The sequence below is a fragment of the Salmo trutta genome, chromosome 37 (assembly GCF_901001165.1).
Source record: "Salmo trutta chromosome 37, fSalTru1.1, whole genome shotgun sequence".
Lineage (NCBI taxonomy): Eukaryota > Metazoa > Chordata > Actinopteri > Salmoniformes > Salmonidae > Salmo > Salmo trutta.
The window spans coordinates 9508330-9630463 of NC_042993.1; the positions used below are offsets into that span (position 1 = coordinate 9508330).

At 44.4% G+C, this 122134-nt stretch overlaps 7 protein-coding genes, 3 long non-coding RNA genes and 2 pseudogenes across 14 annotated transcripts in view; 3 read left to right on the forward strand and 9 right to left on the reverse strand.

The window, feature by feature from the left end:
- Nucleotides 1–4531, forward strand: part of LOC115176665 (vesicle-associated membrane protein 1) — a 14439-nt gene extending 9908 nt beyond the window's left edge. The window contains exons 3-5 of the mRNA XM_029736825.1: nt 2214–2372; nt 3545–3596; nt 4388–4531. Coding sequence (XP_029592685.1) covers nt 2214–2372; nt 3545–3596; nt 4388–4404 — 228 coding nt within the window. The 3' untranslated portion in view covers nt 4405–4531. The remainder of the gene's footprint in view (nt 1–2213; nt 2373–3544; nt 3597–4387) is intronic.
- Nucleotides 4532–6515: 1984 nt separating this feature from the next.
- On the reverse strand, nt 6516–8836 carry LOC115176458 (tapasin-related protein-like; annotated as a pseudogene).
- A 12804-nt stretch (nt 8837–21640) lies between these two features.
- On the reverse strand, nt 21641–28225 carry LOC115176822 (complement C1r-A subcomponent). The gene is made up of 13 exons (XM_029737151.1): nt 27876–28225; nt 27199–27412; nt 26900–27083; nt 26527–26667; nt 26231–26436; nt 24706–24853; nt 24344–24462; nt 23976–24054; nt 23673–23807; nt 23286–23360; nt 22983–23188; nt 22517–22734; nt 21641–22118 (listed from the first exon to the last, which is right to left on the reverse strand). The coding sequence occupies exons 1-13, from the start codon at nt 27899–27901 to the stop codon at nt 21749–21751; spliced, it is 2121 nt and encodes a 706-aa protein (XP_029593011.1). The 5' UTR covers nt 27902–28225; the 3' UTR covers nt 21641–21748.
- Nucleotides 25295–26224, reverse strand: LOC115176825 (uncharacterized). The gene is made up of 2 exons (XR_003872289.1): nt 25846–26224; nt 25295–25810 (listed from the first exon to the last, which is right to left on the reverse strand). It is a non-coding gene; the product is annotated as an uncharacterized LOC115176825 (long non-coding RNA).
- A 4300-nt stretch (nt 28226–32525) lies between the features above and the next one.
- Nucleotides 32526–35102, forward strand: LOC115176826 (uncharacterized). The gene is made up of 2 exons (XR_003872290.1): nt 32526–34034; nt 35010–35102. It is a non-coding gene; the product is annotated as an uncharacterized LOC115176826 (long non-coding RNA).
- Nucleotides 35103–43447: 8345 nt separating this feature from the next.
- Nucleotides 43448–63085, reverse strand: LOC115176459 (uncharacterized; annotated as a pseudogene).
- Nucleotides 62887–65181, reverse strand: LOC115176824 (calcium-dependent serine proteinase-like). Its single transcript, XM_029737153.1, has 4 exons — nt 65027–65181; nt 63666–63864; nt 63080–63247; nt 62887–62975 (listed from the first exon to the last, which is right to left on the reverse strand). The coding sequence occupies exons 1-3, from the start codon at nt 65038–65040 to the stop codon at nt 63155–63157; spliced, it is 306 nt and encodes a 101-aa protein (XP_029593013.1). The 5' UTR covers nt 65041–65181; the 3' UTR covers nt 62887–62975; nt 63080–63154.
- A 235-nt stretch (nt 65182–65416) lies between these two features.
- LOC115176823 (tumor necrosis factor receptor superfamily member 5-like) lies at nt 65417–73331 on the forward strand. Its single transcript, XM_029737152.1, has 8 exons — nt 65417–66155; nt 67566–67691; nt 67993–68139; nt 68577–68670; nt 68841–68917; nt 69273–69383; nt 71963–72100; nt 72919–73331. Exons 1-8 carry the CDS (start codon nt 66074–66076, stop codon nt 73098–73100), a joined length of 957 nt encoding a protein of 318 aa, XP_029593012.1. The 5' UTR covers nt 65417–66073; the 3' UTR covers nt 73101–73331.
- A 2058-nt stretch (nt 73332–75389) lies between these two features.
- On the reverse strand, nt 75390–79206 carry LOC115177395 (retinol-binding protein 1-like). Its single transcript, XM_029738132.1, has 4 exons — nt 78867–79206; nt 78168–78352; nt 77684–77785; nt 75390–75830 (listed from the first exon to the last, which is right to left on the reverse strand). The coding sequence occupies exons 1-4, from the start codon at nt 78940–78942 to the stop codon at nt 75777–75779; spliced, it is 417 nt and encodes a 138-aa protein (XP_029593992.1). The 5' UTR covers nt 78943–79206; the 3' UTR covers nt 75390–75776.
- A 626-nt stretch (nt 79207–79832) lies between these two features.
- On the reverse strand, nt 79833–117520 carry LOC115177393 (tyrosine-protein phosphatase non-receptor type 6). 5 transcript variants are annotated; one of them, XM_029738131.1, is made up of 16 exons: nt 117334–117405; nt 112961–112982; nt 111659–111781; nt 107227–107421; nt 105399–105588; nt 103538–103654; nt 103196–103321; nt 95900–95996; nt 95662–95741; nt 95330–95476; nt 95075–95206; nt 94488–94642; nt 93723–93790; nt 93411–93553; nt 92924–92988; nt 79833–80288 (listed from the first exon to the last, which is right to left on the reverse strand). In XM_029738131.1, exons 2-16 carry the CDS (start codon nt 112966–112968, stop codon nt 80186–80188), a joined length of 1749 nt encoding a protein of 582 aa, XP_029593991.1. In that variant the 5' UTR covers nt 112969–112982; nt 117334–117405; the 3' UTR covers nt 79833–80185. The 5 variants fall into 5 exon arrangements, with proteins under 5 accessions (XP_029593991.1, XP_029593990.1, XP_029593989.1 ...); XM_029738130.1 differs by having other exon boundaries at nt 112961–112985; XM_029738129.1 differs by lacking the exon at nt 117334–117405 and adding an exon at nt 113423–113811 and having other exon boundaries at nt 112961–112985.
- On the reverse strand, nt 82003–83387 carry LOC115177396 (uncharacterized). Its single transcript, XR_003872396.1, has 2 exons — nt 83353–83387; nt 82003–82169 (listed from the first exon to the last, which is right to left on the reverse strand). It is a non-coding gene; the product is annotated as an uncharacterized LOC115177396 (long non-coding RNA).
- Nucleotides 117521–118427: 907 nt separating the features above from the next.
- Nucleotides 118428–121672, reverse strand: LOC115176847 (chromodomain-helicase-DNA-binding protein 4-like). The gene is made up of 2 exons (XM_029737188.1): nt 121447–121672; nt 118428–119768 (listed from the first exon to the last, which is right to left on the reverse strand). The coding sequence occupies exons 1-2, from the start codon at nt 121583–121585 to the stop codon at nt 119566–119568; spliced, it is 342 nt and encodes a 113-aa protein (XP_029593048.1). The 5' UTR covers nt 121586–121672; the 3' UTR covers nt 118428–119565.
- Between the last annotated feature and the right edge of the window lie 462 nt (nt 121673–122134).

The following is a 122134-nucleotide window of genomic DNA, read 5'->3' on the forward strand; positions in this document are numbered from 1 at the left end:
TCTGAGAGCTTTCTTCAGGCCTACTCTCGGTTCACTGCTCTGAGGGGGCATCCCAAAAAGCTATGGTCAGACAGAGGCACAAACTTCTTGGGAGCCAGGCCTGCTCTGAGAGAGCTACACAAGCACCTGGCCTGTTTGCAGAAGGCATCCGTTGAAGACAAGGCTGCCAGAAATAGCACAGAGTGGCATTGGGACTTTCATCCTGCAGACTCGCCACACAGGAATGGAGCAGCAGAGGCAGCTGTCAAGCTCCTTAAAAGAGCTCTTAATAGTCTTGGCGGAACAACTGACTGCTGTTCCAGACCCTTCTCTACTCTGCAGCCAACTTGACTAATGAGCGACCCATCGACGCCAGGGCACAGGAACAAGAGGACTCAGTGGAGTACTTGACCCCCAACTCCCTTATCCTGGGGCGCACCGGACAGGGAGGTGACATACACGGAATTGACATGGAAACCCGCTCTTGGCGCAGGCTGAGGGCTGTCCAGGCTGGAGTCGACAGGTTCTGGAAGAAATGGAGCGAACTGGCAGGACCAAACTTGTTCATACGACACAAGTGGCACCGAGCAGAGAGAAGTATCAAGGTTGGAGACGTAGTCTGGATTGCGGACCAGAACGCTCTGAGGGGGCAGTTCCGGCTCGGCCGGGTTGCTACAACATATCCAGACGAGAAGGGGGTTGTCTGGGATGCGGACATAACAACCTGCATGGGTCTTCCTGCTCCCATGGTTCCCAGGGCCCGGAGAAAGGACTCTACCATGCACACGAAAATCGTCATTCGCAGGGATGTGAGGAGGTTGGTGATCTTGATTCCTGCTGAAGACCAAGAGGAGGTAAGATAAGTCCTCGCCATGGATACCCAAAGACTGTGACTCTGTTCTTTGCTTAGCTAGCGGGTAACCCTGGGAGGCAACTGAGTGCTTCGAGGGCAAACCTACACTCAGTAGGAGGAAAGGTGGTGGAGCCTACCTCCTTAGTTAACACAGGTTTGTTTGTAAATGCCTAGAAAGACTGGACTTTAGTTTGAAATTCTCACTGAGAGACTCAAGAGACTGTGCCCTCCTTGGATCTTCGATCAGTCGGCCAAGTGGGAGGTGTTGAGACTTCTAGCTCACTCAGGAAAAGAAAAAAATATATATGTACATAAATAGATAAAAGAGAAGAAAATGGGTCTGATGTGTTCAATTAAATGGGGAACGAGGGATTTCCTTAAGTTTCTTAGATGCTCAGATATGTTATGTGCGCATGCGCAGCTTCACTAGAGACTTAAATTACAGCACCTGGTAATCACTTCACCGTGACAATCATCAGGAGCACACAGCCCGTTGGTATGTAACTGCGAACTACTCAGTCTAGCATTGATGTTTAAGTCACTTATATGTTTGTGCACTGAACGTTTACCTCACTGTGTCGGTGTTAGTTGGCCGGGAGTAACTTGTAGCTCGCTGGGTGCGGTAGCTCAGCGAACCAGATGCTATATAGCATTAGGCTATTATTATCAGCCATTTGCATTGTGCTGATTGTTCGGAGCACTCTGCTGGTTTCTGGTGGAGGTGGTGATAGCGGTGGTTTGGTTCGGTGATCCATGGTGGAGTGCCGCATTATGTTGCGTTTGTGTGTAAATCCTTTGGACAAGGCATGTGGTGGCATGGGTTCTGTGTCCTGTGACAGCGTCCATAGCAACCTGTGACGGCAGAGTCACTGTGCGCATGCTCCTCTGGCGCTGGGCATTCTGGGTGATGTAGTCGGTGCTGTTTTAAGCCAGATTCGCCACATCTTTGATGGTGTTGCAGGCTTATTTGATTTATTATTATATTACTTGAATAATATACTAAATAATATATATGAATAATATATTGTCATTACTTGTTTGTTGTATTTCAGGTTTATGACCTGTGGTCATTTGATTTAAAATAAAATTAAGGACAAAACACGAGTCATGACATTGTGTGCTTCCTGGTGAGCCTTTTCGGAGGGCTAAATAACGAAAATCCGAACAATGGTTGATCAATTTATCTTAGTAATGGACTGCACTGCAGCTTGGGAATGGTTTCATGCTGTATTAAATTGTGTGATGTAGGCTTCTATGGCTCGGGCTGTCAGTAAATTCCTGTCCTCCTCTCTCCTCTCCTCCTCTTCTCTTCCCTCCTTCTCTCCTCTCCTCTTCTCTTCCCTCCTCCTCTCCTCTACCCACCTCCCCCTCTCCTCTCCAGGTGGTGGATATTATGCGGGTGAATGTGGACAAGGTTCTGGAGAGGGACCAGAAGCTGTCGGAGCTGGATGACAGAGCAGATGCTCTCCAGGCCGGGGCCTCCCAGTTCGAGAGCTGTGCCGCCAAACTAAAGAGCAAATACTGGTGGAAAAACGCAAAGGTAATGACAGTGATCAATGATTATATTGTCATTCACATTAGCAGACACTTTCATCCAAAAGGACTTCAAGTTAACATATTCAGGAGAATTGCAAGGTAATAGTAATATTGATAATGATTGTAATATGGTTATTTAGCCAACTCTTTCTATCCAAAGTGACAGTGTACTGTCATATATTCAAGTTAACATATATATCCAGTGTACTGTATGTGGCCCATGGGCGAATCATTCAGATCCACAACTGTGGTGGTGTTGCAACGCCTGTACCACGCTCCACCAACCAGTACCACGCTCCACCAACCAGTACCACGCTCCACCAACCAGTACCACGCTCTACCAACCGGTATCACGCTCCATCAACCGGTACCACATTCCACCAACCAGTACCACGCTCCACCAACCAGTACCACGCTCCACCAACCAGTACCACGCTCCACCAACCAGTACCACGGTCCACCAACCAGTACCACGCTCCACCAACCAGTACTACGCTCCACCAACCAGTACCACACTCTACCAACCAGTACCACGCTCCACCAACCAGTACCACGCTCCACCAACCAGTACCACGCTCCACCAACCAGTACCACGCTCCACCAACCAGTACTACGCTCCACCAACCAGTACTACGCTCCACCAACCAGTACCACGCTCCACCAACCAGTACCACGCTCCACCAACCAGTACCACGCTCCACCAACCAGTACCACGCTCCACCAACCAACTGAGCCATGGAGGTGCAGGGCGCTAAGGCGGACACACAGCGTCTGTCCCTGGAACGCTGTCACCCACCTTTCCCGTGTACTAATCCCCTAATTAGCGTCTGGGCGGGAGGAGTGGCGCTCCGGGGAATGGGGAAATAGGGAGGCTCTCACTGCAGTGTTTTCTCTACATGCAGTTATTCTTATTAATTGCATAGCAATAGCACCAAAAATACACTGACAAGGGAGTGTGATGAAATTTTACGCTCTGCTTTTTGTGTTTGTCATCGTGCTGGGTTGGTGTTGTGTGTGTTTTTTTGGTCAGCAGAACTAACGTTAATCCGCAGCGACTTCAGCCCTGAATCCAAAAACACATGTTTAATCATCCTGAGGAAAATCTATCAAGTTTATTAACTAGAAGAATAGAAGAATAAAGAAAGCCTTTAATTCTCCATTTGCTTTTCTTTCTAGATGATGATCATTATGGGTATCATTGGAGTTCTTGTGGTCGGAGTCCTTTTCTGTAAGTACCATTACTTTCCCCTATTACCATTCATTGATACCCACTCACATGTAGTCAGTTAGAGGGTTTCTTCACGTCTTTTAAACTTCATTTGGACATTTCTTGGCATATGAATTATTGTGCAGATGATTAAATTAATGTCCATACTTCTGTATCGCATTAGCGGATACTCACACTGCTCTCAGGGCAGGTCTGCCGGTTTTGATTAGCAGAAGTGACTTTTCGTAGCTGGTTAGGAGAATTAACGTGGCAGGCTAGGAGAATTAGGTTAAAGTTAGGAAAATGGTTAGGGTTAGCTAAAATGCTGCAACCACACCTGTCCTGAGAACAGTCTTGGTTTCCACTAATGCAATTCTGTATCCATACTAGTCAAGTGCAGTAGATGTTAAGGCGAAGGCCACAACTATAATCAGTGTGCACTTATAACAGGCCCAGGTCTGGCCTGCTCTGACTGTCTCCTAGTGCCTACTCTACAGTATGTCAATAATTCATGACAACTTATTACAGTAAATGATTGAAACAGTATAAGGCCTCTGTTACCAGTCATTCAGTAGAAACAACACATGTGTAGATGTAGCCCACTGAATGCAAAGATCATTATTTAGCTGTAAACACATTGTTAGATGTATCTTCAGTTTGGGATTTAGGAAGCCATAAATCTGCTGACCCAATTATTGAATGGTCTCTCTCTCCCTCTTTCTCTTTCTCCCTATCCCCCGCTCTCTCCCCTTTATATCTCCCTCTCTCTCTCCCCCTCTCTCTCTCCCCCTCCCTCTCCATCTTTCTCATAGTGTACTTCTTCTATTGAGTAATCCCAGCGTGGCAGGACACAGACATGAGAGTGAAATAGAAGAGAAGAAGAAAACAAAATCGACACAAATCCAAACTCCAGTCCCGCCCCCTTTATCCTACACACCAGGTCTTCCATCTAGCACGTAAACATAACGCTAGTGTGTAGATGTTGTTGCTCTCTTTTCTCTTCGTCCTCCTGCCCTGCCCTTCCCTTCCCTTCTCTTTGATCCATCTTTCTTCCTCTGTTTTGGCGTGCTGTCTCACTCACTCTCTCCTGCGTCTCATACATTATTGATGTGTGCAGTAGGGAAAGAGAGAGAGAGAGAGAGAGAGAGAGAGAGAGCAGGAAGGAATGAAAGAGGGAGGAGATAAGAAACCCCTTGTGACACAAGGACAGAGAGGGCTGGAGCATACTGTAGGGAAAGAGAGAGAGAGAGAAAGCAGGAAGAAGTGAAAGAGAGAGAGAGCATGGAGAGAGAGAGAGAGAGGGAGTGCAAGGAGAGAGCAGCAGAGAAGCAGTTCTTTCTATCCGCCAAAGCTTGTTCGTGTTACCTTTTGGAGAGCGTACCAGATTTGTAAATTGATACTGACATACAGTACCTAACAACCCCTCCTGATCCCCTACCTCATACCACTACCATTATTAATTAATACTACTTACTAATACAAGGTCATGGTTAAGATTATGATCATTTTGTCGTGCGTGTGTGTGTGTACTTGTGATCCAAATCAGTGTAGCCAGTAGCTTTTTCCAGGGTTAGTTGATGTAGGCCTTGACTGGCATTCCTGCCTTTTCCTTTACCTCCCTCTTTCTCTCACTCACCGACTGTGGTGTTTAAGAGAGAGATAGAGAGAGGACAAGAAAAGCCAGGAAGGATACTGGAAAAGGCAGAAACGACTTTTGGGACACTGACTTTTAGTATATCTTTATTCTTGTACCACAGACAGACAGACGGACAGTTAGCTAGACAGACAGAAACAGACAATCTGTACCTACATAGAGTATTCTTTCAGGAGTGCAGACAAAGGTCTATACAGTATTAACTCTCGACACACCTAAAGGTAGGTCTGTGTAATAAAACATAGCACATTTGCATAGTACATTTTTGATTGATTAGTGAGCAGCTTTACTGTGTTGTGGTTGTGTTCAAACACTCTTGTACGTTCTAGTAGAGAGGGTACAGGGTTAGGGAGGAATGGTTCAATAGACTGTCCCCTATCTGGAGAGGACATAACCAAATAACCCCCCAAATAACCCGCTCCCTGCACATCAAACCAACAAAAACACACACACTGTTACCTACAGTAGCCAATAGGCTGTTACCTACAGTAGCCAATAGGCCCAATGGAAGTAGTGTTTGTGTCTTACTTGACTTGCATGGCAGACGATGTCCATAGTTTTGCCTATTTGTGTGACCTATGTATCTGCCATTTCTGAAACAAACTGCCGATTGTACATTTATTTTGTTTGGTTTAGTGGTTTTCAGGACCTGTGTATAGGCTACTGTAGCTATGCGCTCAATTAATAACTCATGTGTATGCAATGTAATGAAGCTCAAGAGTTTGCCAAATTTTTGTTGCTCACGTGCTTTCAAAAGAACTATTACTCGACCAGAGAACAATGGTTGCTACAGTAGTATTCTGTCGGGGGAAAAACAAAAAACGAAAACCATAATACCGTACAAGTAGTACTATGAAGTACTTCATCTTTGCCAGACTACTGCTCCTGAAAATGCGTTTTTTAGTTCGTTTATATTTTACTTTTGGTGTTGGATATTCCAGAAAATATAATTTTCCTCTCAATGGTTGATAAAGAGGGACTGTTTGACACATTGTAAATCAAAATATGAAAAGTAGCTATGTGTAAATTACATTTATGAATGAAAATAGTGGTGATTATTCAAAACAATGATCTAATAATATTGTGAAATAATATTATTAGGTAAAGAAATTATACAACATGATAATACTGCGAGAGATACAACTGGATCATGAGAATTCTTTAAACACATGCTTACCACTTGATGCTAATAAAGAAAATCATCAACATTGTGTTCATCATTGAAGTGAAAATGAACAGGTATAATACCACACCATCTCTACAGATTCAGAGAACAACACCAATGATACTATTAAAGAAAACATTTATTTGAAGAAAATGTACAACTGTTTATAGTACAACAGTAATTCACATTACAGCAACTCTTAAGATACTGGTTTTCAACAGCTTCAGGTACTGTGCCTCTGCGACCCTGAAAGAATCCAGGTCTGTGAATTAGGTTGGAAGAAAAATGTATTATTTGTCTGTTTGGACAGAAATTTGCTTCGCATCTCTAGGCTACTGTTGTCTTACTACAAACAATGGTTAAAAATACAAGGAGGTCCATAGGGAGCATGGGGAACTTACCCATCACTTGGTAGAAGAACAGAACGGTGATAACCAGAAAACCCAGGACCATCCAGTAGGAATCTGTAACAACAGGGAACAGTTTGGACTAATATGAATGGACACCATTTTGTTTCTGCTCAGGTTCTCCCAATGACTCACAGTCAACAGGCACCCAACAGGAGAAAACATTCAGCAAAAGAGCAGTATCTGAACCTGCCTGATAAGAACACTCTATTTTAGTTGTCCATTCATGCCTAATGAACGTGACCCATTAGCAATGCTGATGTTCACCTAATTTCCTATTGTCCTCTCACGCCTGTGTCTGTAGCAGCCTACCTGGCTCAGGTGTCTCTACTGTCAGGCTGAGGGAGAGGGGTGTGTCCAGGGCCGGGTGGGTCACTCTGCAGGTGGCCGTGGTTCCAGGGGGGAAGGCGGAGGGGTGCAGGGTGAGGTGGGAGAAGATGGACATGGTCCTGTCGCTGTGCTGCCGATGGCTGGAGAGAGACACCTGGTCTGATAGGACGCTAGGCTCTGAGTCTGTAGAGGAGACGGAGAGCCACTCCATCTGAGAGAGAAGAGTCTCAGTATAGTGTCTAATATTTAGGATATCCATATTATAAGTGCTGTATGATGACCTACCAATGAAAAAAAAAATGTATGAAATGTATGCATTCACTACTGTAAGTCGCTCTGGATAAGAGCGTCTGCTAAAATGAAACAAAATAATGTAAATCTTCTGATTTCATTAGATGTATGATCACTGTGTGCTTGTGTGCTAATCACTTTGAAACAGTGGTATCTGTGAATATGAATGACTGGATATTTCATTGGTCGACTGCACCAGACACACACCTGGACATCCAGAGGGTAGTAGTTCTTGCAGTGGCAGCTCAGTTTCTGGGGCAACTCCTCCCGAAATACCAGCTTCTCCTCAGAGAGAGAAACACGAGGAGGTTCTGAAGACAGAGAGACTTCGTGTTTAGATGTGAATAGTGTGCACACTATGTCACACATGACATAGACACCTAATGTAATAAACACATGTTCATATGTGTAGAGAAAGAATGTACATTTTAGTCATTTAGCAGACACTCTTATCCAGAGCAACTTACAGGAGCAATTTGGGTTAAGTGCCTTGCTTAAGGGATTTTCCACATTTTTGTTGCTGACATTCAAACCAGCAACCTTTCGGTTACTGTACCAACGCTCTTAACCACTAGGCTACCTGCTCCCTATGTAAAGAGACAATCAATCACAAGTGTTCTTAGAGGGACTCACGTGTAACGTGTAGCTGTATGACCTGCTGGGCCTGGTAGTCCAGTGCTGACGGTGCAGATGTAGGTCCTCTCGTCAGATACCTTCAGTCTGGCCAGAGTCAGAGACGCATTACCCTGCCCCACCAGCAGGGCGGCATCCACGCTCGAACCCTCCCTCTCCACGTGTACCTGAGGAGGAAAAAACGATGTGAAACAGAGTATGATGAGGTGAAAATTAGGTCCAATTCTCATTATAATCATTCAGTAAACCTCTGGGTTCCTAGCTATGACAGCAATAAGACGTGTATTTTCCGTCTCTGGGTGGATAATAAAGTTACAATGTTGACCATGACGGTACAAATGCACTCATCCAACACTTATAGCACCATCATAACTACTTAAATAATGCCTTTATTCTCTCACCTGCTGACCCCTCCTCTGCCTCCGTTTGCCCTGCCCTAATATCCAGCACTTTCCTCCAACTTCCTCTGTGCCGCCACTCAAGCCCCAGCTTCTGTCCTGGGGGTGGGGCCTGCTGCCTAAAGCCACAGTCCAGGAAGGCCACGCCCCCTAGAGGAGCGGAGTGGGACTCTGAGCGAGAGAACACCAGGAACACCACTGGGGAAAACAGGGGAGAGAGAGAAAGGGATTATGGAGAAAGAAGCAAGTGAAAAGTAGAGAAAGTGCAAAGTACTAGATAAAGAAAGAGGGGTGATGAGAGAAGAGGCGGGGTTGAGAGAATGAGAGAGAGTAACAGTGTTATACATCATTACAATATGACCCGTCTACTCTACGACAGGCATACTACCAGAGCATTATAATAACCTCCTTGTCTCTGTCACGTCCTGACCAGTAAAAGGGGTCATTTGTCATTGTAGTATGGTCAGGGCGTGGCAGGGGGTGTTGTTTTTGTGTGTTTTGGGGTTGGTTTGTTTCATGGGGATTTGTTCTAGTTTTCATTTTCTATGTTAATTTTCGATGTGTGGCCGAGTATGGTTTTCAATCAGAGGCAGGTGTCTTTCGTTGTCTCTGATTGGAGGCCATACTTAGGCAGCCTGTTTTTTCCTGTGGGTTGTGGGTGGTTGTTTTCTGTATAGCCGTGTGCCTTACGGAACTGTTTTTGTCGTTCGTTTATTTAGTTTGAGTGTTCTCTCTAAAATAAAGAAATAAGATGAGCACTATACCCGCTGCGCCTTGGTCTAATCCTTCCGACAGCTATGACAGAACCACCCACCAAAGAAGGACCAAGCAGCGGAAGAAGGAGCAGCAGGAGGAATGGACATGGGAGCAGATACTGGACGGCAAGGGATCCTGGATATGGGAGGAGATCCAGAAGGGATGGAATCACCGTCCATGGGAAGAAGTAAAGGCAGCAAGAGCAGAGCGGCGACGAGAGGAGGCTCTAAATGCACCTGAAGGCAAGACGGAGAGGCAGCCCCAAAATAATTTAGGGGGGGGGCACAAGGGGAGTTGGGCAGGGTCAGGATGGAATCATGAGACAAGTTCCCGGGCTTACTATGAGAAGCAAGTGATGGAGCAGACACCGTATTTTGCGGTGACGCGCACTGTGTCGTCAGGGCGCATACAAAGGCCGGTGCGAACTGTGCCCGCACCCCGCAGTGATCAAGCGGAGTTGAGTATCCAGCCAGGGCGGTTTGTGCAGGCCGTGCACTCCAGACCTCCAGTGCGCCTCCAAGACCCAGTGGACCCTGTGCCTGCTCCGCGCACTCTACCTCCAGTGCGCCACCATAGCCCAGTACGCCCTGTTCCTGCTGCCCGCACTAGCCTGAAGGTGTGTGTGACTAGCCTGGCACCTCCTATGCCAGCCCCACGAAGCAGACCTCCAGTGCGCCACCATAGCCCGGTAAGGCCGGTGCCTGCTGTGAGCACGCGGTCCGAAGTACGTCTCCCCAGTCCGATGAGACCAGTTCCAGCGCCCCGAAGGAAGCCTCTAATGATGGTCAATGGTCCGACGTCTCCAGCGATAATCTATGGCATGAAGCCTCCAGTGATGATCCATGGCCTGGAGCCTGTAGTGTTAATCCATGGCACGAAGCCTCCAGTGATGATCCATGGCCCGGAGCCCGTAGGGATGATCCAAGGCACGAAGCCTCCAGTGATAACCCATGGCCCGGAGCCTCCAGTGATGATCCATGGCACAAAGCCTCCAGTGATTATCCATGACACGGAACCAGTAGTGATGACCCATGGCACAGAGCCTGCAGCGAAGGTCCCCAGTCCGGAAGCTACAGAGACGCTCCTCAGCCCGGAGCCTCCAGCGACGCTCCCCAGTCCGGAGCCTCCAGCGATGCCCCCTAGTCCGGAGCCTCCAGCGACGCCTCCCAGTCCGGAGCCTCCAGCGATGCCTCCCAGTCCGGAGCCTCCAGCGACGCCTCCCAGTCCGGAGCCTCCAGCGACGCCTCCTATTCCGGAGCCTCCAGCGACGCCTCCCAGTCCGGAGCCTCCAGCGGTGGTCTGCAACCCAGAGCCTTCAGCGGTGGTCTGCAGCCAAGAGCCTTCTGCGGTGGTCTGCAGCCCAGAGCCTTCAGCGGTGGTCTGCAGCCTAGAGCCTTCAGCGGTGGTCTGCAGCCCAGAGTCTTCAGCAACGGTCTACAGCCCAGAGCCTCCAGCGGGGGTCGGCAGCGCAGAACGGGAGCTACGCCCGGAGCCAGAGCCACCTCCGTAGTGGGAGGATTGGCGAAGGGGGGGTGTAGCACAGGAACCGTCGTTGACGGTGGCCACCCTCCCTACCCTCCCTTTAGGTTTGGGGTTGTTTTTGTGGGGTTTTTTGTTTTGAGGTGCAGTCGGGGTCTGCATCTTGGGGGGGGGGGGGGGTACTGTCACGTCCTGACCAGTAAAAGGGGTCATTTGTCATTGTAGTATGGTCAGGGCGTGGCAGGGGGTGTTGTTTTTGTTTGTTTTGGGGTTGGTTTGTGTTTCATGGGGATTTGTTCTAGTTTTCATTTTCTATGTTAATTTTCTATGTGTGGCCGAGTATGGTTTCCAATCAGAGGCAGGTGTCTTTCGTTGTCTCTGATTGGAGGCCATACTTAGGCAGCCTGTTTTTTCCTGTGGGTTGTGGGTGGTTGTTTTCTGTATAGCCGTGTGCCTTACGGAACTGTTTTTGTCATTCGTTTATTTTGTTTGAGTGTTCTCTCTAAAATAAAGAAATAAGATGAGCACTATACCCGCTGCGCCTTGGTCTGTCCCTTAAGACGCCTATGACAGTCTCACCCTCAGTCAGCAACAGTGTTGCCAACTAATTTTCATGGTAAGTTGCTAGAGGCAGGTTGATTTGTTGCTAAAAGTTGCTAAATGACGTTGTGATGTCATTGCGTGATAACATAAAACTGCGTCATTACGTAGAATACACAATAACGTTACTCAAATTGACTGGTCATCTCTGTAAAAAATATGATTTGACGTTTGTTCAGGTACAGACTCACACTCTTTTCTGTACTTCTGGCTGTACAATTTTGATTGAGACATGTTGATTGATGTTGTAAGTTCTGTTCAAGATCAAACATTCGTGGCTCGTCGAACAAGTACTACTGCTGCTGCAGTTAGCCAACAATGATTTACAATTTGCTGAAACAGCTGCTGGCCTGGTGCTGACGTCACTCACAATGCACTTTTGCAGCCAGGCACGTGTGTTGTGACTGAGTGTGTGACAGAGAAAATCGTTTTTGTGTCTTTTAGAGGGAAAATGCATGCATTTTAGCATTTGAATCACTTTTCAAAAGTTGCTAAAAGTTCCAAATACATTTTTAAAAGTAGCTAAATTTGTTGCTAGGTGCTGTTTGAAAAAACAGTTGCCAGGGTAGTCTGAAAAGTTGCTAAATCTAGCAACAAAATTGCTAAATTGGCATCACTGGTCAGAAAAGTTCCTGATTGGCTGAGGGGGAGTTCCAGTTTGCTTTGTATGAAAGCTGGATGATCTGATTGGTCCAGTGGCAGTGCCTGCAGGACCAATGTGAGGTTGAGCCCGCCCCAGTACCTATTGATTTATCAAACACCGATGAATAGATGCCATGTTTCCAGCGTGTTTTCCATTGCACTATGTAGTTTGTTTTCAGCGTTCGAAGCAAGTGCGTCATTGTAGAATTTAGAGAAACTTTGCTGAATGAAAGTGAAAGAGAGTTGTCCATTTTTCAGCATATCCTCCAGAGCAATAACCTGATCCCTCATTAGTTGCTAAGATAAATGTGTTCATAACACAGCTTGTGATCGTAGTTAGCCAAACCAATTGATGACGCTGCTGTTATGTGTATCTGAGTGTTATACTATATAGTACGAGTGAGCCAAGTTAGGCATTACTTACTATGCACTAAATGGAGCTGTATGGATGCTAAACAATGATGCTGAAGTAAAGACATTATAATCAACATTACCTTGCTTTTGTATAGAATAAACAACATACAAAACACGGCGCATATGTCTATTCTAACGCTCTGCTAAAAACTGTTACGTGCTCACGTCAAAAAAAACTGCTGCTCAGAATTTGCTCCATTCATTAAAATCACAATTTAACCAACACACATCTATTTTTTGTGACTACCTGGACAGACCATTTACTTATTTCCCTCATTAAAATGCAAAGCGTTTTGTAACATTTTTAACATGCGTTTTTCTGGATTTTTTTGTTGTTATTCTGTCTCTCACTGTTCAAATAAACCTACCATTAAAATTATAGACTGATCATTTCTTTGGCAGTGGGCAAACGTACAAAATCAGCAGGGGATCAAATACTTTTTTCCCTCACTGTAGATAATTCATTTGATGATACATCAGTAGCAATACTGTCACACCCTGATCAGTTTCACCTATCCTTGTGCTTGTCTCCACCCCCCTCCAGGTGTCGCCCATCTTCCCTATTATCCCCTGTGTATTTATACCTGTGTTGTCTGTCTGTTTTTTGCCAGTTTGTCTTGGTCGTTCAAGCTTACCAGCAGTTTTCCTGTCACCTCCTATCGTTTCCCAGCCTCTTTTTGCTAGTCCTCCCGGTTTTGACCTTCCCCTGTCCTGACCCTGCACCACCCACCTGACCTCTCTGCCTGACCCTGAGCCTGCCTACCGTCCTGTACCTTTGCCTTACCCTGGATTTTCAACCCCTGCCTGCCTTGACCTGTCTTTGCTTGCCCCTTTTTGCTACAATAAACGGTGTTAATTCAACAGTCTGCATCTGGGTCTTACCTTGATTCCTGATTAAAAACAAGGATTTAACATTTATAGAAGAGACAGAAATGCTTATGGGGGAGGAGTTGCTGTATATATTCAGAGCCATATCCCTGTAATGCTTTGAGAAGATCTTATATCAAGTGTTATTGAAGTGTTGTGGTTGCAGGTTCACTTGGCACATCTAATGTTTTTTCTTTTGGGGTGTTGCTATAGTCCACCAAGTGCTAACAGTCAGTATCTAAATAATATATGTGAAATGCTTGATAGTGTATGTGGTGTAAACAGAGATGTCTACTTTCTTGGGGACCTGAATATTGACTGGTTTTTATCAAGCTGTCCGCTCAAGAGGAAGCTTCTTACAGTAACCAGGGCCTGTAATCTGGTTCAGGTTATTAATCAACCTACCAGGGTGTTTACAAACACTACAGGAACAAGATCATCCACATGTATCGATCACATTTTTACTAATGCTGTAGAACTTTGTTCTAAAGCTATATCCGTACCCATTGGATGCAGTGATCACAATATAGTGGCTATATCCAGGAAAGCCAAAGTTCCAAAAGCTGGGCCTAAAATAGTATATAAGAGATCATACAAAATATTTTGCTGTGACTCTTATGTGTATGATGTTAAAAGTATTTGTTGGTCTGATGTGATTAATGAGGAGCATCCAGACACTGCACTTGATGAATTTATGAAATTGCTTCTTTCAATTATTGATAAACATGCACCTGTAAAGAAACTGACTGTTAGAACTGTTAAGGCTTGATGAGGAATTGAAACACTGTATGGTTGAACGAGATGGGGCAAAAGGAGTGGCTAATAAGTCTGGCTGTACATCTGACTGGCTTACTTACTGCAAATTGAGAATTTATGTGACTAAACTAAACAAAAAGAAGAAGAAACGTTATTATGAAGCCAAGATCAATGGTATAAACTTTGGAGTACTTTAAATGAAATTATGGGCAGAAAGACAAATTCAACTCCATCTTTCAACGAATCAGATGGCTTATTCATCACAAAACCATTCGATGTTGCCAAATATTTTAATGATTATTTAATTGGCAAAGTGGGCAAACTTAGGCAGGAAATGCCCACGACAAACAGTGAGCAATTATATTCATACATAAAAAAACAAATAATGAAAGAAAAGCAGTACAAGTTTGAATTTTGTAAAGTTAGTGTGGGAGAGGTGGGAAAATGATTGTTAACGATCAATAATGACAAACTTCCTGGCATTGACAACAGATGGAAAGCTACTGAGGATGGTAGCTGACTCTATAGCCACTCCTTTCTGTCATATCTTTAATCTGAGCCTAGAGGAAAGTCTTTGTCCTCAGACCTGGAGGGAACCCAAAGTAATTCCGCTACCCAAGAGTAGTAAAGCGGCCTTTACGGGTTCTAACAGCAGACCTAAACTCAGCAAAAAAAGAAACCTACCTTTTTCAGGACCCTGTCTTTCAAAGATAATTCGTAAAAATCCAAATAACTTCACAGGTCTTCATTGTAAAGGGTTTAAACACTGTTTCCCATGCTTGTTCAATGAACCATAAACAATTAATGAACACGCACCTGTGGAACGGTCGTTAAGACACTAACAGCTTACAGACAGTAGGCAATTAAGGTCACAGTTATGAAAACTTAGGACACTAAAGAGGCCTTTCTACTGACTCTGAAAAACACCAAAATAAAGATGGCCAGGGTCCCTGCTCATCTGCGTGAACGTGCCTTAGGCATGCTGCAAGGAGGCATGAGGACTGCAGATGTGGCCAGGGCAATAAATTGCAATGTCCGTACTGTGAGACACCTAAGACAGCGCTACAGGGAGACAGGATGGACAGCTGATCGTCCTCACAGTGGCAGACCACGTGTAACAACACCTGCACAGGATCGGTACATCCGAACATCACACCTGCAGGACAGATACAGGACGGCAACAACAACTGCCCGAGTTACTCCAGGAATGTACAATCCCTCCATCACTGCTCAGACTGTCCACAATAGGCTGAGAGACGCTGGACTGAGGGCTTGTAGGCCTGTTGTAAGGCAGGTCCTCACCAGACATCACCGGCAACAACGTCGCCTATGGGCACAAACCTACTGTCGCTGGACCAGACAGAACTGGCAAAAAGTGCTCTTCAGTGATGAGTCACGGTTTTGCCTCCCAGGGGTGATGGTCGGATTCGAGTTTATTGTAGAAGGAATGAGCGTTACACCAAGGCCTGTACTCTGGAGTGGGATCGATTTGGAGGTGGAGGCTCCGTCATGGTCTGGTGCGGTGTGTCACAGCATCATCGGACTGAGCTTGTTGTCATTGCATGGAATCTCAATGCTGTGCGTTACAGGGAAGACATCCTCCTCCCTCATGTGGTACCCTTCCTGCAGGCTCATCCTGACATGACCCTCCATCATGACAATGCCACCAGCCATACTGCTCGTTCTGTGCGTGATTTTCTGCAAGACAGGAATGTCAATGTTCTGCCATGGCCAGTGAAGACCCCGGATCTCAATCCCATTGTGCACGTCTGGGACCTGTTGGATCGGAGGGTGAGGGCTAGGGCCATTCCCCTCAGAAATGTTCGGGAACTTGCATGTGCCTTGGTGGAAGAGTGGGGTAACATCTCACAGCAAGAACTGACACATCTGGTGCAGTCCACGAGGAGGAGATGCACTGCAGTACTTAATGCAGCTGGTGGCCACCCCAGATACTGACTGTTACTTTTGATTTTGACCCCCCCTTTTTTCAGGGACACATTATTCCATTTCTGTTAGTCACATGTCTGGGGAACTTGTTCAGTTTATGTCTCAGTTGTTGAATCTTGTTATGTTCATACAAATATTTACACATGTTAAGTTTGCTGAAAATAAACGCAGTTGACAGTGAGAGGACGTTTCTTTTTTTTGCTGAGTTTACAAGCTTGCTGCCAGCTCTTAGCAAACTGTTGGAAAAAATAGTGTTTGACCAAATACAATGCTTTTTCTCTGTAAACAAATTAACAACAGACTTTCAGCATGCTTATAGAGAAGGGCACTCAACATGTACTGCACTGACACAAATGACTGATGATTGGTTGAAAGAAATTGATAATAAGAAGATTGTGGGAGCTGTACTGTTAGATTTCAGTGTAGCCTTTGATATTATTGATCATAACCTGTTGTTGAAAACTTAAGTGCTATGGCTTTTCAACCTCTGCCATATGTGGATTCAGAGCTATCTATCTCATAGAACTCAAAGGGTTTTCTTTAATGGAAGTGTCTCTAATGTCAAACATGTAAAGTGTGGTGTACCGCAGGGCAGCTCTCTAGGCCCTCTACTCTTTTCTATTTTTACCAATGACCTGCCACTGGCATTAAACAAAGCATGTGTGTCCATGTATGCTGATGATTCAACCATATATGCATCAGCAACCACAGTTAATGAAGTCACTGAAACCCTTAACAAATAGTTGCAGTCTGAACATCTCTAAAACTAAGAGCATTGTATTTTGTACAAATCATTCCTTAAGTGCTAGACCTCAGCTGAATCTGGTAATGAATGGTGTGGCTGTTGAACAAGTTGAGGAGACTAAATTACTTGGCGTTACATTAGATTGTAAACTGTCATGGTCAAAACATATAGATTCAATGGTTGCAAAGATGGGGAGAGGTCTAGCCGTAATAAAGAGATGCTCTGCTTTTTTGACACCTTTTCAAAAAAGTGCTGGATAGAAAGGGGTGGATAGAAAGGGGTGGATAGAAAGGGGTGGATAGAAAGGGGTGGATAGAAAGGGGTGGATAGAAAGGGATGGATAGAAAGGGGTGGATAGAAAGGGATGGATAGAAAGGGGTGGATAGAAAGGGGTGGATAGAAAGGGGTGGATAGAAAGGGGTGGATAGAAAGGGGTGGATAGAAAGGGGTGGATAGAAAGGGATGGATAGAAAGGGATGGACACCACACTCCAAAAAGCAAGTTCTGCAGGCTCTAGTTTTGTCTAATCTTGATTATTGTCCAGTCGTGTGGTCCAGTGCTGCAAGGAAAGACCTAGTTAAGCTGCAGCTGGCTCAGAACAGGGCGGAACATTTTGCTCTTAATTGTAATCAGAGGGCTGATATAAATACTATGCATGCCAGTCTCTCTTGGCTAAGAGTTGAGGAGAGACTGACTGCATCACTTCTTCTTTTTATAAGAAACATTCACATGTTGAAAATACCAAATTGTTTGCATAGTCAACTTACACACAACTCTTGCCACCAGGGGTCTTTCCATAGTCCCCAAATCCAGAACAAATTCAAGAAGATGTACAGTATTATATAGAGCCCTTATTGCATGGAACTTCCTTCCATCTCATATTGCTCAAATAAACAGCAAACCTGGTTTCGAAAAACAGATAAAGCAACACCTCGCAGCACAACGCCTCTCCCCTATTTGACCAAGATAGTTTGTGTGTATGCATTGATATGTAGGCTACGTGTGCCTTTTTAGTATGTATGTAGTTCTGTCCTTGAGCTGTTCTTGTCTAATGATGTTCTGTATTATGTCATTCTGTATTATGTTTCATGTTCTGTGTGGACCCCAGGAAGAGTAGCTGCTGCTTTTGCAACAGCTAATGGGGATCCTAATAAAATACCAAATAGAAAGTGCTGATAGAAAATGGTAGATAGAAAGTGCTGGATAGAAAGTGCTGATAGAAAGTGATAGATAGAAAGTGCTGATAGAAAGTGCTCGATAGAAAGTGGTAGATAGAAAGTGCTGATAGAAAGTGGTAGCTAGAAAGTGCTGATAGAAAGTGCTGGATAGAAAGTGGTAGATAGAAAGTGCTGATAGAAATTGCTGATAGAAAGTGATAGATAGAAAGTGGCGGATAGAAAGTGCTGATAGAAAGTGGTAGATAGAAAGTGCTGATAGAAAGGGGTAGATAGAAAGTGCTGGAAAGAAATTGGTGGAAAGAAAGCACTGATAGAAAGTGGTGGAAAGAAAGTGCTGATAGAAAGTAGTGGATAGAAAGTGGTGGATAGAAAGTGGTGGAAAGAAAGTGCTGATAGAAAGTGCTGGATAGAAAGTGCTGATAGAAAGTGCTAATAGAAAGGGGTAGATAGAATGGTATAGATAGAAAGTGGTGGATAGAAAGTGGTGGATAGAAAGTGCTGATAGAAAGTGCTGGATAGAAAGTGCTGATAGAAAGTGCTAATAGAAAGGGGTAGATAGAATGGTATAGATAGAAAGTGGTGGATAGAAAGTGCTGATAGAAAGTGCTAATAGAAAGGGGTAGATAGAATGGTATAGATAGAAAGTGGTGGATACAAAGTGTTGGATAGAAAGTGGTGGAAAGAAAGTGCTGGATAGAAAGTGCTGGATAGAAAGTGCTGATAGAAAGTGCTAATAGAAAGGGGTAGATAGAATGGTATAGATAGAAAGTGGTGGATACAAAGTGTTGGATAGAAAGTGGTGGAAAGAAAGTGCTGATAGAAAGTGCTGGATAGAAAGTGCTGATAGAAAGTGCTAATAGAAAGGGGTAGATAGAATGGTATAGATAGAAAGTGGTGGATACAAAGTGTTGGATAGAAAGTGGTGGATACAAAGTGTTGGATAGAAAGTGGTGGATAGAAAGGGATGGATAGAAAATGCTGATAGAAAGGGATGGATAGAAAATGCTGATAGAAAGGGATGGATAGAAAATGCTGATAGAAAGGGGTGGATAGAAAGGGGTGGATAGAAAGGAATGGATAGAAAGTGGTGGATAGAAAGTGGTGGACAGAAAGGAATGGATAGAAAGTGGTGGATAGAAAGTGGTGGACAGAAAGGAATGGATAGAAAGTGGTGGATAGAAAGTGGTGGACAGAAAGGAATGGATAGAAAGTGGTGGATAGAAAGTGGTGGACAGAAAGGGATGGGATAGAAAGGGACGGATAGAAAGTGGTGGACAGAAAGGAATGGATAGAAAGTGGTGGATAGAAAGTGGTGGACAGAAAGGAATGGATAGAAAGTGGTGGATAGAGAGGGGTGGATAGAAATTGCTGATAAAAAGTGCTGATCGAAAGTGGTGAAGAGAAAGGGGTGGATAGAAAGTGCTGACAGAAAGGGGTGGATAGAAAGGGATGGATAGAAAGAGGTGGATAGAAAGGGATGGGATAGAAAGTGGTGGATAGAAAGTGGTGGATAGAAAGGGATGGGATAGAAAGTGGTGGACAGAAAGGGATGGGATAGAAAGTGGTGGACAGAAAGCAATGGATAGAATGTGGGGGATAGAAAGTGGTGGACAGAAAGGGATGGGATAGAAAGTGGTGGATAGAAAGGGATGGGATAGAAAGTGGTGGACAGAAAGCAATGGATAGAATGTGGGGGATAGAATGTGGTGGATAGAAAGTGGTGGATAGAAAGGAATGAATAGAAAGGGGTGGATAGAAAGTGCTGATAGAAAGTGCTGGATAGAAAGTGGTGGATAGAACGTTGTGGATAGAACGTGGTGGATAGAAAGTGGTGGATAGAAACGTTTGGATAGAAAGGAATGGATAGAAAGGGGTGGATAGAAAGTGGTGGATAGAAAGGGGTGGATAGAAAGTGCTGATAGAAAGTGCTGATAGAACGTGGTGGATAGAATGTGGTGGATAGAAAGTGGTGGATAGAAAGGAATGGATAGAAAGGGGTGGATAGAAAGTGGTGGATAGAAAGGGGTGGATAGAAAGTGCTGATAGAAAGTGCCGGATAGAAAGTGCTGATAGAAAGTGGTGGATAGAACGTGGTGGATAGAACGTGTTGGATAGAATGTGGTGGATAGAAAGTGGTGGATAGAAAGTGCTGATAGAAAGGGATGGATAGAAAGGGGTGGATAGAAAGTGCTGATAGAAAGTAGTGGATAGAACGTGGTGGATAGAACGTGGTGGATAGAAAGGAATGGATAGAAAGGGGTGGATAGAAAGGAGTAGATAGAAAGTGCTGGATAGAAAGTGGTGGATAGAAAGAGCTAATAGAAAGGGGTTGATAGAAAGGGGTGGATAGAAAGGGATGGATAGAAAGGGATGGATAGAAAGTGGTGGATAGAAAGGGGTGGATAGAAAGGGATGGATAGAAAGGGATGGATAGAAAGTGGTGGATAGAAAGGGGTGGATAGAAACTGCTGATAGAAAGGGGTAGATAGAAAGGGGTGGATAGAAAGGGGTAGATAGAAAGGGGTGGATAGAAAGGCAAAATATGCCAGGCCTATTGGGCCAAAATCAATTACGGCCTATTGTATTGATAATATAACAAAAATTAACGAAACGTTTAAGAGATCTGATTTTTTGTTTATAAATACTTTGCTACAATGGTACACTTAGTTATGTACCCACCTCGTTCCTTTCTTTTAGCATGTGTTCATAATAAGTACACCATCATGCTTTCAGGATATGTGTCTTTTCAGATTCCACAATGATTCTTTAGTTGTGGTCATTACATCACCACACTCCCTCTCTTCTTTGTTGTGGACATTACATCACCACACTCCCTCTCTTCTTTGTTGTGGTCATTACATCACCACACTCCCTCTCTTCTTTGTTGTGGACATTACATCACCACACTCCCTCTCTTCTTTGTTGTGGTCATTACATCACCACACTCCCTCTCTTCTTTGTTGTGGTCATTACATCACCACACTCCCTCTCTTCTTTGTTGTGGTCATTACATCACCACACTCCCTCTCTTCTTTGTTGTGGTCATTACATCACCACACTCCCTCTCTTCTTTGTTGTGGTCATTACATCACCACACTCCCTCTCTTCTTTGTTGTGGTCATTACATCACCACACTCCCTCTCTTCTTTGTTGTGGTCATTACATCACCACACTCCCTCTCTTCTTTGTTGTGGACATTACATCACCACACTCCCTCTCTTCTTTGTTGTGGTCATTACATCACCACACTCCCTCTCTTCTTTGTTGTGGACATTACATCACCACACTCCCTCTCTTCTTTGTTGTGGTCATTACATCACCACACTCCCTCTCTTCTTTGTTGTGGTCATTACATCACCACACTCCCTCTCTTCTTTGATGTGATCATTACATCACCACACTCCCACTCTTGCTCTTGGTCTACATCTTTGTAAGTCACCTTGATTTAGCCCCTGTGTGTTTTATCAGTTTCTTTCTGAAAATATTTAGACAATAGCTGAAGCAAGGGGCTATAGATAGCAGCGCACAAGTAGACAAGAAATGCATGCTGGGCCGGGCATGCCCTGAGCTGGTGAAGTGAGTGCTACCAACGCTTCAGCTTTTGGGAATCTCGCTCCCTGCCTCAGTCAAATTGGGCGCGCTCCGCTCCAGCTCTGCTCCACTCACATACTCTGGTACATAAGCACAAAATAGTCAACCCAAGTCGAAGCTCTTTTCTTTTGTTTCACCTTTCATCTCACACACAAACACACATACAGGCACGCACACACACACACACTCACACAAATGCACATGAGAAAAGCAGAGATTAAACGTTTGGGCTTTATTTGGATTCATAAATCATGACTTGAATTAAAAATACTTTTGTATTTCTGTTCTCTTTCCCTCGTTGTCTTCGCCTATATATTTTACTAATTGTCCTCCATTGTTTTGTTGATCCAGCTAATGTATTTAGCCACACGGGTGTACACTCCATATCTACCAGTCTGTCCACAACCCACACCCCAACTGACAATACCTGCAGCCCAAAACCGTTTAGTACTATCTTCCATCAAGACGTACGCCCCTCCACTGTCCCCCGTACAGGAGTCCTGGCCCCCCTCAGGTACTCCGGCACAGAACATGTTGTCTGTTAGAACAGGGATCGTCTCTGTTGGCATTGCTGCTTTTGCACTGTTGACAGAGGCTTGGCACTTATTCCCGTCCACTACTGGTAGGCGTATGTACCTGAGCTTGTTGGCAATGATATCATCTTCTTTGATGCCAAAGCCTGAGACCATACTGATAAAGGATAGAGGTCAGGAAAGAGGTCAAGGAGTTACTCAGAAAACTATTGCCTTACATTGATTAGCTTACCAAAGAACATTGATGAACTATGGACTGCTAAGGACTGGTTGTGCAGTTAGGCTACTTTAGATTTTACAATTGAATTTAAGGATGCCAAAAAGAAGTCATGAATTTAAGGATGCCAAAAAGAAGTCATGAAAATTGCAGGTTGCACTCTTGGCGCATTGACTACTTCCATGATAAGAATGAACACATTATGAAATGTGGGTCTATCTATCCCTTCAAAATGCACTTCCTCTTTGTGTTCTTATTGATGTCTTTAATAATATAAATGTTAATATTGTTGTTCAGCTTTCTCATTTTTAATGAAGAACAGGACAAGTCTGACTCACCCAATCTGGCCTGTCTTGTATATAGTGTCCTCTGGTGGCAGACACAATGGCATAATGGCAGCGTGGAATGTGAGTGGTTGTTGGAGTTTTATCAGGGCGATGTCGTGATTGTAGTTTGCATTATCTGGGTTTTTGTATTCAGGGTGGGGGTGGAGAGAGGCGACACCAAGAGGGGTGAGCTTTGCTAGTTTTTCTGCATCATTGTCTCCCATAAAAACCTTGAAAACAAAACATAATTCAACTTCAGAATAGATCTTCAACTTCTTCAAATCTGACATCACTGAAGGACTTCTACATACGGAATTTGAACGCTAGCTTGTGGTGGCTTTAGCAAAGTACTGAAGACTTCTCTTTGCCTGTTGTTACTCCAGATATTTAAGTGGACTATACCTTTGAAAACATAAGTAGGAAATACTTTTGTTCTCCAGTGTCCAATGAATTGATGGGTGTGTCATAATCTACCTACCCGAAGTTTCTCCTTTAGCACAAGTTTGCCCTTTTGCACCAGGTTATGAGCTGCAGTCATGATCCAGCGGTCCCCGATCACCATGGCCCCTGCTCTGCCTCCGTCCACACTGAGCATCACCTGCCAGGGGATGGTTTTGTCTGGGGCTTTTTCTCCCCCCATGATCCTCTGAAAGCCTGAGAGGTACACCGTGGGCTGGCCACAGACTGGGGATGGGGGGTAAAGTAGTGACGAGGGTCACACAAATAGATACAGGATGGTATATGCAGGATATGGTAAAGAAAATGGTACTTAAGGAGTTACCTGGGATACATGAGGGAATGACAGGGGTGTCAAGGTTGTCTCGCCATGTTCTATCTGCTGCACAAGTGTAGCTCACTGAAGGACAGACAGACAGACAGACAGACAGACAGACAGACAGACAGGCAGGCAGGCAGGCAGGCAGGCAGGCAGGCAGGCAGGCAGGCAGGCAGGCAGGCAGGCAGGCAGGCAGGCAGGCAGGCAGACAGACAGACAGACAGACAGACAGACAGACAGACAGACAGACAGACAGACAGACAGACAGACAGACAGACAGACAGACAGACAGACAGACAGACAGAGTGGTTGTCAACACAAATTAAATAAAAACATATTATTGTTTAATGAGCAAATGTGTGTGACTGATGAAGGATAGTTAAAACATCTCACCAGTTGCTCCTCCAAGGAGTGAGTAGAAAGGTTCGTTGCAGTGGTACTGAATGACGGAGAGGTGCTGGTTCTGAGAGCCAGATATGAACGTTACGCCTCCATTCAACAATGCTTTAGGTTCCCCACAGTCAATTACTGCACAGGAGAGCGAGAGAGGGAGAGAGAGAGAAAGAGAGAGAGAGAGAGAGACAGAGAGGGACAGAGAAACCAAAATACATCTGTGTTTAATATGGAACTTGACTCATGGGAATGTATAAGGTTGTGATCATAGAAATAGAATCAATTTCTATGGTTGTGACTCACTGTGGCACTCAGGGAGGGAGAGGTGCCACTGTCCATTCTTTTGACACATGGAGGCATAGCTCTTGATCTCTCTGCCATCCTGTGAGAGAGAGAGAGAGAGAGAGCGAGAGCGAGAGCGAGAGCGAGAGCGAGAGAGAGAGAGAGAGAGAGAGAGAGAGAGAGAGAGAGAGAGAGAGAGAGAGAGAGAGAGAGAGAGAGAGAGAGAGAGAGAGAGAGAGAGAGAGAGAGGCGATACTTCACAAGGGATATTTCCAGGAAAAGAGCCCTTGTAGAAAATAAAAAGACTGAATATTAACAAGAGAGAGAAGGAAGTATGAGGTAAGACAGAATGATAAGAGGCAGGGTAAAAAGGGATCGTTTAATCTCACCATCATTAGTTTGTAGCCAGGGTCACAGCGGACTTGGATGTAGTCTCTGTAATAGTACTGGGGAAAGTTTGGGGTGACTCTTCCATTGGTGATAGAACTGGGTGAAGCACACTGCACCCCTATGAACAACAACACACATATCAGGATTTCAGACCAGGGCTTTTTTAGTTAGGCTTCAACTTTGACCTGTATTCTCTGTTTACTTCCAGGAGGTTTTACCTTCTCACCTTTTTTCACTTCACTAGTTTGCATCTGCTCTTCCCTTCATACTCTCCCTTGCTCTCTCTTTCTCCCTCTCCTTTTTCATTATTTCCCTCTACCTATGTTCACCCTCTCTATGCATTTCCTCCTCCCTCTCTCACTCTGAGTAGTGTAGTGCAGGCTCCAGCCCTGGCTCAGACCAGCCCAGTCAGTGTGGTAGTCTAGCTGGACAGTGTAAGAGTTAGTGGGCATTAGTCCAGGACTCTTCCCTCCACACAGCTTCTGGGGTTCCTTGTCGGGGATGGACACCTGGGCGAGGCAGAGGAGAGATCAAACACTGTAAACAAACACAAAGCATGCTGTTCTGAACACACACACATGCATGAACACACACATGAACAAACACACACATTCAATACTTCATTCATGTACTCTATGGCCTGCTGAGGACATTAAACACGCGTAGCCAGTGGTCAGGGCATTGTACAAGTGTTAACAGTAACCAGTGGTTAGGGCATTGTACAGTGTTACCTGTAACCAGTGGTCAGGGCATTATACAGTGTTACCTGTAACCAGTGGTCAGGGCAGTGTACAGTGTTACCTGTAACCAGTGGTCAGGGCATTATACCGTGTTACCTGTAACCAGTGGTCAGGGCATTATACCGTGTTACCTGTAACCAGTGGTCAGGGCAGTGTACAGTGTTACCTGTAACCAGTGGTCAGGGCAGTATACAGTGTTACCTGTAACCAGTGGTCAGGGCAGTATACAGTGTTACCTGTAACCAGTGGTCAGGGCAGTGTACAGTGTTACCTGTAACCAGTGGTCAGGGCATTATACCGTGTTACCTGTAACCAGTGGTCAGGGCATTATACCGTGTTACCTGTAACCAGTGGTCAGGGCAGTGTACAGTGTTACCTGTAACCAGTGGTCAGGGCAGTATACAGTGTTACCTGTAACCAGTGGTCAGGGCAGTGTACAGTGTTACCTGTAGCCAGTGGTCAGGGCATTATACAGTGTTACCTGTAACCAGTGGTCAGGGCAGTATACCTTGTTACCTGTAGCCAGTGGTCAGGGCAGTGTACAGTGTTACCTGTAGCCAGTGGTCAGGGCATTATACAGTGTTACCTGTAACCAGTGGTCAGGGCAGTGTACAGTGTTACCTGTAACCAGTGGTCAGGGCATTATACCGTGTTACCTGTAACCAGTGGTCAGGGCAGTATACCTTGTTACCTGTAGCCAGTGGTCAGGGCAGTATACCTTGTTACCTGTAGCCAGTGGTCAGGGCATTGTACAGTGTTACCTGTAACCAGTGGTCAGGGCAGTGTACAGTGTTACCTGTAACCAGTGGTCAGGGCATTATACCGTGTTACCTGTAACCAGTGGTCAGGGCATTGTACAGTGTTACCTGTAACCAGTGGTCAGGGCATTATACCGTGTTACCTGTAGCCAGTGGTCAGGGCAGTGTACAGTGTTACCTGTAACCAGTGGTCAGGGCAGTATACCTTGTTACCTGTAGCCAGTGGTCAGGGCAGTGTACAGTGTTACCTGTAGCCAGTGGTCAGGGCAGTGTACAGTGTTACCTGTAACCAGTGGTCAGGGCAGTGTACAGTGTTACCTGTAACCAGTGGTCAGGGCAGTATACCTTGTTACCTGTAGCCAGTGGTCAGGGCAGTGTACAGTGTTACCTGTAACCAGTGGTAGAGGCAGCTGGGTCCATTCTGGGTGCCTATGTGCTCTATGTGGAAGCTGTCAGTGAAGTTGAGGTTGACGATGAACCCAGGCTCCACAGAGATGACGTACTGACAGGCCAGGCCGTGGGGGGATGGGTCAGGGTAGCCTGGGCTGGACAGAGTCCCCTCTGGTTCATCAAATATACCCCCACCACAGGACACTGGGGGAGAGAGAGATGTCCACAAGATGTGTAGGACTACAATACACACACACACACGCACACACACAGATAGAGAGTAGGTGTACTCACAGACACAGGTGCGCTGGTCAGGGCGGAGCTCGTAGCCATGGCGACAGGAGCACATGTAGGAGCCCAGGGTGTTGTGGCAGAGCTGGGAGCAGAGTGGACCAGAACCATCCTCAGGGTCTGGAGCTGAACACTCATCTATGTCTGGGATAGGGATGGAGAGAGGGATGGAGAAGAGAGGTGGAGGGAAGGAGAGAGATGGAGAAGAGAGGTGAAGGGAAGGAGATAGGTGGGGGGGTGTAGCTTAGAATCACACTGTGATGTCACCTTCCCTGAGACTTTCCTGGGGTTTGTGGTTTAACAGTGTTGTACGGTTGGCTTGGATTATGTATTAATGTTGTGAGCAGGGCATCTGATCCTCTAGTGGGGTTGCTACCTTTGGCCTGATAATGGGCAGAGAAGCCAAGGTGCTGGTGTGGCTCAGGGTTCGTGTCGTCTGTCTGAAGGACCAGGGTGAGCCTGTTGCCTGGAGACAAGAGTGGCCGGTTGCCTGGGTGATGTCCATCAGCAGAATTCTCCTGACCACAGAACTTTGCAAGGACCTTCTTGTCATATAAAACCTGGAATGACGGAGTGAAGAAGGTTCTTGGACATATTTCAATATCGGTAAGAAACATTTAATACATCCTACATTTTATAATAAGGTATCGAAGTGTTCTTTTGAAGCCCACTGACCGTGAGTGAGTCGTAGTAGCAGTCGGCGGATGGCTCGATGTCCAGGTGAGTGAAGCTGAGCTGGAGCTGGTAACCCTCAGGTACACTGAGGTCCCACTGTTGTGACAGGGCAGCAGGGTACGGCTGGGGGAACTGGGGGGACTGGACCACCCCATGTAGGGCTGGCAGGGACCGGGCCAACCGCCAACACTCACACACAGACACACACAGCAGCCTAGAGCAGAGCAACACAGGGAGAGAGGGCTGAGATGGGAGGTATAGGAGGAGTTGTGTGTCACAACGAGGTAAATACAGCCCCTTGAAACATGTATGTATGATGACTGATCAGAAAGAGAGCTATTTTCTGATCTGTGACCAGGAAGCAGAAGAAAACATAACCTAATGATGCTGTAGGAATCACATGTTCTTATCATCCTTCAGGATGAAGGCTCAATAAACGTTAAAACCACTGGCGTGCTGCGTAATATAAACAAACAGGTTATACTTCATTTGAACTCTTCCTCACACGTGCTAGTCACATGACATAATGTACTAGTAATGGAATAAATGGCATACACCTTCACGGCAGCTGGTCTGAATATGACAACTGACTTTACACACTCACTTAAGCAGTTGTTGTTTACGTTCACTTAGCTATAGCCAATGGGTTCAAGTATAGTGTAACCAAACAAACTCACCAGATGAATGGATGGGTCCAGTCCATGTTGAAGGTCCTGGCTACAAATGTTTCTGTTGCTATTGTTTTATTGTTGTGTGGCTATTGCTCACATGTATTAGACTTGAATTCCCTGCAGTCTGTGTGTCCTAATAGAGACCTATGGTGAGGTATTATGCTAGACTACGAGTCTAAAAGTCATGTTAAAACCTGCTCTGTTTGACTTGGCTGAAATAGACGAAGGAGAAGGGGGGACAAGAGAGAGGGAGAGAGAGAGTGAAAGAGACCGAGAGACAGAGTAGTGGTGGTGTTGGAGTTAAAAGGCTACAATTGACCAGTTCTTAAAGGTAAAACCTTTTTTACGTTAATGTCGAAAATGAAACCTATAAAAGACAGAATGCATATCTACCAGAGGTTGTAGGGGGGGATGGGGCGCGGGGGAAAGGGGGGGAAAGGGGGAGGAAGGGGGAGAAAAGGGGAGGGAGGAGAGAGCGAGAGAATGGGAGGAAAGTGTTGTGTGTTCAGTACTCTTCCCGTAAATTCTGTTTGAATAGTTTGTTTTGTTTACACATAGGGACAAACTCCATGCTGGCCTGGGTATGTCAGTTCAGGTCACATGATGCAGTGCTGCTACGCTGTTGATGAAGAACACACTGTACACTCAACACTATCCACTATAGCAGTCAGATGATCTACCTTTTTTAAACTACATCCCTGGTCATGTGTAGTTATGGGATATGACAGTCTACAGTAGGTTAGATAGATGAGACCCTGATGAAGGCAGCTTAGCTGTGGAAACGTTGGTATTTAGTGTAGTTATGGGATATGACAGTCTACAGTAGGTTAGATAGATGAGACCCTGATGAAGGCAGCTTAGCTGTGGAAACGTTGGTATTTAGTGTAGTTATGAGATATGACAGTCTACAGTATGTTAGATAGATGAGACCCTGATGAAGGCAGCTTAGCTGTGGAAACGTTGGTATTTAGTGTAGTTATGAGATATGACAGTCTACAGTATGTTAGATAGATGAGACCCTGATGAAGGCAGCTTAGCTGTGGAAACGTTGGCATTTAGTGCATTCGTTGCATCGGAGCCTCGAAAATGTGTCCAGCTTTTCTTTTCTAAGCCTACAGTGTGCTGTCATCATAAATGCAATATTAGTAATATATTGTGAGATTCACTTGAAAGTGTGTAAAATAAATAGAGGTTCCATGTTTAATGGACACAAAAAGCGAGATGTTCAGAGAACAGATGTCACTGATTGCCACTACAACTTATATTGGTCTAGTTCTCCTTCATGGTCTTCTTGATCAAGCAGATGTAGTTAGCCATGTGGGTATTTACCCCATATTGGCCAGGTCATACACATCCTTTTGCCCAGCTAATGATCCATGCTGCCCAGAAATGTACAGCCTCCTTCAGGACGTACACCCCTCCGTTGTCCCCTGTACTTTTAGACTTGCCCCCCCCTCAGGTAACCCGGCACAGAACATGTCCCCAGTTGTGTCCACTATCGTTCAGGGCAACAGCAGCTCTGCACATTTCCTGATCCACCACAGGAAGCTGGACATATTGTAGCTTATTGGAGATTTTCATGACTCCTACACTAAACCCTAGAGATAAAGAGGGAGGGAGGGAGGGAGGGAGGGAGGGAGGGAGGGAGGGAGGGAGGGAAGGAAGGAAGTTTTTGTGAGAAGACCAATTTTTGAGATGTCTCCTGTTCTGACAAACAGCACTGTAGCCCTGACACTTTCCAGCTCAGATGTGGAAGGCCATTCGTCCTAGGCAGATGTGATAGATTGAGATGCAGCCCATACAAAAAATTGATATCTCTAGTTTAAACAGACAGATTTTGATGGAGTGCGTCAATCGACTCCTAAGGATTATGACAGAATGTTCAAAGTCGTTTTTTTTTCTTCAATATTTTTCTTAAAGTTACGCACTCAAAAGGCACCCAATTGGTGGAACAACCCTCCTATTAAAATGTTTCCACACAGTATTGGTAGTTTACAAGACAGTAGCAGGAGTTTGCTTAGAATTCACTACTTTCCTGCACCCTTCTTGACTTTCCATCAATGAAAGTCTCACGGTTAGCCCCTTCAGGAAGAATGTATTACGGCTCATTGCAGTGGTGTTGAATGACAGAGGTACTGGTTCTGAGAGGCAGATATGAACGTCACCCCTCCATTAGGCAACGGTTTAGCGATGGTTCAGGTTCCCCACAACAAATCACTGTAGAAGAGACTGGAACCAAAAACTAAAATCAAATCAGATGTTATTTGTCACATGCGCTGAATACAACTGGTGTAAACTTTACAGTGAAATGCTGGCTTATGAGCCCTTCCCAACGATGCAGTTAAAAAAATTATAGTAAAAAGAAAAATAGTAACACAAGGAATAAAATACACAAGAATGGAGCTATATACAGAGAGTACCAGATCAATGTGCACAGGTACGAGGTATTTGAGGTTGATATGTACATGAAGGCAGGGTAAAGTGACTAGGCATCAGGATAGATAAGAGTAAAATAAAGAACGGAGTAGCAGGAGCATATGATGAGTGTAAATGTGTGTATTTTTGGTTTTTGAAAAGATATTTCACATCGGTTTAGATGGTACAGTGCTTGTTTTGTTACATAAACTGAGATTAGGCGAACTATTAGAATTTTTGCAACCAGGAAATGACAGAGCAATTCCTGCATATTGCACCTTTAACTCTTCAGGTGCCTTCAACACACAGATAAGACATAATGGAATTGTATTTCATTCTCACCTACAGAATATGGTCCCTTAACATTAAATAAAAGAAAATAAAGGAAATCAGTCAATTTAAATAAATTCATTAGGCCCTAATCTATCGCTTTCAATGACTGGGCAGGGGTGATATGAGACAATGGAGAAATGGACTGTCATCACTGCTGATTAAATGTATATCTTAAGTGTGACTAATTTACCCTGTCCAAAGGTATATGTTGGACACAACCATGTGGAAAACCTCCTCTAGTCTCCACCTCTTGAGGTCGCCTCTCCCCATATTCACCCTGAATACAACAATGTAGGCGATGTAAACTATGACCATGACATCGCCATGATCCATCTCAAACATCCAATCACATTCAATGCTCATGTCATGCCACTGTGTCTGCCAGCAAAGGACGCTAAATACCTGATTGGTCAGATTGGGTAAGCATAGGTCAACTAAAACAGTCAACTACAAATATCTAGCAGGGATCGTCAGTTGGGGGATTGACTGTGGACAGCCTTTAAAATCTGGGGTCTACACACGTGTGGCTAACTACGTAGACTGGATCAAAAATACCATAGAGGAGGAAGATTCTAAAACATTCTAAAATATAACTATTATGAATGTGTTTGTGTGTTTTAATGTTTTGTGCGTGTGCTTTGGCTATGTTACTGTAGAATAATAATGTGGAATCTGCTGTTGCTTCTGATGATGATGATGATGAGCATGCTCATGTTAATGACAACAATTGTGATAACAACGGCAAAGACGATGATGACTGCTACTTTATGACTTGCTCATACAGCTCCATATTTCAAGATACCACACCATCCCTCTCTAGGATAAAGATGATGATGATGAGGATGTTTCTTTCTCTCTCCTCTGGAGTAATTGACTGTGGGGAACCCGAACCGTTGCTGAATGGAGGGGTGACGTTCATATCTGTCTCTCAGAACCAGCACCTCTCAGTCATTCAGTACCACTGCTCACTACTCTCTAAAATAGTTAATGGTGAGACTTTTTACGATCATATATTTTTAACAATGTGAAGTCCATATTGAACCCTCTGAGTCCCATCTTTTTATTAAATTTCAATATTAAATATAGCTGCGAGCAGCAATGAACGGGGTTCACGGGATGATAGAAAGGACACAAGGTCAGTTGGATAACAAAGCAAGCACCCAATCATATAGGAACTATCTTCCTCTATGTGCAATCAGTGAAAGCGATACCATATTTATCTCTCTTTAAGTTTTTTTTAATTAATTTGTTTTATTTCACCTTTATTTATCCAGGTAGGCCAGTTGAGAATGATGCAAGTAAGTTGGTTATCTTTCTCAAATTCATTAGAGGCTAATTCAATGAGTCTATATACCATATCTGGAGTCAATCTGATTTATAGTTCATGAGAAGAAGATTTGTAAAGTATTTTTAGCATTAGCATGTGTGCTAACATGCATCTATTGGTACACTGCGCCATATTTGTATGCAGCCACAATTTTTTCTCAAAACCGTTAAAGATTGATGTAATTAGTCTAAATTCAAAATCTGGAGCTAATCTGATGTATGGTTCAGGACGAGAAGATGGATGCAGATGATTTTTTAGCATTAATGTTACATATGCAAAGAATGAGTTGTTAAATGCGGAAGACACATTTCAGTTGAATGCATTCAGTTGTACAACTGACTAGGTATCTCCCTTTCCCTTTCCCTAATAGTTTCTTTGTTTTTTGAGAAATCAATACCAAATTCAGTGTGGTTCATCTTACACTCTCAGGAAAAAAGGTGTTATCGAGAACCTAAAACTGCTCTTTAGCTGTCCCCATAGGAGACCCTTTTGAAGAATCATTTTTGGTTCCAGGTAGAACCCTTTCCACAGAGGGTTCTACATGGAACACAAAAGAGTCCTACCTGGAACCAAAAAGGATTATACCTGGAACCAAAAAAGGTTATCCTATGGGGACAGCCGAAGAACCATTTTGGAACGCCTTTTTATAAGAGTGTAGGGATGTCCATGATAGCGTTGACAAGTTTCAAGTTAATAGGCCTCTCTGGAATGGATTTTACAGTGGTTTAAATGGACATGTAAAATTTGTTTCAATAACTCAATAATTAGTCAATAACTCAGCCATATTTTGACTATCCCTTAGCTAACTTAAGGTATATACCATGGGCCTACAGTCCAAATTTAGTGTCATTTGATCCTGTCATTCATGATTTAAAGTATTTTTTAGCATATTTTAGCACATTAGCGAATGTGCTAATATGCATCTACTGGAATAGTGTGGCCATCTTTGAATGCATCAATGTTATTTTCTCAAAGTTGTTAGGAACTATTGTGATGAGTCCAAAGACCAAATTTGGAGTGAATCTTTAGTCCATGAGAAGATGTTTTATGGTTATTTTAAGCATTAGTGTTACATAGTAAAAAAGTGAATTGTAAATAGTTTCCTTACTTTTTTAAGATGGCAATGTAAAAAAACGTATAGGTGCTAGACATAGGATTTATTTAATAATTTTGCAATGATAGTGGAATGATCGTGTTTTACATTATTACTTACCCGCCAGAGTTGTTATTGGCTGTGATATCCACCTATTGATTTCTCCCACTGGAGCGGCATCTGTTGTCAAAATGAGAAAGATGTTCTGACTTTGTGGCTTTGTTATTTATTGGAAATCACGCTGTAATTTCCTGTTTGCTAAAAGTCCACACTTCGCTCAATTTCAGTTTAAATGCGAAAACAAGCACTGAATACTGTAGGGAATCATTGTACCTCCCTGGCGGAGAATCACTCTTGAGCCTTTTACTTTTGGTTTTGGCCCACCAGCTTCAAACAGCTGTTAACTCTATTTTTTGCTATTGAAAATATATTTCACAGCAATGGAAAAATTGTAATGACACTCTTTCAATGTACAATAGCTAGTTTCACATGCTCATCGGTTGCAAAGCAGAAAGAGGATCAGAACAACTATATGATTCTCCAATGTATCCCAGGTAACTCATAATAAATATGTACCCTCCTTAAAGGGAAAGGAGAACATTTTGAAATGAGATACAGCAAGGAGCCAATTTGTGTCTGTAAGTGTGAATGTGCATGTGTTTTACAATATGAATGAATGGATGTGAGTGTTCCTTAGTCAACTGTCACTGTCAAATCAAATCAAATGTTTTTGGTCACATACACATGGTTAGCAGTTATTGTGAGTGTAGCTGTCTATGTGTGCCTCTTGTGTATCTGTCCCTCTTTGTCCCTAGTGTGTGGACTTCTTACAGTGAACCTCCCAGGGATTGTTGGGGGAAAGCCAGCTCCAGCTGGATCCTTCCCCTGGCAGGTGTTGCTGATAGTAAATGGTAGAGGAGGAGGGATAGTTATCGGGGACCACTGGATCATGACTGCAGCACATGTGCTGAATGGAAATACCAGGGATGAAGATAAGGTGAGGCGATTGTGTTTATAAAAATAGCAGCATGGGTCATCTTTCTGACTTGGCTGCTCATCTGGGTCTGTGCTTGATATTGGAGGTCTTCACAGGTCCAAAGATCTGTACCTGTTCTGAAATGGACCTGGGGCTTTCCCACCCACACCCGATACGCATAAATAAATTTTATAAATATAAAGACCCTTTCCAAACGGACCTGAGGACAACTAGACCCTTTTTGTATAGACTTGGTCTGATCCAGACCGGGTCCGATTCGAATGAAGGAAGCAGCAGAATTTTTTTTTTAATCTACTTTATTAAACGGAGCTGATAAAGTGCAAGAGGAGGGAGAGAGGTGCCACTCTAGCAGGCGGGGGAGGGGCCGTACTGTGAACGAGTGACACTGTGAGCAGGGAGTAAGAGACTAGAGACAGCAACCAACCTTGCTGACTCGCTCTATAGTAGACTAACTGCTGCCATAGCTAGGATATTTATCATCAACTATGATTACGTAGTACCTGTCTTGACTGCATCAAACCGGGAGATGCTAGTTAAGCTAGCTAACGTTAGCTAGCTAGGCTAATTGAGGCTGCAATATTAAGTAGCAGCCCACCTGTTTGCTCTTGGTCGTTGTAGCCTTTTGCCCACACAGAGACTCTATGACTGTAGCCTATTGGCACTTTAAAGACTTTAGATTGGCCAAGAACAAGAACACGTACCATTCTCGTGAAAGCAAGAGCAGCAGCATAAATGTCTCTCTCTCTCTCTCTCTCTCTCTCTCTCTCTCTCTCTCTCTCTCTCTCTCCCTCTCTCTCTCTCTCTCCTCTCTCTCTCTCTCTCTCTCTCTCTCTCTCCTCTCTCTCTCTCTCTCTCTCTCTCTCCTCTCTCTCTCTCTCTCTCTCCCTCTCTCTCTCTCTCTCTCTCTCTCTCTCTCTCTCTCTCCTCTCTCTCTCTCTCTCTCTCTCTCTCTCTCTCTCTCTCTCTCTCCTGCAGCAGTCGTGTTCGGATGTATCCGGATCGGATTTGGGGTATTTGGATACAGGTGGATCCGTGAAGACCTCTACTTGATATATGATATGATACAAAGAAAAAATGACTGTCTGACTGCTGATTAGGGACAGTTAGAAAATTACTGGGGGGAGGGTTGGTCCAACTACAGGTGTCATAAAAAAATGCATCCTCCCCAATGTTAACTCAAAACAATGTTTATGATCACAAATAACATTAACTGTAGCAACCCTGTGTTATAAACGTGGATATCAATTTTACCACTTCAGCTCGATTTTGTGGCAGTCGATGCAGGGTCTACAGTCAATCACGGATTACAGCCCCATCACGGACATCGACGTCTTGCTCCCAGACGTCGATGTTGTGGGTTTGCTTGCAGTGCGGTAGCAGAGAGTCAGTCTATGACTAGGGTGGCTGGAGTCTTTGACAATTGTTAGGGCCTTCCTCTGACACCTCCTGGTATAGAGGTCCTGGATGGCAGGAAGCTTGGCCCCAGTGATGTACCTTCTATAGTGCCTTGCGGTTGGAGCCCGAGCAGTTGTCATACCAGGTGGTGATGCAACCAGTCAGGATGCTCTCGATGGTGCAGCTGTAGAACTTTCTGAGGATCTGAGGACCAATGCCAAATCTTTTCAGTCTCCTGAGGGAGAATAGGCTTTTTTGTGCCCTCTTTACGACTGTCTTGGTGTGTTTGGACCTTGGACAGAGATGGCACCGACAGAGACGGTCGCCTCGCTTCAGGTCCTTAGGAAATTATGCAGTTGTTTGTTTTTTATGTATTATTTCTTACATTGTTAGCCCAGAAAATCTAAAGTGTTATTACATACAGCCGAGAAGAACTACTGGATATAAAAGTGATGTCAATTTACCAACATTACAACCAGGAATACGTCTTTCCCGAAGCAGATCCTTTGTTCAGACCTCCACCCTGGACATGGGATCTTGTCCTAGAGGCCGACCCAAAACAATGCGGTCGCCGAAGGAGAGGCAGACGAAGCGGCCTACTGGTCAGACTCAGAAGGCGAGCACACCATCCACCGCTTCCGAGCATATTACTCGCCAATGTCCAATCTCTACATATCAAGGTCGACGAAATTAGGGCACGAGTTGCCTTTCAGAGATTGTAACATTCTTTGTTTCACTGAAACATGGCTCACTCGGGATATGTTGTCAAAGTCGGTACAGCCACCCGGTTTCTTCATGCGTCGCGCCGACAGAAAAAAACATCTCTCAGGTAAGAAGAAGGGCGGGGGTGTATGCCTTATGGTAAATAACTCATGGTGTAATCACAGCAACATACAGGAACTCAAGTCCTTTTGTTCACCAGACATAGAATTCCTTACAATCAAATGCCGACCGCATTATCTTCCAAGAGAATTCTCTTAGATTATAGTCACAGCCGTGTATAACCCCCAAGCAGATACCTCGTCGGCCCTGAAAGAACTTCACTGGACTCTATGTAAACTGTAAACCATAGATCCTGAGGCTGCATTTATTGTAGCTGGGGATTTTAACAAAGCTACCTGAGAACAAGACTTCCTAAATCCTATCAGCATATCGAATGCGTAACACAAGCTGGTTGCATTCTGGATCATTGCCACGCATACAAAGCCCTCTCCTGCCCTGCCTTCGGCAAATCTGACCATGACTCCATTTTGTTGATCCCAGCCTATAGACAGAAACAGGAAACGCCCGTGCTCAGGTCTATCCAACGCTGGTCTCACCAATCGGATTCCACGCATCAGCATTGCTTTGATCACATGGACTGGGATAAGTTCCGGACAGCCTCAGACAATAACATTAATGTATACGCTGACTCGGTGAGCAAGTTTATTTGCAAGTTCATTGGAGATGTCGTACCCACTGTGAATATTAAAACCTTTCCTAACCAGAAACCGTGGATTGATGGCAGAATTCGCGCAAAACTGAAAGGTGACTGGAAACATGACCGAATACAAACAGTGCAGCTATTCCCTCCATAAGGCAATCAAACAAGCAAAGGGTCAGTATAGAGACAAAGTAGAGTCGCAATTCAACGGCTCAAACACGAGACGTATGTAGCAGGGTCTACAGTCAATCACGGATTACAAAAAGAAAACCAGCCCCATCACGGACATCGACGTCTTGCTCCCAGACAAATTAAACAACTTCTTTGCTCTCGCTTTGAGGACAATACAGTGCCACTGACACGGCCCGCTACCAAAGCCTGTGGGCTCTCCTTCTCCGTGGCCAAAACATTTAAACGTGTTAACCCTCGCAAGGCTGCCAGCCCAGACGGCATCCCTAGCCAATGTCCTCGGAGCATGCGCCAACCAGCTGACTGGTGTGTTTACGGACATAGTCAATCAATCCCTATCCCAGTCTGCTGTCCCCACATGCTTCAAGATGGCCAGCATTGTTCCTGTTCCCCCAGAAAGCTAAGGTAACTGAACTAAATGACCATCATGAAGTGCTTTGAGAGACTAGTCAAGGATCATATCACCTCCACCCTACCTGATACCCTAGACCCACTCCAATTTGCTTACGCTCGAATAGGTCCACTGACGATGCAATCGCCATCACACGGCACACTGCACTATCCCATTTGGGCAAGAGGAATACCTATGTAAGAATGCTGTTCATTGACTACAACTCAGAATTTAAACCATAGTACCCCGCCCTGTGCAACTGGGTCCTGGACTTCCTGACGGGCCGCCCCCAGGTGGTGAAGGTAGGAAACAACATCTCCACCCCGCTGATCCTCAACACTGGGGCCCCACAAGAGTGCGTTCTCAGCCCTCTCCTGTACTCCCTGTTCACCCATGACTGAGTGGCTTTGCACGCTTTCAACTTAATCATCAGTGGTAGGCTTGATTACCAACAACGACGAGACGCCCCCCCCCCCCTCCCCCCACATCACGGGACAGTAGTTCCTCGGCGTACACATCACGGACAAACTGAAATGTTCCACCCACACAGACAGCGTGGTGAAGAAGGCGCAACAGCGCCTCTTCAACCTCAGGAGGCGGACGAAATTTGGCTTGTCACCTGAAATACTCACAAACTTTTACAGATGCACAATCGAGAGCATCCTGTCAGGCTGTATCATCACCTGGTACGGCAACTGAACCAACCTCAACCGCAAGGCTCTCCAGAGGGTAGTGCGGTCTGCACAACGCATCACCGGGGGCAAACTACCTGCCCTCCAGGACACCTACAGCACCCGATGTCACAGGAAGGCCAAAAAGATAATCAAGGACAACAACCACCTGAACTACTGCCTGTTCACCCCGCTATCATCCAGAAGGCGGGGTCAGTACAGGTGCATCAAAGCTGGGACCAAGTGGCTGAAAAACAGCTTCTATCTCAAGGCCATCAGACTGTAAAACAGTCATCACTAACATAGAGAGGCTGCTGCAAACATACAGACTCAAATCTCTGAATGGACTTAATAAAGGTATCACTAGTCACTTAAATAAGGCCACTTTAATAATGTTTACATATCCTACATTATGTCATTTATGTCATTTACAAATTATATTCGTCGACAAACCCACAGGCTCCAGGTCATCAAGTCTTTGCTAGGTAAAGCTCCGCCTTATCTCAGCTCACTGGTCACCATAGCAGCACCCACCCGTAGCACCTCGCTCCAGCAGGTAAATTTCACTGGTCATCCCCAAAGCCAACACCTCTTTGGCCGCCTTTCCTTCCAGTGCTCTGCTGCCAATGACTGGAACGAATTGCAAAAATCACTGAAGTTGGAGACTTATATCTCCCTCACTAACTTTAAGCATCAGCTGTCAGAGCAGCTTACCGGTCGCTGCAGCTCTACACAGCCCATCTGTAAATAGCCCATCCAACCAACTACCTACCTCATCCCATATTTGTTTTTGTTTTTTTGTTCTCTTTTGCACACCAGTATTTCTACTTGCACATCCTCATCTGCACATCTATCACTCCAATTGCTAAATTGTAATTACTTTGCCACTATGGCCTATTTATTGCCTTACCTCCTTACTTCATTTGTACACACTGTACACAGATTTTTTTATTGTGTTATTGACTGTACGTTTGTTTATCCCATGTGTAACTCTGTGCTGTTGTTTTTGTCACACTGCTTTGCTTTATCTTAGCCAGGTCACAGTTGTAAATGAGAACTTGTTCTCAACTGGCCTACCTGGTTAAATAAAGGTGAAATAAAAATACAATAAAAAAAACTAATCTCATATGTATATACTGTATTCTATACCATCTACTGCATCCTGCCTATGCTGCACGGCCATCGCTCATCCATATATTTATATGTACATATTCTCATTCAGTCCTTTACATTTGTGTGTATAAGGTAGTTGTTGTGAATTTGTTCGATTATTTGTTAGATATTACTGCATTGTCGTAACTACAAGCACAAGAATTTCCCTACACTCGCATTAACATCTGCTAACCATGTGTATGTGACCAATAAAATGTGCAACCTCTCAACCTGCTCCACTACAGCCCCGTCGATGACAATAGGGGCGTGCTCGGTCCTCCTTTTCCTGTAATCCACATTCATCTCCTTTGTCTTGATCACGTTGAGGGAGAGGTTGTTATTCTGGCACCACACGGCCAGGTCTTTGACCTCCTCCCTATAGGCTGTCTCATTGTTGTCGGTGATCAGGTCTACCACTGTTGGGTTGTCGACAAACTTAATGATGGTGTTGGAGTCGTGCCTGGCCGTGCAGTCATGGGTGAACAGGGAGTACAGGAGGGGACTGAGCACACACCCCTGAGGGGCCCCCGTGTTGAGGATCAGCGTGGCAGATGTGTTGATACCTACCGTTACCACCTGGGGGTGGCCGTCAGGAAGTCCAGGATCCAGTTGCAGAGGGAGGTGTTTAGTCCCAGGGTCCTTTGCTTAGTGATGAGCTTTAGGGCACAATGGTGTTGAACGCTGAGCTGTAGTCAATGAATAGCATTCTCACATAGGTGTTCCTTTTGTCCAGGTGGGAAAGGCCAGTGTGCAATAGAGATTGCATCATCTGTGGATCTGTTGGGGCGGTATGCAAATTGGAGTGGGTCTAGGGTTTCTGGGATAATGGTGTTGATGTGAGCCATGACCAGCCTTTCAAAGCACTTCATGACTACAGACGTGAGTGCTACGGGTTGGTAGTCATTTAGGCAGGTTACTTTAGTGTTCTTGGGCATGAGGACTAGAGTTGTCTGCTTGAAACATGTTGGTATTACAGACTCAGTCAGGGACAGGTTGAAAATGTCAGTGAAGACACTAGTCAGAGCGTTAACGACGCCTTCCAGCGACTTTTACTGTCAAAAGCAACCAACCAAGTATAAGTACAGTAAAGTACACACACTAAAGCATAAAAAAACATATTTTGAGCAAAATAGTGTTTTTTTACATACAACTGCATACTTTAAGAAGTAGGGCATTCAAGAAGTTGATGGTTCTGATGGGAATCCGTGATGTATGTCATCGGCCTCCCCCCTTGCTTGAGGAACAATAGAGGAGCAATAGAGAACCAAAGAGGAACCCCCCCCCCAACTTATGCTATGTCATGACTTACCTGGAACACCGATTGAGATGTGACTTTTGTTAAGTAAATCAGATGTTAAATGAGGTGAAAAGGATTGCTCTTCCACAACTTTGACATTTAAACAGTTATTTAGAAAATGCAAAAACAAGAAAATTATAAACAATTTATGTGTTAGAAAAAGCCTTGCAATTTTATTGATGAAATTATTATGGATTTGACTAATAGATAAGTCCCCATGCTAGTATTGTACTGTACATAATACAGATGTTTTGCTGGAAATCCAATACATTTTTCTCAATGAGCACTGTGATCAAGATAAAATTCCTATATAAATCATACACTAAGTGTACAAAAGATTAGGAACACATTCCTAATATTGAGTTGCCCTCAGAACAGCCTCAATTCGTCGGGGCATGGACTCTACAAGGTGTCAAAAGCGTTCCACAGGGATGCTGGCCCATGTTGACTCTATGCTTCCCACAGTTGTGTCAAGTTGGCTGGATGTCCTTTGGGTGGTGGACCATTCTTGATACACACGGGAAACAGCGTTGCAGTTCTTCACATACTCAAACCGATGTGCCTGGCACCTACCACCATACCCCGCTCAAAGGCACCTAAATCTTTTGTCTTGCCCATGCATCCTATGAATGGCAGACATGCACAATCCATGTCTCAATTGTCTCAAGGCTTAAAAATCCTTCTTTAACCTGCCTCCTCCCCTTCATCTACACTGATTGAAGTGGATTGAACAGGTGGCATCAATAAGGGATCATAGCTTTCACCTGGCCAGTCCACAGTGCATTCGTAAAGTATTCAGACCCCTTGACTTTTTCCACATTTTGCTATGTTACAGCCTTATTCTAAAATTGATAAAAAAAAATGTTTGCCTTCATCAATCTACACACAATACCCAATAATGACAAAGCAAAAACAGGTTTATAGAAATGTTAGCAATTTTTATTAACAATGATTAACAAAAAAAAATTAATATCGGGCTCCCGAGTGGCGCAGCGGTCTAAGGCACTGCATCTCAGTGCTAGAGGCATCACTTAAGACCCTGGTTTGATTCCAGGCTGTATCACAACCGGATGTGATTGGAAGTCCCATAGGGCGGCGCACAATTGGCCCAACGTCGTCCGGGTTAGGGTTTGGCAGGGGTAGGCAGTCATTGTAAATAAGAATTTGTTCTTAACTGACTTGCCTAATTCAGTAAAAAAATCACATCACATTACAGTACATAAGTATTTAGACCCTTTACTCAGTACTTTGAAGCACCTTTGGCAGATATTACAGCCTCGATTATTCTTGGGTATGACGCTACAAGTTTGCACACCTGCATTTGGGGAGTTTCTCCCATTCTTCTCTGCAGATCCTCTCAAGCTCTGTCAGGTTGGATGGGGGCGTCGCTGCATAGCTATTTTCAGGTCTCTCCAGAGATGTTTGATCTGGTTCTAGTCCGGGCTCTGGTTGGGCCACACAAGGACATTCAGAGACTTGTCCCCAAGCCACACCAGCGTTGTCTTGGCTGTGTGCTTAGGGTCGTTGTCCTGTTGGAAGGTGAACCTTCGCCCCAGTCTGAGGTCCGGAGTGCTCTGGAGCAGGTTTTCATCAAGGATCTTTCTATACTTTGCTCCATTCATCTTTCCCTCGATCCTGACTACTCTCCCAGTCTCTGCCGCTGCAAAACATCCCCAAAACATGCGGCCACCACTATGCTTCACCATAGGGATGGTGCCAGGTTTCCTCCAGACATGACGCTTGGCATTCAGGCCAAAGAGTTCAATCTTGGTTTCGTAAGACCAGAGAATCTTGTTTCGTAAGACCAGAGAATCTTGTCTCTCATGGTCTTGAGAGTCCTTTAGGTGCCTTTTGGCAAACTCCAAGTGTGCTGTCATGTGCCTTTTACTAAGGAGTGGCTTCCATCTGGCCACTTTACCATAAAGGCCTGGTTGGTGGAGTGCTGCAGAGATGGTTGTCATTCTGGAAGGTTATTGTTTGTATGTTAAATGACGAGACAGAGGCATTGATGCGAGTAACCAGTCTTGTTCAGTATATTGCGTTATACATCCGGGTATCTGTAGCACACCGGTAAAACACTGGAGTTGCAGTAATGAACATTTACCAACAGATGGCATCACTGTGCCATCTTACACCCATAACAGTTATCCCACCTCCACAGGGGAACTCTGGAGCTCTAGCCACTTCACCTCCCTGACCAAGGCCCTTCTCTTCCGATTGCTCAGTTTGGCCGGGCAGCCAGCTCTAGCAAGAGTCTTGGTGGTTCCAAACTTCTTCCATTTAAGAATGATGGAGGCCACTGTGTTCTTGGGGACCTTCAATGCTGCAGAAATGTTTTGGTACCCTTCCCAGATCTGTGCCTCGACACAATCCTGTCTCGGAGCTCTACGGACAATTCCTTCGACCTCATGGCTTGGTTTTTTGCTCTGTCAACTGTCAACTGTGAGACCTTATATAGACAGGTGTGTGCCTTTCCAAATCATGTCCAATCAATTGAATTTACCACAGGTGGACTTCAATCAAGTTGTATAAACATCTCAAGGGTGATAAAAGGAAACAGGATGCACCTGAGATCAATTTCGAGTCTCATAGCAAAGGGTCTGAATACTTTTTACATTTGCAAACATGTCTAAACTGTTTTCTCTTCATCATTATGGGGTATAGTGTGTAGATTGATGAGGAATGTATTCTATATTATCAATTTTAGAATAAGGCTGTAAAGTAACAAAATGTTGAAAAAGTCAAGGGGTCTAAATACTTTCCGAATGCACTGTATGTCATGGAAAGAGCAGGTGTTACTAATGTTTTGTACACTCAGTGTATTAAAACAGGCTATACAGTTGATAATAAAAAATTATGTAACGTTAAAAAAAACAGACATAAAATGTATTTAATATGCTTCAGTTAAAAAAAATACTTAATTCAATAAAAACATATGTTTATATGTTATATTTGCTGCTATCCTCGACAAACTCAAACATTTCTTGCATCATTTATACAGCCCTAATTTTGATTCTCCTCCATGGTCTTCTTGATCCATTCTACGTAGTTAGCTATGCGTGTGTAGACCCCATATTGGCCTGGCTCTCCACAGTCAATTCCCCAGCTGGCAATCCCTGCTGCCCAGAAAACCCCCATCCTTCAGGACATATGGCCCTTGTGGTGGCTAATTTCTGCATTACCAAATGAGGAGAGTTACAAATTTCACACACCAGTCAGAGTTATACTTAAACTACATCTTTAATAATAAGAGCTTTGCAAAAGCCCTTGACTTTCAATGATGCGCCATCTCTAATGAACCATTGAAAAGTGTCTACACAAAAGTACAAAGATCTTTTATAGCCAAGATACACCCCTCTCAATGTACATGACGAACCACAGATACATAGAATGGTCACAAGGTTAAGTTTTGTATGAAAGATATCTATAAAACATAGCAGACAGCAACTGCTGTGTCAACAGTTTTCATTGAATAGACCAGTGTCTGGTCTTCCTACTCCAAACTGGAACCGTCTCTCCCTGGTATGGTATAGAACAGAACCATTAGCTACATGTTATCTGGAATGCTCTTTAGGCTTTATTACCCAAAGACATCGTAAATCTCCTCTGTCAGTGGTATCTCATAGAGGCCCATCCTCAGTAAGACACACACACATATGTAGACAATGTTCCATTCTGTCCTCTTCCCTTTCTGATATTCTGCATAGCAACCAGGGACATGTGAAAGACAAGGCTGACCTCTCCCCTCTCTGGGCCCCAAGTGACTGAGCCCTAGCTAAGGGAAAAGTGCAACTGCCAACATTCATTATCCAAAGGGATACATTCTAATGACAAGTATCTCACATAAGCATATTATGCAAATAAAACATCTTAATTATCTATGTTACCCAACTAATTCTGATTCATCCGCCACACCCTCCACCATCCCCTGCACAGGTGTCCTTTCCACCCTCTGGTAACCCGGCACAGAACATGCCGTCTGTCAAATCAGGGGCTTCTCTCTTCTTCTTCCTCACCTCATCAATAGAGCTTCTGCACTTCACCTGGTCCACCAGGGGAATCCGGACATACCTGAGGTTACTGGGCTTTTCATCATCATCTTTGAGGCCAAACCCTGAAACCCAGCTGAGAGAGGGAGGGAGGGAGGGAGGGAGGGAGGGAGGGAGGGAGGGAGGGAGGGAGGGAGGGAGGGAGGGGGGGAGGGAGGGAGGGAGGCCCGAGAGAGAAAGAGAGAGAAGCCCCGTTTATACCTGGTGCAAACATGGGTCCTTTGTCCTGATCTTGTCTACATTCAGATTGTGCCCACATTTCCAGAGGCTGCTGAGGGGAGGACGGCTCATAGTAATGGCTGTAATGTAGCAAATGGAATGGCATCAAACACATTGGAAACCATGTGTTTGATGTTGTTGATACCTTGTCACATGCGCTGAATACAAAAGGTGTAGACCTTACATTGAAATGCTTACTTACAAGCCCTTAAAGAACAATGCAGTTTCAAGACAAATACCAATGCAAATAATCTGGGTAGCCATTTGATTAGATGTCCAGGAGTCTTATGGCTTGGGGATAGAAGCTGTTTTACAAGCCTCTTGGATCTAGACTCGGGGCTCTGGTACCGCTTGCCATGTGGTAGCAGAGATTACAGTCTATGACTAGGGTGGCTGGAGTCTTTGACAATTTTTAGGGCCTTCCTCTGACACCGCCTGGTATAGAGGTCCTGGATGGCAGGAAGCTTGGTCCCAGTGATGTACTGGGTCGTACGCACTACCCTCTGTAGTGCCTTGCGGTCGGAGGCCGAGCAATTGCCATACCAGGCAGTGATGCAACCCGTCAGGATGCTCTTGATGGTGCAGCTGTAGAACCTTTTGAGGATCTGAGAACCTATGCCAAATCTTTTCAGTCTCCTGAGGGGGAATAGGTTTTGTTGTGCCCTCTTCACAACTGTCTTGGTGTGCTTGGACCATGTTAGTTTGTTGGTGATGTGGACACCAAGGAACTTGAAGCTCTCAACCTGCTCCACCTTTTCCTGTAGTCCACAATCATCTCCTTTGTCTTGATCACGTTGAGTGAGAGGTTGTTGTCCTAACACCACACGGCCAGGTCTCTGACCTCCTCCCTATAGGCTGTCTCGTCGTTCTCGTGATCAGGCCTACCACTGTTGTGTCATCGGCAAACTTAATGATGGTGTTGAAGTCGTGCCTGGCCGTGCAGTCATGAGTGAACAGGGAGTACAGGAGGGGACTAAGCACGCACCCCTGAGGGGCCCCCGTGTTGAGGATCAGCATGGCGGATGTGTTGTTACCTACCATTACCACCTGGTGGCGGCCCATCAGGAAGTCCAAGATCCAGTTGCAGAGGGAGGTGTTTAGTCCCAGGGTCCTTAGCTTAGTGATGAGCTTTGAGGGCAATTTTAAGGTGTCGCCAAACTCCTGTGCTACACATGCTATTAAAATGTGTCTGTTATCCATCCACTGTGTCTGCATTGTGACCAAATTTCCTGGTCCCTTCATTTATTCAAATTATTGAACAGCTATTCTTTCAAAATAATATTTATTTTTTCTAAGACACATATTGTTGTAATCGGTCAATGATTTTAGAAGGCTGAATAATGATGATGATTTAAATGATTTCTCTATCCAGATCTGTCTACACTTATAAGATTTCCAGACACAATGTATGTCTGACTACCTCCGGAGGTGGGCAGGATGATCTAATCACAATCAGATCGCAATGTGTGTTTTGATTGTCTACACCTGTGTAATTATTTGGACACAATCAGAATGTGGACAAGATCAGGACAAAGGATGCAAGTTAGAACCAAGTATAAACAGGCTAGGGAGAGAGAAATTACACATGCAGTATCATTTCTTCCATTTCCATTGCATTGAGGTAGTTTTAGGAGAAAAAAAATACAATGGAAACAGAAATAGAGAATTCCCAATAAATATACTGTCAAATATCAAACATTTACTGTACAGGAGAGCCAACTCTTACCCAACTCTTCCAGTGGAGTATTCAGCACCCTTTGCAGGCAGACACACTCGCATGATGGAACTACTGAATGTGAATGGGTGTTGGAGCTTGATCAAGGCAATGTCGTGGTTGAAGGATAAACCGTCTGTGTTGATGTACCCAGGGTGAGGATGGAGAGAGGCCACTTCAAGAGGTGGAGACTGAAGGAGATTTTCCACATTGTTGTCGCCAACGTATGCCTGTTATGAAGTGAAGGAAAATGTGTGTGAATTTCAGTCAGTTACTGTATTTAACTGCTGGGTGGAAATAGTAGTTTCTTCAACTATGAGCACCCAGAAGCATGTTTATTGTCTATCCACTCCCTCCTCAATCTTTGTTATCATCTCAGATGTAGGGCCAGGGGTGTTTCTATGATAAGCGTATAATTGTCGACCAGAGTTAATCAGAAAAAAACTTCTGGCCCTAGTCATTATGTAAACACTGCCATAATCATTATTGCACTACCATAACTTCACTCTTCTTAATGACTTGGTTGTTATGTTGATGCACCAGGCCATGAGCAGCAGTCAGGATCCACCTGTCCCCAATGACCATCCCTCCTGATCGCCCTCCTTCCACACTGAGAAGCATCTGCCAGGGACATGGTCCTTTTGGAGCTACCCCTCCTCCCAGAATCCTCTGGTGTATTTCTATGGACACCATGGGTCTTCCACAGACTGGTGGATCAGGAAAATAACAAAATGTCTCTTCTCCTCTCAGCAATGGTTCAGATTCCACATTGGGTCCATTATTACTGTTGAAAAGCACACAGCCAAAGCACATGCACAAAACAACAAAACACACAAACACATCCATAATAGTTATATGTTAGAATGTTTCTCACCTGCTTTTGGCTCTTCGTCCTCTTGATCCAGTCTACGTAGTTAGCCACACAGGTGTAGACCCCATATGTTCCAGGCTCTCCACAGTTAATCCCCCAGCTGATGATCCCTGCTGCCCTGAAATAATCACCCTCCTTTAGGATGTACGCTCCTCCACTGTCCCCCATACAGGAGTCCTTGCCTCCCTCAGAATTCCCAGCACAGAATATGTTGTCTGTTAGACTGAGATTTTTTTCCTTTTTCACTACGTCAATAGAATTTCTACAGATTGTCTGGTTCACCACAGGTAGAGGAACATACATGAGGTTATTCGTAGCCATATCAAGCTCTTTGAGGCCAAATCCTGAACTTAAGCTGAAGCAGAGAGAAAGAGAGAAGAACGCAATAGACATATAAGTTGTTGTACGACTCAACAATTTTAACAATCAATACAAAAATCTGTAAATATGCACAAATTGAGTAAATGATTAACATGCAGATATTTGCAGTTGACTGTTTCAGACATAAAAACTACGCTAACCCATTCCGCCCAGTTGGGTATTTATCGTCCTTTGCTGGCAGACACAGTGGCATGATATGAGCATTGAATGTGATTGGATGTTTGAGATGGATCATGGCGATGTCATGGTCATAGTTTACATCGCCTACATTGTTGTATTCAGGGTGAATATGGGGAGAGGTGACCTCAAGAGGTGGAGACTGGATGAGGTTTTCCACATGGTTGTGTCCAACATATACCTTTGGACAGGGTAAATTAGTCACACTTAAGATATACACTTAATCAGCAGTCAGACAGTCCATTTCTCCATTGTATCATATATATATCTAGCACAGAAACAGATGAGTCAAGTCAGAAAGATTACCCATGTTTCTGTTCATTAACACACACACCTCACCCTAAGAAACCACCAGTGATATTGATCCAGGACATGTGCTGCAGTCATGATCCAGCAGTCCCCGATCACTATCCCTCCTCCTCTACCATTTACTATCAGCAACACCTGCCAGGGGAAGGATCCAGCTGGAGCTGGCTTTCCCCCCAAAATCCTTCCAAATCCTGGGAGGTTCACTGTAGGACGACCACACACTATGGACAGACAGACCCCTACTGGTCATCCAGGGACAGACTGACTGTAGATACACACATGGAAAGAAAACATACGATACACAGTACACACACACGCAAACTCAAGGGTGAAACTGTGAGTTACCTGGGATACATTGAGGAATCAGTGAGCTGTTCAGGCGGTCTTTCCACTTTCCGTCTGATGAGCATGTGAAGTTTCCTGATAAACATGAGTGTCAGAGATATCATTACACGATACATGCATTAGGCATTGAATAGTTGTAGTTGTTTAATTTACAAAATATTAGAGACCTGCAGGTTGAAAACAGATGTCACTCTAGTGAAGAATATAAGGAGGATTTTAGTCTCACCGTTATGTCCTTCAGGAAGACTATAGAACGGCTCATTGCAGTGGTACTGAATGACCGAGAGGTGCTGCTTCTGAGAGCCAGATATGAACGTCACCCCTCCATTCAGCATCGGTTCAGGTTCCCCACAGCCAATCACTGCAGAAGAAACTAGAACCCAAAACTCACACACAGACACACCCAGCAGCCTGGACACACAGAATATGGGGAAGGGGAGATTTGAGACTAAGTGTATCTGATCATATAATAATTATGTTGAGACATTCCGTACAAAAAGTATTTTGATAACTGATTAGTCATGATCTCATAATTCATACTTGATATGGGTGTAAATCACTGTAACTGAACGTCTGTTTAGTAATATTACGACAACTTGAATCCAAGCAGGAGAGACATGGAAAATTTGCCAGAAACAACAATAGAAACAACAACAGTAGACTCACCAGTTTTGAATAGACCCAGTCCATGACTGTGATTGGACAGGGAGGACTATGGTGAAACAACCTGCTGTGTAAGACCTGAAAACCTCACTCTGTATATCACAGCCTCTCAGCATTCCAGGTACTGTAGCTGACTGTTTGTTTTAGTGGGGAGTTTGACTAAAGAGTCTAAAAGTCATGTTAAAAAACGTCCCTGTTTGACTTGGCCCAGAAAGATATCGACAGACTAAGTAGACTGACAGAGACGGACAGATGAGATTTTTATTTATTTATTTCACCTTTATTTAACCAGGTAGGCAAGTTGAGAACAAGTTCTCATTTACAATTGCGACCTGACCTAAATAAAGCAAGCAGTTTGACACATACAACAACACAGAGTTACACATGGAGTAAAACGAACATACAGTCAATAATATAGTAGAAAAATAAGTCTATATACAAAGTGAGCAAATGAGGTGAGATAAGGGAGGTAAAGGCAAAAAAGGCCATGGTGGTGAAGTAAATACAATATAGCAAGTAAAACACTGGAATGGTAGATTTGCAGTGGAAGAAAGTGCAAAGTAGAAATAGAAATAATGGGGTGCAGAGGAGCAAAATAAATAAATAAATACAGTAGGGGAAGAGGTAGTTGCTGTCTCTGACTGGCCGGTTCCCCTCTCTCCACCAGTATTCTGTGCCTCTAACCCTATTAAGGGATGCTGAGTCACTGGCTTACTGGTGCTCTTCCATCCCATCCCTAGGTGGGGTGCATCACTTGAGTGGGTTGAGTCACTGACGTGATCGTCCTGTCCGGGTTTTCCGCCCCCCTCGGGTTCGTGCCGTGGGGGAGATCTTCGTGGGCTATACTCAGCCTTGTCTCAGGGTAGTTAGTTGGTGGTTGAAGATATCCCTCTAGTGGTGTGGGGGCCGTGCTTTGGCAAAGTGGGTGGGGGTTATATCCTGCCTGGTTGGCCCTGTCCAGGGGTATCGTCAGACGGGGCCACAGTGTCTCCCCACCCTTCTTGCCTCAGCCTCCAATATTTATGCTGCAATAGTTTATGTGTCTGGAGTATTTCTTCTGTCTTATCCGGTGTCCTGTATGAATTTTAAGTATGCTCTTTCTAATTCTCTCTCTCTCCCTCCCTCTCCCTCCCTCCCCTCCCGGAGGACCTGAGCCCTGGGACCATGCCTCAGGACTACCTGGCCTGATGACTCATTGCTATCCTCAGTCCACCTGCCTTCCCCAGTCCACCTGGTTGTGCTGCTCCAGTTGGTCGTGCTGCTCCAGTTTCAACTGTTCTGCCTGTGGCTATGGAACCCTGACCTGTTCACTGGTCATGCTACCTTGTCCCCGACCTGCTGTTTTCGACTTTCTCACTCTACCGCACGTGCTGTCTCTGAATTCTCTGCTATGAAAAGCCAACTGACATTTACTCCTGAGGTGCTGACCTGTTGCACCCTCTACAACCACTGTGATTATTATTATTATTTGACCCTGCTGGTCATCTATGAACGTTTGAACATCTTGGAAATGTACTGTTAGAACTCAACCCAGCTCAGCCAGAAGAGGACTGGCCACCCCTCAGAGCCTGGTTCCTCTCTAGGTTTCTTCCTAGGTTCCTGCCTTTCTAGGGAGTTTTTCCTAACCACCATGCTTCTACATCTACATTGCTTGCTGTTTGGGGTTTTAGGCTGGGTTTCTGTATAGCACTTTGTGACATCGGCTGATGTAAAAAGGGCTTTATAAATACATTTGATTGATTGATTCCTTCCAAACCACTTGTTGGATTTGCGAATTCCAACTTATTGTGTAATGTTTATGTCCAATGGCCGATGAGCACCGAAACGTTTTATCTATAATTTATCTTCATCTGACAAGGATTGAAAAGTATTTGCCAGTAGATTGTCGACATGATTCATGATGATGACTGCTTGTCTAGCTTGCAAGCTAAGATTTTGAAAGTATGATGTCAGTCCAATCAAAGCTAGGGTAGATATAATGTGATTTGGAGTCATTTTATCTTTGGCCAATGAACTTGAGCCTTCTTGGCTGGGCACTTCTAATGTAACTCTATGTCAGCACCCAAGGGGCTTGAATTTTCAAGCTCTCCCCGTAGATTCTGCGGTGATGTAGTGTCCCCATGAGTGACACAACACTGAGCCAATCACAGCGCAACTAGAGAACATTAACAACCCTCCATATTTTCCGCTGGCTGCTCCACCACCACAGAAAGCCCTGAGCTAGTCTGAAACACCTGCATTTTGGAGCTGCCTTACTCAAGAAAACAAAAAAGAGACCATGTTTCTATGCGGCTTTATTAACTCAATATTTTTTTTTTTACATTGTCTGTAAACTGATATGCGACACTTCTTAATGCCACAATAACATGCAAAACAGGCTACAAAAAAAGCTAAACAGGAAGGGCTCAAAACAGCTCTGAATAACGGGTCGTCACTGCAAATACACATACAAATACAGAAAAACCACAGAGAGTGAGCAATGCAGATGTAGACACACAGTAGAAATGGGGGAGGAGGAGAGAAAATAGGGTATCAACATTTAATTGAGAGTTTGATTGAAGACAAACATTCGGGTTTTACAAATCATATTTTCATTTGGGTTTGTCAATCAGGGTTACATTGTGAAGCATTATTCACAACCATGCATAAAAGAAAACTGCATTATGTTTTGTGATTTTGCCACAGAGTAGAGACTTTATTCAGACATGACAGGATGGTATTGTCTATATACTGAAGTTACATTTAACACTGCTGAGGGAAAACCGAACATTTATAAAGCCAGACTGGTTTTATAAAAAGTGAAAGTACTGGAAATAATTAGCATACAATTATGATTATGGAGGTTCAGAGTTGACTAGTATGTCTTACTCTTCTTAGTCTTCTTTACAGTTTTTACCCCTGCTCTTCTCTCTTTATGGTCTTCTTTACTGTTTTACCCCTGTTCTTCTCACTCTATGGTCTTCTTTACTGTTTTACCCCTGTTCTTCTCTCTCTATGGTCTTCTTTACAGTTTTTACCCCTGCTCTTCTCTCTCTATGGCCGTCTTTACTGTTTTACCCCTGCTCTTCTCTCTCTATGGTCTTCTTTACTGTTTTTACCCCTGCTCTTCTCTCTTTATGGTCTTCTTTACTGTTTTTACCCCTGCTCTTCTCTCTCTATGGTCTTCTTTACTGTTTTACCCCTGCTCTTCTCTCTCTATGGTCGTCTTTACAGTTTTTACCCCTGCTCTTCTCTCTTTATGGTCTTCTTTACTGTTTTTACCCCTGCTCTTCTCTCTCTATGGTCTTCTTTACTGTTTTACCCCTGCTCTTCTCTCTCTATGGTCTTCTTTACTGTTTTACCCCTGCTCTTCTCTCTTTATGGTCTTCTTTACTGTTTTACCCCTGCTCTTCTCTCTCTATGGTCTTCTTTACTGTTTTTACCCCTGCTCTTCTCTCTTTATGGTCTTCTTTACAGTTTTTACCCCTGCTCTTCTCTCTCTATGGTCTTCTTTACTGTTTTTACCCCTGCTCCTCTCTCTATGGTCTTCTTTACTGTTTTACCCCTGCTCTTCTCTCTTTATGGTCTTCTTTACTGTTTTTACCCCTGCTCTTCTCTCTCTATGGTCTTCTTTACTGTTTTACCCCTGCTCTTCTCTCTCTATGGTCGTCTTTACTGTTTTTACCCCTGCTCTTCTCTCTCTATGGTCGTCTTTACTGTTTTTACCCCTGCTCTTCTCTCTTTATGGTCTTCTTTACTGTTTTACCCCTGCTCTTCTCTCTCTATGGTCGTCTTTACTGTTTTACCCCTGCTCTTCTCTCTCTATGGTCTTCTTTACTGTTTTACCCCTGCTCTTCTCTCTTTATGGTCTTCTTTACTGTTTTACCCCTGCTCTTCTCTCTCTATGGTCTTCTTTACTGTTTTTACCCCTGCTCTTCTCTCTCTATGGTCTTCTTTACTGTTTTTACCCCTGCTCTTCTCTCTTTATGGTCGTCTTTACTGTTTTTACCCCTGCTCTTCTCTCTTTATGGTCTTCTTTACTGTTTTACCCCTGCTCTTCTCTCTTTATGGTCTTCTTTACAGTTTTTACCCCTGCTCTTCTCTCTCTATGGTCGTCTTTACTGTTTTTACCCCTGCTCTTCTCTCTTTATGGTCTTCTTTACTGTTTTACCCCTGCTCTTCTCTCTCTATGGTCTTCTTTACTGTTTTTACCCCTGCTCTTCTCTCTCTATGGTCTTCTTTACTGTTTTTACCCCTGCTCTTCTCTCTTTATGGTCTTCTTTACTGTTTTTACCCCTGCTCTTCTCTCTCTATGGTCTTCTTTACTGTTTTTACCCCTGCTCTTCTCTCTTTATGGTCTTCTTTACTGTTTTTACCCCTGCTCTTCTCTCTCTATGGTCTTCTTTACTGTTTTACCCCTGCTCTTCTCTCTCTATGGTCGTCTTTACTGTTTTTACCCCTGCTCTTCTCTCTCTATGGTCTTCTTTACTGTTTTTACCCCTGCTCTTCTCTCTCTATGGTCTTCTTTACTGTTTTTACCCCTGCTCTTCTCTCTCTATGGTCTTCTTTACTGTTTTTACCCCTGCTCTTCTCTCTCTATGGTCTTCTTTACTGTTTTTACCCCTGCTCCTCAATCTCTATGGTCTTCTTTACTGTTTTTACCCCTGCTCTTCTCTCTCTATGGTCTTCTTTACTGTTTTTACCCCTGCTCCTCTCTCTATGGTCTTCTTTACTGTTTTTACCCCTGCTCTTCTCTCTATGGTCTTCTTTACTGTTTTTACCCCTGCTCCTCTCTTTATGGTCTTCATTACTGTTTTTACCCCTGCTCTTCTCTCTCTATGGTCTTCTTTACTATTTTTACCCCTGCTCTTCTCTCTATGGTCTTCTTTACTGTTTTTACCCCTGCTCCTCTCTTTATGGTCTTCTTTACTGTTTTTACCCCTGCTCTTCTCTCTCTATGGTCTTCTTTACTATTTTTACCCCTGCTCCTCAATCTCTATGGTCTTCTTTACTGTTTTACCCCTGCTCCTCAATCTCTATGGTCTTCTTTACTGTTTTTACCCCTGCTCTTCTCTCTCTATGGTCTTCTTTACTATTTTTACCCCTGCTCTTCTCTCTCTATGGTCTTCTTTACTGTTTTTACCCCTGCTCTTCTCTCTCTATGGTCTTCTTTACTGTTTTTACCCCTGCTCTTCTCTCTCTATGGTCTTCTTTACTGTTTTTACCCCTGCTCCTCAATCTCTATGGTCTTCTTTACTGTTTTTACCCCTGCTCTATTCTCTCTATGATCTTCTTTACTGTTTTTACCCCTATTCTTCTCTCTCTATGGTCTTCTTTACTGTTTTTACCCCTGGTCTTCTCTCTCTATGGTCATCTTGATCCAGTGTAAGTAATTCTCCACTTTGGTGTAGTAACCCTTTTTAGAATCCTTTCCCAGTTCACAAAGGGAACCCCAGAACACAATGCCTCTCAGAAGATATGGCCCTCTGTTGTCCTTGTTCCCTGATACCAGCATAGAGAGAAATAATGGACCCTCACTATCCCCCTTGCAGCTATCTGTCCCATCACCCCCTGCACAGAACATGTTCTCAGTGAAAACCATTGGCTTGTTAATAGACAACACAGGTGTATCCTCACACGTACTTTGGGGGTATCTTCCCACAGCTGTGTAAAGCAAGAAGCAGCTTTTATCCAGAATTTTGGTTTCAGCTTTATTCTCTGTCCCACCCCACCCTGAAACAGTGCTCTGTTGACCCTCTTTGAATCCTCCATCAGCCTCAGACAGGCATATGGGCAGAACATTGGGCCCTAACTTCACCCTGGGAGACATTCTGATGAGAGCTATGTCGTTGTCGTAGTTAGTGCGTTTATCACCAGCTATGCCCTTTATGTAGTCAGGGTGAATGATAATCTTCTTCGTTACCATGACAACCACGTCATGATCAGTTTTGTTTGATTTTGTCCCATCTATCAGCCCCCCGAAAAATGTAAGCGTGCTTTCTTCGTAGCCATCCACTACATGAGCTGCTGTGATGGCCCACCGGTCATTGATCAGGGATGCTCCTCCTCTTTTGGGCTGTTTAGTGAAAGCTGCCAGGGTATCTCTCCCATCTTTGCCAGTCTGCCCCCAAAAATTCTTCCAATGCTGGAAATATCTGTTTCGGTCTTCCCACACACTAGAAGAGAGACAATCCAGATTAGTGTCTGAACAATACACTGGATCATTGATAGTGTAACACCAGTGATACTGTACTGTCATACACCCAGTGTTAGGGAAGATACTGTGAAAATATAGTTTACCAAGCTACGAATTACTTGTCACTGGAAGAAGGTAAGCTACACGAAAGTTACCCTTAGTTTACTTAACTAAAGTTACTTTGAAAAGTAGTTCACTACATAAAAACGACTTAGCGGAAAATGATCTTAACTAAATGTGAAATGTCATAAACTACAAATTGCAAGAATAGCTCACTCTGGAGTCATGTTAACCGAAGGTGTAATTAAGCTTATTAAACACAAGTTTCAAGTGAGAATTGGGCAGGTCAAAAAATGTTTCTTACTAAAAAAGTAGTGTGTATTTCCAGCAGTTAGCTATACAGCTACATGGTAAAAAAAAAAACATTTTTAAACTACTGTAAACACTGTCAATATTTGAATTTAGTTAAACTACCACCAAGCTACTGCAAAATGTAGTTAAAATACTAGTTGAACTACATATAGTTCATTACTCCACAACACTGCGTACACCTGATAAATGATAGTGAGGCATACCTTCGATGCACTTTGGTAACTTTTCTTGACCTTTGACCGATGTCCACGTACCACTGGCATCACAGATGTACTTCTCTGAAGGAACAGAAGAGAGGTAAGAGCACAGGTAGGGTAGACAGTGACGGCATGTGGAGCAGCCTCAGAAAGCATAGGGCAGGTATACTGAAGATACTGTATAGAAATGATCAGGGAAGGAGGGATGGAAGAAAGGGGGAGATGTACATAAAAAGTGAAAGAAAAAAAGATAGCTGCAGTTGTAGGTAAATAAGACTGTATGGACTAACCCTCTCCCTCCAGTGTGTAGTATTTGGATTCACACTTGAACTGGACCTTGTCACAAAACAGCCTCATCACTAGAAGTGTCTGGTTCTCCACAATCCACAGCTAGAGTGAACCAGACATACAGACCAAACCAAAGTCTCTGACACAAATTCCAAAACAAATTGCTTGAAAAGATCAAGTAACTTTATGAAAATGCAACAGTCCTGGACCTCGTTTCCCAGAGCCTTCATAGCGTTAAGATCATTGTTAGAACCATCATAAGATGTATCTGTAGTAGCTGATCTGTTTCTCAGAACCTTCATTAGTAACGTTGTTCTTAAAAACCATTGCACATCTGCAAGTGACCCTGACCACTTGTGGAGCAGCCAAAGTGCATCGTCAGATGCAATCAATTTATTCACAGAATATCTAAACTACACATACAATCAAGATGTATATACAGTTGAAGTTGGAAGTTTGCATACACTTAGGTTGAAGTCATTAAAACTCGTTTTTCAACCACTCCACTATAGTTTTGGCAAGTCAGTTAGGACATCTACTTTGTGCATGACACAAGTCATTTTTCCAACAATTGTTTACAGACAGATTATTTCACTTATAATTCACTGTATCACAATTCCAGTGGGTCAGAAGTTTACATACACTCAGTTGACTGTGCCTTTAAACAGCTTATTAAACAGAAAATTATGTCATGGCTTTAGAAGCTTCTGATAGGCTAATTGACATAATTTGAGTCAATTGGAGGTGTACCTGTGGATGTATTTCAAGGCCTACCTTCAAACTCAGCGCCTCGTTGCTTGACATCATGGGAAAATCAAAAGAAATCAGCCAAGACCTCAGAAAAAATTGTAGACCTCCACAAGTCTGGCGCATCCTTGGGAGCAATTTCCAAACGCCTGAAGGTACCACGTTCATCTGTACAAACAATAGTACGCAAGTATAAACACCATGGGACCACGCAGCCGTCATACCGCTCAGGAAGGAGACGCGTTCTGTCTCCTAGAGATGAACGTACTTTGGTGCGAAAAGTGCAAATCAATCCCAGAACAACAGCAAAGGACCTTGTGAAGATGCTGGAGGAAATAGGTACAAAAGTATCTATATCCACTGTAAAACGAGCCCTATATCGACATAACCTGAAAGGCCGCTCAGCAAGGAAGAAGCCACTGCTCCAAAACCACCATAAAAAAGCCAGACTACGGTTTGCAACTGCACATGGGGACAAAGATCGTACTTTTTGGAGAAATGTATTCTGGTCTGATGAAACAAAAATAGAACTGTTTGGCCATAATGACCATCGTTATGTTTGGAGGAAAAAGGGGAGGCTTGCAAGCCGAATAACACCATCCCAACCGTGAAGCACGGGGTGGTGTAACCGATGTGAAATGGCTAGTTAGTTAGCGGTGGTGCGCGCTAATAGCGTTTCAATCAGTGACGTCACTCGCTCTGAGACTTGAAGTAGGGTTTCCCCTTGCGTTGCAAGGGCCGCGGCTTTTGTGGTGCGTGGGTAACGATGCTTCGTGGGGTGTCAGTTGTTGATGTGTGCAAGGGTCCCTGGTTCGAGCCCGGGTTGGGGCGAAGAGAGGGACGGAACCTACACGGTTACAGTGGCAGCATCATGTTGTGGGGGGGCTTTGCTGCAGGAGGGACTGGTGCACTTCACAAAATAGATGGTATCATGAGGATGGAAAATTATGTGGCTATATTGAAGCAACATCTCAAGACATCAGTCAGGAAGTTAAAGCTTGGTTGCAAATGGGTCTTCCAAATGGACAATGACCCCAAGCATACTTCCAAAGTTGTGGCAAAATGGCTTACGGACAACAAAGTCAAGGTATTGGAGTGCCATCACAAAAAGCCCTGACCTCAATCCTATAGAAAATTTGTGGGCAGAACTGAAAAAGCAAGGGGGAGCAAGGAGGCCTACAAACCTGACTCAGTTACACCAGCTCTGTCAGGTGGAATGGGCCAAAATTCACCCAACGTATTGTGGGAAACTTGTGGAAGGCTACCCAAAATGTTTGACCCAAGCTAAACAATTTAAAGGCAATGCTACCAAATACTAACTAAGTGTATGTAAACGTCTGACCCACTGGGAAAACATCTGACCCACTGGGAAAAGCTGAAATAAATCCATCTTTCTACTATTATTCTGACATTAAAATAAAGTGGTGATCCTAAATGACCTAAGACAGGGAATTTTTACTAGGACTAAATGTCAGGAATTGTGAAAAACTGAGTTTAAATGTATTTGGCTAAGGTATATGTAACTTACGACTTCAACTGTATAGGTAAGAGCATGTATACACTACCGTTCGAAAGTCTGGGGTCACTTAGAAATGTCCTTGTTTTTGAAAGAAAAGTTTAAAAAAATGTCCATTAAATAACATCAAATTGGTCAGAAATACAGTAAAACATTGTTAATGTTGTAAATGACTATTGTAGCTGGAAACGGGATTGAGACGCCTCCCATGTCCTCGACTGGCAGCTTCACTAACAAAACACTAGTCTCAACGTCAACAGTGAAGAGGCAACTCCGGGATGCTGGCCTTCTAGGCAGAGTTCCTCTGTCCAGTGTCTGTGTTCTTTTGCCCATCTTAATCTTTTCTTTTTATTGGCCAGTCTGAGATATGGCTTTTTCTTTGCAACTCTGCCTAGAAGGCCAGCATCCCGGAGTCACCTCTTCACTGTTGACGTTGAGACTGATGTTTTGCGGGTACTTTTTAATGAAGCTGCCAGTTGAGGACTTGTGAGGTGTCTGTTTCTCAAACTAGACATTCTCATGTACTTGTCCTCTTGCTCAGTTGTGCACCGGGGCCTCCCACTCCTCTTTCTATTCTGGTTAGAGCCAGTTTGCGCTGTTCTGTGAAGTAGTAAACAGCGTTGTGCGAGATCTTCAGTTTCTTGGCAATTTCTTGCATGGAATAACCTTCATTTTTCAGAACAAGAATAGATTGACAAGTATCAGAAGAAAGTGCTTTGTTTCTGGCCATTTTGAGCCTGTAATCGAACCCACAAATGCTGATGCTCCAGATACCCAACTAGTCTAAAGAAGACCAGTTTTATTGCTTCTTTAATCAGAACAACAGTTTTCAGCTGTGCTAACATAATTGCAAAAGGGTTTTCTAATGATCAATTAGCCTTTTAAAATGATAAACTTGGATTAGCTAACACAACGTGCCTTTGGAACACAGGAGTGATGGTTGCTGATAATGGGCCTCCGTACGCCTATGTAGATATTCCATAAAAAATCTGCCGTTTCCCGCTACAATAGTCATTTACAACATTAACAATGTCTTCACTGTATTTCTGATCAATTTGATGTTATTTTACAGGACAAAACATTTGCTTTTCTTTCAAAAACAAGGATATTTCTAAGTGACCCCAAACTTTTGAACGGTAGTGTATATAAAGGAAGAGAAGCTTAGGCCTAACCCCAGAGAGATAGAGATTTGCTGGTGGCATGCTATGGCATGACATGCATTTCTTTATGTCAGATGGTTACTGTGTCTGCTATGCACATATAGACATACAGAAGGAGGGTAATTCGATCATTTTCGATCCAAATATTTTGTAAAGATAAGCATTATATTCTTACATTATAGGAGCAACTCTGGTAGACCTGAAACAGTCTTCCTCACCTCAAGTTCAACTGTCGGAGCTAGTTGAAACGCCCGGGTGCACTGCCTTCATATCATAGGCCTGCAGTAGCTAAAGTTTAATGATAGCCACACCATACCAAACCACAAACGTTTCAAAACTTTATTAGGGTAATATCAAGCCATTGTTTATTGGGAAAATACAAGTAGAAGAGTGAACGTAAACCAAGGGAAAAAAGGCACTACCCTCCACTGTGCCCCCCCCTAAAAAAAAAACACGTATTTTGGGCCACCCCTCCCCCAAGTAAATTTCGACCAGTCCCTTAGCGAACGTTCTCTTTACATGCTTGTTTGGGAAACACTCTTACAAAGTTGGCTCGTAAATAATGATGCAACTGGTACGATCATCGTAATGCTTACATTACATCGCAACTGGGAAACGAGGCCCAGGGTATTATTACTCAAAGCAAGATCAGCAAGAATGTTCCTACATATTCTGAGTTCATAAGGATGATCAACATGGATGGTATTTATTCATTCTTGAATTGCAGTGATAAATGCTGTCCCTTGACTTTGTTATTTAAAAAAAGTCCTTATACTACAAAATATGTGTCTGCATTTTAGAAACTACTGTGGCCTAACGAATTGGCTTGTCTCACTGGTGATGTAGAGGTGTAGTGACATGTTTTGGGGATTCAGAGATATCTATCTCTCATTTTTTAAATGCTAAACAGTGAACGAAAGTGTTTCATATATTGTATAGATAAATAAAAACAAAGAAGGCTATTAAAATAAAAAAATGTACTAATGTAATGTGTGTTTTATCGCCTTGAAAATCACTATACTAAAAATGCTGGGTTGTTTGGGTGACCCAAATGTTGGGTTGCAGACATTTGGTCACTTAGTTTGGTTTATTTCTTTAAAAAGAGCAAGGTTTATTGTTAATGCTGGGTTATTGATGCTGGGTTATTGAGATATGATATAACTCAGTGGGTGGGTTAATTCTCTCACCAAATCCAAAAGATCAAAGTGATCCGGCAAGCTCGTGAATGAGAATTGTTGGAGCTGTGTAACAAGTTTACCAGACAGACGGTGTTCAGTGGAATTACTTTTGACAGACAAATGGGCAAAACATTGTGGCTGACCAAAAACGGTGAGTAAAAAGCTAGCTAGCTAACATGACTAATTATCGATTCGGGTTAAACAGACCTAGTTATCATAATTACGTATTATCTCAGTCATTGACAATTTATTAAGGTATCTTTACTTTTACAATTGGGTACTTTTTCCACCACTGTAGGCCTATGCTATTTCCTATTTCTTATGCTTTGGGGCGGCAAGTAGCCTTGTGGTTAGAGCATTGGGCTAGTAACCGAAAGGTTGCTGGATCAAATTCCCGAGCTGACAAGATAAAAATCTGTTGTTCTGCCTCTGCTGTCATTGTAAATAAGAATTTGTTCTTAACTGACTTGCCTAGTTAAATAAAAAATTCAACATTCTTATGCACTCTTGTGTGACTCTCAAAAATGGGGCATGTCTGTAGCACTTCTTGATTTCCCACTCCGGGATAATGTGATGGGCTGTCACCATTAAGTAGCTCTCTTGGTGCTTTCAAGACAACTGGAGAAAAAACGAGGTCAAATCATGATGTCACTGAACTTCAGGTTGGATTTTTCTTCCGAGTTCTCGGTTGTCTTGAACACACTGAAGTCTGAGATTTCCCAGTTCCCTGCTGTTTTGAACATGTCATAAGTAGTATCCCTGGTGGTCCATCCATCTGTTGTAGGTGTAACACAGGATGAGGCTTGAGCACTTTCTCAAGGTGATGAAATCCCCTGTTCTTCTCAACCCCGGAAAATGGGCGCATATCCACGGCTATAAACATACCACAGCCGGTCGGTGGCACCTTAATTGGGGAGGACAGGCTCGTGGTAATGGCTGAAGTGTAATAAATGAAATTGTATCAAATACATCAAACATATGGTTTCCATGTGTTTGATGTCATTCCATTTGCTCCATTCCAGCCATTATTATGAGCCGTCCTCCCCTCAGCAGCCTCCACTGAAACACACCTATCGCTTTTGTAATTTCTTTGGCCCAGTCAGAATCAGCTGTGAAGGGCTGCTTGAATGCAGAGGGGAGACGAAGTTCTACATAACTACAGTGGGGGGAAAAGTATTTGATCCCCTGCTGATTTTGTACGTTTGCCCACTGACAAAGAAAGGATCAGTCTATAATTTTAATGGTAGGTTTATTTGAACAGTGTGAGACAGAATAACAACAAAAATATCCAGAAAAACGCATGTCAAAAATGTTATAAATTGATTTGCATTTTTTTCTTGACCACATGACCTGACTAAGAAAAACTCTAGGCCCTATTTATAGGCTACAGCTACTCACCATGAGTGTGTCGACACACTGTCCGTCTGGCCCCTGCTCCACATCAAACTCCCCAGTGAAGTGTAGGAGCAGCTCCAGGTTGTCCTCTACAGACAGGATGTAGGAGCAGTGGGCATGCTCAGCATACGGGCCTGTCCGAGACGGACTGGATATCACACCACGCAGCGAGCCGGACAGGTCCTCAGTGCAACTCACTGTGGTAGAGACATATGATCAATAACATGACCCTCATTGTCATCATCATCATCACAGAGGGATGGTGTTGTATCATGAAGTCGGTAGCTGTACGAGCAACAAGTAGTAACGCCATCGCATCTTTCTCGTTATTATTACAATTGGCATCATCATCATCATCATCATAATACTTCATTCTTCATGAGTCTCTCTTTGTTTTTATTTCCCCTTAGTGCTTCTCCTTCTTGCTCTCCTCTGTTCATTCTGTCTTTCACTTCCTCTTTCCCTGTCCCTTCCTGTCTCTCCTTGCCCGTCTCTCTCTCGCTCTCTCTCTTGTCTCTGGCTCTCCATACCTGTGCAGGTGTGTCCGTTTGTGTCCAGGTGGTAACCAAGGCGACAGGAGCAGAGGTAGCCTCCAATGTAGTTGTGGCAGAACTGGGTACATCCGTTATCTGGGTCCTCCTCACACTCATCAAAATCAGAGGTCTGACTAAGGTACCAACGAATGGTCACATGAGGTAACGCAACAACAACAATCAAAAATGTCATCATAGTCTAAGAGAAATACAACAATGCTCCCTTTCTCCTCCTCACCTTGCATCGTGTAAAACCCAGTGGGTCTCTTGGTGTTGGAGTAGTCAGTGCGGAATGAGAGAGAAAGGCAGCCCTCTATGGAGGAGAGGAGTGAGGGATTGACGGTAGAGTCAAGGTCGTCAAACGACATTTCACCACATTGAATAGCTGCATTCCATCTGAAAAGCTCTAACAGAGGGATGAGAGGATAGGAAACTTCTATCCTGTCTTTAAAAACACATGGACACATTAGGATTTCTAATTGTGAGATCTAATATTCCTCCCTTCCCACCCTAATAACGGGAATAATAGATAACTCAAAGTATGTTACATTACAGTAAAAGTCCTTGAGTCAGTGGGATGACTTTAACCAATGGATTGTTGATGCTATGTATTGGCCAATGAGAGGCTTGAAGCTACCAGTCGGCCATAATGGCACTACCCAGAAGAAGCAGTCCTCCATATGAATGAATGGAATTCTACAGTGTTTCAATTACATGTTTAAAGGACAAAATAACCAAGTGCCAAGATGGAGGCTTCAAAACAGCACCTCCTTTCAGTCATATAGTGTATATATAAATAATTGCCTTTAACCCTTCACACTGACCTCCAGGGCGTCGTTCTCGCAGCCGTCACTGTCCTCCATGTCCAGGTGTGTCAGCCTAAGGGCGAGGGTATAACCGGGAGGGGCACACCTGCTCCAGTTCAGACTGGCATCAGGTGGGTAACCATGGGGATAGCCTGGAGACTCCACCCACCCCGAGAGCATCGACATGGCACAGAGGGGCAGAAGGAACAAACAGAGGCTGGGGGAGAGGACGAAGACAGAAAGAGAGAGGGGGGAGAAAAGAGAAAGCAAGAGAGAGAAAGGGGGGGTGAAAAGGGGGAGAGATAGAGAGAGAAAGATGGGACACAAGATTAATAGAGAGAACGAGAGAGAAGGAAAGTATGAAGAGAAAGAGAGAGTCAATAATATAAACAAATAGACAAAGAGAGAAACAGTCAGACAAACAGAAATAACAAGTGTGAGAGATGCATGAGAATATCAGTTCAGACTTACAGTACATATATTATAATATTACTCCTTAAAACTACTACAGGATCGGTGGGTCCCCCATAGGACTGTTGAGCTAACGTAGGCTAATGCGATTAGAATGAGGTTGTAAGTAACAAGAACATTTCCCAGGACATAGACATCTGATATTGGCAGAAAGTTTAAATTCTTGTTAATCTAACTGCACTAACTCCAATTTACAGTAGCTATTACAGTGAAAGAATGCCATGCTATTGTTTGAGGAGAGTGCACAGTTATGAACTTGAAAAGTTATTAATAAACCAATTAGGCACATTTGGGCAGTCTTGATACAAAAATTTGAACATAAATGCAATGGTTCATTGGATCAGTCTAAAACTTTACACATACACTGCTGCCATCTATTGGCCAAAATCTAAATTGTGCCTGGGCTGGAATAATAAATTATGGCCTTTCTCTTGTATTTAAAAGATAATGGTACAAATAAATATACAAAAAAAATTGTTGTTTTTTTTCTTCGTATTATCTTTTACCAGCTCTAATGTGTTATATTCTCCTACATTCATTTCACATTTCCACAAACTTCAACGTGTTTCCTTTCAAATGGTATCAAGAATATGCATATCCTTGCTTCAGGTCCTGAGCTATAGGCAGTTAGACTTGGGTATGTCATTTTAGGCGAACATTGATAAAAAGGGGCGGATCCTTAACAAATGCTGGGTCAATTTCACACAATCACATCCATTGAGGAAGAAGAAAATTACACATATCCCAAGAAGGAAACTGTAAATCACGATCGTTGCATAAGGCCGTCTTAAAATGTGTTGCTTGTTTTCTGCCTTTTAATATCACACAGTGCTGTATAAATGCAAGGAGAACTTACATGTTATATTTATATTCTGTTTGATAAGAGATTATGAAAAATCATGACATACCTCACACCTGGCATGGTGAGAAAGTGATCACTTCTGCCTCAGCAAATTAACAAACTCACTGTCTTTCTCTTTTCTTGCTATTTCACTTTGACTCTCTCCCTCTAACCCCTCCCACTGGGCACAGACGTCAATTCAACATCTATTCCATGTTGAGAGAGAGATAACTTTACTGTTCATTTCTGATTGTTTATTTCACTTTTGTTTGTTATCTTTTCCACTTGCTTTGGCAATGTAAACATGTTTCCCATGCCCCAAAAAACCTTTGAATTGAATTGACAGAGAAAGAGCGAGAGAGAGAGAGAGAGAGAGAAGAAGGAAGGAAGGAAGAGTCAGAGGTATATATTTCTGTCTTTATCTACTCATCATCTAACATCTCTCAACAGCTCCAGATCAGCAGCATTACAACACTATCAGGACAAAGGTTCAGTAAATGAATAAAGGGAGAGACAGTGACGGGAAGGGGTGGAGTGGTCAGGGGAAGTATCTTATTGTGTTGGTGTGCATTGTGTGCCACATCTGGACATACTGATCTGGAGACAGTGCCAAAAGCAGCCTCTAGAATCCTCCTCTCTACAGCTAGTTTACACGATCCAGAACAGTGCACCTCGTGCCAGAGAGGGAGGGCAGGAAGGAAAGGGGGGGTGAGAGAGAGACGCACAGGGCAGATGAGGGGCATCAGGGCTTTCCGTTGTGGAGGGCAAGCGAGGGGGAAAGAGGTGGGTGAGAGAGGCGAGGAAGCAGCTCTATATTCTCACTGAGAGAACGAAGGAGACAGCAGAGGAGAAGACAAAGAGTGAGTGATACTTCAGCGGAAGAAAGAAGTAAAAGTCAGAAATAGTGATAGAGAACAAGAGAGAGCTAGAGCCAGAGAGGCAGAGTGTGAAAGGATATACATTCAACCGAGACCAGTGGATCAACAACATTAATGGTGAAGAAGAATGTTTTACTTGAATAGTAACGATTTTACAGAGGAGAATTACTGAAAAACACAAACTTTATGATAGAGTCAACATTTTAACAAAGAGACTATCATCAAATGGACTAGAGATGACTGGATCAGAATGCAAAACTGAGGAATACCTTCATGATGCTTCTGGGGTGAAAAGGTGCTGTGAGCGTTGTCGTAAAGGTCAGTGACTACTGGTGTGTTTCTGTTGTCGTAAAGGTCAGTGACTACTGGTGTGTTTCTGTTGTCGTAAAGGTCAGTGACTACTGGTGTGTTTCTGTTGTCGTAAAGGTCAGTGACTACTGGTGTGTTTCTGTTGTCGTAAAGGTCAGTGACTACTGGTGTGTTTCTGTTGTCGTAAAGGTCAGTGACTACTAGTGTGTTTCTGTTGTCGTAAAGGTCAGTGACTACTGGTGTGTTTCTGTTGTCGTAAAGGTCAGTGACTACTGGTGTGTTTCTGTTGTCGTAAAGGTCAGTGACTACTGGTGTGTTTCTGTTGTCGTAAAGGTCAGTGACTAATGGTGTGTTTCTGTTGTCGTAAAGGTCAGTGACTACTGGTGTGTTTCTGTTGTCGTAAAGGTCAGTGACTACTGGTGTGTTTCTGTTGTCGTAAAGGTCAGTGACTACTGGTGTGTTTCTGTTGTCGTAAAGGTCAGTGACTACTGGTGTGTTTCTGTTGTCGTAAAGGTCAGTGACTACTGGTGTGTTTCTGTTGTCGTAAAGGTCAGTGACTACTGGTGTGTTTCTGTTGTCGTAAAGGTCAGTGACTACTGGTGTGTTTCTGTTGTCGTAAAGGTCAGTGACTACTGGTGTGTTTCTGTTGTCGTAAAGGTCAGTGACTACTGGTGTGTTTCTGTTGTCGTAAAGGTCAGTGACTACTGGTGTGTTTCTGTTGTCGTAAAGGTCAGTGACTACTGGTGTGTTTCTGTTGTCGTAAAGGTCAGTGACTACTAGTGTGTTTATGTTGTCGTAAAGGTCAGTGACTACTGGTGTGTTTCTGTTGTCGTAAAGGGCAGTGACTACTGGTGTGTTTCTGTTGTCGTAAAGGTCAGTGACTACTAGTGTGTTTCTGTTGTTCAGGTGGCTGTTGGAACAAGATGTCTGAAAGACCAGCGTTATACATGTGCCACACATACATATTATATGTTTTAACTGTTTGTCTGCAACATGACCATATTATATGTATTAACTGTTTGTCTGCAACATGACCATATTATATGTTTTAACTGTTTGTCTGCAACATGACCATATTATTAAATGATGATCTGCAGTATCGAGGGGAAAACAGCAGTCCCTTTATCTCCACAACACTACATGAACACCAGAGGAGGCTGCTGAGGGGAGGACGGCTCATAATAATGGCTTGAGCGGCACGAATGGAATGGCATCAAACACATGGAAAACGTTTGTTTGATGTTACCATTCCACTCATTCTGCTCCAGCCATTACCACGAGCCCATCCTTCCTAATTAAAATGACACCAACCTCCTGTGATGAACATGTTACTATGGACAGCATAATACTGTGGCCTATATATGAGGGTATGGATGATCACATTTCTCTGTCATTCTCTCATTCCCAACCTCACTCCAGGACAGTATGTTCGCACCGACTGTGGCAAGTCTACAAAAACAGAGTGTGAAACCTGTCAACATGAATACTACACTGCTGAATTAAACTCCTTGAAAAAATGTCTACCCTGTAGGGTCTGCTATTCCAGTAAGTCCCCCCTCCCTCTTCCCTGTTCTGACAGTTTCACTCATTGTTCTCCTGTCTCCTTAAAATAATCCCTTTCTGATCTGACTCATTCTCTCTCTCTCCCCACCCCTGCTCTCTCTCTCTCCCGCTCTCTCTCTCGCTCCCCCGCCGTCCTCTCTTTCTCTCGCTTTCCATCCCCTCTCTCTATCCCACCTCCTCATCTCTCTTGACCTTATCATTATTTTCACCTCACTTTATCTTTTTTTGCCTCTCCCGCTCAATACCACATCCCTCCCTCTACCATCCTCTCTCCCTCTCTCAGGCAATAACCAGAGGGTATTGAGGGAGTGTGAAGCCAGTAGTGACAGGCAATGTGTGTGTAAGACCGGATACTACTGTTCAGACGATGGATGTGAACACTGCCGACCCGTGGCGCTGTGCCCTCTGGGTTCAGGGGTCGTGAATCAAGGTGAGAACTGCCTCCTCACCTCTATACCACAGGAGGTTGGTGGCACCTTAATTAGGGAGGACATGCTCGTGATAATGGCTGTAGCGAAATCAGTGGAATGATGGTTTGATGCCATTCCATTTGCTCCGTTCCAGACGTTATTAAGGGCCGTCCTCGCCTCAGCAGCCTCCTCACCTCTACACCCTGTTCTAATATGACAGACCATTGCCTGAGTTGAGCTGATCATGAGTTGGAGATACAAAGGCTGGTATTGAAAAGACACCTGACAAAAAAACTGAGTCTGTAGTCTAATAAGATGCACTCAGGGTCAATGTTTAAACCACTGTGGGCCTTTGGCAGAACAAAACATCTTATTACAGTGCTTGTATAATCTGCTGGATGTGTGTACTTTACTTTGAGAAGCTGACATGTCTGATACCTGTTCCTAAACTCCCCAGCCACCCCCCAGAATGACACAGTCTGTGCCCCGTGCCGACCTGGGACCTATAACAGCGTCAACGATGCCATCACACACTGCCAATCACACACCAGGTCAGAACCCTTCACACAAAGTGGCTCTGATTTCTATCAAAAGTCAACTCAATAGGTGCATTTGGTTGGCACAAAACATTTGACATTTTTATACAATTGTGGGACAGTGGGGTTAACTGTGGAGTTAAACTCCTTTCTCTGTTTCACAATCCCTTTCTTTCCTCTCTCAGGTGTGGGGACCTAGGGAGGGAGGTGAAAAGTGCTGGGACTGAGACGACCGATGCTGTGTGTGGGGCCTTTATATCTCGTAGGTCTAATAGCATCTCCTTTTATTGAACAGTAGTATAGAATATATAGAAAACTAGATGGTATTTATAGCATTTTACCAATATTTCTTCATCCTCTCCTCTATCTCTCGTCATTGAATGATTTAACATAAGTAATGTATGTCTAATACTGTAAACAAGATTAGAGCACATTGCGTTCTCCCTCAGAAACGGTTCAGATGGAGCCTCATATATAGATTGTTTGGGTTTTAGGTTGTTTTGATTGATCCTCTATCGCTCTGCCTCCCTCTCCCCCCGTCCCGCTCTCTCCCCCCGTCCCTCTCTCTCCCCCCGTCCCTCTCTCTCCCCCCGTCCCTCTCTCTCCCACTCCATCAGGGTGTCCCTGGATACTGCCTACCAGTCTGTGGGCGGGACTAGTGGTGACCTCACTCATCATAATCTTGATCTGCATCTATTGGAGGGCCAAGCGTCAATCATACATGCCAGGTGCGTACATCACTGCCAATGCCCAAAAGTGTGTGTGCACTCATCGTGGATTTGATGTAAGTATTGGCTAGAGTTCCCACCATATTCCAGGGACTCTTTGTACTGTAGAACAATTTGTAGGTATTTACTAAGACCTTACAGTGAAACATCTTAATAATATTGAAGAACAGGTTGGTTAGTCAGGAGCGATGTAGGCGTGGTAGGCTTCTTGGGCAGGCTCACGTGAGACCCCTTGTATGGGTACCTGGTAGGCCACCTCTTGGACAGATGCAGGTTGGCCGCTAGGATGAGCACGGGGTAGGCCGCTCCCCCTTGACGGGCGCGGGTCGGCCCCTCAGGCACGTGTGAGATGGCTGCTTGGATTAGCACAGGTTGGCCCCTTGGACGGGCGCAGGGTCATGTCGAAAACCTATGACATGGATTAGCCAAGGCCCAGGATGTCAAGAAAGGTGCACACGCCTTACAGCACAGCAGGGTGTGGCGCGGAAGGAGAGGCCACAGCAGCGCTGAGGCTCCATTTGGGAAGCGTGTGACAACTCCAAGGCAACTGCTAGCTGATGCTTTGTGTCCAGTGCGGTTGGGAGTTAGGCGAGGGTCTTGGCTGGTCCACAGTGGTGACATTACAGGTTCAGTAGATATGGGTAGCTGGGGGAAGGGGTGGTGTAGTGCTGCCAGAGCACTGGAGCATCGCTCCGCCATTTCCCACAATGGCGCTTGTTTATGTTGGTAGCCCAAAGACGGGATGAATGGAGACAAAGTCATGCTGTTAGAGCCCGGTCCTGTTGATGGGTGACCAACCACTCCAACACTCCCTACAGTGACCCACCACACAGTCCTTCACATGAGAAGGAAACGCTACTCTGCCGTGGGAGATGGAAATCTGCTGCAGTACACCCGGTAAACATCATCCAACTTAAAGGACCATGAAAAATAAGCTAAGGAACCTAGATAGGTCATTGGTTGGATAGATGTCACCAGGAGTACTCGCAAATGACACAGTGCCAAAGTTCACCTATTTATTGAGGACTTGTGATTGGACATAGTGAAGTTGGATTTGTGGGGTTCTGCAACAAAGGCGAGACATCATGAGCAGGTTGTAGAACATACAAGGTGATACGGATAAACCTATTAAACCAATACATCTGAAATAAGGAAATAGGAAACAAACTTACTCTTAACTCACAACTGGAAAGAAACTGAGACATGGCTTGACAGGCTTTAAATACAAACAAGAAGTGTGAACGAGCCTATCAGGGCAGTTCTAATAATTACTGACAGGTGTGTGATTGCATGAGCGAGTCAACAGGTGAAATCAACTTGCTTGATCAAGTCCACCTCAGCTGTATGCTACTCCACTCTGAGGGCTGTTGTACATACATCATTATAACCTATTAACAACTTGTTTGTTTCTTCGGGAGTCATTCAAAAAGCCCCACTCTAGGCCCCATTTGACAGTTAGGCCTACCAATTGTTAAGTAAATGCTCTTTTCGTTTCTCTGTGTGATTTCCCAGCCAGCAGATTTCAGATCATGTACAGTAGATATTACCTGGTGACAGATGCAGAGGCAGTGAGAACTCCTAGTGTGTCTTTTCTCTCCTGCACAGCGACAATATGCATCACATTGCGAAAGTATTAGGTGTCAAGGTGCTAGATGTAATTTGGATTGAATAAAAGGAAACAAGGTCATTGCTTTTCACCATCAGACGTAGGAACTCGCCACTTCCTCTAGAGATGAATCAGATCAAAGACAATATGAGTTATAGTGAAACTTGCATGCATTGCTCATGTTTATGCTCGATCAGGAGCTGAGTGCACAGCACATCAACCAATATGAGTCCAAGTGCAGCTAAAAGTCACAGGAGCTTATGTATTCACTGCCATAGTGCTGAACTTCGACAATATGGGACACTGTAGACACCACTGCTATTGGCTTCTGGTTATAACATTTATGTTTCAGCCTAATATCTCAAACAAACAGATGTTTGTTGAGAAACGACTGAGCATAAAATGGGAAGTTGAGAGAACGTTGTAGACACACAGAGGATATCTGATGTCTGCGATCTCAAGCTCATATCCTCTTTTTGAAAAATTATGTTTGAAATGTTATTTCTAAAGGTTATTTGACATTTCAATCATATATATATTTAATTCAAATCAAACTAAATGTAGGTTCCACCGAATAAATAACCAGTTAGACTAGCCTGTGAAGGTAGAAATAAGAACAACTGCCTCCAGATCAGTTATGAAACTATAGTAGGTATGAAACAAGCTTCTACTGTAGCTTCTTGAGTTTGTGAGACTTGGGGACAAAACCACATCCTGTTCTATGTTGAGCTTGACACGGTTATTGGAAAACCACATGACACATTTCACAGCCAGCTAACGCATAGCAAGAAAGCGTTGTGTAAAGTACAGTGGCGTCACCGGTTGACACATTTCGTGACTGTCCTTTTTATCAATGCTTCACCAGTGGAGGTTGGACTTACCCACAATAACAGAAAGTCAGATAAGATACAAGTATATGAATGTTGATAGTGTTACTCAGTGATCTCATGTGTGTCTACCTGTCTGCCTGTAGCCAACTCCAGTGGTCCTGGTATTCCTGTAGAGCCTGCACCTCCTTCCTTCGCTCCAGCTGAGCTCAAGTTCCCCACCGAGTGCAACAGCCATTGGAGCCTGGACCAGAAAGCCACTGAGCCACTCTTCATCAACACAGGTGAAAGTCCCTCAGTGGTAGTTGGAATAGTTCACCACAATTACAAATGTACCTCCTCTAGTGCACAAGAAAGGAGGTATTCAGTACACCCAGAGAGTAGGTTGGGTTTGTTTACTGAGCTACAGGTTAGCATTGGCATCGTAGAGTGCAGAACAATATGAGTGATAGGACCCTGGGGACCATGGTTTAAGGGCTCGATTCAATCCATATCGCTGAGGTTCAGCGTTATAGAGCGATTGAAATTTAAAGGCAATGTTCCCCTAAGCGCTGTATATGTCGGCTCAATTGGAAATTACCTTTCAATTTCAAGCACGTAATTCACTGCCATAGTGCTGAACTTCGACAATATGGATTGAATCAAGTGCAAGGTATCCGTAAGATAAATTAAATTAGACATTTTGATGAACTACCCCTTTAAATCATCTCCTGACAAATCGCATCGCCAAAAACACATCGTTTCCATGTGGAGTCGCTATATGTGATAAACCTGTTCATTAGTCTATATTACACCATATCCATCACTCATAGTAGTTCTGTAGCTTCCCAATGATCAATAATGTGATGGCTCTCCTCACTTAGAATGGATCAGATGTAATGTAATCTAAACTGAGGCTGCCCATATAATCAACCATCAGGATGAGCTATTTCTCCATTTGCAAGAGCCTAAATCAAATCATTAAAATACAGATGTATTGTTACCTCTATGGACACGATGAGATGGGGCCTGTGTAGTCTTCATTAATGATACATTCAGTGGTACGTGAGGTTGGAGGAGGGTTATTGTTGTGTGCTCATACTATTTCCATTGTGCATCCCAGCTGTTATTCAGGTAAACGGCTATACGTCAGACTGTGACGTTGAGGCCGATGGCGCCACCATAACAATGACAACATCAGAGCGATTCAGCCAATCGGATCACAGTAATGGAATGAGAGGAAATGGCATCAGACCCTCCCGCTACCTATCAGAGCCACAGGAAGATGAGTGGCCAGGGACTTAATTCTGATTTTCAACTAATTACTTTTTTCAATGAACAAGACCCACATGGGAAAATAGCTGAGCAGATTCCTCCTTGAAGGTTCCTGGATACAATCCCTTTTTTAAAAGTCTTATCTCTGCAATGCAAATATACTGAACTATAAACATCAATGAACATTCTTTGTTTCTTAGGTCATTGAAAAAACTGTTGGGCAGGGCTTAAATAAAGTGTAACCACTGAGGTCAAATGTCATCATAGGTTCTCTATTTTATATTTTTCGAATGAACTTTCAAAGCCCCGGGCAGCTGGACTTTCCCTAACGAAGACGTGTTGTCGTCAGTAGCTTGATATGAACATCACTGTGGTGGAAAAGAGATTGATGAAGTAGATGTATATAGATAGATATTCATTTTAACATCACAGCATCTGTTCAATGATGTTTTAACCACAGCATTGAACATTCTGTCAAAACAGTTGACGCTTTAGCAAAGTGCAGAATCTAAATGTAGAGAACACCAGAGTGGACACTGATTAATTAAGTGTTTGTCACCCCCTGTAGGATAGGAGTAGCAGCGGCTACCATACTTCAAACTGCTTTACCCTGCCCTCTAGTGTTATCAGCTAGCATTTACAGCTAAATGCAGGCCAACTGAAATCTGTTGCGGACTGCGTTCGCACAGGCAGCCCAAGTCTGATATTTTTTTCCATTGGTCTTTTGACCAATAACATCAAATATTTTTTGGAGCTGATCGGATTGATCAAAAGACCAAATAGTAAAACAAAAAGATCAGGCACAGACCAAGGCTAAGCATACCTTCCCCAATTCCTAACCAATTGGAGTGAAAAACGCTGAACTGACTTTCGATCACAGCGTATACATAAATACACATTGAAGGGAAGAGTTAGAATATGGTGTCGTGTCTTTGGCTATGCAGGATTAAGTGATATGACATGCTAACTTATAAAATTATTTCTCTGTAATTAATATTACCTGATTAAGCTAATCATGTAAATGTAATTAACTAGAAAGTCGGGGCACCACAGAAGAACGTTTATAGAGCCGTTATCTTCCAAATAAACTCTTAAAATACTTAGTAATATTTTACATCGATAACAGTCAATATTAACCCTTATCTTATTTTCAGTCTCATAATGAAAGTTGTAAATTCTTGGTTATCTTCACGAACCCTGGCTAACAAGTTGAATCAGCAATACAAAATTGGGTTTAATTATTTATTTACTAAATACCTAACTAATCACACAGAATACAAATGATGTCATACAGAAAACGTCCTGGTGTACGGAGCCGGTATCATGGCTGGTTACACAAAGGAAAGGGGGGTTGGGCTTGAATGAAAGAGCGGGAAGATTTAGGAACAAAGAAACAGCAGCTATGCTATCGTAAATACATTATCTTATGCATTCTAAATTACCGCCCATTTGGAAAAGGAAAATGCAATAAATATTTATTCTGAGCTGCGCTTCGGTAGATTGGTCGTAGATGCTGGCCGGGTTGGCCAACAGATCTTCCTGTAGTGGATGAATGTCAATGGTGGTAACTTGGATACGTGGTGGTATCTTCGTCTGGTTGTTAGACAGGATCCGTCATCCGTCCTTTCCTAGCCCACGTTAGCAGCGGCTAACTCAACGGCTAGGAAGTATCACTTCTGTAGTGAATAAGCTCAAAGTTCATACTAGTTCATACCATAGCTCACGCCGAGGTTGGCTTAGTTCTGTCCTTGATATGTGTCTGTCCTTCTAACGTAGAGGCTGCAGACCTCCCGTACTGGAACACACTGGCCATCCCCTCGTCAAAGGCTTATATAGTGGAGAGGGGGGAAGGAGGCGCCCCATCGTTTATAACCCCATGTCTCTTCACAGGGTTGGGCCACTGATCGGCCAGGGCACCTTCCTTATGAAAACCCAATTCTCTCATTTGGAAGCTAAAATTACATTTAATCTCCTAACAAACAATTTCAATATCAAACATTTCAATTGCATAACAATTCCATGTGACTCTGATAACTAGAGGGTGTATACTTTCTCAGGTACAGTTTATGTCGTCCTGTCATCAATCATGTCTCAGATAACAATGAACTGACATACATACTCATTACGTTATCAAGCATATTTCCAACTGGTTTTATTATCAAAATATGGTTCCTTTTCCCCATTTGTTTGATGTTCCCAGACTCTCTATATTTAACACAGGCTATTCAAGTCCTTCAGTAGGGTCAGAGAGAGAGGGGAAGGGAGAATGGTATTTATGGGGGGGTCATAAACCTTACCCACAGGCCAACGTCATGACAATGGGTTCCATAAAGAGACAACATCTGTATTTATAGTGTGGAGCATCAGGTGGTATATTTGGACACAGAACAGCCACATACAACACAAAAGGGAACATTCAATGGCATTGTGAACTATCGTAGTGCTATACGAGGAAACACATTGGGAATGTTTACACAATTCACCCTGCACTGTACCATGACAACATTCAAAACATACCATTGATAATCTTTCCCACAATGAAATACCACACTAATTAAAAAATATCTTAAATGTTGTCCATTAAGTAATGGTTTTAAAACAATGATCATATTTAAAAAACTATGGCACTTATATACCAAGTCCTAGACTGTTTTCTAATGAGAATCATGAACGTTGAGTTGATGAACGAGATCTTTCCCAGTGGTTTCAGTCTGCCTTCTTGAAGAGTTGCCTGGCGACCACATCTCCAACTCTCATCTCCTAGAGGGCAAAAAAAGGATGGATTGAGAAGAGGGTGGAGAAAGAGAAAAGAGGGAGGAGTTTGGGTGTGTGAGTGTGGGAGTGTGTGTGTGAGAGAGTGAGTGCGTGCGTGCGTGGGTGAGTGTGGGAGTGTGTGTGTGAGAGTGAGTGAGTGTGTGCGTACGTGCGTGGGTGGGTGAGTGTGTGTGTGAGAGTGAGTGTGTGCGTGGGTGGGTGAGTGTGAGAGTGAGTGTGCGTGCGTGGGAGTGTGTGTGTGAGAGTGAGTGTGTGCGTGGGTGAGTGTGAGAGTGAGTGAGTGCGTGCGTGGGTGAGTGTGGGAGTGTGTGTGTGAGAGTGAGTGCGTGCGTGCGTGGGTGGGTGGGTGAGTGTGAGAGTGAGCGCGTGCGTGGGTGAGTGTGGGAGTGTGTGTGTGAGAGAGCGTGCGTGCGTGGGTGGGTGAATGTGAGAGTGAGTGCGTGCGTGGGTGGGTGGGTGAGTGTGGGAGTGTGTGTGAGAGAGTGAGTGCGTGCGTGGGTGGGTGGGTGAGTGTGAGAGTGAGTGCGTGCGTGGGTGAGTGTGGGAGTGTGTGTGTGTGAGAGCGTGCGTGCGTGGGTGGGTGAGTGTGAGAGTGAGTGCGTGCGTGGGTGGGTGGGTGAGTGTGGGAGTGTGTGTGAGAGAGTGAGTGCGTGCGTGCGAAAAGATCTTTAATGGTCTCAGTCACAATAAAAACGCTGTGCTCTTTTCTCTCTGTAATCCTATCGCCCCTCTCTCCATCTCGCTCTCTCCCCTTCCTTTTTTGACCATTTCCTCATCTCCACCCCCCCCACACATGTACTTCCCCGCTCTCAATCGCACTCCCCCCCTCCCTCCCCCTTTTCTTGTGTTACTCACCAAATCCACCCTTTACTGCCTGATCCCCAGTGGCATTTATTTCCAAACGTCTCTTTCGGATTTGAACAAAATATCAATGAGGTATTGTTTTCTTTTAGAAGCTGTTTAATAAAACAATGCTGATTGTTTGAAATCGTAATCAGCATTTGCATGTAATCACAAGCAAAGAGTCTTCAGGGTGAAGGAATGGGCAGGAACAGGAAGAATAAGGAAAGGTTATTGTTTAACATTTTAATGAGCTAAATACAGACTTCAACAAGACTCTTCATAGTGAAGGGATTGGGAGGAGAATCACAAGCTTCTGTTTAGGCCTGTGCTTCAGATGGACTTTAGTTGGGCAATATGTTTTTGCTTGTGATTACATGCAAATGCTGATTACGATTTCAAACAATCAGCATTGTTTTATTCAACAGCTCCCAAATGCTTCTAAAACATATTGTCCAACTAAAGTCCATCTGAAGCACAGGCCTAAACAGAAGCTTGTGATTCTCCTCCCAATCCCTTCACTATGAAGAGTCTTGTTGAAGTCTGTATTTAGCTCATTAAAATGGTAACGAACAATAACCTTTCCTTATTCTTCCTGTTCCTGCCCATTCCTTCACCCTGAAGACTCTTAAGTGTTTTCCTCTGTTTCTTTCTCCTTCTTCGGGCCCCACACATTTCTTTCCCATGAACAGGCAACAAATAAGGAGGATTGAGGGCCATACACCCCCTCTTTTTTTTAGAAGGACCTCATTTGTTCTCACACAAACACACGCATGGACACGTGCACACATACAACGTAGGCAGTGAATAACTTCCATTACCAAATCTGATTTGCATATCCCCCACTTTCAAAATGGTATATCAATCCAGCATGTTCTTTCCTCCCAAATCTTTCCTGCTTTCCTCCCTTTCTCTGGCCTTGTGTTCACCTCTATTCCTATTCCCTTCCAATCTTTATCCCTCTCTGTTAATCCCTCCCTCCCTCCCTCCATTCTCACCAGGTGTAGCTTGTCTCCCTCCAGCCAGTGTGTCCATCCTCTTCCCTCCTTCTCTCCTCTCTGAACACACACCAGCTTATCACCCTCCCAGTCCACTGTGGTCTAAAAACAGGGTTAACACACACACGCAGCGGTCTGCAAAAAAACATGAAAGCACACACACACACACACACACACACACTGCCTTGTACCACTCTCAGTTTGGCCTGGTCTGAAAACAAGCAACGGGGTGGTTATGACAGGAGGTACACTCTCACAGACGGGCCAAAATAGCAACACACACAGCTGGCAAAAAGTCTATTCACCCAAACAAAGCAAAGTAGTATGACAAGTACACCTAAATGAAGCCATGAAACAGGCAAACATAAGGGAAAACATCACCAGATAACAGAAATACATTTAGCCAGTGTCTTTACAAACAGCACATGATGAGGAACAGAGACCACCCACCCACCCATACACGCAGAACTGTTAACACACACACCTGACAGACTCGTCCATCCACAGGTCCCAGGTCCTCGGTGAAGACCTGACCCAGTTTGAAATCCATATCAAAGTCCTTAAAGGTGGTGAGTGTGCGGATCTTCATACTGCCCGTGGCCGGGTCATGGACTATCTGTTTAGTGGGCTTCAACATACACACTATCTTCCGCAGGGCAAAATGTATATCTGATGGAGAGAGAGAGGGAGAGAATTAATCAACCAAACATAACACCTTGCCATTCTAGTAATGAGGTAGTGTATCTGAGGCAACATCTCTGACCTACAGCTGTGTCTGTCCTTTTACATCTCATGTTAATGTTTCCAGATATCACACACCCACAGACAGAGACACACACACACACCCCTGTCTGTGTCCAGGGTCATTTACAGGCTAAGGCGCCATGATGATCTATCACTCAGCTCTGGGAATAGAGATGGCAAGCCTTTGGATGAGTCACTACCCCTAAAATTCATCTCAAAGCAGTAGGCAAACAAAGGAAAATAATATTTTAAGTTCAGTAAAATAGAATGAATGAATCGTGTTAAATGAAAGGAGGCAAGTTGCAGAGGCACAGTAAGCTCTTAACACGTGTCATTTTACATATTACAACTACACGAATTGGAGACTTTTTAACAATGACGCATTTGTAGCTAATATATGTGCTAACAGACAAAGACATTACGATTCATATGATCTTACCCAAAGCTGCGAGGTAGTTCTCGAAGTTATCTTGAGACACCATGTGAAAGGTTCCTGTGTAATTTGGTTTAGACATCTTTTACCCTTTAGTTTTGCAGAGGAACTCAACAAAGAAAACTGTAACCTACAGTGTTGCCTCGTCTCTACAGATATTATCCTTCTGTTCTTTTCACTGCTCTCACCACTACCATATTGTTCGATAATAATAACACTTATGCAACCTGTGAGCTAACCTTCTGTCTGCTAGTGTCAGTCAGAAGGTATGCGGTTTTACGCAAAACTGCAACGCGATAAAGGAATGATTGAGCTGCTGGAATGTTTTTAACAGAGTGGCGGCAGTATCCAAAATGACCGTCAAACGCTCTCTTCTCTCCTTCAATTCCCGGGTATCGATTGTTGATGCAGACGGTGCACAACCCCTCTAAGTTCCCTATTCGCTCCCTCTCCCCTCCCTCGGAAAGTGTAAACTCTTCCTTACGGAGCTTTATGCAAACAGTTTTTGTTCCACTAATCCTATTCCTAAAGTGGCAACTGGGTAGGTCTGTGCCCTTTCCGCGTTAATTAAACGGCCTTCTCTCTATTCACAATTGCTTTATTGGCATGGGAAACATACTTACATTGCCAAAACATGTGAAAAACATTAAACAAAAGTGAAATAAGCAATCAGAAATGAACAGTAAACATTACACACGCAAACGTTTTCAAAGTTTCTCTCGCTCTCCTTCACTATCACTGTTTGGAGAGCAGACTGTGTCCTGTATCACATGCGGAGAAGAGGGAGAGGGAGGCGGGGGGAAAGTTCATTCATCTCGCTCAATGTTTTCCTCTCACTCGGGGCAGTCACTGCGGGTCGTCGGAGACTCTGGGGGAGCCCAGTGATGTTGCCAATATTAGTCTATAAACATAATAGCTCATTAAAGAGATATGTCTTATTTAAAACTTTCATTGGAGTGGCAGTATGTCCCCGCTGTGCTAGATCCCGTGGTCATGGCATTTTATTATATTCATTGTAGAATATTCTATAAGCTTTGCACCCATGGATACAATACAATTGTGATGAAGAAAGAAATTAATGCATATTACTCTGAGATTTGTCAGCAAAAATGTCAATACATTACCATTTGCATGGGTGCAGAATGGTTCCATGGTTCACGGCCCAGGGCCCAAGTATATCAGTACTTTGCTTTATAACCTTAATTATATCACAGACATCAACTTTATTGCTTGATATAAAAAAAAAACACTGAAATAAATCTTTTAAAATAAAATGTTAATATCAAATTCAATATTAAATCATCGGGACACAGCTCTCTCATCCTCTATCTTTTTCTCACGGAGCCACTCTTCTTCTCCTCTGACTTCTGCTTCTTCACATCTTTCTTTCCTTTGGCTAGGTTTTCATACAATTCCTGTTCCTTGTTTCTAAAAGAGAGACAGTACAAGAGAGAGGACATAATGTTAGAAACCCGCAGGTTCAAATAGCTGAGAGATAACAATGTAGGCTTCTTTGTGTGTAAGAAAAGGAGCACTCTTTAGATTTTCAGTTAGTAGTAGCCTACCAAACAGTACCATGACCCTACCAAACAGTACCCTGACCCTACCAAACAGTACCCTGACCCTACCAAACAGTACCCTGACCCTACCAAACAGTACCCTGACCCTACTAAACAGTACCCTGACCCTACCCTGACCCTACCAAACAGTACCCTGACCCTACCAAACAGTACCCTGACCCTACCAAACAGTACCCTGACCCTACCAAACAGTACCCTGAACCTACCAAACAGTACCCTGACACTACCAAACAGTACCCTGACCCTACCAAACAGTACCATGACCCTACCAAACAGTACCATGACCCTACCAAACAGTACCCTGACCCTACCAAACAGTACCATGACCCTACCAAACAGTACCCTGACCCTACCAAAAAGTACCCTGACCCTACCCCTACCAAACAGTACCCTGACCCTACCAAACAGTACCCTGACCCTACCCTGACCCTACCAAACAGTACCCTGACCCTACCAAACAGTACCCTGACCCTACCAAACAGTACCCTGACCCTACCAAACAGTACCCTGGCCCTACCAAACAGTACCCTGACACTACCCTGACTCTACCAAACAGTACCCTGACAATACCCTGACCTTACCAAACAGTACCCTGACAGTACCCTGACCCTAACAAACACTACCCTGACAGTACCCTGACAATACCCTGACCCTACCAAACAGTACCCTGACAGTACCCTGACCCTACCAAACACTACCCTGACAGTACCCTGACCGTACCAAACAATACCCTGACCGTACCAAACAGTACCCTGACAGTACCCTGACCGTACCAAACAATACCCTGACAGTACCCTGACCGTACCAAACACTACCCTGACAGTACCCTGACCGTACCTGACAGTACCCTGACCCTACCCTGACACTACCCTGACCCTACCAAACACTACACTGACAGTACCCTGACCCTACCAAACAGTATCCTGACCGTACCAAACACTACACTGACAGTACCCTGGCCCTACCAAACAGTACCCTGACACTACCCTGGCCTTACCAAACAGTACCCTGACAGTACCCTGACCCTACCCTGACAGTACCCTGACAGTACTCTGACCCTACCAAACACTACACTGACAGTACCCTGACCCAACCAAACAGTACCCTGACCCTACCAAACACTACCCTGACAGTACCCTGACCGTACCAAACAGTACCCTGACCGTACCAAACACTACCCTGACAGTACCCTGACCGTACCAAACACTACCCTAACACTACCCTGACTGTACCAAACACTACCCTGACAGTACCCTGACCCTACCCTGATAGTGCCCTGACCGTACCAAACACTACCCTGACAGTACCCTGACCATACCAAACACTACCCTGACAGTACCCTGACCGTGCCAAACACTACCCTGACAGTACCTTGGCCGTACCCTGACCGTACCAAACACTACCCTGACAGTACCCTTACCCTACCCTGACAGTACCCTGACCCTACCAAACACTACCCTGACGGTACCCTGACCCTACCAAACACTACCCTGACCGTACAAAATAGTACCCTGACAGTACCCTGACCGTACCAAACACTACCCTGACAGTATCCTGACTGCACCAAACACTAATCTGACAGTACCCTGACAGTACCCTGATCCTACCAGACAGTAACCTGACCCTACCAAACAGTGCCCTGACAGTACCCTGACTGTGCCAAACACCACCCTGATCCAACCAAACAGTACCCTGACAGTACCCTGACCTTACCAAACACTACCCTGACCTTACCAAACACTACCCTGACAGTAACCTGACCTTACCAAACACTACCCTGACGGTACCCTGGCCCTACCAAACACTACCCTGACAGTACCAAACACTACCCTGACAGTACCCCGACCCTACCAAACATTACCCTGACAGTACCCTGACCTTACCAAACACTACCCTGACAGTACCCTGACCGTACCAAACAGTACCCTGACCCTACCAAACAGTACACTGACCCTACCCTGACCCTACCAAACACTACCCTGACCCTACCAAACACTACCCTGACCCTACCAAACAGTACCCTGACCCTACCCTGACCCTACCAAACAGTACCCTGACCCTACCAAACAGTACCCTGACCCTACCAAACAGTACCCTGACCCTACCAAACACTACCCTGACAGTACCCTGACAGTACACTGACCCTACCCTGACAGTACCCTGACAGTACTCTGACCCTACCAAACACTACACTGACAGTACCCTGACCCTACCAAACAGTACCCTGACCCTACCAAACAGTACCCTGGCCCTACCAAACAGTACCCTGACACTACCCTGACCCTACCAAACAGTACCCTGACAATACCCTGACCTTACCAAACAGTACCCTGACAGTACCCTGACCCTAACAAACACTACTCTGACAGTACCCTGACAATACCCTGACCCTACCAAACAGTACCCTGACAGTACCCTGACCCTACCAAACACTACCCTGACAGTACCCTGACCGTACCAAACACTACCCTGACCGTACCCTGACCATACCCTGACCATACCAAACAATACCCTGACAGTACCCTGACCGTACCAAACACTACCCTGACAGTACCCTGACCGTACCTGACAGTACCCTGACCCTACCCTGACACTACCCTGACCCTACCAAACACTACACTGACAGTACCCTGACCCTACCAAACAGTACCCTGACCGTACCAAACACTACACTGACAGTACCCTGGCCCTACCAAACAGTACCCTGACACTACCCTGACCCTACCAAACAGTACCCTGACAGTACCCTGACCCTACCCTGATAGTACCCTGACAGTACTCTGACCCTACCAAACACTACACTGACAGTACCCTGACCCAACCAAACAGTACCCTGACCCTACCAAACACTACCCTGACAGTACCCTGACCGTACCAAACAGTACCCTGACCGTACCAAACACTACCCTTACAGTACCCTGACCGTACCAAACACTACCCTGACACTACCCTGACTGTACCAAACACTACCCTGACAGTACCCTGACCCTACCCTGATAGTGCCCTGACCGTACCAAACACTACCCTGACAGTACCCTGACCATACCAAACACTACCCTGTCAGTACCCTGACAGTACCCTGACCGTGCCAAACACTACCCTGACAGTACCTTGGCCGTACCCTGACCGTACCAAACACTACCCTGACAGTACCCTGATCGTACCAAACACTACCCCGACCATACCAAACACTACCCTGACAGTACCCTTACCCTGCCCTGACAGTACCCTGACCCTACCAAACACTACCCTGACGGTACCCTGACCCTACCAAACACTACCCTGACCGTACAAAATAGTACCCTGACAGTACCCTGACCGTACCAAACACTACCCTGACAGTATCCTGACTGCACCAAACACTAATCTGACAGTACCCTGACAGTACCCTGATCCTACCAGACAGTAACCTGACCCTACCAAACAGGGCCCTGACAGTACCCTGACTGTACCAAACACCACCCTGATCCTACCAAACAGTACCCTGACAGTACCCTGACCTTACCAAACACTACCCTGATCTTACCAAACACTACCCTGACAGTAACCTGACCTTACCAAACACTACCCTGACGGTACCCTGGCCCTACCAAACACTACCCTGACAGTACCAAACACTACCCTGACAGTACCCCGACCCTACCAAACATTACCCTGACAGTACCCTGACCGTACCAAACAGTACCCTGACCCTACCAAACAGTACACTGACCCTACCCTGACCCTACCAAACACTACCCTGACCCTACCAAACACTACCCTGACCCTACCAAACAGTACCCTGACCCTACCCTGACCCTACCAAACAGTACCCTGACCCTACCAAACAGTACCCTGACCCTACCAAACAGTACCCTGACCCTACCAAACACTACCCTGACAGTACCCTGACAGTACACTGACCCTACCCTGACAGTACCCTGACAGTACTCTGACCCTACCAAACACTACACTGACAGTACCCTGACCAAACCAAACAGTACCCTGACCCTACCAAACACTACCCTGACAGTACCCTGACTGTACCAAACACTACCCTGACCATACCAAACAATACCCTGACAGTACCCTGACCATACCAAACACTACCCTGACACTACCCTGACCGTACCAAACACTACCCTGACAGTACCCTGACCGTACCAAACACTACCCTGACAGTACCCTGACCATACCAAACACTACCCTCTCAGTACTCTGACAGTACCCTGACCGTGCCAAACACTACCCTGACAGTACCTTGGCCGTACCCTGACCGTACCAAACACTACCCTGACAGTACCCTGATCGTACCAAACACTACCCTGACCCTACCCTGACCCTACCCTGACAGTACCCTGACAGTACCTTGACCCTACCAAACACTACCCTGACCGTACAAAACAGTACCCTGACAGTACCCTGACCGTACCAAACACTACCATAACAGTATCCTGACTGCACCAAACACTAATCTGACAGTACCCTGACAGTACCATGACCCTACCAGACAGTAACCTGACCCTACCAAACAGTACCCTGACAGTACCCTGACCCTACCAAACAGTACCCTGACCTTACCAAACACTACCCTGACAGTACCCTGACCTTACCAAACACACCCTGACAGTACCCTGACCGTACCAAACACTTTCCTGGCAATACCCTGACCCTACCAAACACTGCCCTGACAGTACCCTGGCCCTACCAAACACTACCCTGACCATACCAAACACTACCCTGACAGTACCCTGACCCTACCCTGACAGTACCCTGACAGTACCCTGACCCTACCAAACACTACCCTGACGGTACCCTGACCCTACCAAACACTACCCTGACCGTACAAAACAGTACCCTGACAGTACCCTGACCGTACCAAACACTACCCTGACAGTATCCTGACTGCACCAAACACTAATCTGACAGTATCCTGACAGTACCCTGATCCTACCAGACAGTAACCTGACCCTAACAAACAGTGCCCTGACAGTACCCTGACCGTACCAAACACTACCCTGACCCTACCAAACAGTACCCTGACAGTACCCTGACCCTACCAAACACTACCCTGACAGTACCCTGACCGTACCAAACACTTTCCTGGGAGTACCCTGACCCTACCAAACACTGCCCTGACAGTACCCTGGCCCTACCAAACACTACCCTGACAGTACCAAACACTACCCTGACAGTACCCCGACCCTACCAAACATTACCCTGACAGGTCCCTGACCTTACCAAACACTACCCTGACAGTACCCTGACCTTACCAAACACTACCCTGACAGTACCCTGACCTTACCAAACACTACCCTGACAGTACCCTGACCGTACCAAACAGTACCCTGACCCTACCAAACACTACCCTGACCCTACCAAACACTACCCTGACCCTACCAAACACTACCCTGACCCTACCAAACACTACCCTGACCATACCCCGACCCTACCAAACAGTACCCTTACCCTAGCAAACAGTACCCTGACCCTACCAAACAGTACCCTGACCCTACCAAACACTACCCTGACTGTACCAAACACTACCCTGACAGTACACTGGTCCTACCCTGACAGTACCCTGACAGTACTCTGACCCTACCAAACACTACACTGACAGTACCCTGACCCAACCAAACAGTACCCTGACCCTACCAAACACTATCCTGACAGTACCCTGACCGTACCAAACACTACCCTGACCGTACCAAACACTACCCTGACAGTACCCTGACCGTACCAAACACTACCCTGACACTACCCTGACCGTACCAAACACTACCCTGACAGTACCTTGGCCGTACCCTGATCGTACCAAACACTACCCTGACACTACCCTGACCATACCAAACACTACCCTGACAGTACCCTGACCCTACCCTGACAGTACCCAGACAGTACCTTGACCCTACCAAACACTACCCTGACCGTACAAAACAGTACCCTGACAGTACCCTGACCATACCCTGACCGTACCAAACACTACCCTGACCGTACCAAACACTACCCTGACGGTACCCTGACCGTACCAAACACTACCCTGACACTACCCTGACCGTACCAAACACTACCCTGATAGTACCCTGACCGTGCCAAACACTACCCTGACAGTACCTTGGCCGTACCCTGATCGTACCAAACACTACCCTGACACTACCCTGACCATACCAAACACTACCCTGACAGTACCCTGACCCTACCCTGACAGTACCCAGACAGTACCTTGACCCTACCAAACACTACCCTGACCGTACAAAACAGTACCCTGACAGTACCCTGACCATACCCTGACCGTACCAAACACTACCCTGACAGTATCCTGACTGCACTAATCTGACAGTACCCTGACAGTACCCTGACCCTACCAGACAGTAACCTGACCCTACCAAACAGTGCCCTGACAGTACCCTGACCGTACCAAACACTACCCTGACAGTACCCTGACCCTACCAAACAGTACCCTGACAGTACCCTGACCTTACCAAACACTACCCTGACAGTACCCTGACCTTACCAAACACACCCTGACAGTACCCTGACCGTACCAAACACTTTCCTGGTATTACCCTGACCCTACCAAACACTGCCCTGACAGTACCCTGGCCCTACCAAACACTACCCTGACAGTACCAAACACTACCCTGACAGTACCCTGACCCTACCAAACAGTACCCTGACAGTACCCTGACCTTACCAAACACTACCCTGACAGTACCCTGACCTTACCAAACACTACCCTGACAATACCCTGACCGTACCAAACACTTTCCTGGCAGTACCCTGACCCTACCAAACAGTACACTGATCCTACCAAAAACTACCCTGACAGTACCCTGGCCCTACCAAACACTACCCTGACAGTACCAAACACTACCCTGACAGTACCCTGACCCTACCAAACAATACCTTGACAGGTTAACAATACAAGGATAGTTCACAAACATAATATTAAAAATAAAAACAGGTATGGCCTAGCTTAGGAGACTCAGAAGTGGTGACAGTGACACATTTCCCTTCATGCTGTACATAGCCAGCTCAGAGCTCTCCAGTGAACTCTGGATTGTGAGCCTACCCACACCACACTGGATTGTGAGCCTACCCACACCACACTGGATTGTGAGTTTACCCACACCACACTGGATTGTGAGCTTACCCACACCACACTGGATTGTGAGCTTACCCACACCACACTGGATTGTGAGCCTACCCACACCACACTGGAGTGTGAGCTTACCCACACCACACTGGATTGTGAGTTTACCCACACCACACTGGATTGTGAGTTTACCTACACCCCACTGGATTGTGAGTTTACCTACACCACACTGGATTGTGAGTTTACCCACACCACAATTGATTGTGAGCTTACCCACACCACACTGGGTTGTGAGTTTACCCACACCACACTGGATTGTGAGCTTACCTGCATGTTTGAGTGGCCGTAGCCTTGGCCAGGCGGGCACCAGAGGCCAGCGGGGAGAACATTATACTGTACTGTAATTAGATAAATGGATGAACCAATCAACAGCTTTTCCAACACAATTTAGGGCGCTGAGCCACCCGTGTCAGGCCAGTGCCAGATTTACACTATGGTGTATTATACTGTACTAGAAACAGGGGTTACACTGTGGTGTACTATACTGTACTAAAGACAGGGGTTACACTGTGGTGTACTATACTGTACTAGAGACAGGGGTTACACTATGGTGTATTATCCTGTACTAGAGACAGGGGTTACACTGTGGTGTACTATACTGTACTAAAGACACTGTGGTGTACTATACTGTACTAGAGACAGGTGTTACACTGTGGTGTACTATACTGTACTAGAGACAGGTGTTACACTGTGGTGTATTATACTGTACTAGAGACAGGGGTTACACTGTGGTGTACTATACTGTACTAGAGACAGGGGTTACACTGTGGTGTATTATACTGTACTAGAGACAGGGGTTACACTGTGGTGTATTATTCTGTACTAGAGACAGGGGTTACACTGTGATGTATTATACTGTACTAGAGACAGGGGTTACACTGTGGTGTACTATACTGTACTAGAGACAGGGGTTACACTGTGGTGTATTATACTGTACTAGAGACAGGGGTTACACTGTGGTGTACTATACTGTACTAGAGACAGGGGTTACACTGTGGTGTACTATACTGTACTAGAGACAGGAGTTACACTGTGGTGTATTATACTGTACTAGAGACAGGGGTTACACTGTGGTGTACTATACTGTACTAGAGACAGGAGTTACACTGTGGTGTATTATACTGTACTAGAGACAGGGGTTACACTGTGGTGTACTATACTGTACTAGAGACAGGGGTTACACTGTGGTGTATTATACTGTACTAGAGACAGGGGTTCCACTGTGGTGTACTATACTGTACTAGAGACAGGGGTTACACTGTGGTGTATTATACTGTACTAGAGACAGGTGTTACACTGTGGTGTACTATACTGTACTAGAGACAGGGGTTACACTGTGGTGTACTATACTGTACTAGAGACAGGGGTTACACTGTGGTGTACTATACTGTACTAGAGACAGGGGTTACACTGTGGTGTATTATCCTGTACTAGAGACAGGGGTTACACTGTGGTGTACTATACTGTACTAGAGACAGGGGTTACACTGTGGTGTACTATACTGTACTAGAGACAGGGGTTACACTGTGGTGCACTATACTGTACTAGAGACAGGGGTTACACTGTGGTGTACTATACTGTACTAGAGACAGGGGTAACACTGTGGTGTATTATCCTACTAGAGACAGGAGTTACACTGTGGTGTATAATCCTACTAGAGACAGGGGTTACACTGTGGTGTACTATACTGTACTAGAGACAGGGGTTACACTGTGGTGTATTATCCTACTAGAGACAGGAGTTACACTGTGGTGTATTATACTGTACTAGAGACACTGTGGTGTATTATACTGTACTAGAGACACTGTGGTGTATTATACTGTACTAGAGACAGGTTACACTGTGGTGTATTATACTGTACTAGAGACAGGGGTTACACTGTGGTGTATTATCCTGTACAAGAGACAGGGGTTACACTGTGGTGTACTATACTGTACTACAGACAGGGGTTACACTGTGGTGTATTATCCTATTAGAGACAGGAGTTACACTGTGGTGTACTATACTGTACTAGAGACAGGGGTTACACTGTGGTGTACTATACTGTACTAGAGACAGGTGTTACACTGTGGTGTACTATACTGTACTAGAGACAGGGGTTACACTGTGGTGTATTATACTGTACTAGAGACAGGTGTTACACTGTGGTGTACTATACTGTACTAGAGACAGGGGTTACACTGTGGTGTATTATACTGTACTGGAGACAGGGGTTACACTGTGGTGTACTATACTGTACTAGAGACAGGGGTTACACTGTGGTGTATTATACTGTACTAGAGACAGGTGTTACACTGTGGTGTACTATACTGTACTAGAGACAGGGGTTACACTGTGGTGTACTATACTGTACTAGAGACAGGGATTACACTGTGGTGTACTATACTGTACTAGAGACAGGTGTTATACTGTGGTGTACTATACTGTACTAGAGACAGGGGTTACACTGTGGTGTACTATACTGTACTAGAGACAGGGGTTACACTGTGGTGTACTATACTGTACTAGAGACAGGTGTTATACTGTGGTGTACTATACTGTACTAGAGACAGGGGTTACACTGTGGTGTACTATACTGTACTAGAGACAGGGGTTACACTGTGGTGTATTATACTGTACTAGAGACAGGTGTTACACTGTGGTGTACTATACTGTACTAGAGACAGGTGTTATACTGTGGTGTACTATACTGTACTAGAGACAGGGGTTTGATTATACATGAGGTGGGTGCCTCGGGGGCTCTTTCGTTACTAGGGCCCAGAGTCTTTCCCGACCATGTCATCCAACCAGGAAGAACTCTGATCCCTATAGCCTGCTGTAAACCAGGGTGATCCCTACAGCCAGCTGTATAACCAGGGTGAACCGTGCTGTATAAACTGACGTGATCCCTATAGCCAGCTGTATAACCAGGGTGAACTGTGCTGTATAACCAGGGTGATCCCTATAGCCAGCTGTATAACCAGGGTGAACTGTGCTGTATAACCAGGGTGATCCCTATAGCCTGCTGTATAACCAGGGTGATCCCTATAGCCTGCTGTATAACCAGGGTGATCCCTATAGCCTGCTGTATTACCAGGGTGATCCCTATAGCCTGCTGTATAACCAGGGTGATCCCTATAGCCTGCTGTATAACCAGGGTGATCCCTATAGCCTGCTGTATTACCAGGGTGATCCCTATAGCCTGTTGTATAACCAGGGTGAACCGTGCTGTATAACCAGGGTGATCCCTATAGCCTGCTGTATAACCAGGGTGATCCCTATAGCCAGCTGCATAACCAGGGTGAATTGTGCAGTATAACCAGGGTGATCCCTATAGCCAGCTGTTAACCAGGGTGAACTGTGCTATATAACCAGGGTGATCCCTATAGCCTGCTGTATAACTAGGGTGATCCCTATAGCCTGCTGTATAACTAGGGTGATCCCTATAGCCTGCTGTATAACTAGGGTGATCCCTATAGCCTGCTGTATAACTAGGGTGAACCGTGCTGTATAACCACAGTAATCCCTATAGCCTGCTATATAACCAGGGTGAACTGTGCTGTATAACCAGGGTGATCCCTATAGCCAGCTATATAACCAGGGTGATCCCTATAGCCTGCTGTATAACCAGGGTGATCCCTATAGCCTGCTGTATAACTAGGGTAAACCGTGCTGTATAACCAGGGTGATCCCTATAGCCTGCTGTATAACCAGGGTGATCCCTATAGCCAACTGCATAACCAGGGTGAACTGTGCTGTATAACCAGGGTGATCACTATAGCCAGCTGTTAACCAGGATAAATCGTGCTGTATAACCAGGGTGATCCCTATAGCCTGCTGTATAACTAGGGTGAACCGTGCTGTATAACCAGGGTAATCCCTATAGCCAGCTGTATAACCAGGGTGAACCGTGCTGTATAACCAGGGTGATCCCTATAGCCAGCTATATAACCAGGGTGAACCGTGCTGTATAACCAGGGTGATCCCTATAGCCAGCTGTTAACCAGGGTGAACTGTGCTGTATAACCAGGGTGTCCCTATTGCCAGCTGTATAACCAGGGTAAACCATGCTGTATAACCAGGGTAATCCCTATAGCCAGCTGTATAACCAGGGTAAACCGTGCTGTATAACCAGGGTGAACCGTGCTGTATAACCAGGGTGATCCCTATAGCCAGCTGTATAACCAGGGTGAACCGTGCTGTATAACCAGGGTGATCCCTATAGCCAGCTGTATAACCAGGGTGAACCGTGCTGTATAACCAGGGTGATCCCTATAGCCTGCTGTATAACCAGGGTGAACCGTGCTGTATAACCAGGGTGATCCCTATAGCCTGCTGTATAACCAGGGTGAACCGTGCTGTATAACCAGGGTGATCCCTATAGCCTGCTGTATAACCAGGGTGAACCGTGCTGTATAACCAGGGTGATCCCTATAGCCAGCTGTATAATCAGGGTCCAAAGTGTTTCCTGGTCAAGAAGAACCCATGTCCCTACATTCTCATAGCAGTTAACACTGCTAACATTGTCTTAACTATTTTCAGGGCATCCCTGGGAATCAGAGTGTAATTTGAACCCTGACAAGAGAATGGGCTGGTTGATCGAGTGGAAGTTAACAGAGTTTGGTCAGTCCGGACGATCCTAACAGGTCAAGTGATTCTTCCTCTCCTTTGTTGTCCAGTTTAGTTTTTTCTAATTGGTCCATTCTTTCCAGAGCGAGAGAGTACAGTAGGGCTACCTAGCCAAATGTATCACCTCCAAAGGTTACACAAACGTGCCCAATCAGCTAAATTGGACAACAGAAGGAAGGAGAGACATGGGGGACGACGATGATAAACAATGGTCCCATTTTCAATATGGCTTATAGAAGCTAGGCTCATTAGGAGACAGAGCTGAGAGAGAAAGTGTACATCCGCTCATCTCTCTCTTCCATCTCTCTCTACCTAACCTCTCGCTCTCTCTCTTCCATGTCTCTGTCTCTCTTCCGTCTCTCTCTACCTAACCTGTCGCTCTCTCTCTTCCGTGTCTCTGTCTCTCTTCTGTGTCTCTGTCTCTCTTCCGTCACTCTCTCTCTCTTCTGTCTCTCTCTCTCCCATCTCTCTCTCTCTCTTCCGTCTTTCTCTCTCCCATCTCTCTCTCTCTCTTCCGTCTCTCTCTCTCTGAGTGTGTGTGTGTCTCTCTCTCTATCTCTGTGTGTGTGTGTGTGTCTCTCTCTCTCTCTGAGTGTGTGTGTGTCTCTCTCTCTCTCTGTGTGTGTGTGTCTCTTGCTCTCTGTGTAGCCTGCGTCAGAGAACTTGTGGTTTTGAGGAGAGATGGGAATATGCACGGGACTCCAATGGCATGTGCACAGAAACACCCTGTACAAACTCACTTGGAGACCTTGCGGCTGGCAGGCTGGTGTTTGAACTGCAAATTTCCATACTCTGTCTCAGCTCCCTAGAAAGGGGAGAAGAGGACAGCGAGTGTTAGACATGATGGGTGGTATAAGGTGAGTCAATGTGCAGAGTAAGTCATAGTCTTATTATGAATTTCCCAGAACATTAGCAATTTCCATTAACAATTTCAACCTCTCTCTGTCAATGTTCATCTTTTACAAAGCAGTCTATGATAAGATCTCTGTCTGGAGGACAGAAGAACATGCACAACAACAGTGAAAAGTATATCTTGACACAGATCCCTCTGTCAGCTGATATCTGAGTCTCTCTCTGCTGTCTTGTTATTTCTGGAATGTTGTTTTTCAACACAGTTTGTCAATAGACATATACTGTCGCCAGCGCACTTGGGAGAGGAGAACAATATATATTTGATTCCATATTACCCATATTCCTCTCTCCCTTCTATTGCAACCTCTCCCTCACCTTGTTGTAGGTCTTGGAGGCCTCTATGTACTCAGAGACGGCCAGGTAGATGAACTTGTACTGGGCCTCAGTCTGCACCATGCCTGACCGCTGATCTCGCACCATCTGGATGCTCTTCTGGATGTCTATGTCACAGTCCAGACCTGTGGATAACCAGGAAGTTAGAATCACAATCAACAACAAAAACACTGTCATGCTACAGTGATGACAGGCATTACAAGGATCATGGAACAAAAGAGCCATAATAAGATACAGTATAAAATCATGAAGATCTGAAGAAATGTGGGAACTTTGGTAATGAAAGAGACTCACCTTTAGTGTCAATGGTCTCGATGATCATGTCGATCACCACAATGGTGCCAGTTCGGCCTATTCCAGCACTACACAGAAACACAACACAAACAGAGTGGTTGTAAGGACAACTGGCAGTACAGTACAATGTGATTGGACTCAATGCAATTCACTGAAAATAATGAACTGTATTGAAACCATTTCTAGAGCAGTATTGATCATCTAAGTCATTCTGTGATCGGAGGTGTAAAGTGATCATGGACAAATGGAGAGGGATTTGTCATGTTGTCACACTAACAGATGTCTCAGCCAGGGGATGACCACTGTACACACACGTGACTGGGACAGTTTGGTTATATTATAAAGACCAGTGGATTGGATAAGAACTTTGTCCCTATGGATGTCTTTCAGTGTAAAGAAGCAAAGGAAATAGCTTTTGTCATTAAACTGTACTGCAACAGCCTGGTGAACACTCTATACACTATTATGCTGCACTTATGTCCGCTTACATAACAAATAGTCACGGGACCAACAACGTACAAGAGTACAAGAACCCTCCCTATTCTTGATATCACAAGGGGAAAATTCCTATAGGATAAACTGTGAGTTGACTTAAAATGCTGAGTACCACAACTAATCTTAACAACTAATCTTAATCCTGGAAAAACAACATAATCTGAAATTTGTATTATTCTAGACAATGGAGAATGGATAGAACTGACACTTATCTTCCTGAATACAGCTGGAATATACCAAGTTTAGGACTGGAAGATAGCTAGAATATACCTGCAGTGGATGATCATTGGCCCGGCGTTGGTGAACTCGGCCTGTTTTAAGTTGACCTGAGAGAGGAAGCTGAGCACCCCTCCTGGCTCCTCGGGAACTCCATGGTCGGGCCAGCTCAGGTACTGGTAGTGCCAGATAGTACGGACCGAATCCGACTGGGACAGACCGAGGAGGGGAGAGGAAAGAGACATGAGTAATACTGTAAACTCAGCTAATCTGTGACTGCAGTGATGACCGAGGTAACAGTGATGACAGTGATGATAATGGTAACAGTGACGACAGAGGTAACAGTGATGACAGAGATGACAGTGATGATAACGGTAACAGTGATGCAGTGGTGGCAATGGTAACAGTGATGACAGTGAAGGTAACGGTAACAGTGGTGATGGTGATGATAGCGATAACAGTGATGACAGAGGTAAAAGTGTTAACAGTAATGACAATGATGGTAGTGATGAGAGTGATGGCAGAGGTAACAGTGATGACAGAGGTAACAGTGATGACAGAGGTAACAGTGATTACAGTGATGACAGTGGTAACAGAGGTAAGAGAGGTGATGATGGGTGGAGCCAGCAGGTGGTACCTACCTGATCCAGAGGGGAGATCTCCATAACCCTAATCTTGTAGTCAGTGGCATCTCTCTCAGAGACACAAGTGACCACATACGGCCCCACCTCTCTGGAGCCCTGCATTTCTGGCCAGTATGGCACACATTTATTCTGCATAAACAAACATGGAGAAATGGTTTGAGGAAAATGAGATGGGCAGTTTATACTGTTATAATGTTAAAATCATACAATGTAAAAGAAAATGCTTTCAAATTCTCAGTAAAAGTTACTAACCCGTCCCTTCTCGACCTCCCTGGTTGTCATAACGATGACCCTTGTCTTCTCTTGCCACACCATCTGCCAGAAATCGTTGACAGTTGTTGCAAGGCAGCCCTGACAGGCGATGTACACCTTCTGGTCACCGGACTCCTGCAGCTTATTCTACAAAGAGACGGAGAAAGTTAGTAAAATATGTCAAATATTGTCTACATGGAGACAAAGCCCTTTGCAATTATAGTCTTTGATCATATTAATAAAAACATGTTCATGTTTAGACTTGTTATGGATTCATAACAGTGGTTTATCATTTGATGTTGAGACTACAAGGTGACATAACATGTACTTACTGTCACATAGTTGCCATTGATGTAATCTGAGCCAATGATATTGGGGTCTCCAGATGACAGAATGACCCTGGTCTCATCAACTGGGAGGAGAATAGGATGAGTGTAGAGATGGAAGGATGAGAGAGAGAGATGAGGGGATGTATCAGACAGAGAGAATATAAATGGAAGAGAAAATGTAAAGAAGATGGGTAAAAGATAAGAGGCTATATCATTGCACTTTAGAAGTAGATGCTCTTACAGGGAAGTATGTTCTTATATCGGTTTTTGCTTTTGTTTTCTGGTCTCATCCCTTCTTCTCTGCTCTTCTTCACCTTTGTCTCCTGCTTTTGAAGGGCCTGAAAAGAACAAGAAAGAGAGAGGAGAGAGAGAGAGAGAGAGAGAGAGAGAGAGAGAGAGAGAGAGAGAGAGAGAGAGAGAGAGAGAAAGACAGTCATTGTAAGCTTAATACAATTTTAAAAACATCAACAAGCATTCAATTACTTAACCAACAGTATAGAGGGGCCTTTAAACGGGTCACTTCTTGAAAATAAAAATACCCTCAAACAGCCATGACATTTCTCAACCATTTTTAAGTGACACCTTTAAGCTATTCTCAATTGTTTTATTTAACCTTTATTTAACCAGGTAGGACAGTTGAAAACAAGTTCTCATTTACATCTGTGACCTGGCCAAGATAAAGCAAAGCAGTGCGACAAAAACAACACAGAGTTACAGATGGGATAAACAAAAGTACAGTCAATAACACAATAGAAAAATCTATATACAGTGTGTGCAAATGGAGTAAGGAGGTAAGGCAATAAATAGGCCAATAGTGGTGAAGTAATTACAATTAACAAATTAACACTGAAGTGATAGATGTGCAGATGATGATGTGCAAGTAGAAATACTGGTGTGCAAAAGAGCAAAAAAGTAAATAAAAACAATATGGGGATGAGGTAGGTAGTTGGGTGGGCTATTTACAGATGGGCTATGTACAGCTGCAGCGATCGGTAAGCTGCTCAGATAGCTGATGCTTAAAGTTAGTGAGGGAGATATGTCTCCAACTTCAGCGATCTTTGCAATTCGTTCCAGCCATTGGCAGCAGAAAACTGGAAGGAAAGGCGGCCAAAGTGAGTGTTGGCTTTGGGGATGACCAGTGAGATATACCTGCTGGAGCGCGTGCTACGGGTGGATGTTGTTATGGTGACCAGTGAGCTGAGATAAGGTGTAGATTTACCTAGCAAAGACTTATAGATGACCTGGAGCCAATGGGTCTGGCGACGAATATGTAGCGAGGGCCAGCAGACGAGAGCATACAGGTCGCAGTGGTGGGTGGTATATGGGGCTTTGGTGACAAAATGGATGGCACTTTGATAGACTGCATCCAGTTTGCTGAGTAGAGTGTTGGAGGCTATTTTGTAGATGACATCGCCGAAGTCGAGGATCGGTAGGATAGTCAGTTTTACGAGGGTATGTTTGGCAGCATGAGTGAAGGAGGCTTTGTTGCGAAATAGGAAGCCGATTCTAGATTTAATTTTGGATTGGAGATGCTTAATATGAGTCTGGAAGGAGAGTTTACAGTCTAGCCAGACACCTAGGTATTTGTAGTTGTCCACATATTCTAAGTCAGAACAGTCCAGAGTAGTGATGCTAGTCGGGCGGGCGGGTGCAAGCAGCGATCGGCTGAAGAGCATGCATTTAGTTTTACTTGCATTTAAGAGCAGTTGGAGGCCACGGAAGGAGTGTTGTATGGCATTGACGCTCGTTTGGAGGTTTGTTAACACAGTGTCCAAAGAAGGGCCAGATGTATACAGAATGGTGTTGTCTGCGTAGAGGTGGATCAAGGAATCACCCGCAGCAAGAGCGACATTATTGATGTATACAGAGAAAAGAGTCGGCCCGAGAATTGAACCCTGTGGCACCCCCATAGAGACTGCCAGAGGTCCGAACAACAGGCCCTCCGATTTGACACACTGAACTCTATCTGAGAAGTAGTTGGTGAACCAGGCGAGACAGTCATTTGAGAAACCAAGGCTGTTGAGTCTGCCGTTAAGAATACGGTGATTGACAGAGTTGAAAGCCTTGGCCAGGTCGATGAAGACGGCTGCACAGTACTGTCTTTTATCAATGGCGGTTATGATATCGTTTAGTACCTTGAGCATGCCTGAGGTGCACCCGTGACCAGCTCGGAAACCAGATTGCACAGCGGAGAATGTACGGTGGGATTCGAAATGGTCAGTGATCTGTTTGTTAACTTGGCTTTCGAAGACTTTTGAAAGGCAGGGCAGGATGGGTATAGGTCTGTAACAGTTTGGGTCTAGAGTGTCTCCCCCTTTGAAGAGGGGGGATGACCGCGGCAGCTTTCCAGTCTTTAGGAATCTCGGACGAGTCTCTAATGCGGCTGAAATAATTACATATAGGTATTTTTATTTAAAAAATATTTCACCTTTATTTAACCAGGTAGGCCAGTTGAGAACAAGTTCTCATTTACAACTGCGACCTGGCCAAGATATAGCAAAACAGTGCGACAAAAACAACAACACAGAGTTACACATAAACAAATGTACAGTCAATAACACAAAAGAAAAATAGAAAAGTCTATGTACAGTGTGTGCAAATGTAGAAGAGTAGGGAGGTAGGCAATAAATAGGCCATAGAGGTGAAAATAATTACAATTTAGCATTAATACTGGAGTGATAGATGTGCAGATGATGATGTGCAAGTTGAGATACTGGGGTGCAAAAGAGCAAGAGGATAAATAACAATATGGGGATGAGGTAGTTGGGTGTGCTATTTACAGATTGGCTGTGTACAGGTACAGTGATCGGTAAGCTGCTCTGACAGCTAATGCTTAAAGTTAGAGAGGGAGATATAAGACTCCAGCTTCATAGATTTTTGCAATTTGTTACAGTCATTGGCATCAGAGAACTGGAAGGAAAGGCAGCGAAAGGAAGAGTATGTGGGGACAAGGCTATACAGTTTAGTTGATAAGCCCTATCTTGATTTGGGTGACTTCAGTTGTTTTTACCTTGAGCCATTTCAGGTCATCAAAGTGAGAGTGATGACTACATGATGGGACCTTGGGTGTGATCCTGACTACATGATGGGACCTTGGGTGTGATCCTGACTACATGATGGGAGCTTGGGTGTGATCCTGACTACATGATGGGAGCTTGGGTGTGATCCTGACTACATGATGGGAGCTTGGGTGTGATCCTGACTACATGATGGGACCTTGGGTGTGATCCTGACTACATGATGGGAGCTTGGGTGTGATCCTGACTACATGATGGGACCTTGGGTGTGATCCTGACTACATGATGGGAGCTTGGGTGTGATCCTGACTACATGATGGGACCTTGGGTGTGATCCTGACTACATGATGGGAGCTTGGGTGTGATCCTGACTACATGATGGGAGATTGGGTGTGATCCTGACTGCAGGATAGGAGCTTGAAGTAATCCTGACTATCTGATTATGAGGTCTAATTCTTGATGCCCTAGGGAGAACTACTATACCAAGAGGTACTAGTACCAAGAAATCTTGATTTTCTTAGCCAGAAATGATACTTTTTGGTTAACGTTGGAGAGAGCTTTTAAGTTTATACCCTCACCAGATAGGTGACTATCTAACTCACATCCAAGTTAGCCCACAGTATCTTTGACGGTAACCACTGTATCTATAGTAGGGTTGAATGGCTGGAATCCGTATACCGAGATTTACAGTGATTTACTGCCCAAAACCACTCCCTTTTCCCGGGATAAATACGGTACATTCGGAAAGTATTCAGACCCCTTGACTTTTTCCACATTTGTTATGTTACAGCCTGATTCTGAAATTGATTAAATAAATAAAAAATACTCATCAATCTACACACAATACCCCATAAAGACAAAGCGAAAACAGTTTTTTTTACATTTTAGCAAATTTATTACAAATAATAAACAGAAATACCGTATTTACATATGTATTCAGACCCTTTGCTATGAGACTTGAAAATTGAGCTCAGGTGCATCCTGTATCAATGATCATTCTTGAGATGTTTCAACAACTTGATTGGAGTCCAACTGCGGTAAATTCAATTAATTGGACATGATTTGGAAAGGCACACACCTTTCCAAATCATGGTCAATCTCTGATAAGGTCTCACAGTTGACAGTGCATGTCAGAGCAAAAACCAAGCATGAGGTCGAAGGAATTGTCCATAGAGCTCCGAGACAGGATTTGTGTCGTGGCACAGATCAGGGGAAGGGTACCAAAACATTTCTGCAGCATTGAACGTCCCCAAGAACACAGTGACCTCTATCATTCTTAAATAGAAGAAGTTTGAATCACCAAGATTCTTCCTAGAACTGGCCGCCCGGCAAAACTGAGCAATCGGGGGTGAAGGGCATTGGCCAGGGAGGTGACCAAGAACCCGATGGTCACTCTGACAGAGATCCAGAGTTCCTCTGTGGAGATGGGAGAACCTTCCAGAAGGACAACCATCTCTGCAGCACTCCACCAATCAGGTCATCATGGTAGAGTGGCCAGACGGAAGCCACTCCTCAGTAAAAGGCAAATGATAGCCCACTTGGAGTTTGCCAAAAGGCACCTAAAGACTCTCAGACCATGAGAAACAAGATTTTCTGGTCTGATGAAACCAGGATTGAACTTTAGGCCTGAATGCCAAGCATCACGTCTGGAGGAAACCTGGCACCATCCCTACGGTGAAGCATGGTGGTGGCAGCATCATGCTGTGGGATTGTTTTTCAGCGGCAGGGACTGGGAGATTAGTCAGGATTGAGGGAAAAATCAATGGAGCAAAGTACAGAGAAATTCTTGATGAAAACCTGCTCCAGAGTACTCAGGACCTCAGACTGGGGTGAAGGTTCACCTTCCAACAGTACAATGACCCTAAGCACACAGCCAAGACAATGCATGAGTGGCTTCAGGTCAATCTCTGAATGGCCTTGAGTGGCCCAGCCAGAGCCCGGACTTGAACCCAATCGAACATCTCTAGTGAGACGTGAAAATAGCTGTGCAGGGGCGCTCCCCATCCAACCTGACAGAGCTTGAGAGGATCTGCAGAGAAGAATAGGAGAAACTCCCCAAATACAGGTGTGCCAAGCTTGTAGCTTCATACAAGAAGACTCAAGGCTGTAATCGCTGCCAAAGGTACTTCAACAAAGTACTAAGTAAAGGGTCTGAATACTTATGTAAATGTGATACGTTTTTTTATTTTTAATACATTTTCACAAAAAAGTTATTTACTATGTCATTATGGGGTATTGTGTGTACAACCTGTGTGTACAACCTGTATTGCCTTATAACCTGTACTGATCCCTGACCCCTGGTGGAAGCTGCTGCTAGTGCTAATCCAGTCTCCTGGTTATGAGGGGCGTTTCAGTGAGGTTCCTTATCAGCATCATCAGCCCCTCTCATCCTGCCTGTTAGCCTGTGTCAGCTCAGGTGAACTCTAATTGGTCTGAAGGATTGGGGTTACACATACATCCAGTGTTTACTATTTCACTGGGCTAGAACAAAAGCCTGCATGTGTATTCCAGGACCAGAGTAACCTAACCCCTGGCCTAACCTCACAGTCTTGAGGGAAGGGATTGACTGTAAAAATCCCAAACATAGATTCACTCAACCCAGGTGTGACAACTGAAAATCTTTTCAGGAATACCTTCAGGAGAATGAGTTCATGTTTAAAGACATGCAAATCCCCATCCCCAGTATTTGTGGAATACTGACATACTATATTACTATGAATACATTAATGAATGCTCTATAAATATGGCATGTTTATTATGTGATCATGGATGTGTTATGTATGCTTTATGAACATACAGATAATGTACATTCGTTACCCATATTTTTTTTACCATTTGAAAAGTCATTTTTAACGTACTGTTAAAGCAGTTTGGAATTAGTGTTAGACAATTTCTAATCTCTCGTGGCCAGACTATTTAGCATCTAACGCAATTATGCAAGGTTTTAGTTGTGGGTTTCTGAGATTAGACAATTGAGACAGAGGCCTCAAATAGCAGTACCACATGCTACCACATGGTGGTAGTAAAAATGTGGTCTATGGTTCTTGCAGTTTATTTCCTATGGCTGTAGTAGTGAGACTAACCATTTGATTATAGTTTTTCCTTGCAACACTCTCACTTTGACTTGTCTAACGGAACATGTTTCACCATGTTGCACAAGAGCAAAGGCACATTACGTACACAGCTTATATGACCAACTAAAGCATCAAACACAGACACAGTTTCATGCTGATTTTGTCCATCCACACCAGACGAGATCAGAGGACGCAGGTTGAAATATCAAAACGAACTCTAAACCAACTATATTCATTTGGGGACAGGTCGAAAAGCATTAAACATTCAAGCCAATTTAGCTAGCTAGCTTGCTGTTGCTGGCTAAATTGTCCTGGGATATAAACATTTGATTGTTATTTTACCTGAAATGCACAAATTCCTCTACTCCGACAATTAATCCACAGATAAAAGGTTAAACCGAGTTAGTTTAAAAGTAATCTCTCCTCCTTCAGGATTCTTCTTTGGACTTATGGCGGGTGCTAACCAACTTTGAGGTGCATTACCACTACCAACTGGACTGGAGTGTGGACCTCAGTTCATCTTTCAATCACCTACATGGGTATATGCTCCTGAAAACCAATGAGGAGATGGGAGAGATTGGATTTGCAGCTCGTCAAGCATCACAAATATAGCCAAGTTCTATTTTAGCGTCTGGCTACGCAGACGCACGTGGACACGAGCAAGCAGTTTCGATGCAATGATTAAATAACACGTATGTGTACATTTATTTTGCAATGCTGGTGTGGTCAGCATGTAAGAAATTAGGCCTCAGAAAACCTACAGTAGAGTAAAGCATCCTGGTCTCATTTACTAGGCATAACATAGTAAATGTAAACCCGAGACAATCAAATTAGTATATGTTACGTTTGGTAACATAAGATAGATGGTTACTTAAGGCAAAACAAACGTGGGGTGGTTGTGTGGGTGTATAACACGAACATTTAGCAACCCAAGGCTGCTAGTTTGAATCTCATCACGGACAACTTTAGCATTTTAGCTACTTTTCAAATACTTACTACTTTTTAGCTACTTTGCAACTACTTAGCATGTTAGCTAACCCTTCCCCTAACCTTAACCCTTTAACCTAACTCCTAAACTTAACCCTAAGCTTAACCCTAACCCCTAGCCTAGCTAAAATTAGCCAGGTGGTTAACGTTAGCCACCTTGCTAGAATTCATAACATATCATACTTTTAAAAAATTCGTAACATGTAGTACGTTTTGCAAATTTGTAACATATAATAAGAATTGTAATTCATAACATATCATATAAAATGGGTGATGGTCATAAACAAATTAATACATACAATAAGAAACTTAACATATCATACTAAATGGAGTGTCTCGAATTTACATACATAATAATATGAAATGCTCTGAGACCAGGTTGAGTAAAGAGAAGAAGAGGTTAAGAAGGGTTGGTCAAAACATCACATCTTCCTTCCATCAAAAACGTAATCGACTTACATCAAACTCCTCCCAGAATCCTGCTTTGCTCTTCTTGTCTCCCTCGTTCTCTCTCTCGGCCGTCTGGTCCAGCAGCCTCACTCTGCTGTCAATGTCTGCTGCATTCACTCTGGTGGAGAAGTAGGGCTGAAGGAGAGAAGGATGGAGTGGACAGGAAAGAGAAGGAGAGGAGAATAAGTCAAGATTTGTTCGGATATGGCTCTAACTTGTCATTCAGGTGATCTTTAACCCATTATACGATACAGCATCTCCGACCTGTGTAAGGTTGTAACTTGACTGCAACACTCACAGTGACTCTGTGACCTGTATGGGGTTACAACTGTAAGTCCTGTAAGTCTTTACCTGTTTGAGGTGCACCCAGGTTCCAGACATCTCCTCGATGCCTTTGCGTTTGTAGTGCTCCATCAGGTCAGCCAGGGTGTCAAACATCTCTTTGCCTCCCACCGTGTACCGGTCATTCTATTTATATAAATATATGACGACATAGGTCCCATTATGCCTGGCAAAAACCAAACACTGCATTCCACAGTAAGAACCCTATACCAACGGTCAAGCATGGTGGTGGTAGTGTAATGGTTTGATGATGCTTTGCTGCCTCAGGACCAGGAGGACTTGCCTTAATAGAAGGAACCATGAATTCTGCTCTGTATCAGAGTATTCTACTGGAGAATGTCAGGCCATCTGTCTGTGAGCTGAAGCACAGCTGGGTCATGCAGCAAGACAATGATCGAATACAAACAATCAAGTCATGAAAATAACAAAAAAGCAACAAATTTGAAGTTTTGGAATGGCCTAGTCAAAGTCCAGACCAAATCTCAATTTGGATGTTCTGGCAGGACTTGAAACGAGCAGTTCATCCTTGAAAACCCACAAATGTTGCTGAGTTAAAGTAGTTCTGCATGCAAGAGTGGGCCAAAATTCCTCCACAGCGATGTGAGAGACTGATCAACAACTACAGGTAGCATTTGGTTGCTGTCATTGCAGCTAAAGGTGGCACAACCAGTTATTGAGTGTAAGGGTGTTGCATAACTATGTCAATTAAATAAATAAAATAAGCATCAATTTGTTTTCTAATTTGTAGACTCAGGTTTCCTTAATCTAATATTAGGTCTTGGTTGAAGATCTGATAGCATTCAATATCAAAAATATGTAAAAATAGAGAAAATCAGAAAGGGGGAGAGAGAGGTGAACATATCTGCCCATTTGTGACATAGTATGCAATTTTCAGGGACCACTTTTGGCTCGTGGGCGCTACTTTAAGAACCACTGGTTCAAAAGTAAACAAAAGTACCAGAAAACATCTTTAATGTACATCCTGTTAGCTATTAAGAAATGCACCTGATGCTTGCTCCTGGTAGGGCCTGTGCCAAGACTCAATGACCTCTGTGATAATCTTCTGACCCTGAATTCTTCAGACTCCAGCCCTACAATGCCTCTCATTCAAATCTGCATCATGTCTGCAATGAGATGAACCACAGCTAAAAATAACCTAACCATGATGGTGCTGCTGATAATGTTGAATCTACGAAAAGGCTTGGGGATGAATGCAGTTAGTTACAGTCTAGCTCTGCACTCGGAAATAACTATGCTATTTTTATTTCTAGTGGTAGTTACTGTACACACATGAATATAAAGTATTTCATTGTGAACACCAATTCTCATGTATTTTATTGGAATCGTATACGCATTTTCACACATCACCTAAGGGTCCAAATAAATACATAACTAACTAATTAAAACATAACCGCTTGGCATACTTGTTTTTTAAGTCAAACTTTTGTAACCAGGATGTGGTCAGTGATATCTATCAAACTCAAACCTCCATGTTCATATTGACTGGACTTTGCATAACTGTTTCTGTGCTGAGACAGTAGTGCTGGTGTGTTTGATGTTTGTCAGGTTTTCTCCTACATGTTGGAAGCAGGAAGGTCATTCGTTGCATAAGAATGAACATTTTGGGGAAACTGAAAATTGGTCTGGTTTCATAACAAGATGTACTCAGATATGGGAAAAACTATAGCAAAGATTGCAATGTGAATTGCAATAGTGAATGTGAGTGAATGTGTGAATGTGAGTTAGAGAGAGAAGAACATACAAACACTCTCACATGCTCGCACACACTCATGCACGCACACACACACACACACACAAACACATACACACACACACACACACACACACACAAACACATACACACACACACCTGGCACATGATCTTGATGTGTGAGACCCTCCTCCCTCCGCTGGATGCCTTGCTCTTCTCCTCAGTCAGGACAGACAGAACAAAGTCTCCAGGTTTGGACAGAGACTCCCGCACCAGGAAGGTGCCCGGCTCGTCCCGTTCCCATAGCAACTTCTCTGCGTTGGGGCCTGACAGGTGTCCGTGATACCACCTGTATGGTGTATGACAGAGAAGGGGTAAATGAAGCTCTAATGGAAACATCACTATGCCCTACACCAGGGCTGGCCAACCCTCCTCCTGGAGAGCTGCTGTGTGTACAGGCTTTTGCTCCAGCCCTGCTCTAACACATCTGATTCAGCTAATCATGGTTGTAATAAGCAGCTCATAAAGCAGAAGCCAGTGTGTTAGAACAGGGCTGTATAGTACTATACTGTAAAAGTACGGTTTGCAGCTTGTTCAGTGCTACCGAACAGACAGCAAAAGTGAGTGTAAATGTAATGTACTGTAACTGTGTTGCGAGAGAATGGAAAGAAGACTTGGTAGAGGACTTTAATAAACGTTTGAGGACATTTTGGTAACTAATGTGTATTTACGGCCTGTACAGATGCACTTTATATGGGTTTATGCAAGGTATTTCTGTCCTGCGAGTATAGTGTATGTGAGTGTGTGTTTGTGTGCATGCGTCTGTGTCTGGGAGAGTTTACACTCGTTAGTATGGGGATCGTCTCTGAGTGCTGCCTGCTGTTTAAATTTAGGCGCAGTTCTCGATTTCTTCATCTGAACTTCCTGCTTTGCGGTCGGAAAATTCTGATGACAAGATTTCGTGGCTCAAGACAGCATGATATTTATAGCCTGAGCCCCACCCGAACTACCCCCCTCTTCTTCCTCACCCCATATCACCGACCCCGCCGCTTCCTCACCCCATATCACCCCCCCATAGTCCCCCCAAATATTTGGCCCCATATTCCTAGCACGCAATGACTACATCAAGCGTGTGACTCTACTAACTTATTAGATGCATTTTCAGTTTGTTTTAGTTGTGTTTCAGATTATTTTGTGCCCAATGAAAATTAATGGTAAATAATGTATGTTTCTAAATACTTCTTAATTAATTTGGATGCTACCATGATTACGGATAATCATGAATGGATTGCGAATAATGATGAGTGAGACCGTTACAGAGGCATAAACATCATAGCATGACACCTCTGCATTAAAATTAGACTATAAAGCATACCATCACAGCAGTACTTGTGATATGGGTATCGAGAAAGAGATCAGAAAGACTGAAATAGAGCAACAGTGAAATGGAGGTTAGGGGAGAGGAAGGTATTGAGGGTCTGGTCACTGTTTTCAAATGTGTCAAAACCTAAAGTTTCCAACCGCAGCAAGAAAGGGAAGTAAAACTGACTGAGAGAGAGAGAGAAAATAGAGCGGGGAAAGGAGGGACAGTGAGGGTAGAACATGAGGGATTTACACACTCACATACACACACACGCACACACACACACGCACGTACACATGCACGCACGTACACACACACGCACGCACGCATGCACACACGCCTCAAAGTAAAGGCCCTAGAATTACCTTTCCTTCTGAAAGCTTTATGATCCTCAACATAAAGCGTTTAGATTAAGAAAGTATTAATTACAAAATGGCTGGATGTCTCAGGAGCATTTTATATGATCTGCTTCAGTTTGATAAACATGCAACGAAATTCAGCAGAACAGTGAAAGCAGAGTTAAGGGTTAGAGATTTGAGGCAAAACACGGACTTGACTGACTGACTTGGGTGGAATTAAGGGTTAGGGGTAAAGGGTAAAGGTTAAAGGTTAGAGTGCACTGACCTCTCGGTAGTGGGGTCAGAGCAGTTGAAGGGGTATTTGAGCTCGATCACGGTGCCGTCTTTGTCCTGCAGGATCCCGTTCTCTGCAGTGTAGTACTCCACCAGCTCGGACAGCGTGGCAAACTTCTCCCCTCCATACAGGTCATAGAAGTCCCCTGTGTTTTGGATACGGATGTGGGTCACCAGCTCACCCACCCTGGGGTCAAAGATCAGGGGAGAGGGGACATTCATGGACCAGTTAGTGATAGTAGACAATTCCACCATATCTAGTTTTAAGTTTAAAAAAATGTTTTTAAAGTAGCGAAAGAGAGATGCAGTGTATCTGTACCTGACAGACGGCAAGAAAAGGAGAGAGGAAAGGACGAGTGAGGAGAGATGATATACTATAAATCAAATCAAATGTTATTGGTCACATACACATATTTAGCAGATGTTATTGCAGGTGTAGTGAAATGCTGTAGGTTAACATACAGCGCCTTCAGAAAGTATTCACACCCCTTTACTTTTTCCACATTTTGCTGTTAGATCCTGAAATTCAAATTGATAAAATGTAGATTTTGTTGGTCACTGGAATACACACAATACCCCATAATGTCAAAATGGAATTATGTTTTTCAAATGTTTGACAAATTAATTTCAAATAAATAGCTGAAATGTCTTGAGTCAACAAGTATTCAACCCCTTTGTTATGGCAAGCCTAAATAAGTTCAGGAGTAAAATGTGCTTAACAAGTCACATAATAAGTTGCATGGACTCAATAATAGTGTTTAACATGATTTTTGAATGACTACCTCATCTCTGTACCCCAAACATACAATAATCTGTAAGGTCCCTCAGTCGAGCAGTGAATTTCAAACACAGTGTCACGCCCTGACCAGGTGAACTCTGCTATTTTGGTCAGGGTGTGGCATTTCTATGCTTTATTTTCTATGTTTTGGTTATAGCCTTTCTTTGTGTTTTATTTCTATGTTGGGCTCGGGGTGATTTCCCAATCAGACAGCTGTCGCTTGTGAAGTCTGATTGGGAATCACATTTAAGTTCCTTTTCCCCCCACGATGTTTGTGGGTTGTTGTCTCGTTATTTGAGCACGTAACGGATTGGCAGTTTTTCCTTGATTTTGTGTACATGTTTAATTCTAGTGTGTTAAATAAACATGTATTCGCTCCCAGCTGCGTTTTGGTCCGCTTCCTCGTCTCCCGACGACAATCGTTACAGAACAACCCACCGAACCAGGACCAAGCAGCGGGAGGAAAAGGAGCGCGAGAGATGGGCTCGCGAGGGAAAGGAGTTCTGGACCTGGGAGGAGATCATGTTGGGGAAAGGACCCTGGCGGACGGACTCCCAGGTCGAGGAGGAAAAGCCAGCCGGTAGACGGAGTCGCAGGCGGCGGTCGAGGAGGCCCGGTAAACAGCCCCAAGAAAATGTTTGGGGGGGGCTAATGGGGTGGTCCGGAAGGGCAGAGGAAGAGCCCAGACCACTGCTCTCGTGGGGGATGACGGCGGAGGAAGAGAAGGAGATGAGGCGTTTGATTGAGGACCTGCAGAGGGAAGATCTGGAGGAGGAGCCATGGTATGCTGAGTTGCGCGCTGTGTCGCCAGTGCGCCCGCACAGCCCGGTGCGTCCGGTGGACATGCCCAGCACATGCCGTGCTAGGATGGGCATCCAGCCAGGACGAGTGGCTAAACCGGCTCCACGCTTCAGGTCACCAGTGCGTGTTCACAGTCCTGTCTGGCCCGTTCCTGTTCCCCGCACCAAGCCCACGGTGCGTGTCCCCAGTCCTGTCCGGCCCGTCCCTGCTCCCCGCACCAAGCCATGGTATGCAGAGTTGCGCGCTGTGTCGCCAGTGCGCCCGCACAGCCCAGTGCGTCCGGTGGACATGCCCAGCACATGCCGTGCTAGGATGGGCATCCAGCCAGGACGAGTGGCTAAACCGGCTCCACGCTTCAGGTCACCAGTACGTGTTCACAGTCCTGTCCGGCCCGTCCCTGCTCCCCGCACCAGGTTAGTGGTGCGTGTCCCCAGTCCTGTCCGGCCCGTCCCTGCTCCCCGCACCAGGTTAGTGGTGCGTGTCCCCAGTCCTGTCCGGCCCGTCCCTGCTCCCCGCACCAGGTTAGTGGTGCGTGTCCCCAGTCCTGTCCGGCCCGTCCCTGCTCCCCGCACCAGGTTAGTGGTGCGTGTCCCAGTCCTGTCCGGCCCGTCCCTGCTCCCCGCACCAGGTTAGTGGTGCGTGTCCCCAGTCCTGTCCGGCCCGTCCCTGCTCCCCGCACCAGGTTAGTGGTGCGTGTCCCCAGTCCGGCCCGGCCCGTCCCTGCTCCCCGCACCAGGTTAGTGGTGCGTGTCCCCAGTCCTGTCCGGCCCGTCTCTGCTCCCCGCACCAGGTTAGTGGTGCGTGTCCCCAGTCCTGTCCTGTCCGGCCCATCCCTGTTCCCCGCACCAAGCCCACGGTGCGTGTCCACAGTCCTGTCCGGCCCGTTCCTGTTCCCCGCACCAAGCCCACGGTGCGTGTCCACAGTCCGGCACGGCCCGTGTCTGGTCCACCGGTGCCCAATCCTGTTCCGGTCGACGGCTCCGCTCCGGAGCCTGAGCATGCCGCTCCACAGTGGTCCAGTCCGGGCCAGAGGGGTAGGGCTAGGGTGGAGGCAGGGGGAGAAACACGCCCGGGGCCAGAGCCTCCACCGAGGGTGAGGCGCCCACCCGGGTCCCCCCCCTAATAGACTTTAGTTTGGTGCGCCGGGAGTACGCACCGTTGGAGGGGGGGTACTGTCACGCCCTGACCAGGTGAACTCTGCTATTTTGGTCAGGGTGTGGCATTTCTATGCTTTATTTTCTATGTTTTGGTTATAGCCTTTCTTTGTGTTTTATTTCTATGTTGGGCTCGGGGGTGATTTTCCCAATCAGACAGCTGTCGCTTGTGAAGTCTGATTGGGAATCACATTTAAGTTCCTTTTCCCCCACGATGTTTGTGGGTTGTTGTCTCGTTATTTGAGCACGTAACGTATTGGCAGTTTTTCCTTGATTTTGTGTACATGTTTAATTCTAGTGTGTTAAATAAACATGTATTCGCTCCCAGCTGCGTTTTGGTCCGCTTCCTCGTCTCCCGACGACAATCGTTACACACAGATTCAACCACAAAGACCAGGGAGGTTTTTCAATGGCTCACAAAGAAGGGCACGTATTGGTAGATGGGTAAAATAAAAAAGCAGACATTCAATATCCCTTTGAGCATGATGTTATTAATTACACTTTGGACGGTGTATCAATACACCCAGTCACTACAAAGATACATGTGTCCTTCCTAACTCAATTGCCAGAGAGGAAGGAAACCACTTAGAGATTTCACCATGAGGCCAATGGTGACTTTAAAACAGTTATAGAGTTTAATGGCTGTGATAGGAGAAAACGGAGGATGGATCAACAACATTGTAGTTACTCCACAATACTCAACTAATTGACAGAGTGAAAAGAAGGAAGCCTGTACAGAAAAAAATATTTGCAACAAGGCACTAAATAAAGTAATACTGCAAAAAATGTGGATAAGCAATTCATGCTTTGTGCTGAAAATGTAGTGTTATGTTTGGGGCAAATCCAATGCAACACATTACTGAGTACCACTCTCCATATTTTCAAGCATAGTGGGGGCTGCATCATGTTATAGGTATGCTTGTAATCGTTAAGGACTGGGGAGTTTTTCAGGATAAAGAAACGGAATAGAGCTAAGCACAGGCAAAATCCTAGAGGAATGCCTGGTTCAGTCTGCTTTCTACCAGACACTGGGAGATTAATTCAGCTTTCAAAAACCTAAAATACAAGACCAAATCTACACTAAAGTTGCTTACCAAAAAGACAATGAATGTTCCTGAGTGGCCTAGTTACAGTTTTGACTTAAATCTGCTTGATAATCTTTGGCAAGACCTAAAAATGGTTGTCTAGCAATGATCAACAACCAATATGAGTTTGAAGAAACTTGAATTTTGCACAAAAATGTTGCACAATCCAGGTGTGGAAAGCTCTTAGAGACTTACCCAGAAAGACTCACAGCTAATTATGAATTTGACTCAGGGGGTTGAATACTTATCTAATCAAGATACAGTATATTAGTGTTTTACTTTTCATATTTGTACAAATTTTTACAAAAATGTTCTCCCACTTTGATATTCCAGATTATTTTGTGTAGATCGTTGACAAAGAATTACAATTAAATACATTTTAATCCCACTTTGTAACACAACAAAATGTGGAAAAAGTCAAGGGATTTGAATACTTTCCGAAGGCACTGTAGGTTGAGCGAAGGAGAGAAGGAGAGACAAAGAAGGAGAGAAAGAGATGGAGGATGTCCTAGCTGATGGAGAGAGAGAGAGAGAGAGAGGTAGAGGATATCCTTGCTGTCAGAGAAAGAGAGAGAAGACAAAGAAAGAGAGAGAGTGTATTCCTACCTGACAGAGAGAGAGAAGTCTCCCTGGTTCTTCCTGCTGGGTCGGGCCAGGAAGCTGCCATGGACGCCCCGGCTCTTCAAAACAGACTCAGCATCCAAGCCAGAGATATCCCTGTGGAACCACCTGGATACACAGAGAGAAACACATTACACACATATACATACAGTATATACAAACCACACACACACACACAGAACAGGCCACGCACATATACATACAGTATATACAAACCACACACACACACACAGATCAGGCCACGCACATATACATACAGTATATACAAACCACACACACACACACAGATCAGGCCACGCACATATACATACAGTATATACAAACCACACACACACACAGATCAGGCCACACACATACACATACAGTATATACAAACCACACACACACACAGATCAGGCCACACACATACACATACAGTATATACAAACCACACACACACACACAGATCAGGCCACACACATAAGCACATGCACATGGTGATCATCTGGCCCTGCCGCACCTGTCCACATCATCTCTTTGATACTCAGTTTCTTCCCTCGGTGGGAAAGTATATGAGACGTGGTAATAAAGATGAGTTAAATCCCATTTCAAAACCCTGCATTCCATTACCAGCTCATAGATTAACACAGTACTATGTAGAGAGTAGTCTACACAGCATTATTGCAACCTTTTTTAAGTATACAAGTATACAATATTACTTTCAAGGCAAAGAACTAGCATAATATTTGAATGGTAAAGCCTGACTAAGGCCTAAGAGATGACAAACAGACCACCTACCCACAAACCCACCCCACCACAAAGCACCAACTTTGAGGTAGGACTGATAATGCTTTCTAAACTAAAGGGAATGATTTATGATTGTAAATGTACAATCTATCATCTTTCTTTCGACAATCTCTCACTAACAAGTGGACCATCACTTTGATATCTGTTGCCGAGTTTCAGTGTAGTTGTAGCTACCCAAGGCATGGTAAAGCTATTGATAGACTAAGAGTAGGATGCAAAGGTAGAATCAATCAGAATTGTGCAACATTTCAAGAATTTGAGAAACTACTGCAAAATAACTGGGAATTCCTACAGAGTTTAAAAACAAAACGTTACGCATGAACTACAAACACACAAGACAGCAGAAAAGACTAAAGAACAAAGTATTGATGGTAAAGAAACAAGTAAAACAAGAGAACAAGTAAAGGAGAGAGAAGTTGATCACGCGTTAGGTAAAGGCAGATCCAGAACAGGGTTGAGCTACTGAGTGTAAGAGTCTTGAGAGGGGGGAGCTCAACTCACCGAACCATTTTCACCTTCACTTCTTCTGGGCCCAAAGAAAAGGAGACAGGATAGTGAGGGTACACTTACAGGTACAACCTCAAGGCTAGCAAATGATGATACATGGTAATGTAACAAATACTGTACATAATTGACGCATCTTCATGCCCTTTCTAAATCTGCAAATCTTGCCAGTTATTAAGTAACTATAAATGTACTTCTAAAAATCATGTTTTACTTCCATTATCATCCCTTTCTCTCTCTCTCTCTCTCTCTTTCTCTCCTCCACACATTAGTTTGCTGTATTTCTTCCTCCATTTCTCTCATTCAACATCACATACGCAAAGACCACCCCTCTAAACAACCTGTCTTCTCTTCCTCTTTTACTACTACACTAATCTGTTCATCAAATCCTCTTTCCTCCCTTACCCTTAACCTTTCTCGATATATCTCACGTTAGGTAGATAAAGTAAAAAATCTTACTATTCTCAGCTCCTTCTGAAAACAAGCGACACTCTTGCTGACAGGCTCGTGTATGTCTTACCCTCCGTCCCCACCTTCTTTTTTCTTTTTCTCTCTGTCGTTCTGTGACACTCTCTCGCTCCTTCCTTCCTTTTTGTGGCTCTTTTCACAAAACAGTGAAAGCAAGAGACAGACAGGAACAAAACCAGCTGACAGGCCGGAATCTCTTACAAATAGAGATACTTTATAAATGTCACCGCAATAAAAACGCTTCGTTTTCATCTTTAAAATTAAACTAGAATTCTTTCTCTCTCCTTGCCTCAATCTAATGTCACATCTCTCTCTCTCTCCCCTCAGAAGGATCATAGCACCACTAGTGTTTTGCAAACAGACACAGTCCAGTGAGATTACTCTGAATATGTCATACCAAACACTGTTCCTCAATGAGATAATGAACTAGAGAGAGAGAGAGAGAGAGAGAGAGAGAGAGAAAGAGAGAGAGAGAGAGAGCACCTTTAAAAGGTAAACTAAGGAATTGCACATCTGCACACCACCACTATCAGGAATGAAAAACACACTAGCCCCTCCGGTATATACTGGTTAAACTAATCATACATTTTTCTCTGTCCTTCTCATTCTCTCTCTCTTTCCTTCTAACCCACCTGTCCTCCACTCCTCCCCTCTTCTGTCTGAGTGTCTGTTCTCTTCTTTCAGCTGTGTGTGTGCACGTGTGTGTGTACGTGTGTGTGTGTCTAACCTTTTGTGTGCCATTTGTGTTTGATGCACAAAGGTCATGCTCGCATTACACTTCCTTATTTTCAGAGTGCGATCTTCCCCCCGTGTGTCGCTTTCAAACCATTTACAAATGTGAGGTCATGACAACAAACTCACAAACTAACAATAAATAACATACACATAACTACAGTCAGGATAGCAACTACACAACACTGTTCATGTGAGCAGCAATACAAGACATGTGAGCATGCTACAAGAAGAGGTCGGCTACATGTATACTAAAGGCTTGTCCACAGAAGTCTGTTAGAGCTTGAAACTGAAACTACTCTTCCCACAATGCAACAGCCAGCTGATGTGGCTACGGAAGCAGCATAGCAACAAAGCAGTGCTGTATAAGTTTACAGCTTGATGTTACAGTGTGACTGCCTGTTCAAGTTAGTGTTACAAATTTCAATACAACCAACATGCAAAACAGCAGAGAGTAGGTGAGAGGTGAACGTTTTAAAGCTCCTGATCTGTAGTGGCTGGGGCCGAGAGCACCATGTTTCTTGTGTGCCACATATGTCTGAATGCCTTTTTGTGTGTGGTGTGAGTTATATATAATATGCATTATCAAATAATACCACATCAAGGTTAAATACATTTGTTTTTGGACAGAGCCCCACCAAGGGGAGAAGACCTGGTGGAAGTGAGAGACAGAGACAGACCCACTTTTCTGGGGTTTGTGGGGCTGATTAAATCTGAGACGTAGGAGCTGAGAGAGGAACGTCAGAACCCCATTGTGTTTTTCAAACTGTAAAATCTGAACACTAGAGGTGGAGGCTGATGAACCTGTGAAGTTTGTTACACAGGAAGACATCTTTCTCTCTGCTTTTCAGGCTCTGATGATACATGTACAGAGCTGAGAGCTGATGGTGAGAATGGCTTTTCCCTGTTCAGTCATGTTGCTGTTGTGTATCATTTCTAACACCCAAAAGTGATGACCACCTTCCACAAAAATTCACACACACTGACTAACACACACATACAAGTGATGACATCTCTTGATCCAGTCACTCCTTCAGGGTATGTTCACACTCTCACACACACTGACTAACACACATACACTCGTGTGTATTTCTCCAAGTGATGATGATTTGCCTTCAATGAAAGGACACTCTCACACTGACTAATAGGGATGGGGGAAAACATTGATACAGTTACATATTGGGATATTATTTTTGACGATATATCGTATCATTTTGACAATATTGCAATACTATTTTTGCTATAGTCGGCTGTACTTGCACCAAAACTCCATTATTTTCCTTTCATATCTTGTTCTCTATCTTCTTTTTAAATAAGGAGCCAATTTGTTTTAAGCACTTTTATTTCCATGACTGATCAAAACTTGTTTGCTCATGACTCTCTCTTGTCCTCCTGCAGCAGACATATGGTGAGCAGTATGTTTGGAAAATCGAATCGCAATAAAATCACAGTATCGAATCGTAATACATATAGAATCATGAGAATCGTAATACATATAGAATCATGAGAATCGTAATACATATAGAATCATGAGAATCGTAATACATATAGAATCATGAGAATCGTAATACCGGCACCTAAGTATTATGATAATATCGTTTCATAATACTACAGGACAAAGCGTTCCACAGGGATGCTGGCTCATGTTGACTCCAATACCTCCCACTGTTGTGTCAAGTTGGCTGGATGTCCTTTGGGTGGTGGACCATTCTTGATACACACAGGAAACTGTTGAGTGTGAAAAACCCAGCAGCATTGCAGTTCTTGACACAAACCGGTGCACCTGGCACCTACTACCATCCCCCGTTCTTAAAAGGGACTTAAATATTTTGCCATGCCCATTGACCCTCTGAATGGCACACATGCACAATCCATGTCGCAATTGTCTCAAGGCTTGAAAATCCTTCTTTAACCGGTCTTCTCCCCGTCATCTACACTGATTGAAGTGGACATTAAGAAGGAATTATAGCTTTCTGGTCAGTCTATGGCATGGAAGAAGTTCCTAATGTTTTGGACACTCAGTGTATATTGAACTGTATTTTTGTCATGTGTGGGAAAAGTGGTTGCTTTGGTCCTCTGAAGGGAGGGGTGGGGGACATAGGAGGTTGGTGGCACCGTAATTGGGGAGGATGGGCTCGTGGTAATGGCTGGAGCAGAATGGGTGGAATGGTATCAACAACATCAAACACCTGGTTTCCAACACATCCGTTCCAGCCATTATTATGAGCTGTCCTCCCCTCAGCAGCCTGGTGGGGGATGGGTTTGAAATAAATACTATTAAATGACACCAAAGTAAGAGCCCTGTCTGACAGTAACTATCGTCAAAACAAGAATCTTCACTTTGACTTGCAAATCGTATTTCTCTTGCCTGGACATTTAACCGTGAGATTTAAATGTATGTAAATACACTGAGTATACAAAAGCTTTCTGTGACATTACTGACCAGGTGAATCCAGGTGAAGCTATGATCCCTTATTGATGTCACCTGTTAAATCCACTTCAATCAGTGTAGATGAAGGGGAGGAGACAGGATAAAGAAGGGTTTTTAAGCCTTGAGACATGGACTGTGTATGTGTGCCATTCAGAGGGTGAATGACAAGACAAAAGATTGAAGTGCCTTTGAACGGGGGATGGTAGTAGGTGCCAGGCGCACTGGTTTGTGTCAAGAACTGCAACGCTGCTGGGTTTTTCACATTCAACAGTTTCCTGTGTGTATCAAAAATGGTCCACCACCCAAAAGCAAATCCATCCAACTTGATACAACTGTGGGAGGTCAACATGGGCCAGCATCCCTGTAGAACGCTTTCGACACCTTCTAGAGTCCAATTGAGGCTTTCTGAGGGCAAAAGCGGGTGCAACTCAAAAATAGGAAAGTGTACACTCAAATGATCAGCCAATGAGAACATAATGATTAGTTCTCCCATGTATGATTTTAAATACATACATTACAGAAGACTAGTGTACATACACAAGCATGCGAGCACGCACGCACACGCAGACTAACAGACGTTTGTACTGCAGGTGTTAGAACAGTGGTTAACACCAGGAATTGCAGACACACAAACATACTGGTTAGTGAAACAAAACGCCTGCAGCAGTTTGAGTTGGGCTCTCTTCCCCTTCACACCTGTGAGCTTCACAAGCTAACTGTGTCTATAGATAGTACTTACCCACAAGACATTGAATGGACTTTTGCTCAGGTGTTCTAGACAGCAGTCCAATCTCATAGATCCAGTCTTGGAGATGAGCTAGAGGTTAGTGCAGTGTGGTCTGTCCACTGTGTCCAGTTAACTAGTCCAGCTGCTTCTCTCTTCTGTCCCTCTATCTACCTCTTCTTTCTCACTCATTTCCTCCCCGTCTCTCCCTGCCCCCCCCCCTACAATTCCTATGACTGCCCTTGCTCTATCCCTCCGTCCCTTGCTCTATCTATCCCTCCATCCCTCTCTCCATCCCTCCGTCCCTGTCTCTGTCCTGATAAGTTATCAGCAGGCTCTATTACAACGCAGTATTTTGTCCCGCCCTGTAATTTCCCCCAATTTTCTTAACTGTACCTCTCTCTGTCTGGGAAAGCAAGTCTGTTTCTGTCTCTCTCTTCTTCTCTCCCTCTAACTGCCCGACTCCCTCTGTCCACTTGTTTACATTTACATTTAAGTCATTTAGCAGAGGCTCTTATAAAGAGCGACTTACAAATTGGTGCATTCACCTTATGATATCCAGTGGAACAACCACTTTACAATAGTGCATCTAAATCTTTTAGAGGGGGGGGATTACTTTATCCTATCCTAGGTATTCCCCGTCATACATTTACAGCCACACTCCCTCCTCTTCCCATACCTGTGTTCTATGGTTTTATTACTTTATAGATGCAGTTAAATCAGATGATGCCCTTCCACAGACCTTGTAGGTCAAATGATGACGCGTACCATTGGTCATTTAAGCAATAAGGCCCGAGGTGGTGTGGTATATGGCCAATATACCACGGCTAAGGGCTGTTAAGCACGACGAAACGTGGAGTGCCTGGACACAACCCTTAGCCGTGGTATATTGGCCATATACCACAAACCCCTGAGGTGCCTCATTGCTATTATAAACTGGTTACCAACGTAATTAGTGCAGTAAAAATACACGTTTTGTCATACCCGTGGTATACGGTCTGATATACCACGGCTGTCAGCATTCAGGGCTTGACCCCACCCAGATTATAATACAATGCAATGTGCCCAGGTAATAATGCCCTCACATAATAAAGGTCAAAGAAACAAGCTTCACAAACTGTTACCCTTTTTATTGGAGTTCTCAGAAGAAACTGTAACGATAAAAACAACAAGCTGGTAACCATAATAATATTCCAAAATGTAAAAGAACAAAACATTAGACTAAGACGTTTAATTAATTTAGAGATTGCCATCATTCTCAATGCAGCCCTGTGTGTCTACACTAGTGGAGCTATTGCATGTCCTAATTTGGGCAAAAAGGGGGCGAGGCCTCTGGGAACATTTGTGATGCAATCGTTCAGGAATGTAGAGCTGCAGGACGGGGCGTGGCCGAGGAGCGGGGAGAGCCAATAACAGGCTAGTGTTATGGACCACCTGAGTGTACAGGTGAAGGGAGCAGTGAAGAGGGGGAAGGGGCAGGAGTGTAACAGAACCAATAATATTCTACTAAAGCATCCTCATCAGTTGATAGTTATTAACAGTCTCTCTGTGGGAAGTATAGAGCAGTCTGCCCACCTACACACACACACACACACACACACACACACGCGCATACACACACACACGCGCATACACACACACATACACACAAACACTGAGAAGAGGTACACACCCAGAAATGGAATGGGCAGAACAGACATAGTACTAAATTCCACATGATTTCATATTTACCCAATTGAAATTGTACATGTTGCATATCGAATTGAATTCTGCACACCCATAGAACGACGAGTCCACATATTATAGAACCTTTAGTTGGAGTGGATAAGTCCATTTACCCATTCTAATTCTATGGGACAGAACCAGGTACACCGCTGTCTATATTAGAGACAGGCTTGGGGAAAAATACAGTGAAAACAACCTCTGTGTGAAGGTTAGACACATAACAGACAGACACAGAGACAGTGCTGCAGTTCATTAGGTAGATACTGTAGAGAAGGTGTGAGTTCCCAGTGGAGAACAGACTGTGTTCCTCCAGGTGTCTTTGGGGGAAGAGGAAGCAGAACATGTGTAGTCTGCTGTGTGTCCAGAGAAGAGGTGTTGGTGGGTAGAGACCTTACTCTACTGTCCAGAGTGTGAGTTTTGGTTTGGGGACAGGAGAAGTGCAGAGCGGGGGTGAGATGAGGGTCACTCTCCGATTCCAAAACACGGGTGGGAGAACGCCTAGGGGAGGACTGGCGGAATGGGTCAGCGTGGCACCTGCATCTGCTGCGTGGTCTGTGATTGGCTCTGGCCGGTGACCTCGGACCCACGGCTGGCCAATCGGCTGAGGATGTTCCTCTCCGACATCTGCAGCCTCACGGCGACGGGTGGGATACGGGCGATGGTTGCCGGGAGACGGGTGACGTCGGCCTTCATGTCGCTCAGAAGCTCCTCAAGCTGTTTGAGAACTGAAGGAGAGAGACAGTTACCACCACCAAAGTCCAACTGACAGAGTTTAGGAAACAATGAAGAGGGAGAGAAATAAGAAAAATAGATGATGGAAGTGGGTAAGAACAGCAGAGACAGAAAAGACAATGAGAAAGAAAGAGAGCGAGTCTGTCATGAGGTTGCCCTGTTGGTGAGGTTTATGACCCCCATGAATACATTTCCCTCTTTTCTCTCTCTACTCTACAGAATGGACTCTTGGAAAGCCCTTTGTTAACATAGAGAGTATGGTAACGTCAAAAGGTTGGGAACGGAACATATTTCAGTAATCCAATCAGTTGAAAGTATCCGTTGGTACTTAAAGAATATGATGTCAGATCAGTTGTGGTCTGAGACATTATGACTAATGACAGGACGACATAAACTGTATCTGGGAAAGTCTACACATTCTAGTTATCAGATTCACATGGAATTGTTGTGCAATTTAAATGTTTAAATGTGAAAAGATGAAATTTAATTTTAGTTTTTAAAATGAGAGAATCTTTTCATAAGTAAAATATGCTCAATCAGTGGCCACGCCCACGTGAATAGGCATTGGTTGGAAATGATGAACCAACCTCTTTTCTACATTTCTATAAGAGCCCCCGTGACCCAATTCACGGCAGACTAAGCCAACCTCAGCGTGAGCTCTGGTTGCGAATGGTTGAACGACTACTACCTAACGAAATGAACATTGTGTCCCGATGACGTGAGGACTGATGTCCATACGTTTGGAAGGGTGAATTTCAACGTGGAGGTGACGATCGCCACGCTGGAACGATGAATGTGACTACACCAGCCAGAATATAGCATGAGCTTATAGTATGGCAACTTGGTATGAACTTTGAACTCTTATTCACTAAAGAAGTGATACATCCTAGACGTCGAGTTATCAGCAGCAGCTGTAAACGTGCGTGGCCTAGGAAAGGACGAACAATCTCTTCAGAACGACAGGGTACTACATCGTATCTGTCCAGAAATATTCTTCAAAGGACAAGGGAGATCTCTGCTGGGCAACCCAGCCTTCCATCTTCAACCAATCTATCGAAGCGCAGCTAAGAGTAAATATATTTCTTGCATTTTCTTTTTCCGAATGGACAGTTATTTAAAATGCATAAGTTTCTGTATTTACGATAGCATAGCTTCATAAGGTCCGATAGAGACCCAATCCTTTTGTTCCTCAGTCTTCCCGGGCTTTCATTCAAGCCCAACCCCCTTTCTTTGTGTAACCAGCCATCATATCGGTTTTGTCCACTAGGGACGTTTTCTTTCAGGACATAATTAGTCATCAATGTATGATCCATCCTGTGTATATGGAATTGTGTGATTATTTAGTAAATAAATAATTAAACCAAATTTTGGATTGCTGATTCAACTTGATAGCCAGGGTTCGTGAAGATAACAAAGAATTTTACGACGTTCAGATGAGACTGAATAAGGTGACGATTAATAATTGAATGCTATTGATATAAAAGATTACCAGGTCTTTAAGAGTTTATTTGGAAGACAACAGCTCTATAAACATTCTTCCGTGGTGCCCCGACTTCCTAGTTAATTACAATTATATGATTAGTTTAATCAGGTAATATTAATGACAGAGAATTTATTTGATAAACTAGCATGTCATATATCACTTAATCCATAGTAAAAACACAACACTACCTTTGTGCAGTACTGCGTTGGCAGGCTTGTTCCCTGACATGGACTCCTTGCTGAGGTGTTGGTGGGACTCAGCCAGACACTCCACCTCACTGAAGCGGGTGTTGAGGGCCATGGAGGGGTGGGCCGGGTCCTCAGACATGTTCAGGTAGGCTGCCCTGCGAAGCTGCTCCTCAATCACCAACGCCTGCTCCAACAACTAGAGACAGAGAGAGAGAGAGAGGGGGAGTACAGAGATGAGAGAGGGATATGAGGAGAGAGAGGCAGAGAGAGAAAAGGAAGGGATATGACAGGAGGAGAGAGGGAAGAGGTAGAGAGAGTGATTAACAGAAAGGAAGAGACAGTGGGAGAGAGGGAAGAGGTAAACAGAGTGATTAACAGAAAGGAAGAGACAGTGGGAGAGAGGGAAGAGGTAGAGAGAGTGATTAACAGAAAGGAAGAGACGTGGAGACAGTAGAGGTAGAGAAGTGATAACAAAGGAGAGACAGTGGGATGAGAGGGAAGGGTAGAGAGTGATTAACAGAAAGGAAGAGACAGTGGGAGAGAGGGAAGAGGTAGAGAGAGTGATTAACAGAAAGGAAGAGACAGTGGGAGAGAGGGAAGAGGTAGAGAGAGTGATTAACAGAAAGGAAGAGACAGTGGGAGAGAGGGAAGAGGTAGAGAGAGTGATTAACAGAAAGGAAGAGACAGT

Excerpts from the sequence above, each read along its gene's own strand:
- LOC115176822 (XM_029737151.1), bottom strand. The coding sequence starts at position 27,901 with ATGGACTGGACCCATCCATTCATCTG. Across the intron at positions 27,084-27,198 it reads GCTACTACGACTCACTCACG|GTTTTATATGACAAGAAGGT; the intron begins GTCAGTGGGCTT and ends CCGTCATTCCAG. Across the intron at positions 23,808-23,975 it reads CTCCCTCCCTGAGTGCCACA|TAATTGACTGTGGGGAACCT; the intron begins GTGAGTCACAAC and ends TCTCCTGTGCAG.
- LOC115176824 (XM_029737153.1), bottom strand. Across the intron at positions 63,248-63,665 it reads GCGAGAACGACGCCCTGGAG|AGCTTTTCAGATGGAATGCA; the intron begins GTCAGTGTGAAG and ends TCCCTCTGTTAG.
- LOC115176823 (XM_029737152.1), top strand. The coding sequence starts at position 66,074 with ATGACTGGATCAGAATGCAAAACTGAGGAATACCTTCATGATGCTTCT. Across the intron at positions 68,671-68,840 it reads CACTGCCAATCACACACCAG|GTGTGGGGACCTAGGGAGGG; the intron begins GTCAGAACCCTT and ends TTCCTCTCTCAG. Across the intron at positions 72,101-72,918 it reads GCCACTCTTCATCAACACAG|CTGTTATTCAGGTAAACGGC; the intron begins GTGAAAGTCCCT and ends TGTGCATCCCAG.
- LOC115177395 (XM_029738132.1), bottom strand. The coding sequence starts at position 78,942 with ATGTCTAAACCAAATTACACAGGAACCTTTCACATGGTGTCTCAAGAT. Across the intron at positions 77,786-78,167 it reads TGGATGGACGAGTCTGTCAG|ACCACAGTGGACTGGGAGGG; the intron begins GTGTGTGTGTTA and ends CCCTGTTTTTAG. Across the intron at positions 75,831-77,683 it reads AGGGAGACAAGCTACACCTG|GAGATGAGAGTTGGAGATGT; the intron begins GTGAGAATGGAG and ends TTTGCCCTCTAG.
- LOC115177393 (XM_029738128.1), bottom strand. Across the intron at positions 107,422-111,658 it reads GACTTCTCTCTCTCTGTCAG|GGTGGGTGAGCTGGTGACCC; the intron begins GTAGGAATACAC and ends CTTTGACCCCAG. Across the intron at positions 95,477-95,661 it reads TCAATGGCAACTATGTGACA|AATAAGCTGCAGGAGTCCGG; the intron begins GTAAGTACATGT and ends GTCTCTTTGTAG.
- LOC115176847 (XM_029737188.1), bottom strand. The coding sequence starts at position 121,585 with ATGTCTGAGGACCCGGCCCACCCCTCCATGGCCCTCAACACCCGCTTC. Across the intron at positions 119,769-121,446 it reads CAACGCAGTACTGCACAAAG|TTCTCAAACAGCTTGAGGAG; the intron begins GTAGTGTTGTGT and ends TCTCTCCTTCAG.